The following is a 144,179-nucleotide window of genomic DNA, read 5'->3' on the forward strand; positions in this document are numbered from 1 at the left end:
AGGGCGGATGCGCGGGAGATGAGGGCCCTGTCAACTACCGTGGATGGAAAACCTCGGTTAAGGTAGAAGGAGGACATGTCAGAGGAACTGTTTTTGAAGGTAGCATCATCAGAACAGATGCAACGGATGCGAAGGAACTGAGAGAATGGGATGGAGTCCTTACAGGAAGCGGGGTGTAAAGAGCTGTAGTTGAGGTAGCTGTGGGAGTCGGTAGGCTTGTAATGGATATTGGTGGACAGTCTATCACCAGAAATTGAGACAGAAAGGTCAAGAAAGGGAAGAGAAGTGTCAGAGATGGACCATGTGAAAATGATGGAGGGGTGGAGATTGGAAGCAAAATTAATAAATTTTTCCAGGTCCCGACGAGAGCATGAAGCAGCACCGAAGTAATCATCGATGTACCGGAGAAAGAGTTGTAGGAAGGGGCCGGAGTAGGACTGGAACAAGGAATGTTCCACATATCCCATAAAGAGACAGGCATAGCTGGGGCCCATGCGGGTACCCATAGCCACACCTTTTATTTGGAGGAAGTGAGAGGAGTTAAAGGAGAAATTGTTCAGTGTGAGAACAAGTTCAGCCAGACGGAGGAGAGTAGTGGTGTATGGGGATTGTTCGGGCCTCTGTTCGAGGAAGAAGCTGAGAGCCCTCAGACCATCCTGGTGGGGGATGGAGGTGTAGAGGGATTGGACGTCCATGGTGAAGAGGAGGCGGTTGGGGCCAGGGAACTGGAAATTGTTGATGTGACGTAAGGTGTCAGAGGAATCACAGATGTAGGTGGGAAGGGACTGGACGAGGGGAGAGAGAAGGGAGTCAAGATAACGAGAAATGAGTTCCGTGGGGCAGGAACAGGCTGATATGATCGGTCTGCTGGGACAATCCTGTTTGTGGATTTTGGATGGGAGGTAGAAGCGGGCCGTCCGAGGTTGGGCGACTATCAGGTTGGAAGCTGTGGGAGGAAGATCTCCAGAGGAGATGAGGTCAGTGACAGTCCTGGAAACAATGGCTTGATGTTCAGTGGTGGGGTCATGGTCCAGGGAGAGGTAGGAGGAAGTGTCTGCGAGTTGACGCTCAGCCCCCACAAGGTAGGGGTCAGTGTGCCAGACAACAACAGATAGCAGATTTCTTCCCTAAAGGGCATTAGTAAGATATTTATAACAATCAATGACAGTTTCATGGTCCCAATCAGTGATACTAGCTTTATTCCAAATGTTATTAATTGAGTTTAAATTCCACCAGCTACCATGATGGGATTTGAACCCATATTGCCAAAGCATTGACCTGGGCCTTCAGGCTATGAGTCCAGTGACATTACCACTACACCACCATCTCCCTGATAAAATCCATAATCAAACCCCCCTTGAATCTTCTATGTTCCAATGAATGCAAGTCTAATTTATGTAACTGCTCCTCCTAATCTAACCCTTGGCAAAATGGTAATGTTGTGGTAAATCTGTGCTCTGCTTTCCTTCCTAGGCCAACATCCTTTCTAAGATGCAATGCCCAGGACTACACACGGTTACTCTAGATGCAGTCTATTCAAGGTGTTGTATAGTTGTAGCAAATCTTCCTGTTTTATATCCTAGCCCTTCCTTATAAAGGATAACATTCCATTAGCCTTTGTAATTCTTTTTTGAATCTGACCACTATGTAGAGGGACCCCTAAATCTCACTGGACCACTGTTTCGAGCTGTAGTCACTTAGGAGATTGTGTCTCCAATATTGAAACTCATTATTTATTTGCTTATTGATTTATGTTGCAATTTGTTACCTCTCCTCCTAAATGCTATTAATTTTTTTCTGACCTGTAGTCTGCAGGCACCCTCAAATTAGCAAATCCTCATGGATTTTCCTGGAGCCTCCATGAATGAATGGGCCAGGACAACGGAGGGAAACCAGAGAGAAAAATCATAGGAGTATAAAAAAGCAGAAAGGGGTGGTGGGGGGTATTTGACTGACAATTCGGAATCATCCAAAGAGCCTGTTCACTGTCCAATTGGTGTGGGAAGACTATGAGGTTAATGTGTCAGTTGACCAATAGGGAGGGTGTGGAAGTGTGAAATCATGGAATGAAACCGCTGCAAATATTACCATAGAAAAGGGAATTGGAAAGCCTAGGTTGCGAGATAAATACAAATGAAGCAAGCCAACTCGGCCAAATCTTTGCTCATTAATCATATATAGATTTGCATTCATATCACACCTTTCATAACTACAGGACACCACAAAATGCTTCACAGAAAATGAAGTATTTTTGTAATGTTGTCAGTTATCATATAGAAAAATGCAGCAGTCAACACAGCAGCAAGCTCCTACTAACAACAATGAGATAAATTATCATAATGTTTAGGGCTGAGGGATAAATATTGGCCAGGACACCAGAAGAACTCCTTTGCTCTATTTCAGTAGAGCGCTGGAATCTTTTGCATTCATGAGAGGGCAAACAGCACCTCGGTTTAACGTCTCATCTGAAAGGTAGCACCTCCGACAGTGCAGTTATCAGCCTTGGTTACATGTTCAGGTCTCTGGAATAGCCTACTACCTACTGATGAAAGTACAGCTACTGAGCCAAGGCCAAAACTATACAAGATAAATCTGAAAACTTACTTTGAATTGCAAATGGTACCCGGCTCAAAACCAGAAGTTGGCAAATTCAGGACTGAGAAAAAAACCCCAATAGATGGACCAGGTTCCCAGTTGGATTACTGGTGATGAAAAACTCAGAATCATTTAAGAACCAATTAGCTCCTACAGTGGGAAGGAATTTTACAGTCATTCTGAATGGCCTTCCTCCTCTGGAATTATCTTGTGATCTTTCCTCATAAGCTCCAATATTAGGAATCTCTCTCTGCTGCTTTCCTGAATGTCTCCTCGTCTCTTGCTGACCAGCTCTGGATAAGGTGCTTAGTGCTCTAATAAAAGTACAATTTCCTCAACCAAGTGGGCATTCTGCAAATCACACCACAACCTGACTCCCACCTTGTCTCTCAACCTCCTCCAACATTATAATCCCCCACCATGGGAAGATGGTGGCGTAGTGGTAATGTCACTTGACTTGTAATCCAGAGGCCCAGGTTAATGCTCTGGGGAACACCGGTTCAAATCAGACCACAGGAGCTGGTGGAAATTAAGTTCAATTAATAAAACTGGAATATATATATATATATATAAGGTAGCCACGAAACTATCGATTGTTGGTTAAAAACCCATCTGCTTCACTAATGCTGTCCTTCCCCTGTCTGGTCTACATGGGACTCCAGATCCACAGCAATGGATCCTTCTATTCCTTTCTGTTGTGTGTTTAACCACCTTGCACCTCTTTGACTTGTCTTGCTGATTGCTTATATGTAAAATGACTCTTAAGTGCCCTCTGAAATGGCCTAGCAAGCCACTCAGTTCAAGGACAATTAGGGATGGGCAATAAATGCTGGCCTTGCCAGCGACACCCAAATCCCATGAAAGAATAAAGATCAGTTGCTTTGTCTCTGGCCTCACCACCATTGCTAACAGAACCCAGCAGGAGAAATACCTGGGTTGCGATTTTACATATAAGCAATCAGCAAGACAAGTCAAAGAGGTGCAAGCTAGATAAACACACAAGAGAAAGGAATAGAAGGATAGGGTGAGATGAACAGGGTTGGGAGGAGACTCATGTGGAGCATGGACCAGCATTGGGCTGAATAGCCTGTTTTTGTTGAACATTCTGTGTAACATTAAAGATACAGAAGATCTTTTCAGTAGCTTTATTTTCTTGCTAAAAACAGATCGGCAATAATTGTTTTCCTTCAACACAGTTGTATTTACATATCGCTTATGCGTTTTAAACCTCTTGAAACTCTTCACATCTAATGAATTACTCTGAAGTGTGAAGATTTTATAAGCACAGTAGCCATCATGCACAGTAAAGTCACAAACATATTAGAATGAATCATCGTCTGATTGCGTGTTTTGGGGATGAGTTGGTTGCCAGAAACCCCATTCCCTGCTTCCAATAATGCCATGAAATCTTTAGCATCCAACTGGAATAGAAAGACGAGATCCTGATTGAACACCATGCCCGAAAGTGACAAAGCACTTCCTCAGTACTGCACAAAGTATAAGGCTAGGTTATGTGCTCAAGTCTCTGCAGTGGGTCCTGAAGCCAAAGCATTCCAACGCAATGGAGAAGTCTGTAGTCTACCAGAAAGTGAGGATACTCTCATGCCACAGCTCAACCTCAGTGTGACAGCGAGAAAGAATTCCCAGTGCACACAAGCATTCACTGTAGCACAACGCCACATCCAGCCAAGGCCAGAATGGGCTGGAGTTACAGGGCGAGGCACCTATATAAAAACACTTTACAGCCAGCGAAGCACAGTGTTGTAATGTAGACAAACTAGGCTTGTTTAGTGATGCTGAGTGAGGGATGAAAATCAGGCAGGAGACTGGGGTGCATTTCATTGTTCTTCTTTGAAAAAATGCTATAGGGTACAGGTCTATAATTTATAAAATGGGGTGGGGGGAGGGGGTGCGAATGGGAGATGATGGTTGTATAATCGAGGGAAGAGTTGAATTTGTCATTCACTGTTGAAGTACATTGACTTGTGTAATTTTTGGTGCCAATTTACTAATGATTCCCAAAAGCATCCCGGGTTTGAATTATGCTGTTCTCCAATTTCACAGGAAAAGTGCCATCAGTTGTCATAGACTGAACAGGTAGAATTCAACCCATAACAGCGGAAGAATAGTCCATTTGGAACAGGAGAGTAGAAACCGCTCAATGATAAAGCTGAACATGTGTTATTGGGGATTCAACTCAAGGAACACTCAGATTTATTAAGGAACTCGGTTGTCCTGAAGCAAAATACTTGCAGATTAACCAAGACCGTGTATGCACACAGACCCACATGGAGACTTCTCTAATGTATAGATAGATAGAGAGAGGGTTTTAATTCACTTCTCGTGCCAATGTTCTTCCATCAAACAGTCGCTTCCACCTCCACTCCTTCCTCGTCCTCAAGCAGGCTATAAACCGCATGAGTTTGGATCGGCCTCTGCAGCGGGTGCGCCAGTAACTTGGCCATGCAGTTATGCAGCTCCACAGCCTGCCCGGTGAGTGACACATCATATTTGTAGCTGGTCCCCTTTGTATCCAAGTTATTGAAAAATGAATAAACTTCCTGTACAAAAAAAAAACAAAAATTAAACACACGTTCTCGAATTTGTAAAAAAAAACACAATGATTATAGTCACTTTTGTTATCCATATTCATGGCCAGCATTTATTGCCCATCCCTAATTGCGCTTGAGAAGGTGGTGGTGAGTTGCATTTTCCGGAATTATATTTCCTGGCACCCTTTATCAATTTGGCCTCAGAGTCATAAGATGGTGTGTTCATGCTCTACTCCGGAAACATGAGCACAAAGTCTACGCTGACACTTCCCAGTGCAGTGCTGAGGGAATGCTGCACTATCATAGGTGCTGATCGGATGAGCCTTTAAACCAAGGCTCTGTCTGTTCTGTCATTCCATGGCACTATTTGCAGAAAAGTTAAAGGGTTCTCCTGGTATTCCTGGCCAATATTTATTCCTCAGCCAAAAACACCAAGAAGAGATTAATAGGTACGTTATCTCATTACAGTTTAAGAGATCTTGCTGGTTGCAATTTAGCTGCTGCATTTTGCTACAATTGTGATGACATTTGAAAAACACCTCATTGGTGGTGAAGTGCTTTGGGACCTCCTGAGGTTGTGAAAGGTGCTGTATAAATGAAGGTTCATTCTTTACTTCCTCGGGAGGACTTGCACCACCTTGGTTAAAAAGCTGCAATATAAACTGTAACTTAGAAAGGCACAGATTAATCAGGGATAGTCAGCACGGTTTTGTTTAAGGAAAGTTGTGTCTTACTAGCTTAATTAAATTTTTTGAGCTAGTAACAAGGAGGGTCGATGAGGGTAGTGCAGTGGATGTGGTCTACATGGATTTTAGTAAGGCATTTGACAAGGTCCCACATGGCAGACTGATCAGGAAAGTAAAAGCCCATGGGACACAGGGGAGTATAAGTGAGTTGGATCAAAATTGGCTCAGTGACAGGAAACAAAGAGTAATGATCGACAGATGTTTTTGTGAATGGAAAGTGGTTTTCAGTGGCATTCCACAGGGTTCAGCATTGGGGCCCTTGCTGTTTGTTGTACATATTAATGATTTGGACTTAAATGTGGGAGGCACGATTGGGAAATTTGGAGATCACACAAAAATCAGCCATGTAGTTGACAGTGAAGAGGATAGCTGCAGGCTCCAGAACGATTGAGTTTGGTTGAGTGGGCGGGAAAGTGGAAAATGGGATTCAATCCGGAGAAGTGTGAGATTATGCATTTTGAGAGGGTAAACAAAGGAAAGGAATACTCAATAAACAGGAAGATATTAAGGGGGGTAGAGGAAGTGAGAGACCTTGGAGTACATGACCACAGGTCCCTGAAAGTGGCAGGACAGGTGGATAAGATGATAAAGGAGAGAATTCCATATGCCTTCTTTGCTGCACAAGGTATAGAATACAAAAGTAGGGATGTAATGCTGGAACTGTATAAAACATTGATTAGACCACAGCTGGAGTTTTGCGTACAGTTCTGGTCACCACATTACAGAAAGGACATAATTGTTCAGGAGAGTGTACAGGAGAGATTTACAAGAATGTTGCCCGGGCTGGAAAATTGCAGCTATGAGAAAAGGTTAGCTAGGCTGGGGTTTTGCTGAAAAAAAAGAGACATGTCGAAGTTTTTCATCTTGCACTCATCAGCACACTTTGCCAGAATAATAAGGGAAAAACAAAATTTAAACTATATGAGAAGAGTTTCTTAATGGTTGACAAGTGGACTCTGATTGGTAGATGCGCTGCCATGGAGAATGCACCAAGGTGACTGACAGTTAACTGCCAAGCACTGTTTGAAATTTAAACCAGACAGCTTGACCCCGATTGGTCAAGACATTGCCCTGAGGAATGAGTTAGCGAATGGCTGTCACTTATTTTGCTTAGCTGAAACAGGCGCAATGTGTGTACAAGTTCTTTCTTTCTGCAAAGAACAGGGCCCTGTTTATGAATATATGTAGCTTTCAATACATGCAAATATACCACATTGTGAACCCAACTTACAATCTTAAATTGGTGTCAGTGTAATTCTTAGCACACTGAGGACTATTTAGCAAATGTTGTCCAATCGCAGAATCACACCTAATACTGGACACTGTGTTTTGAGTTTTGCAAGCACGGGCTGGTTGGGTACAGTCTGTACCTTGACCAGTGTGAACACTGGGCCATGCTGTTTGATACGATCCGACAGTCTTTGGGACATACGGCCTACATACCTAGCATCACATTGGCACTGAAATTCATACACCAAAATACTCATTTATGTGATAGGCAAAACATCTTTTTGGCTTGACAGCAGCATCCTGTTAGTGGCAAATACCACTCATGTTGCTACTGCATGGTAACATGAGAAACAGCTAGCTTCATAAAACTAGGGTTGGGTTGTTATACTGAGAGCAGAGGAGGCTGAGGGGTGACTTGATTCAGGTGTACAAAATTATGAGGGGCTTAGATAGAGTAGACAAGGAAGACTTGTTTGCCCTAGCAGAGAGGTCAATCACCAAGGGGCACAGATTTAAGGTCATTGGTAGAAGGATTAGAGGGGCTATTATTAGAGGGGCTATTAGGAAAACCTTTTTCACCCAGAGGGTGGTGGGTGTCTGGAATTCACTGCCCGGATTGGTAGTTAAGGCAGAAATCTTCAACTCATTTCAAAGGCACCTACCTGGATCTGCACCTGAAGTACTGTAAACTGCAAGGCTACAGACCAGGTGCTGGAAGGTGGGATTAAAATGGACGGCTAGTTTTTTTTCAGCCAGTGCAGACATGATAGGCTCAACATCCTCCTTCTGTGACCTAACTTTCCTATGGTTCTATAAACAGGCCAAGTACAGGAGCACAAGAGAAAGAGAAAAAAAAGAGCATGTGTGATAGATAAGTACAAAACACACCCTACCTTGCAGATGGAATCCTCGTCCATTTCTTCTGTCCCATTGTGAATGTAAATCATGTCAAAGAAAAAGTAAGGAGATTGCAGAATTTTCTGAGGACAGAAGTGGAGAAAACGCAGGGTTTATATCAGGCATCAAGTAAGGAGGTGCAACACGTCACACTGGGTAATGCTCTGGGTCCTTCGACAAGTGCTTTTTTTTTAAAAAGCAGAAACTACATTTGCCACACCTTCAACCCAGTGAAACATTGCAGAGTGCTTCACTCAAGGGGGCTGGATACCAAGTAAACACTAAGAGCAGGTAACAAGACAGGAGCAAAAATTGAGTTTGTTGTTGGTCAAGAGTATTAAGGGTTACTGAAGCAAGGCAGGTAAATGGGGTTGAGATACAGATTAGCCATGATCTAACTGAATGACAAAGCAGGCTCGAAGGGTTGAATGGCCTGCTATTCTTATCACATTGAAGATGTAGGGTCTTGGGAGGTTTTTGAAGGTGAAGGGATAGAACAACATGAACAACATAGGATTACATTGGATATACAGCATAGAAACAAGCCATTCGACCCAACCAGTCCACACAACAGCTTATGATTCACTCGAGCCTCCACTTCTCTTTCCTTATCTAAATCTAACATCATAACTCTATTTCCTGCTCCTGCATAAGCTGTCTAGCTTCCCCTTAAATGCATCTATACTATTCACTTCAACCACTCCCTGTGGTAACGAGTTCCAAATTCTTTCTTCTGAATTCCTGATTGGATTTCTCGGTGACTATCTTATATTGATGGCCTCTAAGTTATGCTCTTCCCCACAAGAGGAAACATTCTCTCTGTGACCACTCCATCAAAACCTTTCATTACTTTAAATACCTTGATTAGGTCACCCTTCAGCTTTCTTTTACCAAGAGAAAGGAGACCTAAGCCTGTCAATACTTTCCTGATTTGTAAACCCACATTTCTGATATCATCCTTGTAAATATTCTCTGTGCCTCTCCAGTGCCTCTATATCTTTTTATAATTTAGGAAACCAGAACTGCACGCAGTACTGGAAGTGTGGTCTAACCAAGGTTCAATGCAGGTTCAGCATAACATCCCTGCTTTTCAATTCTATCCCACTACAGATAAAACCTAGTGCTTAATTTGCTATTTTCTGACCTTGTTAAGCTGTGACACAACCTTCAGTAATTGGTGTGTCCGTACCGAGAGATCCCTTTGTTCCCCTACCTCATCCAGATTCACACCATAGAACCATAGAAAAGTAACGGTGCAGAAAGAGGCCATTCAGCCCATTGTGTCTGTGCCGGCATGACATTTCAAGCAATGTGACCCCTCTATTTTTCCTAACACCAGCCCACATTTGTTTGTGTTGAATTTCATTTGTTATCTGTTTGCCCATTCTGTAAATATATAAATATCCTGTAATTTAAAAGCAAAAAACTGCCAATGCTGGAAATCCAAAACAAAAATAAAAATACCTGGAAAAACTCAGCAGGTCTGACAGCATCTGCGGAGAGGAACACAGTTAACATTTCGAGTCCGTATGACTCTTCAACAGAACGAAGGAAAAATAGAAAAGAGGTGAAATATAAGCTGGTTTAAGGGCGGATGGGACAAGTAGAGCTGGATAGAGGGCCAGTGATAAGTGGAGATAACCAAAAGATGTCACAGACAAAAGGTCAAAGAGGTGTTGAAGGTGGTGATATTATCTAAGGAATGTGCTAATAGGTGACATTAAGGGTAGAAAGCAGGACGAGCAAGGTACAGATAGCCCTAGTGGGTGTGGGTGGGGGGAAGGGATCGAAATGGGCTAAAAGGTAGAGATAAAACAATGGATGGAAATACATTTAAAAATAATGGAAATAGGTGGGAAAAGAAAAATCTATATAAATTATTGGAAAAAGGGGGATGGGGATGGAGGAGAGAGTTCATGATCTGAAATTGTTGAACTCAATATTCAGTCCGGAAGGCTGTAAAGTGCCTAGTCAGAAGAAGAGGTATTGTTCCTCCAATTTGCATTGAGCTTCACTGGAACTTTGCAGCAGGCCAAGGACGGACATGTGGGCATGAGAGCAGGGTGGAGTGTTGAAATGGCAAGCGACAGGGAGGTCTGGATCATGCTTGCGGACAGACCGAAGGTGTTCTGCAAAGCGGTCACCCAGTCTGCGTTTGGAGAGACCAAACGCAGACTGGGTGACCGCTTTGCGGAACACCTTCGGTCTGTCCGCAAGCATGACCCAGACCTTCCTGTCGCTTGCCATTTCAACACACCACCCTGCTCTCATGCCCACACGTCCGTCCTTGGCCTGCTGCAATGTTCCAATGAAGCTCAACGCAAACTGGAGGAACAGCACCTCATCTTCCGACTAGGCACTTTACAGCCTTCCAGACTTAATATTGAGTTCAACAATTTCAGATCATGAACTCTCTCCTCCATCCCCACCCCCTTTAATTTTTTTTTCCAATTTATTTTTCTTTTCCCCCTATTTTTAAATTTATTTTGATCTATTGTTTTATCTCCCACCTTTTAGCCCATTTCGATCCCTTCCCCCCACCCCACCCCCACTAGGGCCATCTGCCACTAGCTTGTCCTGCTTGCTACCCTTAATGTCCCCATTACCACATTCCTTAGATAATATCACCACTGTTAACACCCCTTTGTCCTTTTGTCTATGACATCTTTGGCAATCTCTTCTTTGCCTTCATCTATCACTGGCCCCCTATCAAGCTCTACCTGTCCCACCCCCCTCTATCAGCTTATATTTCACCTCATTTCTCTATCTTCTTAGTTCTGATGAAGGGTCATACGGACACGAAATGTCAACTGTATTCCTCTCCGCAGATGCTGTCAGACCTGCTGAGTTTTTCCAAGTATTTTTGTTTTTGTTCTAGATTTGCAGAATCCACAACATTTTGCTTTTATCTAGAGAGTAGGAATAAATGGGTCCTTTTTGTGTTGGCAGGCTATTTCTCACAGGGTGCTGCAAAATCGGTGCTGGGGTCCCAGCTATTTGCAATCTATATCAATGGCCTAGAAGTATGAGTGTAATGTTTCCAAAATTGCTAACAATACGAAGATAAGTGGGAAAGTGTGCCGTGAGGACACAGAGGCTGCAGAGGGATCAACAGCATAACTGAATGGGCAAGAACATGGCAGATGGAATATAATATGGGGAAGTATGTTATCTCCTTTGGTATGAAAACAAGAAAAATAAAATATTTTTTAAATGCAGAGAGACTGCAGAAACATTGCTATTCAGAGAGTGGCACTGTACACAAATCACAGGAAGTTAACATGCAATACAGCAAGCAATCAGGAAAGCAAATGGTAAGTTAGCCTTTATTACAAAGGGATTGGAAGTCTTCTTGCAATTATATACGGCCTTGGTGAGACCACACCTGTACAATTTTGGTCTCACATAATGGAGGATATACTTGCCTCAGAGGGAGTGTAGCAAAGGTTCACTTGGCAGATTCCTGGGACATTGGGGTTGTCCTATAAAGAGAGATTGAGTAAACTAGGTCTATATTCCCTATAGTTTAGAAGAATGAGAAGGGATCTCATTGAAATGTATAAAGAAGGGCTTTGACAGAGTAGATGATGGGAGGCTGTTTCCCCAAGCTGGAAAGTCCAGAGTGTAGAACTGGGGGCCACAGTTTCAGGATAAGAACATAGAACATAACATAAGAACTAGGAGCAGGAATAGGCAATTCAGCCCCTCGAGCCTGCCCCGTCATTCAATACGATCATGGCTGATCTCATTTCGGTCTCAACTCCAATTTCCCACCTCTCCCCATAACCTTTCAACCCGTTACTAATTAAATCTGTCTATCTCCTCCTTAAATTTATTCAACGTCCTGACATCCACTGCACTCTGAGGTAGTGAATTGCATAGATTCATGACCCTTTGAGAAAAGTCATTCCTCCACATCTACCACCTATTTAAATCTACCACCCCTTAGCCTAAAACTATGGCCTCTCGTTCTAGAATGCCCCACAAGAGGTCAGCTATTTAGGACTGAAACGAGAAGAAATTTCTTCACTCAAAGGATTGTGAATCTTTGGAATCCTCTACCCCAGAGAGCTGTGGATGCTCTGTCACCGAGTATAAAAAGACAGAAATCTAGGGTGATGGGTTTCGTCAGAGCTGTGTTTGTGGTCAGGGCAGCAGGAGATTTATTATTGGACACAAGAAATTTCAGCAATAAAAAAAGTCCAATTGGCCTAACAATCCCATCTCCCACCATATCCCCCAATCCTACATCCCAATCATATTCCCCAATCCTACCCTTAATCTCACATCCCCCATACCTCAAACCCACATATTCCTCAATCCCCCAATCCCATCTTTCTCCAGAAACACATAGTTGCCTGCTCATCCCATATGCTCACTTCAATTGCATTCTCTGGTAACATTCCCCAGACTGACTAAGAAGTTCAGTCCTTCTATTCCATCCTGCTAATTGTACTCTCTAGGATTTTAAATTTTCCAAAGAGGGGCACCACCAATGGCTCAGTAGCAAATACAGTGCCCTGATTTGATTCCCGATCTGTACCGAGTTGGCTGATTTCAGCTGCAGTGGCAATACAAGGCTAATTCTGACCTTAGTACCCTGGGTCAAAGAGGGAAGATCATCCAGAGTTCATCCTGCTCACTGCCCAGTGCCTTGTTTCTGTGAAGTAAATGTGAGTAGTGGCAGAGGACAGGACTGGCCAGGGCTCTGACCTCCCCCGTTCCTGGAGGGGCAACTCCCAGTAGACACACACTGTCCAAAAGAACTTGCATTTATATAGCGCCTCTCATGGGAACATAAACAGCAGGATCGGCAATTCGTCCTGTCAAAGCTGCTCCGCCATTCGATACAATCACAGCTGATCTTCTACATCAACTTCACCTTCCTACCCAATCCCCAAATCCTACGATTCTTTTAGTGCCCAAAAAAATTATCGATTTCAGACTTGAATAAACTCAAGGACGGCGCATCCACAGCCCTCTGGAGCAGTGAATTCTTCAGATTCACAACCCTCTAAGTGAAGAACTTTTTCCTTCCATCTGTCCTAAATGACTGGCCAGGAGTTCACAAAGGCCTTCATTTTTGAAATCTAGTAATGCAGGGAAAAGTGACAGCCATATGCAAACAGCAAGATCCCACAAACAGCCATGTGATAAATGATGATAACATTTTCCCCCTCCATACTCATGCATGAGGATTGGCCACTTGAATGAAGTAGCAGACAATGCCCTGTCCCAGCATCATTCGGCCAGGTTTTGGCTGGGATGGGCAGGGAGGCAGAGATATGATTAACACAAGATTCAAGCATGAAGAGAAATCTCATGCCCTACTCACACTGAGCCGCTCAATGGAGATGGCCTGTGGGTGGCAGGGTGTTCGAATGTAGACCAGAATCATCCGTACGATGTATGGTGGTGGGATAGTCTGAACATTTTCCGTTACTGGCAACTCAATCTTCTGCTGTCTGCGGGATCAGATTTTAAAAAAAGAATTGATCAGAGTAATAAGCTCGCGGAGGTTGATAATGGCCACGGAGAGAGCTGATCTCAGAGCAAGAGCATCAAAGCGCCATTTATTAACCTCAGGTTGACCTCTTCCCCAAGACTGGAGAGTGTGGTAGGACATTGGGCTTTTCGGCTATGATTCCTACTTTCCCAATGTCAAATGGCTTGCAGAACTCACAGTCTAGGGGTGGCGAGAGTGTCCATGATTCACTGCAAAGCCAGACAACCATTCTGATAAATCTCATTCTAGGCCTGCAACAATACTGTTGAATTGTACACGCTCGATTGAGCTGATCCAATATTAGTATTTCGTTCTGCAATCTACATCCATCACAATCAGCCATGGCTCAGTGGGTAGCACACTCTCATCTCCAAGGTACAGGGCTGTGGATTTGAATCCCACCCCTGAGACCTTAACACAAAAGTTAGGCTGACACTCCCAGTGCAGTAGTGAGGGAATGCTGCACTGTCAGAGGTGCCGTCTTTCAGATGAGATGTTAAACAGATGTCCAGTCTGCCCTCTTAGATGGATGTAAAATATAATGTCCCACTGTTTCGGAAGAGGACAGGGGAACTCTCCCAATATTTATCCCTTAACCAACATCACTTAGCAGACTAGCTGGTCATTAATACATTGCTCTTTATCAGTGTTTTCAATGCACAACTTGGCTGCTAAACTTCCCAAATCACAACAATGACTGCATTTAATTGGTTAGAAAGCACTTTGGGTCATCCTGAGGTCCTAAAAAGCGCTACAGAAATACAATCCAGTCTTTCTTGCAGTCTCTGAAAGAAGACGCCCACTGTCACTGCCTCCCAAAAAGGAATATTCTAATCCAAAGGCAATTATGACCTGCACATTCGATTCCACACTATCAATAGGCCCAGAGGTTAGTTTAAAATTTAACTTTTTTAATGGGAAGTGTCATCAGAACAAAACCCAGATTCAGCGGTAACTTAAACCGGTATGGGAATTCCACCCCCCTACCACACCCACGCCCCCCACCACAACCCAACCCACACACACACCCCCCACACCCACCCAAAACCCAGATTCAGCGGTAACTTAAACCGGTATGGGAATTTCCCCCACCCCACACACCCACCAATGGCAGAACATATCAAAGTAACACTCACTGGACATTCCAACTCAAGCTAAACTCCATTTAATAATCATGAGCACTCACATGAGGTTAAATAGTCCATCCAGATCTGAAAATACACTTTAAGGAAAAGAATAAAGAATTATTTAACATCTACAGCACAGAAACAGGCCATTCAGCCCAATAGGTTCATGGTGCCATAGTGACAGGCCTGTCCCCATCAGTGCTGTACCCCAGTGTTATGCAGCAACAGACCTGTCCCCCAGTATTATACACTGACAGTGCTGCACGCACCAGTATTTTACCCCAGCGTTATGCAGTGACAGACCTGACCCCCCCAGTCCTGTGCCCTAGTGTTATACAGTTGAAAATGCTCATTTCAGACCTAAGCCAGGGTTTGAAAGGCCAGAATGTATTATTATTGGAGACTTTTTTTTCACTGTTTTCCCAATATGAAACTTTGACATGTATTGGTAGGTTACTTTGCTCCTGATAACAACACTGCACATAGCGTCTCACAGCAGGGGCTTCCACACCTTAAAGTCAGTACACTCTCGAATACTAGGCATAGAATGAACATATTGATGTAAAGTCTTGCAGTAAGCACCCGCTGTGACAATGTATTCCATTCCACGATTTTTGGATCCATTACAAAAGGATACTGAATGACTCACAGACATTCGTATCCAGGTCATACAGGCAGCTGCAAACCTCCCGGGGGTCAGAGGTGAATCCTGACAACTGGAAGGAGAGAAAGGGGACATAGAAATGTAATGTAATAGCCACATCTCACACCAGTACTACACAAAGAGGACAATCTGCTTTAATGCCACTTGATCTCTAGCCAATACGTAAACAACATTTCATTCTAGTGCCTTCTAGTGGACTGAGCTTGGCAATAAAGAAACAGAATTTTACAGGACAGGAGGCCATTCAACCCATCGTGCCTGTGCTGGCTCGTTGAACGAGCTATCCGATTGGTTCTATTCCCTACTCTTTCAGGAGCTGATGGCGTAGTGGTATTGTGTCGCTGGACTAGTAATCCAGAGACCCAGTATAATGTTCTGGGGACCAGGGTTTGAATCCCACCATGGCAGATGGTGGAATTTGAATTCAATAATTTTTTTTAAAATCTGGAATTCAAAGTCTAAGGGTGACCATGAAGCCATTGTCGATTGTTGCAAAAACCCATCTGGTTCACTAGTGTCCTTTAGGGAAGGAAATCTGGCATCCTTACCTGGTCTGGTCGACACGTGACTCCAGACCCACAGCAATGTGGTTGACTCTTAAATGCCCCCTGAACAAGGGCAATGAAGGATGGGCAATGATGTCCACATCCCATGAATGAATAAAAAAAGTACACTGACTGTTCACATGGCAAAACTGAATGGGTAATTGAAAGACAGACAGATTAAAATCATAAACAATCAACAAATCATTTGTTCGTTGATCAACTATGAATGGGTAAGGTTCATCCTAACGTAGATTACTGGGATTACATCATGGAAATGTGTGGAACCTATCGTGCAGGCCCCCTCCCCTATTTTAGACTGATACATTGTTCTTACCCAAGTGACCTCATCGTTCACCACCACGAGAGCAAATTCGTGCCGCTTGTCAATCTTGTGCTTTGTCCGGACAAACATTTCAATCATTTTCTGAGCGATGTTCAACGCATTCGTTTTTGAACTGAATAGACAAAAAGAACCAAAATCAAATTCAACAACTCCCAATGCTTGATCAAAGTCAATGCAGTAACACCCCTAGTCCAATAACCTCACTATGCCAAAGGCACTGTCAACTCAGTTGGACACTTTTTTTTAAAACTTTCTCAGGTAGATGCCTGTGTTTTAGCTGAACTGGAACAGCTTGGCTGGAGTTTCAGATAGTTTTGGAGTACATATCTGCAGCATTGCACTCAGGATGTTGCCAGAGCCACAGCCTTTGCTTATTGACTGTGCTCAGCTGTTTCTTGCTATCGCGTGGAGTGGTCCAAATTGGTTGCAGACTGCCGGCTCTCCTGGTGGCGTCCATGGTAGGGCAATTAGGGACGGGTAACAAATGGTGGCCTTGCCAGTGACGCCCATATCCTATGAAAATAATTTTTTACAACTCCAGAGATAAAGCCTAAAAAGCTCACATCTAGGGGTTTGTCAGATTCAACACACAACAGCACTTCCACATTAAAATCTAAAATCCCAATCACAGCAATACAATAACCTCTCTCACTCGACCAAATCTGCAGTCAAACACAATAGCAACTAGCCTCCCCACCAGCAGCACAACCCGACTATTTCAAACTGTGATCAAAGCCTATAACCGGGGTCAGGGACCACTGGACGTAGACATGCCAACAAGCTTATCCAAAGAGTGGTGAAAATGTGGAACTCATTACTACAGGGAGTAGTTGAAGCAACTAGTACAGATGCATTTAAGGGGGGCTAGACTAGTATTTGAGGGAGAAGGGAATAGAGGGTTATGATAGATTTGAATGAGGAAAGATGGGAGGAGGCTCGAATCCAGCATAACCACCGCATGGACTGGCTAGGCCAAATGGCCTGTTTTTGTGCTGTATAACCTATGTAATCCTGAACATGATTCCCAAATCAGATGGCACAAATTGATCAAATATAAAGCATTAACACCCAAATCACATCCACACAGCGCTAATTAGATAAAATTTACAGTACAGGGGTCTGCCATCTTCAAGCTCCACATGAAAAACCTCCTGTACAACTCTACCAACATATCCTTCTATCCCTTTTTCCCTTTTGTGTTTATCCAGCTTCGCCTCAACCACTCCCTGTGGTAGCGAGTTCCACATTCTCACCATTCCCTGGGTAAATACATTTCTCCCAAATGATTTATTAGTGACTGTCTTATATTTATGACCCCTAGTTTTGTTCTCTGCACTTTTCCTATCAAACACTTTCATAATTTTAAAAAACTCTTAGGTCACCCCTCAGTCTTCTCTTTTCTAGAGGAAAGAACCCCTGCCCGTTCAGTAGCTGGTGACATAAGGTGTGTCAAAATATTAGCATGAAGCATCCTAACCCATTCATCGAATCCAGCTTCTGCAGTGACATCTCCTCTGAAAGGTCCAAACAGATGATCTGTAAAGAGAATGGAAGAAAACCTGAGGCCTGTCTCTTTCTAGAGTCCTTTCCCTACATGATAAGCAGATAACTGACAATATTCCGTGGAGTTCAGGAAGAATGAGAGATGATCGCAATGTAACATATAACATTCTTAAGGAGACAAAAGCAGAGTTAAACGTTTCAGGTCTGTGACCTTTCATCAGATGTGTTCTGACAAATGGTGACTAGCCTGAAACGTTAACTTGGTCATTCTCTCCAAAGTTGCTGCCTGATCGACCAAGTAGTCCCAGCATGTTCTGTTTTTATTTCAGATTTTCAACACCCTCAATATTTTGCCTTTGAAAAATTCTTAGGAGCTTCACAGGGTTGATGCTGGTAGGATGTTGTCCCCTTAATTGAGAGTCTAGAACTAGTGGTCACAGTCTCAGAATAAGAGTTCAGCCATTTAGGACTGAGATGAGGAGAAATTTCTTCGCTCAAAGGGTTATGATTCTTTAGAATTCTCTAATCCAGAAGGCAGTGGATGCTCAGTTGTTGAGCAATTTCAACAGCGAGCTCGATAGATTTTTGGATACTAAGAGAATCAGGGATATGGAACAGTGTGGGAAGGTGGAATTGAGGTAGAAGATAAGCTATGTTCTTAATGAATGGAGGAGAAGGCACAAACAGCTGAATTGTTTATATCTGCTCCTATTTATTATGCCCTTACACAGCTCAACTTACTCTCTCCAGGCATAATTTCCATTTGGAAAGACAAAAGTTTTGAAGTATGTTACAATTCATGGTTCAGATACTGTTTTGAGAGTGATTCCATCTCTAGAATTGGGTCAAGATGAAAGGTTTGGCTCAAGAGTTCCGATTGGGATCCAAGACATGGCTGTACATTTGTGACTCTGCTATACTAATTGTCAGAGTTACTCTTGACTTTCTCCTTCTCCATGTTATTTTCCTTACCTCTCCTATAACAATAGACAGTGACAGCTGTGAATATAGATGTTATCTTTTAAAATATTTTTGGGAATATGGTGGTATTCCATAAAGAAGGCTGTGTGCATGCATGTGTGTCTCTCCCCGTGGGTAATTGAACTGGTGGAAGATTAGTAAAGGCAGCCTGCCTGTGGGAATTGAGAGATAAAAGGTAAATGTATTAGATGCATGCATTTGTAATAAGAGGCTATGGTGAAATTGGGATTACAAGTAAATAAGTTGGATTTTAAAATTTGCATTAGGTGATAGGCAAGGACTTGGCTATTCAGCTGTTAAATGTCAAAGAGTGTTTAAGGGACTTTTACAACTTACAAAGGTTTCATAAGTAAACAAGAAAATGTTATTCAATTTTATTTGACATGAAAGTGGAGACAATATGCAGACATGAAAGATTTTTATATTTTGGAAAAAGTTGAGTTCAAAGAGGGGCTTAGGACAATAAAGTCTAGGAAGAAAACAAAACAAATACATTTAAGGGAGATGTTTAGTTGTGTGGGGGAAATGTCCTGAGACCAGCTCTATGATGAGAAAAGCTGTTTCAAACCAGAGAAGTCTTTGTTTTCAGAAAGCAGTCTGTTTCTGAACTTCTTTTGGTTCCACAGGAGAGCGGAAGAGAGTGAGAAGTCATGTGGTATACCTTATTAAAGTAGCAGCAGTTTTTGCCTTGGGTAATATTACTGGATTTTTATGGTTAAAAATCTATAAGGGAGCTGTTGCCACGTAGTTTACATGTGTGTTCTGGCCCATGTTTTTTGGGGGGGGAATGTTCTGTACGACTGTTTCAACTTTGTAATTTTACTCGTGAGTGAGTGGTTTTTTCTCCTTATTAATAATTTTTTAAATTTTAAATCATAAATGTGTTAGTGGGATTCTATGTTTCTGGGATCAGAAGTTCCCAACCCACGCCCACCACCCCCAACGCCGTTTTCAAAATGCAAAAAAAATATATAGTTATGACCAGTAAGACAAGTTTCCCTCTGGGACTTAGCTTGCTCAGCTAATAATATCGGCTGCGGTTGTAACGTAGCTTTCATGATACCCTTACAGATCATAAACTAGAACATATGAATAGATTGAGAAAAGTCCATTCAACTTAACAAGCCCATTCCCTTCTACAGAATGTCCAAATTCCATACTGTCTACCTAAATCATTCCAAATACTGAGATCTCCACCTGCCACCTTCCCAAACAAATGAAGCAGCACTTCAACATCCTACGTTACCCATCTTCCTTCATACAATCTTCAGCAACTAGCACGTTTCACAGGACACTGGATCATCCTCAACTATTTTTTTTTAAATCGGAAAAAAACCTACAAAACTTCTTCAAACTATTTTATACATTCCATTTTTTTTTGGTGAAGCCGTGCCAGCGTAACCTCAACAAAACTCACCACTTTCTCGGGGCAGTTAACCTTCGGAGTCCTGATCTGAGTCTCAGGCTGGGGGTGGCTTTGGAATTGTGCCGGCAACTGGAGTTGGGATTGAAACTGGGGTTGGCTTTGGGATTGGGGCAGGAATGAAGATTGGCCTGAGGGCGCAGACTGGTTTTGAAACTGGGGCTGGCTTTGAGACTGGGGTAAGGACTGGGGCTTGGACAGGAATTGGGATTGGGATTGGGATTGATTTGGGGGTTGAGATTGGGGTTGACTCTGGGATTGAGATTGGGGCTGACTTTGATATGGGGGTTGGGGTTGGGGCTGGGGCTGAGGTTGGAATGGGGGCAGGGTGTGGGACTGGGTGTGGGGCTGGGGCTGGGTGTGGGACTGGGGCTGGGTGTGGGACTGGGTGTGGGGCTGGGGCTGGGTGTGGGACTGGGGCTGGGTGTGGGACTGGGTGTGGGGCTGGGGCTGGGTGTGGGACTGGGTGTGGGGCTGGGACTGGGTGTGGGACTGGGTGTGGGGCTGGGACTGGGACTGGGACTGGGTGTGGGGCTGGGTGTGGGGCTGGGCCTGGGGCTCCTGCTCCTGGTGCCTCCTCCGGCTGCTCCTGGTCCTTCCCCCGGCTGCTGGACTCTCAGTCCCGGCCTCCCCATCTCCCTCCCTACTGCCGGCCTGCGCCCCTTGCCCGGGCGGATCCTGCCTGTCCTCTGCCCCCTCGGGGTTGGAGCGGGTGCTGGGCCGCTGCTCCATCGGGCCGGAAGCCTCGGGCTCGGGTTCAGAGCCGGCGGGAGCCTCCCTCCCGTCCTCAGCGACCGCCGCCATCTTTACGACGTTGCGCAAAGCGGAAATTCGGAAAGGGGCGTGGCCTGACGCGCGAGGCCTTTTGGGAGCTGTAGTTCTTTCCGCTTCTGTGTCCGGCGGCTGATGGCGCAAGAAGGACTACAATCCCAGAGTGCGGCGCGGCCCCGCCCAGCCCTGGTCGCGGGCTATTGTGGGAGATGTCGTTCCTAATCCACTTCTGCCCATAGCAGCCAAATGGGAAGAAACTACAGTTCCCAGAATGCACCACGGTAGCTTAGCCTGCTGCCCATGTTCAAGCCCCTGGCATTAATATCCATCTGTCCATATAATTATAGATCCCTTCAAAATCTATTTCTTATTAATGCACCTTATCAATTTCAGCATAAAATGTCAATATATTGTGGCAGATAAGAAATTCCTGCGTTATTTCCATTCTAATGGAGGAGGAAGATTGATTTTTTGTTTCCCAGTCTGCTATTGTTAATAGGGGATGAGTAGGGCAACTTATTTTACTCAGCTTATCTGTTCTATTTGTCTTGAATCTGTTACGTCTGCATTTAAACCACATAGAATTTTACGGCTTCACATTATGCCTGTCTGCATCTCCTGTCTACGTTTGCTTGGAGATACGCTTGAAAATATAAAGATTTACGGGGTGATATGAAAAGAGCAGGGGAGTAGGAACAATTGGGCAGCTCTTTAAAAAAGCCGACACCAACACCATGTACCTACTGACCTCTTTCGCCCCTGTAATTCTATCAAATACTTACAACCTTCATTATAATGGAAACTATTTATGTAAACATGTCACATTGTAATTACACCATCCTGAGTAACTCACCTCCTGACCCCCAAAACCTGTCCTACAAGGCCAGGTTAGGAGTGTGAATACTCTCCATTTGCCTGGATGAGTGCAGCTCCTAGAACACTCAAGAAGCTTGACATCATCCAGGACAAAGCAACCCGCTTGATTGGCACCCCATCCACCACCTTAAACATTCACTCCCTCCACCACAGACGCACAGTGGCAACAGTGTGTACCATCTACAAGACAGACCATAAGACCATAAGACGTAGGAGCAGAAGTAGGCCATTCAGCCAATTGAGTCTGCTTTGCTATTCAATGAGATCATGCCTGAGCTGATAATTCCATTTTCCTGCCTTTTCCCCATAACCCTTGATTCCCTTACTGATTAAAAAATCTGCCTAGCTCAGCCTTGAATATACTTAACGACCCAGCCTCTACAACCCTCTGTGGTAAAGAATTCCACAGATTGTCTACCCTCTGAGAGAAAAAATTCCTCCTCATCTCTGTCTTAAATGGGTGACCCCTTACTCTGAGATTATGCCCTCTGGTCCTAGACTCTCCCAGAAGGGGAAACAACCTCTCAGCATCTACCCTGTCAAGCCCCCTAAGAAGCTTATATGTTTCAGTAAGGTTGCCTCTCATTCTTCAAAACTCCAATAAGTACAGTCCCAACCTATTCAACCTCTCCACTGCAGTAACACACCAAGGCCCCTTCAAGAGCACCTTCCAAATCCATTATCTGTACCACCTAGAAGGACAAGGACAGCAGATTCATGGGAACACGACCACCTGCAAATTCCACTACAGGTCACACACCATCCTGACTTGGAACTATACTGATGTTCCTTCACTGTCGCTGGGTCAAAATCCTGGAACTCTCTTCCTAATAGCACTGCGGGTGTACCTCCAACACATGGACAGCAACGGTTCAAGAAGGCAGCTCACCACCACTTTCTCAAGGGCAATTAGGGATGGGCAATAAATGCTGGCCTAGTCAGTGATGCCCACATCCCATAAATAAATAAATTAAAAATAATCCAACCATGAGATGCTGCACCACCAATGCATCAGAAATTGTAATTATGCTCACCCAAACCTTTATTTCCCCCAGACTTGACTATTCCAATGCTTTGCTGGCTGGTCTCCTATCTTCCACCCTCAGTAAACTTGAGCTCATCCAAAACTCTGTGGCCCGTATTGCACCAAGTCCCTCTCACATCACATTGTGACCATCGCTGACCTACAGTGGTTCCTGGTCTAACAACGCCTCAATTTAAAATTCTCATCTTATCTTTGTAAGAAACATATCTTTCTTATTTTCTGTTGGACTGTGGATTAGAATTACAATGGCCACAGTTTGAAAGACATGTCCACTGGAACAAGATGAGCGATAAATACAATGTTGCAGTCCTGGAACAGAGTGTGCCATGAAAGACAGGATGGTGCCAGAAAGAAATCCCCGACCAAGGGAGCTGCCTGACAACAGCACTTTAATTAGCTCCTGACCAGGTGACTAGGGTTTTGTGTGAGAGCAGCAGAAAGCTCCTGGCCTGCAAGAGGAAACATCTAAAATCTCTTTTCCTCATATCTCTATACCCTGCTCTCTCTCTGAGGAAACCCCTGTAAAAAGGAAAAGGGGAAAACCACGGTGAGAGACATTGAAAAGCAAGTTCTCAACCAATGAACTAAATACTAAAAGTGCTGGAAGACCACCACGTGTCATTAACAGGAACTGAAAGGAATTTGGAAGACATCGATCAAAATCAATCTATCGAATCGTGTACTCCGGATAAAATCTGTGTGTGGTGTGTGTGGTGTGTGTATGGTAGAGTTTAAGTTATAATGTTAGAAGTGACCAGTTCATATTTCTTTCTTTTGCCATTAGTTAAAGACAATTTGTTCAATAAACAGTTATTTACTTATTAAGTTTACAAATCTGGTGCTTGTATTCTGTTAACCTAAATTAAACAGCCAGGGAGAATTGGGGCAATCTGGTGGTTTGGTCAAACTTTTTTCACATTTGTCGCAGCTCAGGGAACAGTGGGGCTTGATATTACAGCGCACTATCCCCTGTGAGTTGTGACATTTTCAAATTCCTTCATGGCCTCGATCATGCCTCCCTATCTCTGTAACCTCCTCCACCCCTACAACCATCCATGATTTCTTTCCTCCTCATAGCCCTGTGCATTCCCAATTTTAATCACTCCATTACTAGCGGCTGTGCCTTATGTACCTGGGTCCCAACCTCTGGAATTCCCTCCCAAAACTTCTGTACCTCATTACCTCTCTCCCTCCTTTAAGATACTCCTTACAACCCTATCTCTTTGACAAAATTTGGGTCATCTGCCTTAATATCTCCTCCGGTCGCTTGTGCCAAATTCTGTTTGATAATGTTTCTGTAATTCATCTTGGGACATTTTACTACCTTAAAGATGTTGTATCGCCCAGACCTGATGAGATACATCCCAGGTGGTTGAAGGAGGTGGCAAAGGAGGCATTGGTGGTTATCTTTCAAAATTCCATAGATTCTGGAAAGGTTCCTGCAGACTGGGAAGTAGCAAATGTAACCCCACTATTTAAGAAGGAAGGGAGAGAGAAAATAGAGAACTACAGACCTGTTAGTCTGACGTCAGTAGTGGGGAAAATGTTAGAATCTGTTGTAAAGGATGTGATACCTAGCCACATACAAAATAATGATATGATTGAACAGAGTCAACATGGGTGTATGAAAACGAGCTGATGTTTGATTGTTTTTGAGGTTGTTACTTGTAGCATAGATAAAGGAGAACCAGTGGGTGTGGTGCATTTGGATTTTCAGAAGGCTGTTGGAAAGGTACCACACAGAAGGTTAGTCAACAAAATGGATTGGGGGAAATATAGTTGTATGGACTGAGAAATAGTTAACAGACAGAAAGCAGAGAGTAGGAAGAAACAGTTCATTCTCAGGAAGGCAGGTTGGTACTAGTGGGGTACCACAAGAACCAGAGCTGGGGCCCCAGCTGTTCACAATCTGTATAAAGGATTTGGGTGCTGGGACCAAATGTAATATTTCCAAATTTGCTGATGACACCAAACTAGGTGAGTGTCCCAGCACTGACTGTGTGTGTGTGTATAACAGGACTGAGTATCCCAGCACTGACTGTGTGTATATAACAGGACTGAGTTTCCCAGCACAGACTGTGTGTGTGTAACAGGACTGAGTTTCCCAGCACTGACTGTGTGTGTGTAACAGGACTGAGTTTCCCAGCACTGACTGTGTGTATGTAACAGCACTGAGTATCCCAGCACTGACTGTGTGTGTAAGAGGACTGAGTATCCCAGCACTGACTGTTTGTGTGTAAAACAGGACTGAGTGTCCCAGCACTGACTGTGTGTGTGTAACAGGACTGAATGTCCCAGCACTGACTGTCTGTGTAATAGCACTGAGTGTCCCAGCACTGGCTGTGTGTGTATAACAGGACTGAGTGTCCCAGCACTGACTGTGTGTGTGTAAAACAGGATTGAGTATCCCAGCACTGACCGTGTGTGTGTAAAACAGGATTGAGTGTCCCTGCACTGACTGTGTGTGTGTAACAGGACTGAGTATCGCAGCACTGACTGTGTGTGTAACAGGACTGAGTATCCCAGCACTGACTGTGTGTGTGTGACAGGACTGAGTATCCCAGCACTGGCCGTGTGTGTGTAAAACAGGATTGAGTGTCCCTGCACTGACTGTGTGTGTGTAACAGGACTGTGTGTCCCAGCACTGACTGTGTGTGTGTAACAGGACTGAGTGTCCCAGCACTGACTGTGTGTATATAACAGGACTGAATGTCCCAGCACTGACTGTGTGTGTAAGAGGACTGAGTATCCCAGCACTGACTGTGTGTGTGTAAAACAGGACTGAGTATCCCAGCACTGACTGTGTGTGTGTAACAGGACTGAGTGTCCCAGCACTGACTGTGTGTGTGTAACAGGACTGAGTGTCCCAGCACTGACTGTGTGTGTGTAAAAGTACACATTTGGTATGTCTTTACCCAGAGAGTGGTGATAATGTGGGACTCGCTACCACACGGAGTGGTTGAGGTGGATAGTGTAGAAACATTTAAGCAGAAGCTGGATATGGGAGAGATGGGAATGATGATAGGGTGAGATGGAGACGGGGTGGGTGGAGGCTGATGTGGAGCCTAATGACCAGCATGGAGCATATGGGCCGAATGGCCTGGTTCCCTGGTGTAAATTCTACACTGATGTGTTTCTCACATGACGACTGTCAGCCTTTAAGGGTTAACCTGAGAGAGGAAATTAGAATCCAAAGGATGTTGACTTGCAGCAGCACCAGAGGAAGGGCGATTCCGACTTTTGCCGAGACAGGAAATCTAGGATGCTGCTAATTCCCAGGATCTTGTTTGCCAAGTTCAAAAAAAAATCCCAAGTTTGATTACGTGACCTTAAATCCAGCGACACCAAGGAATAGGAACAGTGAGAGGCTAGCAAATTCCTACCTAGCTCTTACCCTTCGTCATCACAGTAACCATCTCTGTGAAGAAAGGAAGGAAACAACAGGAAAGAGCCAGACCTTCGGAGGTGGAATTGCCATTCCGGAATGGAGGTACAGTCTGACAGAAAATGCTGAATCCCCCTCTCAACTTCATTGATCTGTTCAATAAATGAATCATTCAATCCCTACGCTGCTGCACTGAGTACGTTCAGATGTAACGTGAGGGGCTGTTAGCTCTGACGGAGAGTTTTCACCAAGGGCTGTCCTGCTGTCTTTATGTCCTGCTTGTCATGTTGCTGCTGTTTGTGTAATGGGTCTGGATCTGGTGGACATTATTGATGTTTGTGCGCAGACAGCGGGTTCAATCATGGGTAGGCAGATGGAGGGGTTGGTCTCTTTCTATTACAGCATTCATTCCATAAAGAGTTTGGATACTAGACTGGGTCAGGGGATAAGGGAATTCAGTTAATGTGGAGAGACTGGACGAACTGGGATTATTCTCCTTAAAGCAGAGAAGGTTAAGAGGAGATTTGATAAAATGCTACCGGGGGTGAGGGACTTCCGTCACATGGAGAAACTAGGAAAAAGAAAGACTTGCATTTCTATAGCACCTTTGTGACCTCAGGAAGTCCCAAAGGCCTTTACAGCTACTTTTAAAAGCGTAGTCACTGTTATAGTGTAGGAAACAAGGCAGCCAATTTGCCCAGAGCAAGATCCCACAAAAAGCAATTGATTTTGACGAGATAATCTGTTTTTTAGTGACATTTTAAATCTGGAGTCTTCTCCTTAGAAAGGAGGTTTAGGGAAGATTTAATGGAGGTGTTTTAAATCATGAATGGTTCTGAGAGAGTAAATAAACTAGAGGGCAAGATGTAGGTGATTAACCAGAGGAGGGGATGAGAATTTTTTACACAGCGATGGACCTGTCACTCTTTGACCTGTCACACACATCTGTCATATAGATTCGTCACACATGGACCTGTCACACATGGACCTGTCACACGCAGACTCGTCAGACATGGACCTGTCACACATGGACCTGTCACACATGGACCTGTCACACGCAGACTCGTCAGACATGGACCTGTCACACATGGACCTGTCATATACAGACTCGTCAGACATGGACCTGTCACACATGGACCTGTCATATACAGACTCATTACACATGGACCTGTTACACAGGGACCAGTCACACACGCGGACCCGTCACACAGGAACCAGTCACACACAGACGCATCACATGTGGATCCATCACACACCCCCTGTCACATGACCTCATTGCATAACATTGTGAAGTGGTGTGAATACTGTTTTTTTCTGCCTGTACAGTGTCCGGACTCTCTGTTGACTACTGAGTACACAGAGGTGAAGCTGGAGGTGCCAGAGGAGGAGGAGGCATTAGCTGTGCTACATTACGAAGAACAGATCACAGAGTTACTTGTTGTTATTGCTGAGTTGAACAGGAAGATCGACAGACTGACAGTGACAACTATCAGGTGTGCATAGTAAATGATTGTTCCAGATTTCTGGCCCCCTCCTTTCCTCATGATCATTCATCCTGGGTGGGGGATGGTGGGGAGTTGAGTCCCACTGGCGGGAATGGATCAATTTGACAATTAATGAAACATCAAATTCACTCCCTCTCATTTCTCAACTCATGACCCAAGTTCCATCCGTTTACTCCCTCAGGCCTGATTCAGCTGTAGGGCAAATCAACAGTTAAAGTCAGGCCTGTAAGAAAGAAAGATGTACATTTCTATAGCACCTTTCATCACCTCGGGATGTTCCAAACGACTCCACAGCCAATGAAGTACTTTTTTGAAGTGTCATCGCTGTTGTACTGTAAGAAATGCATCAGCCAATTTGCACACAGCAAGCTCCCACAAACTGCAATGTGATATAACTACCAGAAAATCTATTTAAATGGTGTTGATTGAGGCATGAATATTCGTCAGTACACCGGGGAGAGAAATCCCCTGCTCTTCTTCAGAATAGCCACCATCGGATTGTTTACATTCGCTTGCAGACAGGGCATTGTTTTAACATCTGACCCAAAATGACAGCACCTCTGACAGTGCAGCACCCACTCAGACATGCACTGGGAGTGTCAGCCTGGGTTTTTGTGCTCAACTCACCAGAGTTGAACTTAAAGCTGCAAACTCCTGACTCAGTGATGAGAGAGAGAGAGAAAGAGAGAGAGAGAGAGAGAGAGAGAGTGAGAGAGAGAATGCTACCACTGAGCCAAGGCTAGCGTTCCAGAATTTAAGTATTGCTAAAAGAAAGAGACACATTGTTGAAGCTTTACATCTTACATTCATCAGGACAGATGCAAGAATGCTAAATTTCAAAGGCAACAACTATTTATACTCATGAGAAAAGGGTGCTGATTGGTTGGCAAGTCAGCTCTGGTTGGTCAAGACATTGCCATGGCAAATGTACCAGGGAGCTATTGTCCCCCATGCTTTTGTTAATTCAAAAAAGGTGCAATGCCTGGACATATTCCTTTTGCCTGCATAGGACAGGTCCCTGCATATGTAGCAAGTGAGCTACATTGCGAGCCCAACTGATAATCTTAAATTGGTTGTTAGTATGATTCTTAACAGACTCGGGGTTGTTCAGCAAGTGCTGCCCAATCGCGGAATCACATTTAGCGTTAGACATTATGTTCTGAGTTTTGCAAGCACGGGCACGTTGAGTACGGTATGCACTCTGCCTATTGCAAACAACCAAAGGGATGTGCTGTTTGATACGACCCACCAGTCGTTGGGACGTACAGCCCATGTACCTGACATTACACATAAGCCATAAGACCATAAGACATAGGAGCAGAAGTAGGCCATTCGGCCCATTGAGTCTGCTTCGCCATTCAATGAGATCATGGCTAATCTCATAATCCTCAACTCCACTTTGCCATAACCCTTGATTCTCTTACTGATTAAAAATCTGTCTATCTCATCCTTGAATATACTTAATGACCCAGCCTCTACAGCCCTCTGCGGTAAAGAATTCTACAGACTGACTACCTTCTGAGAGAAGAAATTCCTCCTCACCTCTGTTTTAAATGGGCACCCCCTTACTCTGAGATTATGCCCTCTGACTCTCCCAAAAGGGGAAACAGCCTCTCAGCATCTACCCTGTGAAGACCCCTAAGGAGCTTATATATTTCAATAAGGCCACCTTTCATTCTTCTAAGCTCCAATGAGTGCAGGCCCAACCTACTCAACCTCTCCTCATAAGAAAATCCCTCCATAACTGGGATCAACCTAGTGAACCTTCTCTGGACTGCCTCCAAAGCCAGAATATCTTTCCTTAGATAAGGGGACCTAAACTGTTCACAGTATTCTAGGTGTGGTCTAACTAGTGCCTTGTATAATTTTAGCGAGACTTCCCTATTTTTATATTCCATTCCCTTTGAAATAAAGACCAACATTCCATTTGCCTTACCTATTACCTGCTGAACTTGTATGGTAGCTTTTTGGGATTCATGCACAAGGACCCCCAAATCCCTCTGTGCTGTAGCTTTCTGCAGTCTTTCTCCATTTAAATAATATTCAGCTCTTCTATTCTTCCTGCCAAAGTGCATAACCTCACATTTTCCCACATTATATACCATCTGCCACGTTTTTGCCCACTCGTTTAACTTGCCTGTATCCCTCTGTAGGTTCCTTGTGTCATCCACACAGGCCCTGAAATTTATACACCACATTACTCATTTGTGTGGTAGACAGAACATCTTTTTGGCTTGACGGCAGCATCCTGTTAGTGGTGAATATCACTTGTGTTTCTACTGCATAGTAACAGCGTGAAACAGCTAGTTTCGCCTGTTGCTCAAATTTTTGAGATACCTTGCCCTTCCAGGGTAATTTGAGGTAGACTGGGCACTTTTCAGGATAGTGGCGGCCTTAGGCCCATTCGTGGATATGCGCGTTACACAGTGAGCAATGATCCGATCGGGGTAGCCATTATCCTGTGGGATAATATCCGTAGCTCTCTGGTGCATTCTCCATGGCAATGCTTCGACTAATCAGAGTCAGCTTGACAAATAATCAACACCCTTTTCTCATGCAGTATAAATTGTTGCTCCCTTTGAAATGTGGTATTGTTGCACCTGTCCTGATGAGTGCAAGATGAAAAGATTCGACAGCATGTCTCTTTTTTCAGCAACATTCAAGCTCTGTGCCACCAAGTGAATATTCCAGAAATTACTGTGGAATAATTGCACTGAGGGAGCAGTCACCTCTGCTGGAGACTCCCCCAGGTACATTCAATAGGGTTTTGTAGAGTTACTGTTCAGTGTTCCCCATTACTTATTCCAACAAGAAGGAAGGAGAGCAAGAATCTGACCAGGAAATCCATCCCTCTCTCATGCAAAATATAAACCATCCTGTCTCCAACAAGCAAGACCATCCCATAACTGCTAACTCTCCCAGATATACCCCGCTACCATTAATGTCACTCTCTTTTGGAGTGACTAATACAGAGTAATTGACCCAGAGTGACAGACCAGGAATGACGGCCTAGATTGACCAGTTTAGTGACCAGCCCAGAGTGACTGACCCAGAATGACTAGCCCAGAGTGACCACTTCAGATTAACTGGCTCAGAACGACTGATCATTCTGTCCAGAGCAACCACTTTAGAGTGGCTAGTCCAGAGTGATCAGCCGACAGTGACGGGTCTGGGCTGGAGTGAATGACTTGGACTGACCACCTCGAAGTGACCACTGGCCACTGCATTCACAGAGATCCCTCCCTTCCCCCAGGCCGGGTCAGTGCAGAAATCACAGGAAACGGCAGCCTCCTGTGGTGGGAGCTGCTTACTGCAGGGTTCTGCTGCATCCATTCGATCTCTAGCTCCAACCAGCCGGAATCCCGATGGACTGAGTCTGGCTGGTTACCTGTCTCTACATAACCTAAGCACCCCATGCTCTTTGCTCACTGTCACTCTCCTGTTTTCTTATCACTTTTCCTTATTTTCCTTGCAGGGAGGAAGATGAATATCTGGACACTTGCTCAGACCTTAGTGACAGTCACTACCTGGAGACCAGCACATGCCTCTGTCCAGGCCAAGATCAACTCACGGACTCTGACTGCCCAGGACAACCTTGTCAAATATCGAGGATCACAGGTCCGTAGGCAAGGCCCTCCGTGAGTATCACGGATTTATAAGAGGGGTCACCTGTGGCTCATGGGTTCAAGCCCCAGTACTGAGGGGGTGCTGAGGTGTCAGAGGTGTCAACTTTTGGGTGAGACCTGAAACCAGGGCCTCACCTACATGTTTGGGTGGATCTAAAAGATCACATGATACTATTTCAAAGAAGAGCAGAAGAGTTCTCCCTGGTGTCCTAATATTTATCACTCAACCAATATCACAAAAACAGATTGTCTGGTCATTACTAAATTGCTATTTGTGGAAGCTTTGCTATTGAGATGACCCATGTGACTTGGGAAAAGCCTGTATTTTCTTTTTGTGCAATGTCCCCTTTAAGATCAAAGTTGAACTGGGGAGTATTACGAAAGGATTAAGTGGGTTTCCTAGCAGACAGCTTAGTCCAAGAAATGCCCATATTACCTGAGTTTGCCAATGGGGATGTAAAGCTAAGAAGCAAAGGGTAAATAGAAAGCTAATTGTAATGATGCTGTGTTCAGCCTGTCTTTGTGGCAGACTGTTTAGGACAAATCCTGATGTTGAAGCAGGTTTCTGAGAATAGAGCAAAGGCATATGGCTGGGACTTTCTTGTCCCACCAGTGGCGGCATCAACCCAGGCAGGATGGGAAAATTTGGAGAGAAGTTAAAAGTCAACGGCTCTCCAAATTTTCCCATCCCGCCCACGATGATGCCCGCCAGTGGAGGGGCCAGAAAATCCCACCCTCTGTTAACTGTATGCAAGGCAGGAAGGTCAGGGCTTGCGGATTGGAAAGCATCATTGCAATTAGCTTTCTATTTACCCTTTGCTTCTTAGCTTTACATCCCCATTGGCAAACTCAGGTAATATGGGCATTTCTTGGACTAAGCTGTCTGCTAGGAAACCCACTTAATCCTTTCGTAATACTCCCCAGTTTCACTTTGATCTTAAAGGGGACATTGCACAAAAATGTGGTAACGACTGCTGCAGTTTCAGTTTTGTCAGAATCAGTCAGACTGTTTAAAGGGACGAGAGAATGGAGTCTCTGGGGATTCTGTGTCATTAGGACTTCGTGTCCTGAGTGAGAGATGGTTCATAGACGTGCACCCTGTTGGTGGTAACTGTGTCTTGAGACTGCAGATGGAATACGGTGGCTCATGAATGCGACCCAAGGGCTGAAATGCTTGTGTCGGAAGTGGGAGATCCTACAAGATGATGGCCGTGCTGGACGGGCTGTGAGCTTGCATGTGGTGTCACATTTGTGCAGGAAGTGATGCGAGTGCCTGTAACTATGTGGGGCGTTTCTTTGTTTTATCGACTATTTCAAATGAAATTTACCTCTTTGTTTGAAATATCCTTCATCTGTTAAATAATATTTGAATAATATTGATTTCAGTTGATTTGTTACAGTAAAAGTTTTTAAAAGCGAATCTTTTTGAAGTAGTTTTCTTTCCGTTGGCATTGTGGGGATTGTTTTCTTTAAAAGGTCTTTATGGGGATTGTAACACTGTAGGTAAATTGGTTGCTGCTTATTCTACATTAAAACAGCGACTACACTTCCAACAGTGTTTCGCTGGCTGGAAAGCTTTGGGACATCTGAGACGTTGAGCCCCCAAACATGTCAGATGTCACATGGCCAAGTCGTCGCGTGTGAGAATGATTCCAAGCCGAGTTGGAGACGGCTAACGTTACAATCAATTACTGGAATAGTGGGGGTATCCCTAACCTCCCACCACCACCCCTCCCCGGTCCAGACCATTCCCAGTGGGGTACAAATCCAGGCAACAAATCGACTCTGGGTCATCCACGCTCAAACCAGTGGTTTCCCCTTTACAGGAGGACTGAAGAAGTGTTGAGAGTTTCTGAAATTAGCTGTAATTATTTCTGAGAGTGAAGTCAGATTAATGTTTCAGCCTTTATTAGAATGAATCAGGATCTGTCCCTTTCTATCTCTGTGACGTCCTCCAGCCCCACAATCCTCCAAGATCCCTGATTTCCATCATTCCACCATTGGCGGCCATGCCTTTAGCTGCCTGGGCCCTAAGATCTAGAATTCCCTCCCTAAACCACTCCACCCTTCTACTTATCACTCCTCCTTTAAAACACTCCTGAAATCCTACTGCTTTGACCAAATGTTTGGTCACTTATCCCTAATATCTCCTTATGTGGCTGTTTGTGTGTTTGATAACACTGTTGAAGCACCTCGGGACATTTTACCATGTTAAAGGTGCTTTATAAATGAAAGTTGTTGTTGTTGGGGGTTGAAGCATAGTCAAACAAGTATATTCCTGCCTTGTGGTTGAGTTTTGCTGCTCCTGATGTCTGGCCATGCATTGCTGACTCATCGCTGTCACCCCGGCTCTGTTTCCTGTCGCAGGTGAACCGGGTGAGCTGTCACAGAAACTGCACCGGGTGTTGACGGAACTCGAGGACTCAGTGCGCACCCGGAGGACAGAAATCCCACATCGCTGCACTGACCCTACCAAAGAAGAGGAGGCAGCACTCGCCCACTGGGAGCTGGTCACTCAAGTAAGAGTCAAGGGATCTGGATAGTGGGTCAGGGGTCTGGAAACTGGGTCACAGACTGGACACTGTGTCAGGGGTTTGGACACTGGGTCAGATTCTGGGTGCTGGTCAGACTCTGGGCATTGGGTCACAGACTGGATACTGGGTCAGGGGTCTGGCCACTCAGTCAGGGGTCTGGACACTGGGTCACAGACTGGACACTGGGTCAGGGTTCTGGACACTGAGTCACAGACTCTGGACACTCGGTCAGGGTTCTGGACACTGAGTCACAGACTGGACACTGGGTCAGGGTTCTGGACACTGAGTCACTGACTCTGGACACTAGGTCAGGGGTCTCGACACTAGGTCGGGGGTATGGACACTGGGTCAGGGGTCTGGACACTGGGTCACAGACTGGACACTGGGTCAGGGGCCTGGACACTGGGTCACAGACTGGACACTGTGTCACGGGTCTGGACACTGGGTCAGGGGTCTGGACACTGGGTCACAAACTGGACACTGGGTCACAGACTCTGGATACTGGGTCAGGGGTCTGGACACTGGGCCAGGGGTCTGGACACTGGGTCACAGACTGGACACTGGGTCAGGGGTCTGGACACTGGGTCACAGATTGGACACTGGGTCAGGGATCTGGACACTGGGTCACAGACTGGACACTGGTTCAGGTGTCTGGACACTGGGTCACAGACTGGACACTGTTTGCAGCACTCACTGTTCTAGTATCACTTAGAATGACTGGGGGATTCTCGGGCTGTAGACACTGGAATTTAGAAGGTTAGGGGATAATTGATTGAGGTTTTCTAGATATTAAGAGGAACAGATAGAGTAGATAGAGGGAAACTATTTCGGCTGCTTGGGGGGTCTAGGACTGGGAGGGCAATGTCTAAAAATTCGAGCCAAATTTTCAGGAGTGAAATTAGGAAACACTTTGACACGCAAAGGGTGGGAGATTTCCGTTAATGACAATTGATGCTGGATCAATTGTTAATTTTAAAATTGAGATTGATAGATTTTTGTTAACCAGATTTATTAAGGAATACGGGGCAAAGGTGGCTATAGGTCACAGATCAGCCATGATCTCACTGAATGGGGGAATAGGTTTGAGGGGCTGAATGGCTTCCTCCTATTCCAATGTAACATTTCTACTCGTAGCTCTGCATTCTCACTCCCCCAGCACCCGTGGGAGCGGGGGTGTGGGGTGGGGGGAAGAGGGGAGAGTTCCAGTCCCCCTTGGACCAGTTGTCCCTCTCCCCACTGTGGCCCTGCCCCACCCTGTCAGTAGCTCCCAATGGAGTTTGTGAGCAGCCCCCTTGCCCTCACCTGCCCTGGAGAACTGAGATATTCAGTAAACAGTAAGAGCTCAGATTACCAGCTGAGACTCCGCTGACCTGTGCGCTGGTGCTTGTGCTGAGCATTTTATTCTTGTGTTACTGTCGCTGTAAGCACGCCCCCTTCAACCCCCACTCCAGACCATCGAGGGGGTGGAACGAGAGCTGGGGGTGGACCTGACCGCAGAGCTGCAGGAGGAAAGGAGTCAGTGGGAAGCTGAACTGGATTGCCTGAGAGAGAAAAATCAGCACCTTGCACACCAACTCCTCGAGAAGGACCAGGAACTGTGGCGAGTCACAGCTGCTCTCGATGGGATTCAGCGGGAGAGAGACAAGCTCCAACTAAAGGTAGGTTACTTGCTTTTTTCCAGCTTTTTCCAGTTTTTTCCAGTATTTTCTTGTTTTTATTGCAAGTTGCTGGCTGTTATGCTCTCCATCTGTCTCCAGGTGCTGTCAGCCAGTGGAGATATGATGGGCTGAATGGCCTGCTTCTGTGCTGTAGCACAGGGAGACATTGACAGACTGCGCCGAATCAGCAGGAATTAATTTGCAGCGAGTTTTTGTGATCTGGAAAGCGCTGCCTGAAAGGGCGGTGAAAACAGATTCACTAATAACTTTCAAAAGGGAATTGGATAAATACTTCAAGGTGACATTTGCAGGGCTATATGGAAAGGGCAGTGGGAGGGGGATTAATTAGATATCTCGATGGTATGTCAGCACAGTGGTTTATGTTACTGGACTAGTAATGTGGAGATCTGGCTAAATGATCCAGAGACCTGAGTTCAAATGCCACAAGGCAGCTGTGGAATTTAAATTCAATTAATTAAATAAATCTGGGATAAAAAGCTCACATCAGTAATGGTACCCAGGAAATGACCGGATTGTCATAAAAACCAACCTGGTTCACCAATGCCCTTTCGGGAAGGAAATCTGCCATCCTTACCCAGCGTGACTCCGGACCTGCTCAGTGTAACTTCCCTCTAAAATGACCGAGCAATCCAATCTGTTATACCAGAAACATGTTTAGGGATGGGCAACAAATTCCAGCCTTGCCAGTGACACCCACATCTCATGAATGCATTAAAAAAGGCCTTCCTTTTGTGCTCTATGATGAATGAAGTAGTGTAGGAGGGGCCAGGAGATTCAGAGAATGTCCGACAGTGACTAGCTCCCTCTACACTGTCCCCATCAAACCCTCCCAGGACAGGTACAGCACGGGGTTAGATACAGAGTAAAGCTCCCTCTACACTGTCCCCATCAAACACTCCCAGGACAGGTACAGCACGGGTTAGATACAGAGTAAAGCTCCCTCTACACTGTCCCGATCAAACACTCCCAGGACAGGTACAGCACGGGGTTAGATACAGAGTAAAGCTCCCTCTACACTGTCCCCATCAAACACTCCCAGGACAGGTACAGCACAAGGTTAGATACAGAGTAAAGCTCCCTCTACACTGTCCCGATCAAACACTCCCAGGACAGGTACAGCACGGGGTTAGATACAGAGTAAAGCTCCCTCTACACTGTCCCCATCAAACACTCCCAGGACAGGTACAGCACGGGGTTAGATACAGAGTAAAGCTCCCTCTACACTGTCCCCATTAAACATTCACAGGACTGGTACAGCACGGGGTTAGATACAGAGTAAAGCTCCCTCTACACTGTCCCCATTAAACACTTACAGGACAGGTACAGAACAGAGTTAGATACAGAGTAAAGCTCCCTCTACACTGTCCCATCAAACATTCCCAGGGCAGGTACAGCACGGGGTTAGTTACAGAGTAAAGCTCCCTCTAAACTGTCCTATCAAGATTTGACTGGCAGTATCCCATCAGTGGGCAGTGTCTGTGAATCAAGGTCACTGCACTCTCAGTTTTTTGTTTGTTAACTAAATTGTCAAAGCTTTGCATGTTTATGTGAGTGTGCATGTTGGTGTCTGTTTGTTGGTATGTGCATGCTCTTGTGTACATGTGTGCATGCGTATATTCATATGTGCGGTGTGGGAGGTCTCAGTGTAATATGATCCTCACTCCCTGTTCCTGGTTCCTATGTTAGGCTGATGGCTTGCTCACGTGTCTCCAGAGTCTGCAACAGAGTGTGACAACCTGTCCGTCTCCCAGTCCATTCCCCAGTATCGTGGCGGCAATCACAGCTGGATCCAGCACTATCAATACCGAGTGTGAGGAATTTGTGAACACTGTAAGTCTCGGGAGTAACAGGGGAATGTGGGTTTTAGAAATGTTCATTTCAAACTAATCAAAGTGTCAATGACTTTGAAGATGCTGGCTGTGGTTTTGTATGGCAGCCTGGATTTATGGGCCGGGTGTCAGTCCTTTAAGAAACCAGAGTCATTTATTCCTGGAAGGAATTCCTTCATTCCTTGTTCTCGTCTCTGCTGCAGGATCCAGGGTTTGTGCTCGAACGATTGATCCGGTCATTCCAGAAGTGCTCCAGTGTCCAAAATCTTTCCCAACTCCTTCATGCACACGGTTCCAATGTGGCCAGAGTAAGGATCCGGGATTCAGAAATCGATGCTGATCAGCTGAGGAAGTAAGAGACTGGATTTATTCCAGAGAATTCTCGAGCACTGGGATATCTGGAATTCTCTTGCATTTTCTCGTTTAAATATTTTATGGGCAAATTTTTAAAAAATTCTCTCATGGGATGTGAGCATTGATGGCTAGGCCAACATTTATTGCCCATCCCTAATTGGCCTTGAGAATGTGAGTGTGTGTGTGTGTGTGTGTGTGTGTGTGGGAGTGAGAGTGGGTGTGTGTGTGGGAGTGTGAGTGTGTGGGAGTGAGAGTGTGTGTGTGTGTGTGTGTGTGGGAGTGAGAGTGGGTGTGTGTGTGGGAGTGGGAGTGTGTGGGAGTGAGAGTGTGTGTGTGTGTGTGTGTGTGGGACTGAGAGTGTGCGTGTGGGTGGGAGTGAGAGTGTGTGGGAGTGAGAGTGTGTGGGACTGAGAGTGGGTGTGTGGGAGTGAGAGTGGGTGTGTGTGTGGGAGTGTGAGTGTGTGGGAGTGAGAGTGTGTGTGTGGGGGTGAGAGTGTGTGGGAGTGAGAGTGGGTGTGTGGGAGTGAGAGTGGGTGTGTGTGTGGGAGTGTGAGTGTGTGGGAGTGAGAGTGTGTGTGTGGGGGTGAGAGTGTGTGGGAGTGAGAGTGGGTGTGTGGGTGTGTGGGAGTGAGAGTGGATGTGTGGGTGGGAGTGTGAGTGTGTGGGAGTGTGAGTGTGTGTGTGAGTGGGAGTGAGAGTGTGTGGGAGTGAGAGTGTGTGGGAGTGAGAGTGTGTGTGTGAGTGGGAGTGAGAGTGTGTGGGAGTGAGAGTGTGTGGGAGTGAGAGTGTGTGTGTGGGTGGGAGTGAGAGTGTGTGGGAGTGAGAGTGTGTGGGAGTGAGAGTGTGTGGGAGTGACAGTGTGTGGGAGTGAGAGTGGGTGTGTGGGTGGGAGTGAGAGTGGGTGTGTTGGCGGGAGTGAGAGTGTGTGGGAGTGAGAGTGGGTGTGTGGGTGGGAGTGTGAGCGTCTGTCTCACCCCAGTCTCAGGTTTCTCACTCATTCACACCAATACATACTCATACCCACTCACACAGTGGGTGAGGGTGCGCACCTGGAGACTGGGAGTGAATTGGACAAACTCTGACCCTCTCACACTCTGGACATTTTTATTAATTACTCTTTTTTTAACTTAACAATTTAGTGCTTTGACATTGCTTTATTTTTGTTCAGCAATTGTTTCTTTTCCTAATATCACATCTTTAAAAAAAAAATTCAGTTTAATATTGTGCCAAACCTCATCTTTCCAAAATGTGCTCACCGGCCCCTCGAGTGTGAAAAAAATGGAAATGTGGCCACCCCCCCCCCTCCGACCCAGTCCACCCACCCCCCCCCCCACCCCGACCCCCGACCCCCGACAAGTGAAAAGGTTGGACAAGCCTGGGTTAAGGCATTAAGGTGGTTCTGGGGTTAGAGATACCATTGCGTGTGGAGTCACATCGATGGTGTAGTGGTATTGTCACTGGACTGGTAATCCAGAGACCCAGGGTAATGCTCTGGGGACCCAGGTTCGAATGATAGAATTTGAATTCAATAAAAACCTGGAATTAAAAGTCTAATGGTGACCATGAAACCATTGTCGATTGTCGTAAAAATCCATTTGGTTCACTAATGTCCTTTAGTGAGGGAAATCTGCTGTCCTCACCTGGTATGGCCTACATGTGACTCCAGACCCACAGCAATGTGGTTGACTCTAAAATGCCCTCTGAAATGGCTGAGCAAAGCCGCCCAGTTGTACCAAAAAAGGTCTCAAAAAAGGAATGAAACAGGACAAGTGGCAAATAATGACCATCTCCATCAGGAGAGAATCCACCCATCTCTCCTTGACATTCAATGACATTACCATCACTGAATCCCCCACTATCAACATCCTGGGGGTTACCATTGACCAGAAACTGAACTGGACTAGCCATATAAATACTGTGGCTACAAAAGCAGGTCAGAGGCTAAGAATCCTGTTGCAAGTAACTCACCTCCTGACTCCCCAAAGCCTGTCCACCATCTACAAGGCGGGAGCATAATGGAATACTCTCCACTTGCCTGGATGAGTGCAGCTCCAACAATACTCAAGAAGCTTGACACCATCCAAGACAAAGAAGCCCGCTTGATCGGCACCCCATCCACAAACATTCACTCCCTCCACCACCGATGCACAGTGGCAACAGTGTGTACCATCTACAAGATGCACTGCAGAAACTCCTTAAGCAGCAGCCTCCAAACCCACAACCGTTACCATCTGGAAGAACAAGGGCAGAAGATACATGGGAACACCACCACCTGGAAGTTCCCCTTCAATCCACACACCATCCTGACTTGGAAATATATCGCCGTTCCTTCACTGTCACTGGGTCAAAATCCTGGAAGTCCCTCCCTAACAGCACTGTGGATGTACCTACACCACATGGACTGCAGCGGTTCAAGAAGGCAGCTCACCACCACCTTCTCAAGGGCCACCAGGGATGGGCAATAAATGCTGGCCTAGCCAGAGAAGCCCACGTCCCATACATGAATTTTTTAAAAAGCGACATTTAATGACAAGAAGAATACCAGAGAGTTGGTGGGCTTGTGAAATGATTCATTCTGGTTACAAATCATTCAGTGCTGAATGATTAGCGAATACAGGGAAACTATAACTCTCAATGTCACTCAAGATTTGGACAGGTGACAGCATTTTTCAACAGCCTCCTGACTACAAGGTAGACTGCCAGTATAACACACAGTACCAAACAGATACAAGCTATATAGAAAACCCCACAGAAGCAAATGTCTCTTAACATTTTCCCCAGCTCTTCAAACATAATAAACATTAAATTACAATATATTATGCAGGATATTGAATTATACATTTTTAAAACATTTCTCCAAATAAAGTTCCTTAACGTCTGTAGGAATATGTACAGGTGCCTATGTAAACACACTTTAAATGCTGTAACCTATAAAGAAGCAGTTTCTCTTTTTTAAACTGGCGGCTGCAGCTTTGGGAATATCGCACATAATGTTTAGATTGCAATTTTTTTTTAGATTGCGTTTTATTTGTAAAGGACTACATGTTAAGTATGGTGAATATTATAGTTAATATGTTACTAGTAACGGCATAGTTTATATCAGCTCCCACATCACCCTTTCCACAAACCAAAAGTAATTTCATTTATTCAATGTTTGGAACTCTTCCACATTCTGAATGTCTGTTCCAATGTCCATTTCAACAGATTGAAACTGGATTTACAAGATCGCTTCAGGTGAAACTGTCCTGAAATCCCTTCCTTCTGCAAACCCTTTGGTCAGTTCTGGTTGAGCCCTGTAAGATCCTCGGTGTTAGCTGTCACCTGTCCTCGGTTTGCCGAGGCGCCAAGGCGGCAACTGTTTCCCAAAAATGAATTTTGCTTTATAATCTTTGTGCCCTGCGCATTCCCCATCGGACTCGTTCACTGTCAGGCTCCTTAATTCACTGCTTTCGACACTCGTTGTTGCTGTGTGGTAGTCTCGCTTGGCGTTTGAATTAAAACTAAGAATAACACTAATAAAGCATGTTGGGGATTTGATAGTAAGAAGGGTGGTATAGATGGGAAGGAGCTGTATGTGTTTGTATACAGCTCAGTCAAAAATGAAGCTGAGCACAGGGCCCCACTAACTGTAAATCCGCCTTTGCACTCGGCACTTCTGGCTGAAGATTGTTGCAAATGCTTCAGCCTTATCTTTTGCACTGATTTGCTGGGCTCCCACATAATTGAGTAAGGGGATATTTGTGGAGCCTCCTCCTCCAGTTAGTTGTTTAATTGCCCACCACCATTCACAACTCAAGAGTGGATGTGGCAGGACTGCAGAGCTCAGATCTGATCTGTTGGTTGTGGGATTGCTTAGCCCTGTCTATCATTTGCTGCTTCCACTGTTTGGCATGCAAGTAGTCCTGTGTTGTAGCTTCACCAGGTTGATACCTCAATTTAGTATGCCAGATGCTGCTCCTGGCATACCCTCCTGCACTCTTCATTGATGTAAAATTTGCTTTTTCTGTTTATTCTCGGGATGTGGCATCACTGATAAGGCTGGTTTTTATTGCTGATCCTCTAGTTTCCCTTAGGAAGGCAGTGGTGGCCCTTGATCCTCAACCATAGAATCATACAACACAAAAAGAAACCATTCTACCCATCATTCCTGTGTAAACTCTTTGAAAGAGCTATCCATTTATTCCAATTATTGAATCTGCTTCCACCGCACTTTCAGGCAGTGTGTTCCAGATTTCAACTACTGGAGGCATAATAAATATTTCCTCATCTCCCCCTCTGGTTCTTTGGTCAACTATCTTAAATCTGTGTCCCTCTAGTTACTAACCCTCCTGCCTGCAGAAACAGTTTCTCCTTATTTACTCTATTGAAACCCTCATAATTTTCAACACCTCTATCAAATCCCTTTTTAACCTTATTTGTTCTAAGGAGAACAATCAAAGCTTCTCTAGTCTCCGTATAACTGAAGTTCCTCATCTCTGGAACCATTCTAGTAAATCGCTTCTGCGCCTTCTCCTGAAGTGTGGTGTTCAGAATTGAATACAATACTCCAGATGAGGCCTAACCAGTCAGGTTTAATATAACTTTCTGGCTTTTTTAATTCCCTGCCTCCATTAGTGCCAGGAATCCCATATGGTTTTTTAAACAGCTTTCTCAAATTGTCCTGTCACCCTTAGACATTTGTGTAAACACACCCCCGGGTGTCTCTGTTCCTGCATCCATTCTAAAGGTCTGCCATTTAGTTTATATTGCCTCGTCTCATTCTTCAACCAGTGTATCACTTCACACTCCTGTACATTAAATTTTATCCGGTGGTGGGGGTGGGATAGTGGTATTGTCACTGGCTAGTATTTTAGAAACCAAGGGTAATGCTCTGGGGTCCTGTGTTCGAATCACGCCTTGGCAGATGGTGAAATTAAAATTTGGAATTAAAAGTCTGATGATGACCATGAAACCATTGCTGATTGTTGTAAAAACCCATCTGGTTCACTAATGCCCTTTAGGGAAGGAAATCTGCTGTCCGATGTGTGACTCCAGATCCAGAGCAATGTGGTTGACTCTTAAATGCCCTTTGAACAGGGACAATTAGGGATGGGCAATAAATGCTGGCCTAGCCAGCGACACCCACATCCAACGAATAAAAAAAGTCTGCCATTATATGTCCAACTGAAGTCTGTTGCTACCCTCATTCTTTATTACATTTCCAAGTTTTGTATCATTTGAAAACTTTTAAATTATGGCTGTGTATATCCATTAGTATATATCAGAAAGAGCAGAGGCCCTAATACCAATCCCTGCGGAAAACTACTGTATACCTCCCTCTAGTCTGAAAAAGATTTGATCACCACTACTCTCTGCTTTCTGTCCCTGAGCTTATTCTGTATCCACATTGCCATTGCCCCTTTAATCTCATGGGCTTCAGTTTTGCTGACAAGTTTATTATGAGGTGCATTGTCAAATGCCTTTTAATCGTCTGCAGTCTCTGGTGCAAATGCGCCCACTGTGCTGATAGGTTCCAGAATTTTGACCCAGCGATGAAGGAATGGCTGAGATGTGGCCAAGCCAGGATGGTGTGTGACTTTGGAAGTGACCAAAGTTTAATAATTGTTCTCTTGCTGCCATATTTGCTTTTCCCGCAGCTGTATTGACAAGTGGAAAGGCCACAATGAGCAGCTGTCAGTGGTCCTGCAGGAATGCAAGGGTGACTGCGAGAGGCTGAGCATGCTACTTGGGAAATATGAATCCAATGGCACCGCACTGCGACTGGCCCTACAGTACAGGTAAGGCTGACCGCCTCCACCCCCAACCCATTCATCCCATACCGTATTCATCCCAAGCAGCCAGTCTCCAAGTTAGAAGTTGTGGGTTCATGACTCATTCGAGAGGTTTGAGCACAAAATGTAGACTGATACTTTCATGCTTCCTGAACTGAGGGCTCGCTGCACTATTAGAGAGGCAGTACCAAGGGAGTGCTGCACTGTCGGAGGGTCAGTACTGAGGGTGCGCTGCACTGTTGAAGGGTCAGTACTGAGGGGGTGCTACACAGTTGGAGGGTCAGTACTGAGGGAGTGCTGCACTGTCGGAGGGTCAGTACTGAGGGTGCGCTGCACTGTTGAAGGGTCAGTACTGAGGGAGTGCTACACAGTTGGAGGGTCAGTACTGAGGGTGCGCTGCACTGTCGGAGGGTCAGTACTGAGGGGGTGCTGCACTGTTGGAGGGTCAGTACTGAGGGAGTGCTGCACTGTCAGAGGGTCAGTACTGAGGGGGCGCTGCACTGTCGGAGGGTCAGTACTGAGGGAGCGCTGCACTGTCAGAGGGTCAGTACTGAGGGAGCGCTACACTGTCAGAGGTACCGCCTTAGAGCTGAGATGATAACCGAGACCCTGTTTGCACACTCTGTTGGACGTAACAGGGCACACAGCCACCATTTCAAAGGAAAGCAGAGGACTTCTCCCCAGTGTCCAGGCCAATGTTTTCCCTCAATCAACTTCACTAAGAAAAAAAGACTATCTGGTTATTAATATACTGCTGTTTATGGAATCTTGCTGTGTGCAAATAGGTTGCCGTGTTTCCTAAATTACAACAGTGACTACACTTCAAAAAGGTACTTCATTGGCTGTGAAATACTTTCTTCTAAAATAATGAAAGGTGCTACAGAAATGCGAGGTCTTTCTTTTATCAGGCAGTGCTGTGAAGTGCAGCACTTATAAATTTAATTCACTAAAGGACAGCAGAAGAAGATTCAATAGTAACTCTCAAAAGAGAATTGGATAGACACTTGAAGATGAAAAAAAGTACAGGGTAATGGGGAAAGAGCAGGGCAGTGGGACTAATTGGAAAGCTCTTTCAAAGAGCGGGCACAAACATGACGGGCCAAATGGACTCCTTCAGTGCTGTGAGATTCTATGATTCCCTCAATGGCATTGACTCTCACTGAATTTTCCAGAGTTGCAGGCCTGAGTCAGATGCCTCACCCAGGTGCCCGCACATGGGGTATCAGTTTAGATGGTGACTGGCATGGCGGAGATAAGCCTTGGCTCATGCCTGAATTCCTGCACTCACTCTGGGCAGTGATGAGGACGCAGAGAGTCCAACACCTTCACCCATTACCCTCAGATCAGTGAACTCAACCCAGACAGTGCAGTGTTGATTCACTTTGTGGAGAGCTTCCAATAAACAGCAGCCCAGAAACAGGCCATTCAGCCTAAATTCAGGTTTTTATGTTCCACCCAAACCTCATCCAACCCACCTTCATCTCACACTATCAGCATCTCCTTCTACCCCTTTCCCCCTCATGTGTTCAGCCAGCTTCCCCTAAAATGTATCGATACTATTCTGCTCAACCACTCCCTCTCCTAGAATAGTTCCACATTCTCACCACTCTCTGGGTGACCAAATTTCTCTTAAATTCTTAATTTGATCTATTAGTGCCTATCCAATATGTATGACCTTCGTTCTGATGTCCCTCACGAATAGAAACATTTTCTTTACATTGACCTGATTTTAAGAGCTCTATTAAGTCACCCGAAGCCTTCTCTTTTCTAGAGAAAGGTGCTCCAGCCTGTTCAGTCTTTCCTGACAGCTGTGACCTCCCAATTCTAGTATTGGCCTTGTAAATCTATTTTAAGCCCTTGTAACCTGTGTCTTTTTATCTGTTTTTGTAATATGGAGACCAGACCTATGCACAGTATTCCGAGGCTGACCTAACCAAGGTATATGGAGAGCAAAACTGTGTCCCCAGGTCTGATAGAAATTTAACAGAACACTTCGTCAATGCTATTCTTCTAGAAACGAGCATTTGAATTTTTGTTTCCTATAGTGAGGAATGCGTTGACGTCTATGAACTGCTCCTGGCTGAGGTTGAAACTAAAGGGAGCTCCATGCGGAAGCAGTTTGCGGCAGGAAACAGGCTCCTCAAAGACCTGGGTAAGCAAATTAAATGAACACATCTGAGAGTGTGCACTAGACCAGAGAAGCCTTGTTAACGTGGTTCACCATCCTCAAATAGCTCATTTCTGCATGTACACCCCACTCACTGGAGAAATGGGAGGAGGACCTGGGGCCAGGCAAAGCGGCAGAGGGAGAGAGGGACAGGGGTGGGGTGGGAGCTTCCCTGCTGGTTTTCCTTAATCAACTTGCATGTGCCCAAGTGACTATTAATTCTGTCCCGAATTATTGTTTCTAGAAGCTTCCCCACCACTGAAGTTAAACTGACTATTTGCTGGTCTTACCTTGACACACTTTTTTGAGTAAGGGTGTAAAGTGTACAATTCTCCAGTCCTTTGGCACCGTCTCTAAGTCTAAGAAAGACTGGAAATTGATGGCCAGTGTCTCCACAATTTCCACTCTCACTTCCTTCAATATCCTTGGATGGATCTCATTTGGTTCTGGTGCTTTATCAACTTTAAGTACAGACAGCATGTCCAATACCTCCTCCTTATCAATTTTAAGCCATTCAAATGTCTGAATTGCCTCTTCTTTCATCATGACCTGTGCAGCATCTTCTTCCTTGGTAACGATAGATGCAAAGTATTCATTTAATACCTCAGCCATGCCCCCTTCCTCCATGTGTAAATCCCCCTTTTTGGTCCCTACATTTGGCCCCATTCATCCTTTACCATTCTTTTACTATTTATATGCCTATAGAAAACTTTTGAATTTCCTTTTATGTTAGCTGCCAGTCTCTTCTCATACTCTCTCTTTGCTTCTCTTAATTGCTTTTTCAATTCCCCTCCGAACCTTCTATATTCAGCCTGGTTTTGAGTGTATTATTCACCTGACATCTGTTATAATCACACTTTTTCTTCTTCATCTCTATCTCTTTCATCATCCGGGGAGCTCTGAATTTGTTTGCCCTGCCTTTCTCCTTCGTGGGGATAAACGTTAACTGCACTTGAATTCTCTCTTCTTTAAAGGCAGCCCTTTGTCAGTTCCAGTTTTGTCTGCTAATGGTTAATTTCAATTTATCTGGGTCAGATCCATTCTCACCCTATTGAAGTTGGTTTTCCCCCAGCTGATTATTCTTACCCTGGATTGCTCCTTGTCCTTCTCCATAGCCAACCGAAACTTTATGATACAATGATCGCTGTCCCATAAACATTCCCCTATTGACACTTGATCCACCTGGCTCACCTCATTCTCAAGAACCAGGACTAGCAGTGCCTCCTTTCCTATTGGACTAGAAATATATTGCTTTGGAAAATTCTTGGAGGGGTAGTACCGAGGAAATGCTGCACTGTCGGAGGGACAGTATCAAGGAAACGCTGCACTGTTGGAGGGGTAGTACCAAGGGAACACTCACTGTCAGAGGGGTAGTATCGAGGAAATGCTGCACTGTCGGAGGGACAGTATCAAGGAAACGCTGCACTGTCGGAGGGGTAGTATCGAGGAAACGCTGCACTGTCGGAGGGTCAGTACCGAGGAAACACTGCATTGTCAAAGGGGCAGTACTGAAAGAGTGCTGGACTGTCGGAGGGTTAGTAATGAGGGAATGCTGCACTGTTGGTGGGGCAGTACTGAGGGAGTGCTACACTGTCTGAGGGGCTATCTATCAAATGAGATGTTGACCTGAGGGCCTTCTGCCCTCTCAGATGGATGTCAAATGTTCCACTATTCGAAGAAGAGCAGAAAAATTCAAATTTTATTTGATAATGCTCCTGTGAAGTGACCTTGAATGTTTTATTAGTTCTTTTGAAGAGTTAGCATTGGCACTATGGGGCAAATGGCTTCTCTCTGAGTTATATTGCTTCATGAGATAAATGTAAGCTGCTGTGTGTGGGTCGTGGATGGGCAGATCAGCCGTGACTAACTGTTTTTTTCTGCTTTCTCTTCAGCTCATTGGTGCATGGACAAAGATGGTAGATTTGGCAGTAAGGGCACAGAAGGAGTGCCAGGGGTTGATACTGGTACACCAACAGTGAATGTTCATGGTATTTATTCAATGACTGTTGATCATCACCATCAGGTCCCATCAGAACACATGCAGCACAGGTGAGTTTAAATACTGTGCGTCTCAACAACAACTTACATTTTCTTACTACCTTTATCACAGTAAAACATCCCAAGGTGCTTCACAGTGCTGTAACCAAACACAATTTGACACATGAGGTGATATTAGGACAGGTGACCAAAAGCTTGACCAAAGGAGTATGTTTTAAGGAGCATCTTAAAGGAGGAGAGGGAGGTGGAGAGGCTTATGGAGGGAATTCTAGAGCTTAGTGTTGAGGCAGCTGAAGGCACCAATGGTGGAGAGATTAAAATTGAGGAATTACGACAGAACAGAATTGGAGGAGGGCAGTGATCTCAGTAGGTTGTAGGGCTGAAGGAAGTTACAGAGATAGTCATCTTAAACCCCCCTCGGTTGTATCACCCCTTAATCTTCTAAACTCAAGGGGATATAAGCCTAGACTTTGCAATCTGTCCTCATAATTTAACCCTTTAAGCATGAATGATGGTTATTTAGGTAAAGAAAGAGATTGCGTAGACTAGACCGATATCCCCACAGTTTACAAGACTGAGAAGTGATCTCATTGAAACATATAAAATTCTTAAGGCTGTTGACAGGGTAGATGCTGGGAGGATGTTGCCCCTGACTGGGAAAGCTGGAGCACAGGGTCACAGTTTCAGAACTAACGGTCGATCATTTAGGACTAAGTCGAGGAGAATTTTCTTCCCTCAAAGGGTTGTGAATCTCTGGAATTCTCTACCTCAGAGAGCTATGAATGACAATTGTTGAGTATATTCAAGACCAAGATCGATATATTTTTGGACACTGAGGGAGTTAAGAGACATGGGGATAATGTGGGAAGGTGGAGTTGAGGCAACAATTCCGCCATGATCTTGTGGAATGGTGTAGAAGGATTAAAGGGCTGAATGGCCTACTCCAGATTCAATTCTTTGTTCTAAATTGCAGGACTTACAATATCTCAGGGGAGCCAGTTGACGACATTGTAACTCGTCTGAGAGGAGACGTTACAAGGCTCAGAGTCAGCCGTGCTGCAGTAGTGCAGACCATCCTGGAACTGGGAGACACTCCACCCCACCTGAAGCACTATCCCCCTGCCCCCTGGGATGGTGAGGCCAGGTCACGAAGCAGCGAGGTTGGAACGGCTACACAGGGCCTGGTGGTGCTTGGGATCAGCGCACGTTCACCTGGGATGGTTCATCAACACAAGAAGGGAAAGAAGGGAGTTCTGCAAGAACTTGTGACTGTCAGGGTAAGTGCCCCTGGTGAGGGTATTGATAGACTTTTATTGGGTATGGGTATTAAGAGTTACGGAACCAAGGTGGGTAGATGGAGTTCAGATTCAGATCAGCCAGGATCTAATTGAATGGCAGGACAGGCTCAAGGGGCTGAATGGGCTCCTCCTGATCCTGCTGAATTGTAGAAGCTTACAGCAGAAAAAGAGGCCATTTAGCCCATCGTGCCTGTGCCAACTCCCACTGCCCCGCTCTTTTCCCATAGCTCTAATTTTCTCCCCTTCACACATCTATTTATTCAATTTCCTCTTGAAAGTAAAAGCAAAATACCTCAGATGCTGGAAATCTGAAATAAAAACAGGAAGTGCTGAAAAAACTCAGCAGGTCTGGTAGCATCTGTGGTGAGAGAAACAGAGGCAACATTTCGAGTCCAACTTGACTCTGCTTCAGTTCTGAAGAAGAGTCATATTTGACTCGAAACATTAATTCTGCTTCTCTGTCCACAGATGCTGGCAGACCTGCTGAGCTTTTCCAGCACTTTGAAAGTTCCTATTGAATCTGCTTCCACCTCCCTTTCAGGCAGCACATTCCAGATCAAAACAACTCTTAACAACTCTGTAAAAAATTTCCCCTCATGTCCTACTCTGGTTCTTTTGGCAATTATTTTAAATCTGTCTCCTCTGGTTACTGATTCTCCTGCCACTGGAAAGTTTCCCCTTATTTACTCAATCAAAACCCATTTATGATTTTGAACACTGCTATTAAATCCCCCCTTAACCTACTCTGTTCTAAGGAGAACAATCCCAGCTTCTCCAGTCTCTGTACATTCTCCTATGTTTCCTCCTGTCTCTCATGAGCCTTGTAAACAGACACTAAGACGCATAGAAAAAGCAGCATGTCACACTGGTTGACGGGAATAAAGGGATATGGACAGAGGGTGAGCACGTGGGTTTAGGATACTACTTGTGGGGAAGAAAATGACCAACACAGACAGAATGGGCTGAATGGCCAGTTTCTGTAAGTGGATTAGCTGAGGTGAGCAGCAGGATTGTTACTGTTAGCACCTGTCATAGCCTCAGGATGTCCCAAAACGCTTTACAACCAGCTGAGTATTCTTGAAGTGCAGTAAATGTTGTAATGTAGGAAATGCAGCAGCCAGTTTCGCTAAGCAAGATCCCACAAACAGCGATGTGATAATGACCAGATAGCGTGTTTTTAGCGATTTGGTTGAGGGATAAATATTGGCCTCAGGGCGCAGGGGAGGAGTCCCCCCTGCTCTTCTTCCAATAGTGCCATGGGATCTTTATCGTCCATCTGAGAGAGTGGATGGATCCTCAGTTTAACTGTTTCATCCAAAAGATGGCACCTCCGACAGTGCAACACTCTAAGAGCTCTGGCACTGGGCATGATGGCCTAGACTAGAGGCTTAACTCTCCAAAGTGGGGGCTCAAACCCCATGACCTTCTGACCCAGAAGCAAGAGTGCAACACACTGACCCAGGCTCACATGTAGCTCAAGTAGTACAAGTTGATTGGTGGAACCTATATCTCAGTAACAGTCAGGGGTTTGAGGGATTGAGGGCGTGGAAATCAAGGCAAACCTTAAAGGGGTCCAACCCCCTTCTTGCAGCTCTCTTTGAGCGACCTTTGAACTTCATTGTCCTAGGCAACAGTTACTTGTTGTCAAATATCTAATTATATATTGATAGTCTCTGTGTTCTGCTGCTCCTTGATGGATTATCAGGATGATTTGTCATGGCTGAAAGGTCAGTTGAGTTGGCTGAAGAAGGAGAGGAGAAACCTGGAGCAGAAGCTGCGATCCCAGGAGTCACAGGATGAGGCTGCAATCCTACTCCTCGTACATTGGCAAGCAGAGCGAGAAGAGTGTCTGCAAAAGCAACCCATCGCAGACTGCGTCAAGAAGGTACGTCCAAGAACAGAGATACCAGTCAGTGAACAGATATCTTATTAATGGGGTCTCAGTATTCCTGCTCCTGACCACTATCTGGTGACCATTGCTGGAAAACGTAATGTTTTGGTCTGTGGCCTCGAAAACGATGCAACATTCAATCTTGGCTTACAGACAAAATCTGGTCATGTGCTGAGACCGCTGGAGATGGCCACTGGACCCCCTGTGGATCCCAGTGAGAGATCATAATTCAGGGACAGGAGGAGAGAGAAAATGACGGAATAGATCAGAGCAGTCAGAATTGTATACTTTTACCTGAAGCTCTTGTCAAGGTCTGATTGACTCTGCTCCATTCTTAGGAGATTGCTCCAGCATCAGAAGATCTTGAAATCCGCAGTGACCAACTAGTGTCTGAACTTACTGCAGCCTCCACACGGTAAGCACAGAATATCCTGGACGTAGAGGTGACCCGATAAAACTTTATAAATTTATTATAGATCTGGACAGTGTGCCTATTGATTATTCCAGTTTGATAGATTGGGGAGGCCCAGGAGAGGGCAGTTTAAACTCTGTAAGAATCGGAATAGACCAGCTGGTGGGTGGTTCCATTTCACCAGAGCATTATCCTGGGTCTCTGGATTACTAGTCTAATGACATTACCACTACCCCACCATCTGCCCTGAGTGCAGCTCAATAACACTGCTGAAGCTGGACACCATCCAGGACAAAGCAGCCCGCTTGATTGGCACCCCATTCACCACAATAAACATTAATTTCCTCCACCACAGCTGACGCACAGTGGCAGCAGTGTGTACCATCTACAAGATGCACTGCAGCAACTCACCAAGGCTTCTCAGACAGCATCTTCCAAACCCATGACCATTACCATCTAGAAGGACAATGGCGGAAGACACATGGGAACACCACCACCTGGAAGTTCCCCTCCAAGTCACTCACCATCCTGTCTTGGAAATATATCGCCGTTCCTTCACTGTCACTGGGTCAAAATCCTGGAACTCCCTCCCTAACAGCACAGTGGGTGTACCTACACCACATGGACTGCAGCGGTTCAAGAAGGCAGCTCACCACCACCTACTCAAGGGCAATTAGGGATGGGCAATAAATGCTGGCCCAGCCAGTGACGTCCACATCCTGTGAACAAATATTTTAAAAATTAATCCAGGCAAGTGGAAAGTACTCCATCACACTCCTGACTTGTGCCTTGTAGATGGTGGACAGGCTTTGGGGAGTCAGGAGGTGAGTTACCCTCTGCAGAATTCCCAGCCTCTGACCTGCTTTTGTAGCCACAGCATTTAGATGGCTGGTCCAGTTCAGTTTCGGGTCAATGGTAGCCCCCAGAATGTTGATGTCAGGAGATTCAATGATCATAATGCCATTGAAAATCAAGGGGAGATGGTTAGACTCTCTCTTGTTGGAAAGGGTCGTTCCTTGGTACTTGTGTGGAGTGACTTTGACTTGCCAACTGGTGTGGTGGGTGCTGACTCTGTACCTTCAATAGGAAGCAGGACTGCTTCCGACAGGAGCAGAGAGTGCACAGTAAAAAGGTTAGTGTCTTTATCGAAAACATTTGCTCTATGTGATCCCCTGTACAGGTTTCCATCGTCTGAGAGGGTCAGCGAGGAATTTTCCCAGAATAATTTTTTTCCCAATTTGGCCTGGGGTTTTTCTCTTTGGGACTTTGTGTCCTCTCCCAGGAGATTAAATGGCAGGGAAGAGGGTAGCAGGGGAGAGAGAGGTCATCATGGTATGTGGGCCAAGTCCGATGGAATAGCTGGGCTCTTAATATATGTCAATTTAGAATGTTTGCTTGTATCCCCATGAGAGTCATCTTGCCATATCCAGTGATGAAAAGGAAGTACAAAGCAAGTTGATCTATTAATGTGAGAATGCACGTGAAGCAGTGGGTTATCTTACTGTCTTAAACCCTCCTCCACAAGCTGACCCTGGGTGACATTATCTGTAGCTTCCAGCTGAACTTTTATTGTTTTGTTGAGGATACTCAACCCTAACTCTCCACCGCCTCTCTTGACCCTCCGTGTTGCTGTGTTCTGGGTGTGTTCCCTAGTCACAGGATTAGGTCATTTTCTTGACCCTTCCACTGCCTCCGATTAGTCACAATGTCTATCTGACATCCAGTATTGGAGGAACAGAAATACCCCACATTAAATATTGGGAAGGCTGAAGTCATTGCTCACCAGAGGGTGAGGAGCAATATAAAACTAAAAGAATAAACTGATACAAATGTAAAATGTAGTGACGATTCTATAAAGACCCATAATTTTTTGAACAAGCTTTTGGCCACCTCTCCAAGTATCTCCTTATTTGGCTTGGTGTCAAATTTTTATCTGGTTTTTATGAAGCACTTTCTGTATACAATTTATCACAAAGGGACAGTGTAGAGGGAGCTTTACTCTGTATCTGACCCCGTGCTGTACCTGACTTGGGAGCGTTTGATGGGGACAGTGCAGAGATACAGTACCCCTCCTTACCCTCTTGGACACTCACTCACCGAGTAAAGTTGCTGTGGTTTAACCTGAAGTTTGTGAAAGTTTAAGGAGTAAAGTTGCTGTGACTTGTCCCACAGGGAGAAACAAGTGAGAGAACGTATTGAGGAGCTGGTGATATCCCTGGAGAAAATGATAAGAAACAATAATACTGAGAAGGAACGGTCTGAGGAACTAACCAAGGAGCTGAGGAAAACATACAGGTATCCGGGGAAACAGGGTTATTGGGCTAGAGGGGGGCTGTTGATCTTATATGGAGACCAGAACTGTGCATAATGTTCCAACTGTGGTCTAACCACATTATATCTGTAAGATCCCAGGCTCTGTGCATGGAAATGGTGGGCACTTTCCTGCCAAGCTCAGCAGCTGGTGAGGAGCAAGGATCAGGGAAGGCAACTCTCAGTCAATCATCTTCAATCTTCAACCAGAGCTTCACTCCCTCAACTGTATCATTTTCTTTCCCACTCTTTTCAATCCTTCTCATGTCCAGCACTTCATCTGAATCTACACAGGAATAGGAGGAGGCCCCATTCTCTATCCTGTTCTGCCATTCAAACAGGACATGGTTAATCTGTATACTAACTCCATCTCCCTCCTTGGTTCCCTAACCCTTAATCCTCGTACCCAACAAACATTTATCAATCTCTGTTTTGAAATTTCCAACTGACCTCCCAGCCTCAGCAGCTTTCTGGGGGAGAGTGTTCCAGATTTCCACTCCCCTGTGTGTGGAGAAGTGCCTCCTGACATCACCCCTGAAGGGCCTGGCTCTAAATTTCAGGTTGTGCCCCCTTGTTCTGGACTCTCCCCAACAACCGCCGCATCCCCCTCCCAAACCCCCCACCAGCCCCCAGTCAGAAGAAATACTTTCTCTCTGTCGACCATATTGAATCCTTTAATTATCTTAAGCACCTCAATTAAATCATCCCTTAATCTTCTGAACACCAGGGGATACAAGGTTAACCTATTCAACCTGTCCTCATGATTTAACCCTTTAAACTCCGGTATCATTCTGATGAATCTGCACTGCACCCCTTTCAAGGCCAATATCTCTTTCCTGAGATGTGTTGCCCAGAACTGAACACAGTCCCTCCAGCAGTGGGTCTGGCCAAAGATTTTACAACGTTAGTAAAACTTCCATCCCTATGTATTCCGATCCCTTTAGATAAAGGCCAACATTCCGTTAGCTTTTAAATTATTTTTGTACCTGTCCATTTACCATTTAGTGTGGTTTCTGAATTTAATTATCAGATTAAACAACGCTCTGGCTAAAGCTCTCATTTCTCTGGTGCAGCGCCATGTCGACAGCATATAGAAACGCCAAGAGGAAGTACGAGAACCAGCTGAGCAAACTGCACTCGCAGGTGAGCACCATGCCTGAGCGACAGGCTGCTCAGATTCAAGCACTGGAGGAGAAAGTGACGAGGCTTCAAGAGGAGCTGAACAATGCCAACGGCACACCACTGTAACAGAGACCTCGGAATCAGGACAACTCCCGGGGTCTTCTGCATTGCCACAAACTTTGTGATAATCTTTGGTGTTTACAGAGCATTCAAACAGAACTTACCCTAGAGAGAGAGAGAGAGAGAGAGAGAGGAAATGGGTAGGGGGGCAAATTTCACAATGGGGAAAGAGCATACATGGGCTGTGGGAAGAGATTTGATGGTTGGATGGAATCCGTGATAGGGTAGAGTGTATCCTAGCTGGGTAGGGATTGGATTTAATGGACCGAATGATCTTCTTTCGTTCAGTTTCCTAAGCTTGTTCATGGAATCTGGGATGAGTTGATTTCCCCCAGCTCTCACTTTCTGTGGTGATCTCCAAAATGTCTACTTCAGTCTTGCACAAAAGCGATTTTATACTGACTGCTTTGCCGAACTTCCTCAGTCAGCATAGGTGCGAGATTCTCATTAAGGTTTCATCTAATTCAGCAAAATGATATAAATTTGATTATATATAATTATATGATATATGATTCAGGTAAATGATATAAATTTGATTATATATAATTATATGATATATGATTCAGGTAAATGATATAAATTTGATTATATATAATTATATGATATATGATTCAGGTAAATGATATAAATTTGATTATATATAATTATATGATATATGATTCAGGTAAATGATATAAATTTGAATATATATAATTATATGATATATGATTCAGGTAAATGATATAAATTTGATTATATATAATTATATGATATATGATTCAGGTAAATGATATAAATTTGATTATATATAATTATATGATATATGATTCAGGTAAATGATATAAATTTGATTATATATAATTATATGATATATGATTCAGGTAAATGATATAAATTTGATTATATATAATTCTTTGATATATGATTCAGGTAAATGATATAAATTTGATTATATATAATTATATGATATATGATTCAGGTAAATGATATAAATTTGATTATATATAATTATATGATATATGATTCAGGTAAATGATATAAATTTGATTATATATAATTCTTTGATATATGATTCAGGTAAATGATATAAATTTGATTATATATAATTATATGATATATGATTCAGGTAAATTATATAAATTTGATGAGGGGTTGTTACATGGTAGAGTAACTTTTGGGAGGGGGTGTTTGGGGAAGTGGGACAGCAGGTCCCTCCCTGCCCAACTATCGTAATGAATCCTATAACCCGTGGAAGATTTTTTTAAAATGCTCACAATTTTTGGGAAAGCTAATCCTAAAACATGGGGGAAAAAAGTGTTTAAATTTCCATTGTAACTCCAAGCACTTAAAAAAAATACAAAATCAAGAGATACTGAGCTGAAGTGATGTAAGAGGGATTGAGGATTCAGTGGACAGTGAGGGAGAGTAGGCAGCGACAAGCAAGAGGTTTCTTCTTCCCCCCCCACAAGTTCTTTTCCCTATTTTCTTTTGTATTTATGGATTAGAATTTACAGAATGACACATGGCTGTCATTCAGCTCATTGTGTCTGTGACAGGTCTTTGAAAAAGCTATTGAGTTAGTTAGTCCCAATCTCCCTGCTCTTTCCCTATAGCCCTGTAAATTTTCCCTCCGAGTATTTGTCCAATTCTCTTTTGAAAGTTATTCTTGAATCTGCTTCCACCGCCCTTTCAGGCAGCGCCTTCCAGATCACAACTCACTGCGTAAATAAATTTTTCCTCATAACTCCCTCTGGTTCTTTTAGTAATGAATCTTAAGTTTGTGTCCCTCTGGTTTTGTTTATTCTTTTATGGGATGTGGGTGTTGCTGGCAAGGCCAGCATTTGTTACCCATCCCTAATTGCCCTTGAACTGAGTGGCTTGCCAGGCCATTTCGGAGGGCAGTTAAGAGTCAACCACAGTCTGGAGTCACACATAGGCCAGACCAGGTAAGGACGGCAGATTTCCTTCCCTGAAGGACATTAGTGAACCAGATGGGTTTTTACAACAATTGATGATAATTTCATAAAAACAGAATATGCTGGAAAAACTCAGCAGGTCTGACAGCATCTGTGGAGAGAGAAACAGAGTTAACGTTTCGAGTCCGTATGACCCTTTTTCAGAGCTAGAGAGAAGTAGAAATGTGATGAAATTTATACTGTTTAAGGGGGCTGGAGCAGGTGAAGCTGGATAGAAGATCAGCAATAGGTGGGGGCTGAGGAGAGACTGACAATGATGTCATGGACACAAGACAAAGGGAATGCTAATGGTAGTGGTAAAGACTAAAAAAGGTGTTGATAGTGGCATAAAGGTAAGAAAGCAGAATGTGTTAATGGTAGAACAAGGGTCAGCAGAACAATAGCAGAACCACCGCCACCCTCCCTCTCCCACCACACCACCCCCAAAGGGCCATCTGTTACTTGTTCCATGTTGTTCTTTCACAGAGCGCTGACCCTTGCTCTGCTATTAACACATTCTGCTTTCTTATCTTTATGCCACTATCAGCACCTTCTTTAGCCCTTAGTACTACCATTAACACTCCTTTTGCCTTGTGTCCATGACATCTTTGTCAATCTCTCCTCAGCCCCTACCTATCGCTGGCCTTCTACCCAGCTTCACCTCCTCTACCCCACTTAAACAGCATAAATTTCACCACATTTCTACTTCTCTTTAGCTCTGAAGAAGTCATATGGACTTGAAACATTAACTCCGTTTCTCTCCACAGATGCTATAAGACCTGGCAGCATCTGTGTTATGCAGACGTTTTAGATGCTGCCAGACCTGCTGAGTTTTTCCAGCATTTTCTGTTTTTATTTAATATTTCCAGTATCTGCAGTATTTTGCTTTTATCTTTGATGATGGTTTCATGGTCACCATTTCTGAGACTAGCTTTATATTCCAGGTTTATTAGTGGAATTTAAATTCCCCAGGCGGCTGTGGTGGGATTTGAACCTGTGTCACCAGAGCATTAAAATAAACGCAAAATACTGCGGAGGCTGGAAATCTGAAATGAAAACAAAAATTGCTGGAAAAACTCAGCAGGTCTGGCAGCATCTAAAACGTCTGCATAACACAGATGCTGCCAGACCTGCTGAGGTTTTCCAGCATTTTCTGTTTTGATCCCCAGGGTATTAGCCTGGGCCTCTGGATGACATTAGCATTACGCCACCATCTCTGCCAAGGTTCCTGAGCTTGCTGCCACTGGAAATGGTTTCTCCTTATTTACTCTCCTGAGGATTACAGAATTGTTATGGTTTGGGAGGCCATTCGGCCCATCGTGTCTGCACCAGCTCTCTGAGCATTTTAACTTAGTGCCTTTTCCCCGTAACCCTGCACATTGTTTTTATTTAAATAATCATCCGATGCCCTCTTGAATGCCTCAATTGAACCTGCCTCCACCACACTTCCAGGCAATGCATTGCAAACCCTTACTACTCGCTGTTTGAAAAAGTTTTTTCTCACTTTGCATTTGATTTAGGACATTTCGCCTCCTGCTCTAAGGAGGACAGTCCAGAGGTTTATACTCCTCTCTACATTGAGCCTACCTCTCGGCTAATAGGAATGAATTGATAAAGCAAGATGGTACATTTAATAATACATGCTGTCTGGTGGTCCGCGAGGGAGCAGCTGTGCCGCTTGGCAGTTGAGTGTTGGATTGGTTGAGCTGTCTAATGGTCAGTCTGACTGAGTGACTCAGAGGCAGAGGGAGGGGCTTTCACCAGCAGCTCCCTCTCCAGTGCACTCACACATTCCATCAGGAACCACCTCGCGACCCAAACCATGGGCCCATGGCACAGGTTCCAGTCTCGATCCCCACTCCCAGGCCCACAGCTTGAATTTTCAAATGTGACATTTAGTTTAATAACGTGTGGGAATCCAAAACCCTCTACACTAAACTGCTAGGCTGACACCCCTGTGCTGAAGGAGTGCTGCACTGCCAGAGGTGCTGTCTTTCCAATGAGATGTTAAACAAAGGCCTTGTGTGCCTATGGGGTGGATGGAAAAGATCCCATTGCACTATTTGAAAGAAGAACAGGGGAGTTTTCCCTGGTGTCCTGGGGCCAACATGTACCCGTCAATCACCATCACGAAAACAGTGAAGTGTAGCCATTGATGTAATGCAGAAAAGGCAGCAGCAAATTTGTGCACAGCAAGCTCCCACAAACAGCAATGTGATAATGACCAATCATCTGTTTTTGTGATGTTGATTGAGGGATAAATATTGGCCCAGGACACCTCCTCTGTTCTTTGAAATAGGGTCATGAGGCCTTTTACATCCATTTGAGTGGGCAGGACCTCGATTTCACATCACATCTGAAACATGGCACTAATTAGTATTGCACTAGAGTGTCAGCCTGGAGTTTGGTGCTCAAGGAATGGGACTCAAACCCACAACCTTCTGAATCAGAGGTGGGAGTACCATCAACTGAGCCACAGCTGACACCTTGGAAGCATTTTACCCCTATTTACTCACTCAAAACACCTTAAAAACACAAAGACTTCCAAGCTCAATAAGATTAAACTAATAATTAATTTGATAAAATAGAAAGCTTCAAATTCTAGATTAAACATTTATTGTGATTTTTCAGCAAAAATGATCAACCTATCAGGTGCTTTGATTATGAAAATACAATATTAAAATCATATTAAAAAACACAGGCAAAACTTCAAAACTACCCCTTGAAACAGCATTCAGTGATTGGATCCAGTGACCCAACTATAAAGTGGTCTGAAATAGATCAAGCAGCAAGACGTTGAAGGTGAAAAGGAATCCATCAGTCTTCTGATACCTGCCTGTGAACCGTGATGTGAAAGGTATCCATTGTCTATGGCCACTCTGTTGTGGGGATTTTTGAGCATCTAAACGCAATTTTAAACAGTCCACTTAGGACATGGGCTGCAGTTCTCATCTTGTTCAGTCCAAAGGAACATCAGGAGTTTTTTTTCAAGGATTAAAGGGAATTTCTATAACCACAAGCACTTAATTTAGGAGCCAGACGTCCAACTCCACTCCTTGGTGCTCACCAATCCTCCTGCATCTTGTTGGAGTCCTCAGGCTGGTTATTGAGCTGCTGCAGGGTGGGGAAGTTGAAGTTGGGCTGGTTGATCTTCTCCAGGAAGGAGGTGAGGAGACGTTTATTGAGGTGGTCTGTTTGAGTGAGCTCCAGTTCCCCATCTGGCCCATGTCTGCTCTCCTCAAGCTCTTGGTTTGGGTTTGGGGTGCTTGGCCTCTGCTCTTCCTCTTGATTCTTCCTGTGGCCCAAGTTGAGGCTTGTTTGAAGGGCTACATTTTCCATCTCTTTGTGCCTCTTAGTGTCATTGCTGCAGGGAGGCCTGGAACCCTCTTGTGCATCAACCTTGCTCATGTCTTCCTCCATTGTCCTCTCCATTTCGAGCCAGGGCGAGGCCAGAGCGACTGTCAATAAAGTTTGTTGAAACAGGCGCCATCTTTGTGCGGGGCGAAACGACCGGAAGTGCTCGAACAAAACTGCCAGTGGAACAAAAAAAAAGTCTACTTTTTGTAAGGGAGGCAAAACATGGCAGATGCTGCCAATTGTCTAGAGTTGTTTTACATTTATTAGGCAAATGCAAACTATTTAACTTGTTTACAATAAGAAATTACTCACTTTATGTTTGTGACCCTCAGGCCGAAATTAGAAGCTCATATAATTAATAACGGTTCAGTTGATGGGTAGTACATTTTATTTCAAACTGGGAATAAGTGATGTAGAGACTTATTGAACATCTTTTTAAGACACTTTGCACTGCCCTTCATAAACATGGCGATTAGCCCGGGGTTGCTTGCAACTTGTCCCTCATAAAGATGGCCACAAAGCCCCAACATAGTGGCTCCTCTCAGATCCCTTGCCCCTCACAAAGATGTCGATAAATTCCCAAACATGGCGACCAAGCTCCAGCACCTAGCCCCTCACAGCCCCTCACAGAGATGGCCGCCAATTCCCTAATATGGCACGTTCCCCCCACCAACAGACACTCGCCCCTCACAAAGATGGCCACCGACGGCTTCCACCTACTAAGCGGCAGATTCCCTGAGGACCTAAATTTGTGACCACCGCGTTACCTTCATAACCATCCACAAATCTACAGCGAACGTACACGTATAAAACAAATAATTGCGTTTATTGCTCTTAAACACGTTTGAGAATAAAAGCCTTGTTTGATTGAGCTGTGGCTATTGGGCGCAGGCAGCAGAATAGACAGGCTCAATACAGCATCAGCAGGCGCCATTGACAGCGAGTCAGCTGTTGGATGCTGAGGTGCACTGAGTCAAGTGAGTAATGTAACCGTTTAATAACTTTAGATTTTAATCTTAAACGTCATTCTTTTGGGATCATTTGTTCTATCAGCAGGTTTGGCTCCTAAGTGCCCCTCTGTGGAGGGCAGGTTGTTGCCATGGCTACCAGGTGGGCTGAGCTCAGAACCCTCTCTTCTTCCTCACCAACCTGGCATGGCATGGGACCTTTCTGTCTGACCTCATCAATTTTTACAAGATGCCAAAGGTGGTCCAGCCAGGGAAGGGGGCAAGGAGCCTACCTGCCACTTCCCCTATATCTGACTGCCAATGAGTTCCCTATCTTGGCTGCAACTCAGACTCACCAGGCATTGTTCACTGGGTAGCTCTCTTGCCTCACAGTCAGACAGCTATGGGTTTGAGTACCACTGCGGAGACTTGAGCTCATAATCTAGGCCAACATTCCCAATGCAATACTGAGGGAGTGCTGCACTGCTGGAGGTGCCTTTTTCCAATAAGGCGTTAAACCACGGCCCTGTCTGCTGTCTCAGGTAAATTTAAAAGATCCAATGGTTGCTATTTCAAAGAAGAGCAGGGGATTTTTCCCCATTCTCCCTCAATTAATATCACTAAAACAAACTTCATTGCTGTTTGTGGGAGCTTGCTGTGTACAAATTGGCTGCAGTGTTTTCTGTGTTACAGTAGTGACTACACTAATATGACGGGCTGTAAAACCCTTTCAGATATCCTGAATTTGTGAAAGGCACTATAAAAATGAAAGTCTTTCTCCTTGCTCTTTTAAGGCTGCGCTTTAGACTTCAAGTAATTCTGGGATTCAACAGCACATTGCCTTTTAGGGAGCAGGTACTGCAGGAAATTTCTAAAACAACAGCTTGTCTTTAGTTAGTGCCTGTAAAATAGAAAATAGTTTCCAGGTATAAAAACAAAAAACTACTGCGGATGCTGGAAATCCAAAACAAAAACAAAAGTACCTGGAAAAACTCAGCAGGTCTGGCAGCATCGGTGGAGAAGAAAAGAGTTGACGTTTCGAGTCCTCACGACCCTTCAACAGAACTGAGTATAGTTAGGAGAGGGGTGAAATATAAGCTGGTTTAAGGTGCGGGGGGTGGGGGGGAGAGAAGTTGGGGGGTGGGTGGGGGAGGTGGTGGGGGGAGAAGTTGGTGGGGGGTGGGGGAGGTGGTGGGGGGAGAAGTTGGTGGGGGGTGGGGGAGGTGGTGGGGACAAGCAAGCAGTGATAGGAGCAGATAATCAAAAGATGTCACAGACAAAAGGATCAAAGAGGTGTTGAAGGTGGTGATATTATCTAAGAAAATGTGCTAATTAAGAATGGCTGGCAGGACACTCAAGGTACAGCTCTAGTGGGGGTGGGGTGGAAAAACTGACAAGGTATTAGTTGTAGATTTAAAAATAATGGAAATAGGTGGGAAAAGAAAAATCTATATACATTATTGAAAAAAACAAAAGGGAGGGGGAAGAAACGGGGTGGGGATGGGGGGAGGGAGTTTAAGATCTAAAGTTGTTGAATTCAATATTCAGCCCGGAAGGCTGTAAAATGCCTAGTCGGAAGATGAGGTGCTGTTCCTCCAGTTTGCGTTGGGCTTCACTGGAACAATGCAGCAAGCCAAGGACAGACATGTGGGCAAGAGAGCAGGGTGGAGTGTTAAAATGGCAAGCGACAGGGAGGTTTGGGTCTTTCTTGCGGACAGACCGCAGGTGTTCTGCAAAGCGGTCGCCCAGTTTGCGTTTGGTCTCTCCAATGTAGAGGAGACCGCATTGGGAGCAACGAATGCAGTAGGAAATGCAAGTGAAATGCTGCTTCACTTGAAAGGAGTGTTTGGGCCCTTGGACGGTCCTACTCCTCAACCCCCGCCTATGGCACCTCCCCATGCCCACGCAGAAGATGCAACACCTGCCCCTTCACTTCCTCTCTCCTCACCGACCAAGGGCCCAAACACTCCTTTCAAGTGAAGCAGCATTTCACTTGCATTTCCCCTAACTTAGTCTACTGCATTCGTTGCTCCCAATGCTGTCTCCTCTACATTGGAGAGACCAAACGCAAACTGGGCGACCGCTTTGCAGAACACCTGCGGTCTGTCCGCAAGAAAGACCCAAACCTCCCTGTCGCTTGCCATTTTAACACTCCACCCTGCTCTCTTGCCCACATGTCTGTCCTTGGCTTGTTGCATTGTTCCAGTGAAGCCCAACGCAAACTGGAGGAACAGCACCTCATCTTCTGACTAGGCACTTTACAGCCTTCCGGGCTGAATATTGAATTCAACAACTTTAGATCTTAAACTCCCTCCCCCCATCCCCACCCCGTTTCTTCCCCCTCCCTTTTGTTTTTTTCAATAATTTATATAGATTTTTCTTTTCCCACCTATTTCCATTATTTTTAAATCTACAACTAATACATTGTCAGTTTTTCCACCCCACCCCCACTAGAGCTGTACCTTGAGTGTCCTGCTAGCCATTCTTAATTAGCACATTTTCTTAGATAATATCACCACCTTCAACACCTCTGTGACATCTTTTGATTATCTGCTCCTATCACTGCTTGCTTGACCCTACAACCACACCCCCCAACTTCTTCACCCCCCCCCCCACCTTAAACCAGCTTATATTTCACCCCTCTCCTAACTATACTCAGTTCTGTCGAAGGGTCGTGAGGACTCGAAACGTCAACTCTTTTCTTCTCTCCCGATGCTGCCAGACCTGCTGAGTTTTTCCGGGTAATTTTGTTTTTGCAATAGTTTCCAGGTGTTTCACAAAGGCACAATCGGATGAAAATAGACAAAGATGGAGATAGTTGGAAGGTCAACCAAACCTTAGATCAGAATATGAATTATGAAGCAGGCAGTTTGCTTCAGTGAATGTTGGTGCTGGAAATAATAAGGCTCAGGAAGGATCTTATTGGGTATTTGTTATTTTAAAGTTATTGGTAAATAGAAGTCTAACAATGCTCAAAATTTTTCTGGAAGTGGTCAGTTCATGAGTTGGATTTTAATCATCACCCATCAGCTCCAACTCTGCAGCATAACTTGTTGGAGGTGTGATCATAAGGTATCTGGTGCTTGGTAAACAGCAAAACCAACAGTCTGTCTCCTAACCAATGAGATATAAGGATTGAGAAAGAAACAGAGGAATGATCGAGAAGGAAATCGGGCGATTTAGACTCAAATTAGATACAGAAAGGGAAATAAAGAAAGAAAGATTGAATTAAGCAAGATAAAGAATTAAAATATATATTTATATTTAAATCTTCCAGGAACAATTTCCTAACTGCAGGAGTGAGACTTTACAATTTCAATTGACCTCTTTCTGGGCCTCTGAGGATAAGTGGCGTGACTGACCTGATTAACTAGGTCCTTATACTGTGAAATACTAGCCTTAGGTTTCTGTTGCAGGTTTAAGAGTGCTAATTTACAATGCAATTCTGGCACTTTCATGAAACTCACATGGAGGTTGACAGCAAGATCCCGTTTTCTAACAGTGGACTGATGCAAATCATCCAGCATCTTGCAGCGATTCACTAATTCATTGATTTACAACAATTTGCATTTATATAGCACCTTTAACAATTCTACATCCCAAGGTGTTTCACAGAGGCATTAACAGACAAAATTTGATGCTGGACCACATAGGAAGGTATTTGGTGAGATGACCATGGTCAAAGAGGTAGGTTTTAAGGAGCGTCTTGAAGGAGGAGAGGTGGAGCAGTTTAGGGAGGGAATTCCAGAGTTTAGGGGCCAGGCAACTGAAGGCACAGCTACCGACAATGGAGCAATTAAAGTAGAGGCCAAAATAGGAGGAGCAGTGATATCTTGGGGGGGTGGTTGTGTGGTTGGAGGAGGTTACAGAGATGGGGAGGGATCGAGGCCATGGAGGGATTTGTAAGTAAGAATGTCAATTTTACAATCAAGATGTTGCTTAACCAGGAGTCAGTGTAGGCCAGCGAGCACAGAGATGATGGGTGAACAGGACTCAGTGTGGGTAAGGACATGGGCAACAATGTTTTGGATGAGCCCAAGTTTCTGGAAGGTGGGATGCTAATCAGGTGGGTATTGGAATTGTCAAGCCCTGAGGTAACAAAGGCCAGGTGAAGATTTCAGCAGGAAGATGACCTGAGGCAAGCACGGAGTCAGCCAGTGTTACAGAGGGTGGAAGGGGACGACCTTAGTGATGGTGCCGATATCTGGTAGGAAGCTCACCTTGGAAACAAACACAACACCCAGGTGTGTCTTGCGTGGAAGGTTTTAACAAAGCTATTGAATTTATTTAACAGAATGTTTGCGAGGCATATGGTGTTTAATATTTCACAAAGGAGATAAGTATTTGGCAGGGAAAGCAATTCAAATGAGAGAAAGTGATGCGTAATATATTCCAAACACTAGGACCAGCACCATGGCGTGGAATGGGCTCCTGTTTGATATTTTTTATGTTCAAACAAAAAACAAACTTGTATTTATACAGCACCCTTCACATCTTAGACATATTTCAAAGTACTTCAGGGTTATGTTACTGTATAACATGGGTACAGTACTGGTGGGGACAGGGCTGTCACTGTATAACATGGGTACAGTACTGGTGGGGACAGGTCTGTCACTGTATAACACTGGGGTACAGTACTGGTGGGGACAGGTCTGTCACTGTATAACACTGGGGTACAGTACTGGTGGGGCAGGTCTGGACATGGAACCAATTTGAGGTGATGTGTTAAGGTTTTGTGTGCCCTTGCGCTTTTGCCAGAATGCTAGATTATGTTTGTTCACAATGAAACTGCAGTTGCTGCTGCATGCGGCCTGAATCCAGGCTGGTTTGAGATGGCACGGACACAATGGGCCGAATGCCTACCTGTTGCACCCGACACCTCCCTGCTTCAGAGCCTTTCCTCACAGGAACCAGGGGCTAGTGTGTGACTGCTGGTGCGAAATGGAAGCCATTTCCACTAGTGTTAGTGGACATGTGTGGTAGCATAGTCTGTTCCCTCGCTCCAGTCTTGGGGAGTTTTGGCCCCAGTGCACCAATAGTGCCAAAGGCCACTGCAGACAGTACAAGGTCTTTGTGGACCGTTATTGTTGTGTTCTGTACACAACAGGTTGGATGGTAATGGACTGAATTTTGAATAGACATTACTTTAAAGAATTGAGCAACTTTCAAAAATTGGATAAGTACTTGAAAAGGAAAATACAGGGTGTTTTTTTTCATTCATTCACGGGATGTGCGCTTTGCTGGCTGGGCCAGCATTTATTGCCCATCCCTAGTTGCCCTCCAGAAGGTGGTGGTGAGATGCCTTCTTGAACCGCTACAGTCCATGTGGTGTAGGTACACCCACAGCGCTGTTAGGGAGGGAGTTCCAGGATTTTGACCCAGCATCAGTGAAGGAACAGTGATATGTTTCCAAGTCAGGATGGTGAGTGACTTGAATGGGAACTTCCAGGTGGTGGTGTTCCCATCTATCTGCTGCCCTTGTCCATCTCGATGGTAGTGGTCATGGGTTTGGAAGGTGCTGTCTAAGGAGCCTTGGTGAATTCCTACAGTGCATCTTGTAGATGGTACACACTGCTGCTACTGTGCGTCGGTGGTGGAGGAAATGAATGTTTGTGGATGGGGTGCCAGTTAAGTAGGCTGCTTTTCCCTGGACGATGTCCAGCTTCTTGAGGGTTGTTGGAGCTGCACTCATCCAGGCAAGTGGGGAGTATTCCATCACACTCCTGACTTGTGCCTTGTAGATGGTGGCCAGGCTTTGAGGAGTCAGGAGGTGAGCTACTCGTCGCAGGATTCCTAGCCTCTGACCTGCTCTTGTAGCCATAGTATTTATAAGGCTGGTCCAGTTCAGTTTCTGGTCAATGGTAACCCCCAGGATGTTGATAGTGAGGAATTCAGTGATGGTAGCACCATTGAATGTCAAGGGGCGATGGTTAGATTCTCTCTTTTTGGAGATGGTCATTGCCTGACACTTGAGTTGCATGAATGTTACTTGTCAGCCCAAGCCTGGATATTGTCCAGGTCTGGCAGCATTTGGACATGGACTGCTTCAGTATCTGAGGAGTCACGAATGGTGCTGAACATTGTGCAATCATCAGCGAACATCCCCACTTCTGACCTTATAATGGAAGGAAAGTCATTGATGAAGGAGCTGAAGATGGTTGGGCCAAGGACCTGCATTGATGGCCTGGAGCTGAGATGGCTGACCTCCAACAGCTACAACCTTCTTCCTTTGTGCTAGTTATGCTAGTTTTCCCCTGATTCCCATTGACTCCAGTTTTGCTAGGGCTTCTCGATGCCACTCTTAGTCACACTTAATGTCAAGGGCAGTCACTCTTGCCTCACCTCGGGAGTTCAGCTCTTCTGTCTATGTTTGAACCAAGGCTGTAATGAGGTCAGGAGCTGAGTGGCCCTGGCAGAGCCCAAACTGGGTGTCAGTGAACAGGTTATTGCTAAGCAAGCGCTGCTTGATAGCACTGTTGATGACTTCCTTCCATCACTTTACTGATGATCGAGAGTAGACTGATGGGGCGGTAATTGGCCAGGTTGGATTTGTCCTGCTTTTTGTGGACAGGACATACCTGGGCAATTTTCCACATAGTCAGATAGATGCCAGTGTTGTAGCTGTACTGGAACAGCTTGGCAAGGGGTGCAGGAAGTTCTGGAGCACAAGTCTTCAGGGCCCATAGCCTTTGCAGTATCCAGTGCCTTCAGCTGTTTCTGGATATCATGTGGAGTGAATTGAATTGGCTGAAGACTGGCATCTGTGATGCTGGGGACCTCCGGAGGAGGCCAAGATGGATCATTCGGCACTTCTGGCTGAAGATTGTAGCAAATGCTTCAGCCTTATCTTTTGCACTGATGTGCTGGGCTCCTCCATCATTGAGGATGGGGATATTTGTGGAGCCTCCTCCTCCAGTGAGTTGTTTCATTGTCCACCACCATTCACGACTGGATATGGCAGGACTTCAGAGCTTAGATCTGATCCGTTGGTTGTGGGATTGCTTAGCTGAGTCTATCACTTGCTGTTTGGCACACAAGTAGCCCTATGTTATAGTTTCACCAGGTTGACACCTCATTTTTAGGTATGCTGGTGCTGCTCCTGGCATGCCCTCCTGCACTCTTCATTGAGCCAGGGTTGATCCCCTGGCTTGATGGTAATGATAGAATGGGGGATATGCTGGGCCATGAGGTTACCGATTGTGTTTCGAGTACAATTCTGCTGCTTCTGATGGCCCACAGCAGCTCATGGATGCCCAGTCTTGAGTTGCTAGATCTGTTTGAAATCTATCCCATTTAGCATGGTCGTAGTGCCACACAACACGATGGAGGGTATCCTCAATGTGAAGCTGGGTTTGTCTCCACAACAACTGTGCGGTGGTCACTCCTACCAATGCTGTCATGGACAGATGCATCTGTGGGAGGCAGGTTGCTAAGGATGAGGTCAAGTACATTTTTCCATCTTGTTGGTTCCCTCACCACCTGCTGCAGACCCAGTCTAGCAACTGTGTTCTTTAGGACTCGGTCAGCTCAGTTAGTAGTGGTGCTTTGAGCCACTCTTGGTGATGGACATTGAACCCCCACTGAGAGTACATTCTACGCTCTTGCCACCCTCAGTGCTTCCTCCAAGTGGTGTTCAACATGGAGGAGAACTGATTCATCAGGTGAGGGAGGGCAGTAAATGGTAATCAGCAGGAGGTTTCCTTGCCCATCTTTGACCTGATGCCATGAAACTTCATGGGGTCCGGAGTTGATGTTGAGGACTTCCTGACTGTATACCACTGTACTGACACCGCTGCTGGTGGGACAGGACATAGGATAGTGATGGTGGAGTCTGGGACATGATCTATAAGTTATGATTCCATGAGGATGACTATGTCAGGCTGTTGTTTGACCAGTCTGTGGGACAGTTCTCCCAATTTTGGCACTAGCCCCCAGATGTTACTAAGTAGGACTTTGCAGGGTTGACGGGGCTGAGTTTGCCCTTGTCTTTTTGGATGCCTAGGTGAATGCCAAGTGGATGTCTGGTTTCATTCCTTTTTTGTGACTTTGTAGTGGTTTGTTACAACTGAGAGGCTTGCTCGGCCATTTCAGAGGGCATTTAAGAGTCAACCACGTTGCTGTGGGTCTGGAGTCACATGTAGGCCATACCAGGTAAGGGCGACCTTACTGGTCCTAAAGGACATTAGTGAACCAGATAGGTTTTTACAACAATCAGCAATGGTTTCATGGTACAAAAACAAAAATACCTGGAAAAACTCAGCAGGTCTGACAGCGTCTGCGGAGAGGGATACAGTTGACGTTTCGAGTCCGTATGACCCTTCATCAGAACTAAGACATATAGAAATGAGATGAAATATAAACTGGTAGAAGGGGGTGGGACAGGAGAGTTCGATAGGGGGCCAGTGATAGTCTTTTGGCAATCTCTTCTTGGCCTCCACCTATCACTGGCCCCCTATCGAGCTCTCCTGTCCCACCCCCTTCTACCAGCTTATATTTCATCTCATTTCTATATGTCTTAGTTCTGATGAAGGGTCATACGGACTCGAAACGTCAACTGTATCCCCCCCCCACCCCTGCCGCAGTTGCTGTCAGACCTGCTGAGTTTTTCCAGGTGTTTTTGTTCTAGATTACCAGCATCCGCAGTATTTTGCTTTTTATCTTAATGGTTTCATGGTCATCATTAGACTTTTAATTCCAGATTTTTATTGAATTCAAATTCCACCATCTGCTGTGGCGGGATTCGAACCCGGGTCCCCAGAAAATTACCCTGGGTCTCTGGATTATTAGTCCAGTGGCAACACCACTAGGCCATCCCCTCCCGAAAGAGTAGGAAATGGAACTAATCGGATAGCTCATTCAATGAGCCAGCACAGGCACAATGTACCGAATGTCCTCCTGTCCTGTAAAATTGTTTTATTCATCTGTTCCTATATTTTCCATTTCTTTCATGATGTTTGATGTATATGCTTTGCACACTAGATTAAAATTCTCTAAGGTTGGTGTTTTTGCCCTCTGGACCCACCCTGCCTTCTTTCAGTCTTGGATTTGTCAATAGTGCCAACTCATTCTGAGCTGCCTGGCTTCAGCCTGACTTTGCTCTGTTTGTTGAGTTTCCTCATTTATGTCTGTGTCTTGTACCACACTTTATAACCTTTCCAGTTTCCTGCTGTCTTCCCCCTCCAAATGGATCATGGTGAGTCCTGGAATCTGACTTGAGTTTATTCTGTCACATGTGTGTTTTGATAAGTTTAAAAGTTTGAGGGGCGATCTAATCGAGGCGTTTAAAATGATAAAAGAATTTGATAGGGTGGATAGAGTTAAACTACTTCCCCTGCTGGGGGAAATCCAGTATAAGAGGAAGAAACCTTAAAATGAAATTTAGGCCCTTCAGGAGAGAAATTAGGAAATATATTTTAATTTACAAAGAGCAGTGAAATTCTGCAGCTCTCATTCCACACAAGGCTGTGGATCAATTGAAATTTTCAAAACCATTGTCGTTAGTGTTCTATTGAGTAAGGCTTTAAAGGAATGTGGAGCAGGGAGTTGTAATGTAGATTAGCCATGATAGAGTGGTGGAACAGGCTCCTATCCCTGTGTTTCTATGTATCTTCTCTCAGGCAGCAGGAAGGCGAATGACTTGCATTTTTATAGTGTTTTTCTCAAATTTTCTTTTAATGAATCATCACTCTGCTGTTGATTGTTTAACTAACTTAAAGGTGCCCCTTAAATGCTGGTTATTCTGAGTAATCACTGCATTGACTATGATGTCGCCTTTCCTGACTTTGCATTCAGTTGATTTTTAAGACTCCTACTGGCGGACTGCCACTTAGAGAAGGACCTGAGGGTGGGCAGGGGGGCATGGAAGCTAAATGTGCAACTGCTGACCCCAGAGAACATTGAGGAGCTCAAGAGGGATTACAAAGGTCGGAGAACCGTGAAACCCCTCTTTGAGTCCCTGACACACTGGTGGGAAGCGATCAAGGGAAACATCAAGAGGTTTTTCATCCTCAAAGGCACCCAGAAAGCTAGAAAGGAACAGAGGGAAATGTCCCGACTCCAGAAAAACATACAGAATCTGCTGCGGCTGCAGTCGATGGGGGTCGATGTCAAGGAGGAACTCCAAGAGGTGAAGAGCCAGCAAGCCTCGCACTTTGCCTCGGTGTCCTCCAAGATCATCTTCCGTTCCAGAGTCCGCTCCGTGGAGCAGGATGAGACGTGCTCACGTTTCTTCTTCCAAAAGGTACACAGAGAGAGCTCTGTGATCAGCAGCCTGAAGGAAGAAGACGGCTCAGTAAAGTCATCGCAGTCCGACATTTTGAGGATCAGCAAATCCTTTTATGCCGGATTGTATGACGTGAAGCCCACGGACAGCACGGCCTCCCAGTCCTTCCTGTCCTCTATCACGGAGGTCTTAGACGACAGTACGCGGGAGAGCCTGGACAAACCGCTAACTCCTGATGAACTGACTAAGGCCCTTGAGTCCTTCGAGAAGAGTAAAACTCCCGGAAGCGACGGCTTGCCGGCGGAGTTGTATTCGGCTCTGTGGGACTGGATCGGCCCAGAACTGCTAGAAGTGTACGAGAGTATGCTCCTGGCCGGCAGTATGTCAGAATCCATGAGGAAAGGCATCATCACCCTCATCTACAAGCACAAGGGGGGAAGGGAGGAAATTAGAAATTGGCGACCCATTTCACTGTTGAATGTGGACTATAAGATTCTGTCCAAGGTCATCGCCAATCGGGTCAAATCCGCTCTGGAATTGGTGATTCACCCTGACCAGACCTGCACTGTGCCAGGCAGGAAGATCTCTGACAGCTTCGTGCTGCTCAGGGATGCGATTGCCTATGTACAGGACAGGGGTGTGGATACCTGCCTCATCAGCTTGGATCAGGAGAAGGCCTTTGACAGAATATCGCACACCTACATGGTGGATGTGCTCTCCAAAATGGGGTTTGGGGAGGGAATTCGAAATTGGATCCAACTGCTCTACACTAACATCAGTAGCGCAGTCTCAATCAATGGGTGGGAAACAGATAGCTTTCCGATTAAATCTGGAGTCAGGCAGGGCTGCCCTCTCTCGCCTGTTCTTTTCGTGTGTTGCATAGAACCCTTTGCTGAGTCCATCAGGAAGGATCCGGGCATAAGAGGAGTGACGAACCCAGGCAGTGGAGGCACTCAGGTCAAAGCCTCCCTGTACATGGACGATGTCGCCGTCTTCTGCTCGGATCCGCTGTCGGTGCGCAGACTGATCCACATCTGCGACCAGTTCGAACTGGCCTCGGGAGCCAAGGTAAATCGTGGGAAGAGCGAGGCCATGTTCTTTGGGAACTGGGCTGACCGATCCTTTGTCCCCTTCACTGTCAGGGTTGACGGCCTGAAGGTGCTGGGGATATGGTTCGGAGGGACTAGGGCATGCGTTAGAAACTGGAAGGAGCGAGTGTCTATGGTGAAAAGGAAACTGGGCATGTGGGAGCGACGCTGCCTCTCCATTGCGGGTAAGAACCTGGTCATCAGGTGTGAGGCACTCTCGCTGTTGCTGTACGTGGCGCAGGTCTGGCCCATTCCACACACCTGCGCGATGGCGATCACTCGAGCCATCTTCCGCTTTATCTGGAGGTCAAAAATGGATCGTGTCCGCAGGGACGCGATGTACAAGCCTCTAGATAAAGGGGGAAAAAACGTGCCCAACATCACCCTCATACTGATGGCCACCTTTGTGTGTGGCTGCATCAAGCGGTGCGTAGACCCTCAGTACGCAAACACCAAGTGTCACTATGTGCTGAGGTTCTACCTGTCCGCGGAACGCTCCAAGTAGTTGGACCGTGCCGTACCACCTATCCCTCGTGGAAAAATTTATGCAGAAAAACACCTTTGACCACAAGTCCATCAGGCAGTGGTCGGCACGTAACATCTTAGAGGCCCTGCGGGAAAAGGAGAGGGTGGATCCTGTGGGATGGTTCCCCGAGCAGACTGTCAAAGTCATTTGGCAGAATGCCTCATCGCCAGAACTTTCCAACAAGCACCAAGACGTGGCTTGGCTGGTGGTGAGAAAGGCCCTCCCCGTCAGATCCTTCCTACACGCCAGGAGTCTCACCCCCTCGGCACGTTACCCTCGAGGTTGCTGTGGTGGAGAAGAGACCGTTGTTCACCTCCTTGTGGATTGTGCCTTTGCAAAGAAGGTCTGGAGAGAGATGCAGTGGTTTCTGTCGAGGTTCATCCCGAGCAGTTCTGTGACACAGGACTCTGTGCTCTACGGGCTGTTCCCAGGGACACACACCGAGACAAACATCAACTGCAGCTGGAGGATCATCAACTCGGTGAAAGACGCGCTTTGGTCTGCCCGAAACTTGTTGGTCTTCCAGCGCAAAGAGTTGTCCCCGACCGAGTGTTGCGGACTGGCACAATCCAAAGTCCAGGACTACGTGCTGAGGGACGCACTAAAGCTTGGGGCAGCTGCCGCAAAGGCGCAATGGGGAAGGGTCGCTGTCTAAGACCTTTCTGCCACAGTGCACCGAGAGACTGGGAACTGTTTAGAGCCCCTCGGGCTGTACAGCTCAAAATGAAAGGCTGTAAATGATTGTAATATTGTTTGTACTGATGCACCTGGTGATACATTTTGCAAAAGTTGAACCGGATTGTACCCTTGTAATGGTGTTTTTGAAATGGTTTGGAATGTGGTTGAAGATATTTTATGAATAAAGTATATTTTTGCAAAAAAAAAAATTAAGACTCCCACTAATATTCGAAGAGCAGCAGGGAGTGTTCTTGGTGCCCTGGCCAACATTTCTCCCTCAAACAAAGACACCACAAGTGGTCATTCCTCTTACTGATTGTACCCAGCATCAACGCAAGATGGCTGCCTTGTTACCTACGTAACAGCAGTGACTGCACTCAAGGTAATCAGTTGTGTACAAATCATTTTCAGAAGTTTTGAGAAGCTTTGTGTGAGTGAAGGTTTTCCCATCACCGACCCTGTGAATTTTAGGGGGTTAAAGGTAGAATCCGAGAATATTGCAGCACAGAAGGAGGCCATTCAGCCCATTGTGTCTGTGTCAGCACTTTGAAGGAGCTATCCAATTTAGTCCCTCACTCGAGCGTTTCCCCATAATCCTGCAAATTAATCCTCTTCACATTCCTATTGATCCACCTTTTCATAGCTCCAGTGGAATCTGATTTCACCAAAGTTTCAGGTATTGCTTTCCAGATTTTAAGTACCCTCTGGGTGAAAAAAAATCTTTCCTCATCTCTCTTCTGGTTACCAATCCACATTCCAGAACAGTTTCTCTCCACTTGACCTATCAAAACCTCTCATAGTTTTGAAGGTCTATATTAAATCTCCCCTTAACCTTCTCTGCTCTAAGGAGAACAATTCCAGCTTCTCCAGTCTCTCTACATAACTGAAGTCCTCATCCCTAGTACCGTTTTAGTAAATCTCCACTGCACCATCTCCCAGTCCTAAAGCCTAGAATTGGACACATTAATCCAGTGGGGATCTAACCTAGATGATTTTTAAAAAGTTTGCTATAACTTCCTTGTTAATTTTTTAATTAAATACAGGATCTGGCGTTTCCTGACCCTTGTGAGCTGTGTGAATCTGGGGTTACCCCAGTGATTGCACGTTCTGAATGTCACTGCATCCTCTTGGATCTCCCCAACTGTGCGGTTGCTTTAACTTTTGCTATTTTGTGTTAGCTGTGACTCGGTGGGTACCACTCTCGCCTCTGAGTCATGAGGTTCTAGGTTCAAGTCCCACACCAAGACGTGAGCACAAAATTCAAGGCTGACGTTCCAGTGCTGGACTGAGGGAGTGTAAGCCTTAAATTTTGTGCTCAATTCCTGGGGTGGGACTTGGACCTGTGAGTTGGGGGTGGCGTTTCACATGAGACCTTAGAACCGAGACCCCGTCTGCTGTCTCAGGTGGAAGTAAAGAGCCTCGAGGTTGAAGAAGAGCAGGGGTGTTCTGCCCCATGTTGTGGCCAATATTTACCCCTCAATCAACATCACACAATCAGATTATCTGATCATTAACACATTGCTGTTTATGGGAGCTTACTGTGCGCAAATTGGCTGCTATGATTCCTACAATGCAACAGTGACTACACTTTAAAAGCATTTAGTTGGCTGTAAAGTGCTTTGAGACATCCGGTGGTTGAGGAAAAATGCTATAAAAATACATGTCTTTTTTTCCCAGTGGTTACTGATTCAATCAGACAGCATTTGTCATCTGTTGTGTGAGCCATGACCCTGACCTTGTGCCCTACACAAGAAAAGAGCATTCCCCATTATCTCCCCAGCCCCAGTGTTTCTGGTCTGAATCTTGTGCCCTTCCTTCTAACAGGTGGCAGCGGAGGGATGCCCAAGAAGTTTCAGGGAGAAAACAGTAAATCAGCAGCTGCCAGGGCTCGGAAAGCAGAGCAGAAGGCAGCAGCGGACGCAAAGCGGCAGCAGGAGCTTGAAGACGCCTACTGGAAAGATGATGACAAGCATGTTGCGAGGAAAGAGCAGCGAAAGGTGCATCACCTGATCACAAAACTCCACCGACCTCACACATTGTGCCCTTTCTTCCAGGCTGAGCCTCACAGCGACGTGTGAGAGCCCAGCTTCCAGTCTGTGCTGGGTTAACTGATCTCACCCAGTGTGGTACTGTCCACATCAAACACTCCCAGTACAGGTACAGCACGGGGTTAGATACAGAGTAAAGCTCCCTCTACACTGTCCCATCAAACACTCCCAGGACAGGTACAGCACGGGGTTAGATACAGAGTAAAACTCCCTCTACACTGTCCCCATCAAACACTCCCAGGACAGGTGGAGTTACAGAGAGATTGCTGCACTGCCAGAGGCACCATCTTTTGGATGAGACATTAAACTGAAGCCCCATCTGCGCACTCGGGTGGAGGTAAAAGACCTCATGACACTATTTCAAAGAAGAGCAGGGAAAATCCCCCTTAATCCTGAAGTCAATATTATTTCTCAACCAGCAGTACTGAAACATTCATTCATTTTCTGCCTGTGACACAGTTGACCGCACCACCCTCTTCCAAAACCTCCATCATCATTCAGCTGCTCTTGCTGTGGCCCATTTGGCTGCCATGATTGCATTGCATAACAGCTACTGGACTTTAAAAAACTTGTTGGCCCTGAACCGCTTTGGATCATCCTGAGGCTGTGAAAGGTGCTACTGTATATAAATGTAAGTCATTTCATGCCAGCTGCAGTATTTTTAGCACAGTCTCTCTGTGGCACACAAACGCCAGGAGGCAGCACATCTGATCACCGGTAGTCAGAGGCAGTTAAGGAAACCCACTGCTGCAACTATCGACTTTGCAGTACCACTAACTGCAAGTCAGATTTGTGCATGTTTGCAGCTACAGACAATTGCCACCGGGTGGCAGAGCTGCTTCAACTGTTGAAGACATTGGCAGGGTCTGCTATTCGTGGTCAGTGCAGTAACAAGGATATCGAAGTCATGAATGACAAATTTTTCAGCAGCTGCAGAGTTGAGACGGGGCATGGCTGGGTGATATTACAGCGGGGGAGTAGGCGGCCTTAGAGATAGCATGAATATGAGGTCAAAGCTCATCTTGGGATCAAATGTAACACTGAAGTTGTGAACAGACTGGCTTAACCTCAGACTGTTGTCAAGGAGAGGGGTAAAGTTTGTAGCAAGGGAAAAGAGTTTGGAGCGGGCACTGAAAACAATGGCTTCAACCTTCCCAATATTTGATTGAAGGAAATTTCTGCTCATCCAGTACTGGATGTCAGATTAGCAGTCTGACAATTTAGTAACAGTGACGGAATCGAGAGAGGTGGTGGTGAGGTGGAGCTGGGTGGCATCAGCATATATATGAAAACTAACACTGTGCTTTTGGATGGTGCCGCTGAGGAGGGGCCAAGGATAAGTCCAGGGGACACCAGAGGTAACGGTGCAGGAACAGGAAGAGAAGCTATTGCAAGTGACTCTCTGGCTACGATTAGATAGATAAGAATGGAACCAGGTGAGAGTAGTCCCACCCAGTTGGACGACAGTGGAGAGAGGTTGAAGGAGGATAGTGTGGTCAAACTGTGTCAAAGGCTGAGGACAGGTTGTTAAATTCCCCTCCCACTCGAACCCAGGATCACTGGACAGTGACCAGGAGCAGGGACCCTGGCTTATTTTCCCTTCTCACCTGGACAACTGCATTCAGCTGGTCAGATAGATCGGCTCAGAGTGGGTGCAGCTCAGATCCACCAAACAGATCCACTCACTGGAATGGAGTAGGGAATGCACTTGTTCTGCCTGCTCTCAGACTGGAAACTAGAGCAGAGGAGAGTGGCTATCCAATCAAGCCCAGATAGAGCGGGGAAGCTGGCTCCATGTTACAATAAGCAGCTAATGACAATCCTCTAACCATGTCACTCTTGAATTTTTCAGGAAGCTGCCCCTTCTGCTCCTTGTTATGCTAATGAGCTTTGACCAATGCTTTTCCTTAATCACTCCATAGTCTTGGGTTTAAGAAGCAGTGAATCCAAGAGAGGAGTCTCGTGTTACGTCCAATCTTTTGTGCAACTGATCCTTCCCTTCATGAATATACAATGCAGATTCCAACAAACCCGCTCCACATTTCCTCTTCACCAAATTAAAAAGGTGCAATCTAACCCAGACTGGGCACTCTGCCCTTCTAGAGTCGCTAACCCATCCTCAGGCACTACTTCCCTGCTTGTTGCTTTCATCACCCACCAAGTTCAAATTCACTCTGGAAATATCCAGCCCCAGTTTTTTTTTATATAAAAAGAAAGACTTGAATTTCTACAGCACCTTTCAGAACCTCAGGATGCCCAGAAGTGCTTTACAGCCAATGAAGTACTTTTTTGAAGTGTAGTCACTGTTGTAATGTAGAAAGCACAGCAGTCAATTTGCACACAGCAAGCTCCCACACAAAGCAAAGCAATAATGACCTGACAATTTGTTTTAGCAGCATTGTTTAAGGGATAAATATTGGCCCCAGGACACCAGGGAGAACTCTTCGCTCTCGCTCTCTCTCCCCACCTCCCCACCCCCAGTGCTGCTGTTTGAATGGTGACTATAGGATCTTTTACATCCCTCTGAGAGGGCAGGAGGGCAGACATGGCTTCAGCTTAACATCCCTCCTTAAAGACAACACTCTGACAGTGCAGCACTCCCTCAGTACTGCACTGGGTGTATCAGCTTGGAGCATTGGTTCCTGTCCCAGAATCCACCGCTGCCATCTGACTCGGAGACGAGCACTACTCAAGGAGACGAGCTGAATTTGGAGTAGCAAGATAGGGGGCGTCTTGAAGGGGTAGAGCAAGAATTCTCGAGAACGTATTGGAAGGGCTGAATGCACAGTGAGCTGGACACTGACCTTTCATATCCTGAGTTCCAAACCTGCCACAATGCCGTTAGGAAATGCTGTTCACCACCTATAAGAGCCCGATGTGAAATGCGTTTGAAAAGTTTCAATGAATGAGAATAATTAATTTAGCACCAAATTGTCAATCTAATTGGAGAGACTGAGGTAGTGTTGCTGAGAATATCCCCCAAGGTCAAATAGGAATAGCTCCTTGCAGAAAGGCACTAGGGCACATTGAGATTAATTAGGGGGGCATTACTCTGTATCTAACCCTGTATAGTACCTGCCCTGGGAGCGTTTGATGGGGACAGTGTAGAGGGAACTTTAATCTGTATCTAACCCTGTACTGTACCTGCCCTGGGAGTGTTTGATGGGGACAGTGTAGAGGGAGCTTTACTCTGTATCTAACCCCGTGCTGTACCTGTCCTGGGAATGTTTGATGGGGACGGTGTAGGGGAAGCTTTACTCTGTATCTAACCTCGAGCTGTACCTGTCCTGGGAATGTTTGATGGGGACAGTGTAGAGGGAGCTTTACTCTGTATCTAACCTCGAGCTGTACCTGTCCTGGGAATGTTTGATGGGGACAGTGTAGAGGGAGCTTTACTCTGTATCTAACCCCATGCTGTACCTGCCCTGGGAGTGTTTGATGGTGACGGTGTAGAGGGAGCTTTACTCTGTATCTAACCCCGTGCTGTACCTGTCCTGGGAATGTTTGATGGGGACAGTGTAGAGGGAGCTTTACTCTGTATCTAACCCCGTGCTGTACCTGTCCTGGGAATGTTTGATGGGGACGGTGTAGGGGAAGCTTTACTCTGTATCTAACCTCGAGCTGTACCTGTCCTGGGAATGTTTGATGGGGACAGTGTAGAGGGAGCTTTACTCTGTATCTAACCTCGAGCTGTACCTGTCCTGGGAATGTTTGATGGGGACAATGTAGAGGGAGCTTTACTCTGTATCTAACCCCATGCTGTACCTGCCCTGGGAGTGTTTGATGGTGACGGTGTAGAGGGAGCTTTACTCTGTATCTAACCCCGTGCTGTACCTGTCCTGGGAATGTTTGATGTGGACAGTGTAGAGGGAGCTTTACTCTGTATCTAACCCCGTGCTGTACCTGTCCTGGGAGTGTTTGATGGGGACAGCGTAGAGGGAGCTTTACACTGTATCTAACCCTGTGCTCTACCTGTCCTGGGAATGTTTGATGGGACATTGAGTGCCTGAGATGGAAAATCTTCCATTCTAAGCATTGCTTATACTCATCATGGTGACGATGCCAGGGGTCCGGGGAGACCAGAGGTGCTTTGTGTGGGAGAAGCCCTTAGGTACTCTGTTTTTAACTGAAAATATTACAATTGAATTTACAGTACAGAAAGAGACCATTGAGCCCAACTGGTCTGTGCTGGTGTCTATCCTCCACATGAGCCTCCCACCCCTTGATATCTCACCCTTTCAGCATATGCTTTCTCTCTCATATTTATCCAGTTTTTCCTTAAATGTATCTATACTATTCACCTCAACCGCTCCCTGTGATAGCAAGTCTCACATTCTCACCACTCTCTGGATAATGAAGTTTCTCCTGAATTCCAAAATGGATTTATTGGTGACTTTTTTAATATTCTGGTCACCCTCAAAAGTGGAAGCACCTTCTACATCGATCTTAAATAAGACAAAAATTCTGATCATTTTGCTTCTTTATTTCTGCTTGTATGTTCATATGTTTATCACTTGGCACTGTTTGAAATTTAAGGCCACCTTATTCCTCCTTCGAGGCCCCAAGTCAAGTGAGGCATGTGTCCAATGACCCTTGCCACGAGTGGTGACCTCTAGACCTCTGTTGCCGCATTGTCCTTTGAGTTGTTGGCTGATTGGCATTTTGACCTTTCCCCTTTTGGCCTCTGGCCATAGATCGAAAAGGAGAAGAAGCGAGTGGAACAGCTGGAGCGCAAGAAAGAGACTCAACGGCTCCTGGAAGAGGAGGGAAGCAGAGTAAAACCAAAAGTCTCCAAACCAATAACACCAGTCAAGATAACACGGGCCCAGATCGAGGAGACAATTAAAAAGGAAAATGTAGAGCAAAGCACAGAGGAAGGAAAAGGTATTGTAGCTCTGGAGGGGCTCTGAAGAAGTCATATGGACTCGAAATTTAACTCTGTTTCTCTCTCCACTGATGCTGCCAGACCTGCTGAGTTTTTTCAGCATGTTCTGTTTTTATTTCAGGTATTATGATAGCGTCTGGGATAGATCTCGTGCTGCACGCTCAGCAATGGGCCTGGCAGTCCCTGTCTGGGACAGGTGTGACTCCCCCTGAGCCTATATTGGCCTCTGGCCCACAAACGCCTCTACTATTTGTTCAAATTCCCTCTATGGTTTTGTCCCCTCCCAATCTCTGCAGCCTTCTCCACCCCTACGTCTCACCACATCCCCTAAACCTCTGTGCTGCTCCAATTCTGGCCTCTTGTGTAAGACAGATTTCCATCGCTGGAGTTGTGCCTTCAGCTGCCTGGGCCTAAACTCTGGAATTTCCTCCCTTTAAAAAAAAATCTCACTGCCTTTCTACCTCTCCCTTCTTCTTTAAGATGCTCTTGAACACTCCACTTTTTTGAGCGAAGCTTTTGGTCATCTCTCATAATGTCTCCTTCAGCTTGCTGTCAAACAGACTACCTACCTCTGAAACTCCTTTGGAGACTTTAGTACAATAATGGTGTCATGTAAATATAAGTTGTTTAGCCGCAAGGTTCAGCGCTGTCTTCTCGAGGCTGGACCCAGTCTGAGTGGATTTGAGTTCAGGTGCCAGAGGTGAAGGATCAGTGTGCACCGAGTAACACCATCTGATCAGTCATCAGAGGATGCTTCATCTCCTCTGTCTGGCCTGATGTATCTCAGTACAGGGCTTATTTCTCCCTTCATATTGAATAATTCATCGAGCTTTCTCCACTTTCTGATGATGGAATGCATTTATTCCTATGTCTGCAGAACCACTACAGGAACGTAGTTCCAGGGATTCCTCGGCTGATTGACCTCAGCATTTTTATGAAAACGCCAGACAAAATTGGATAGATGAACCAGTCTGAGGAGAATAGAGTGAGCTTTATTCTGTCTGTAAATTGTGCAGTACATGCCTTGGGAGGATTTTTCCAATTCAGCACCCCTCGCTGTGGTCAACACAATATTAATTTGTACAATGAAGGGAGTATGGGAATTTTATGTCTTTTTTTTTTAAAGTAACCTGTTCAGCACAGGGTCTGATTGTTGGTACTTATTGATTTGTGAATTACAGTCAAACCAGTCAGCCACCTAGAGATGCCATTGGAAGAGAATATTAACCGTATTGCACCCAACGAGGTTGATGTAGATGCCAGGACCATTGAGGATGCCATTGCTGCATTGAGGTTAGTGGAGTGACGTTGTTCTGTTTTGTCGGCTGGATTAGATCAGGATCTACAGTATCCTTCCTGGCTTTAAACTTCATATGTGAGGTAAGTGAGGGAAGCAGCGGAGATCAGAAGCAATCTCGAGCTGTTTGGCTGTCAGACAAAGCTCAGGGGTTTCACAGAATCACAGAATTGTTACGGTGCAGAAGGAGACCTTTCAGCCCATCATGCCTGCACCAGCTCTCCGAATGAGCATTAATGCTCAATGCCATTCTGCTGTCTTTTTCCTGTAACCCTGCACATTGTTTCTATTTAAATAATAATCCAATGACCTCTTGAATGCCCCAATTGAAGCTGCCTCCACCACACTTCCAGGCAGTGCATTCCAGACTTAAACCAGTCGTTGTGTGAAAAGTTGTTTCTCATTTCGCCTTTGCTTCTTTTGCAAACCACTTTAAACCTGTGCCCTCTCGTTCTCGATCCTTTTATGAGGGGGAACAGTTTCTCCCTTTCAACCCTGTCCAGCCCCCTCATGATTTTGAACACCTCTTATCAAATCTCCTCTTAGCCTTCCCCTCTCCGAAAAGAACAGTCCAATTTCTCCAATCTTTCCTCATAACTGGAACCATTTTTGCAAATCTCTTCTGCACTCTCTCCAATGCGTTCACACCCTTCCTATTGCGTGGCGCCCAGAACTATATACAATACTCCAGCTGAGGTCTAACTAGTGTCCTATACAAGTTCAGCACAATCTCCTTGCTCTTGTTCTCACTGCTCCTATTAATAAAGTCCAGGATACTGTATGCTTTATTAATCGCTCTCTCCACCTGTCCTGCCATCTTAAATGACTTATACATATATACACCCAGGTCCCTCTGCTCCTGCACACCCTTTAGAGTTGTACCCTTTATATTGTCTCTCCATGTTCTTCCTATCAAAATGGATCAACTCTCACTTCTCTGCATTGAACTCCATCTATCTGCCCACTCCACCAACTTGGCTATGTCCTTTTGAAGTTCTACACTGTCTTCCTCACAGTTTACAATGTTTCCAAGTTTTGTATCATCCGCAAACTGTCCCCTGCACACCAAGATCTAGATCATTAATATATATCAGGAAAAGTAAGGGTCCCAATACCAACCCCAGGGGAACTCCAGCCTCCAGCCCCAAAAATGTCCATTAATCATTACTCGCTGTTTCTTATTACTCAGCCAATTTTGTATCCACATTGCTACTGTCCTTTTATTCCATGAGCTATAACTTTTCTCACAAGTTGTGCGGCACTGAATCGAATGCCTTTTGGAAGTCCATGTACACCACATCAACAGCATTATGATTATCAACTCCCTCTGTTATCTCTTCAAAAAACTTCAAGTTAGCTAAATGCGATTTTCCCTTAAGAAATCCAAACTGGCTCTTCCTAATCAACCCACATTTTTCCATATGATTATGAATTCTATCCTGAATAATTGTTTCTAGAAGCTTCCCCACCACCAAAGCTAAACTGATTGGTCTGTAATTGCTGGGCTTATCCTTACAACCTTTTTTGAACAAGGGTATAATATTTGCAATTCTCCAGTCCTCTGACACCTCCCCTGAGTCTCGGAAGCTCAGCCACTGGGATAGTGACGCAGTTTCTTTTATTTTATGCTGTGGGTTATTAAAAACAGAAATCTTGCACTCTCTCTCACATTGACATACACGTGACATTCACTTGACACACAGTCTCAAATTCACGCAGTTGCACCCTTGCGTGTGTGCATGCACACACTCTCATGTGTACCAGCACATGCACACATTCACACTCATGATCACACCCTCACACACACATTCACTCACACACACATTGTGTGCCCTCCCCCCCCGCACCCCCCCATAGAAAAGTTATGGTGCAGAAAGAGGCCATTCAGCCCATCGTGCCTGCACCGGCCAAAAGAGAAAAAAGAAACTAGCCGTTCATTTTAATCCCACTTTCCAGCACCCGATCCATAGCCTTGCAGGTTACAGCACTTCAGATGCAGATCCAGGTACCTTATAAATGAGTTGAGCGTTTCAGCCTCAACCACCAACTTAGGCAGTGAATTCCAGATGCCCACCACCCTCTGGGTGGAAAAGTTTTTCCTCGTTGACCCCTCAGCTAGGGAGACAAGTCATTCCTGTCTACCCTATCTAGTCATCTCATAATTTTGTGCACCTTAATTAGGTCACCCGTCAGGCTCCCTTGTTCCAAGGAAAACAACCCCAGCCTATCCAATCTTTCCTCATAGCCGCAATTTTCAAGCCCTGGCAACATTCTTGTATATCTCTTTTGCGCACTCTCCAGACCAATTATGTCCTTCCTGTAATATGGTGACCAGAACTGCACACACAATTCCAGCTGTGGCCTAACCAGCGTTTTATACAGTTCCATCATTATATCCCTGCTTTTGTATTCAGTACCTCGCCCAATAAAGGGAAGCATTCCATATGCTTTCTTTACCACCTTATCCACCTGTCCTGCCACCTTCTGGGACCTGCAGACATGCACTCCAAGGTCTCTCACTTCCTCAACCCCTCCCAATTACTTCCTGTTTATTGAGTATTCTCTTGCTTTGTTTGCCCTCCCCAAAGGCATTACCTCACGCTTTTCTGAATTGAATTCCCTTTGCCACTTCTCCGCCCACTCAACCAAACCATTGATATCATCCTGGAGATGACCGCTATCCACATCACTATCAACTACACAACCAATTTTTGTGTCATCTACAAATTTCCCAATCATGCCTCCCACATTTAAGTCTAAATCATTAATATATACAACAAACAGCAAGGGCCCCAACACTGAGCCCTGTGGAACACCACTGGAAACCGTTTTCCATTCGCTAAAACACCTAATGACCATTACCCTTTGTTTCCTGTCACTGAGCCAATTTTGGATCCAACCTGCCACTTTCCCCTATATTTCATAAGATCTCATTTTCCTGACTAGCCTACCACGTGGGACTTGTCAAATGCCTTACTGAAATCCATGTAGACAACATCCACTGCACTACCCTCATAATCCTCCTTGTTATTTCCTCAAAAAATTCTATTAAGTTAGTAAGACATGATCTTCTCCTAACAAAACCACGCCAACTATCCCTGATCAATCTGTGCCTTTCTAAGTTTATCCTGTCTCTCACAATTGTTTCCAACATCGAAGTCAGGTTGACCGGCCTATAATTTTCTGGCCTGTCCCTCGCGCCCTTTTTAAATAATGGTACAACACTCACAGATTTCCAATCCTCTGGGACCTCGCCTGTATCTCGTGAGGATTGGAAAATTATCCTCAGAGCATCCACTATTTCCTCCCTGGCTTCCTTCAATAGCCTGGGATACAATCCATCTGGCCTTGGTGATTTATCTACCTTCAAGGATGCCAGTCCCTCCAGTACTTCCTCTCTCACTATGCTTATTGTTAATTTTTCACACTTCTCCTCTTTAACTAGAATGTCTGCATCATCCCTCTCCTTAGTGAAGACAGAGACAAAGTAATCATTGAGAATCTTGCCCAATGTTCTACATCAACCCACAAGTTACTATGTACACCTCTGATAGGCCCTACCTTTTCCTTAGTTATTCTCTTGCTCTTAATGTATTGGTAAAACATCTTAGGATTTTCTTTGATTTTATCTGCCAATATTTTTTCGTATCCTCTCTTTGCCTTCCTAATTTCCATTTTTACTTCACCCCTCCGCGCTGTGGTGTAAATGGATTTTTAAAAGGCATTTGATACAGTGCCACACAACAGACTTGTGAGCAAAATTCTAGGTCATGGAATCAAAGGGAAAGTAGGCACTTGGATAAGAAATTGGCTGAGTGACAAATGTCGTGATAAATTGTTGTTTTTCAGATTGGAGGAAGGTTTGTAGTAGAGTCCTTTGGGGTCAGCGTTGGGGCCCTTGGTCCTCCTGATATATATTAATGACCTAGACTGTGTGCAGGGTATGATTTCAAAATTTGCAGATGATATGAAGATTGGAAATGTTGTCAACTGTGATGGGGATAGTCTTGAACTTCAAAAGGACATAGACATGTTGGTGGATTGAACAGGTAAGTGGCAGATGAAGTTCATTGCTAAGAAGTGTGAGGTGATTTGTATTAGCAGGAGAGATATGGAGAGAGTATAAAATAAACGGAGAGCCTCTAAAGGAGGTTCAGGAACAGAGGGATCTTGGTGTATGCGTACATAGGTCATTGAAGATGACAGCATGTTGAGAGAACAGTTAATAAAGCATATAGTACCTTAGACTTTATTAATAGGGCCATTGAGTACAAGAGTAAGGAGGTCATGTTGAACTTGTATAAGACTATTGTTAAACCTCATTTGGAGTACTGCATCCAGTTCTCGGTGCCATACTTGAGAAAGGATATGAAGGCATTGGAGAGAGTACAGAGGAGATTCACAAGAATGACTCATGGGATGAAGAACTGTAGCTATGAGGATAGATTGAAGAGGTTGGGACTGTTTTTCTTGGAGAAAAGAAGGCTGAGAGGAGACTTGATGGAGGTATTTAAGATCCTGAGGGGTATGGACAGGGTAAATAGTGAGAAACTGTTCCCACTCAAGGGGACATCAAGAACTAGAGGGCACAGATTCAAAATAATTGGTAAAAGGAGTAAATGTGATGTGAGGAAAATTTTTTTCACCCAGAGGGTGGTTGGAGTCTGGAACAAACTTCCTGAAAGGGTGGTGGAGGCAGGTTCGATCAAGGTATTCAAAAGGGAATTGGATTGCTACCTGAAAAAGAGAGAATGTGCAAGGTTACGGGGATAAGGCAGGGGAGTGGGACTAGGTGGAATGCTCTTTCAGAGAGCCAGTGCAGACTTGATGGGCCGAATGGCCTCCTCCTGCACTCTAAAGATACTGTGATACATACCCTTGTGCAAATACACTCGCATACACACCTGTGCACTTACAAATGCTTGTTAGTAATCTCACACACACATTCTCACTCACCTGTACTCTGTGCAAAATGTACGCTATTAATTGTTACTACTGTGGTTTCAGCACGGAGCAGAGTGTGGATCATCATCCTGAGCGACGATTACGAGCTGCCTTCGCTGCCTTCGAAGAGGCAAACTTGCCGCGATTGAAAATGGAGAATCCCAACATGCGCTTGTCTCAGCTCAAGCAGATGCTGAAGAAGGAGTGGATGAAATCGCCCGAGAACCCTATGAACCAGCTCCATGGAGCCTACAACACCAAGTAGCAAGCCCAAGAGGAAATGTCTCTTGTGAACTTTAACCCAAGTATGAACTTTGAGTCAGTAGTGTGAATGTGATATCAATTGGGCATCATCATTTAAAAAAATTCAGCATAAAATAAAAGAAACTGTGTCACTATCCCAGTGGCTGAGCTTCCCTTACAACCATCGGTTTACAGCCCAGACGTCCTCTGCTGCCAAGCTTCCACCAGTGTATTTGTAGCTGCCAAACATCCCTCCCCATTTAAAACACTCTCCACCCTCCCTCACCCTCAATATACCATAAACACCAGCACTGGTTTCAGGATCAGTACCATTTCCCTGGTCAAAGCATGTCGCTCCGCCCCGGCAGGAATGGGTGAGTTTGGGGTTGGGGGGAGGGAAATGGGATTGAAGGCTGGTTCGGAGGGAAGGAGGAGTGGGGAGGGGTGAAAGAGGGAGGCTTGACCCTGATACACAACTGAGGCGTAAGGGGCAAAGTTAAAGGAGCTGACCTGCATCAGAATGTGCTGCTAACCCAAACTCCCATTTTATTTACCAATTTAAAGATAAACTTGGGCAGATCTTGAAAGGTTCCAGGGTCAGCTGGTGGCTGGTTTGGGGGCAGTTTAGGGGTTGGGGGAGTTCAGATGTCAGTGGGTGGCTGGTTTGGGAGGATTTCAGGGGTCAGGGAGTTCATGGGCCAGGAGGTGGTTGGGTGGAATCGGGATGGTCAATGTTTCGGAGTTAAGGGGTCAGCGGGTGGTTAGTTTACAGAGAATTCAGGGGTCAGTGGGTGGTCAGTGTTGGGGCAGTTCAGAGGTAATTGGAAGAGTTCAGACGTCAGCAGTTGGCTGGTGTGGAGGTTGCAGGGGCTGCAGTTGCTCAAGTTTGGTTTAATTTGAAGTGTTTGGAGGGGATGCACCATTGGCTTTCCCTACCTTGGGTTGCAGTGTGAAGGACTTCCCTCTAAAGCTTCCACAAAGTTGATTAATGAGCTACTTTGCAATTCCTTCCCAGATATTGAGGCTGAAAGCGATTTCCCTGGGACTCTGCAAGGGAATGCACAGGAGGATTGTAGATTCTGACTCTGGAGGTGAAGAGAGGGCTGTATTTTTGAGATCTGCTACCATTGGCTGTGTCAGAGAGGGGGCGAAGCCCGAGGGTGAAAGTTTTTGAGTTCTAATTGGTGCTTTGCCGATGCTGAGAATTTATTGGCTCCCTAAATCACTTGACCACCAGGGGACATGTGAGATAGTGGGGAGCTGACCTTTCACTCTACTTTCAGATTCTAGGTGAGGCCAGTCTGAGGTAAAACCTGTGTTTGAAAGTTTGAGTGACCAGATCCCTTTGGACTGTTACCCACCACCCCAATTTCCCCAGCCCCCTATCAGCCTTTACTATTGTCCTGATCTGCTCCTTGCCCTGCACCCCCCCTCCCCCCAAAACCAAGGCAATTGTGTGGTGACTGAATCTAAATTGCCCCTGTTGGGTGTTTTTTTATTTGCTGTGTTAGTCCCTAAGAGTGCTGGATCTTTTTTGACACTTGATTTAAATCTGTATAAGAACGTGGTTGAGGAGCAGGGAATAGCAAACTACTGATACACTGGGCGGGCTTTGGTGAGTAAGAAATTCATCAATGTTGTCAAAATCCAGAATGCAACGGGTTTGCAAAGAATGAGGTGATTGTGGAACATCTCACTGAATCTTACTGGGGAATGGGGAGATTGGAGAATGTCTGGTGTGTGTCAATTCCTAAATGAAATTAAATACTAAAGTGAACAAATTGATCTTTTTGTGAGCTTATGTCATAATAGAGGTGCTAAATGAAGAGACATTTAAAATCAGACACAAACAAAACTGAACCACAATCTTCAGTCCAAATCAGAAGGTTTTCTGGTAAATTTTTGTACTCGTCAAAGTGAGGGATGTTGATGCAGCAGAGTGGAACCCTGTCCCCATTTCAGTAGCCCATTGTCCCATCAAACAGTCCCAGGTCAGGTACAGCATGGGTTAGACAGAGTAAATTTGCATTGAGAATGGGGGTAGGAAAGTGCGAAAGAATGTCTTTGAACTGTTCTGTGGAATTCTTTTAAACTAATCAGTGAAGTAATGGAACACATTCCCTGGTCCGAATACAGAATAGCTGCTTTTTAGTTCATGTGCGAGTCCTTTTGCCCTTGTTGCTGTTTTCATGTTTTGTTGCCTGGAACTAGCTGGCTGTGAATGAGACGTCGGAAAAGAAAGAGGCCAGAAAATATCACCATTCATTCTTGGATATGTATGTCAGGACATTGCCTGAGGTATCAGCTATATATATAAATATATTATATATAAAACGTGACATGATTTACAGGGTGTTCTGAGTTATAAATGGACCACTGAGCATCAAAGCAGAATGCAAAGTGACAGACTTGTTATGAGATGCTTGGCTGATACCTTCCTCTTCACTACAAACCTTTTCAATGGTTGGAAAACAGCCACAAAGTCCAGCATCAGCTGAATTGCCCCAGTTCACCTTTGCATTCTTCCAATCCATTGCCTTCTCTCCCATTCCATCTCATATGATTGGGGGTGGTGGAGGGGGGTGAAATGCAGCTCTAACTTTTATTTTATTCTTTTATGGAATGTGGGTGTCGCTGGCTGGGCCAGTATTTATTGCCCATCCCTAATTGCCCTTGAGAAGGTGGTGGTGAGCTGCCTTCTTGAACCACTGCAGTCCCTGTGGTGTAGGTACACCCACAGTGCTGTTAGGGAGGGAGTTTCAGGATTTTGACCCAGCGACAGTGAAGGAACAGCAATATATTTCCAAGTCAGGATGGTGAGTGACTTGGAGGGAACTTGCACGTGGTGATGCTCCCGTGCATCTGCTGCCCTTGTCCTTTGTAACTTGCTGTTGAGAGATTAATTCTCAGAATGTGGGTGTCACTGGTAAGGCCAGCATTTATTGCTTGTCTCTAGTTGCCCCGCGAAGGTGATCGTGGGCTTTCCTGAAATGCTGTCTAACTTTAATCCAACTGTAGTGGCTTGCTAGGCCATTACAGGGGGTGACTAAAAGTCAAGCACATTGTGAAGGTCTGGAATGCACTGCCTGAGAATGTGGTGGACGTAAGTTCAATTGAAGCAAATGTGCAGGGTTACACGGACAAGGTGGGGCACTGGCACTAGGTGATTTGCTCATTTGGAGAGCCGGTGCAGACATAATGGGCCGAACAGGTGCCCTCCTGTACTGTAACAATTCTGTGATTATGTGGTGTGGGAGTCAGGTAAGCAGGTTTCCTTCTCTAAAGGCTGGCAGTGACCCTCAAGGCCACTGAACTGAATTCAAATTCTCAGTGGTGGCATGTGAACCCACATTCTGTGTGTTACCAGACCAGTAACATAACCACTACACTAACGTACCTGTCTAGATTGGAGTAGAGTTGGTCATCAATGCCAATCTGTAGCTGAGCAATATTCCAGAGTTTAATTGATGATGGATAAGCCATTATTTATTTGATGCAGTAATTTGAAGGTTAGGAATCTTCCCTTCATTCCACATAAATCTATTCAATCAGAATAGTCCAAGCTTTATAAGCTGAGTGGTCAAATATCAACTGTAGCCCTGTGGACCGCATTCTTGCCTCTCAAGTGGAAGGTTGTGGACTCAAGCCCCACTCCAAATACTTGAGCCCAAAATCCAGGGTAATATTCCCACTGCTGTGCTGAGGGAGTGCTGCACTGCCAGAAGTGCCATCTTTTGGGCTGAGACATTAAACCATTTGCCCACTCAGGTTGCTGCAAAATAAAAATCACATGGTATTGTTTGGAAAAGCGCATAGGAGTTTTCCCTGGGGCCAATTTTTAACCCTCATCCAGCATCACTAAAAGATTTTCTGATCATTATCACGTTGCTGATTGTGGGATCTTGCTGTGCATAAATTAGCTGTTGCATTTTCTACATTATAACAGTGACAAGCTTCAATAAAAGTTCTTCATTGGTAGTAAAGAGCTTTAGGATGTTGTGAGGTGATGAGGGATGCTACAGAAATGAAACTCTTATTCATGTCTACGATTTTGCAGGTTAAATCTCTGGTGCCTCCTGGGCCTGCCAAACCCTTGGATCCTGCTAGCTTGCACTCAAGTTTCCAAAGAATTATGAGCTGGGTTCTGTGGAGAAAGACCTCAGCTTGGGCAATAGTTTTGGTGTCTCAGTTGGCCTCAGTGCCCAAGCACTATGGCGGGGGAGAAAATAGCAGCTAGAGTTGCTGGTATCTGAGTGTGAGCTACTGACCCCTGGTGGCCAGTATGCCTGTGCATGGGTGCTGGGTGAAGACAGGATTGGGTACTTTGGCACTCAGGTTGAACATGAGGCTTGGCCACTTTGGTGAGTTATCACCTGACAGTCAGTACCCTTGACACCAAATTCAGCCACAGTCAGCTCCAAGGTGATCATTGTGTGGAGGTAACCCTTTGCACCTCATTCCAGCAATTATTAAATATATTGGCATGCTATTTAAATCCATTAGCTCTCAGCTTGGCTCAGTTGGTAACATTCTTGACCCCAGTGTCCTGACCAATATCTATCCCTCAACCAACATCACTAGAATGGATTACCTTGTCAATTGCTACATTGCTGTTTGTGGGATCTCTCTATGTGCAAATTGGCTGCGACATTCCCTACATTACAACAGTGACTACATTTCAGAAATATTTCTTTGGCTGTGAAGCACTTTGGGATATTCTGAAGTTGTGATGGTGCTATAACAATGGAGGTTTCTGGGCTGATAAAGTGCAGCATCAATACAGGGTTGTTGTTTCTTTCACCACCCTGAGCTGAGCTAGGGTGATGTCAAGGGGTGGGCATTGGAGAGAGCAGAGATCGGAGAATGCAGTCCAACCACTCACTCAGAAAACACCCTCTATATCACAGCAGCCCAAGGTAGTCACTGTGCAGAGCTTTGAAGAAAAACAATTGCTTTACTCACCTTGGAAATGTTAATAGTAATAAATAAAACTAAAAATAAATTTAAGAAATACAGGGGTAGGGATTTAAAGCACTAATTATTTTTCATTTTAATTATGTAAAGTTTGCTTTTAATTAATGGAATGTGAATATGTAACCCTAGATGAGGTTAGCATAATTCATGAATGTTATCTCTGATAACATAATTATGTAAAATTTAATAAGGATTAGGAGGTTTGTTGAGACACTGATTAAAAACAGAAAGCAGGCTCTGCGGAAGTGGGTGAAAGGACGGAGAGTTCATTTTTTTTTGGAAAAATATACTTTATTCATAAAATATCTGAAGGAATGTTACAAAACATTTCAAAATGGCCATCACAAAAAAGTACAATCATATTCAACTTATCCACATAGATCATGAGGTGCTTCAATACAATCAATGAACATTACAGACATTTCAATATGGTCATTACAGACAGTCAGTCAGTGCAATGATATTCAAGTTATCGACATAGATCATGTTGCACTCTGAGGTGCTTCAATACAATTGTGATACATTTAGTATTCACTGCATACATTCCTTGTGAGTCAGACAGCCCGAGGGGTCTATACAAATCCCAGCCCCTCAGTGCACTATGGCAGAAAGGTCTTAGACAGTGACCTTCCCCCATTGCGCCTTTGCGGCGGCTGCCCCAAACTTTAGTGCGTCCCTCAGCACGTAGTCCTGGACCTTGGAATGTGCCAGTCTGCAACACTCTGTCGGGGATAACTCTTTGCACTGAAAGACCAACAAGTTTCGGGCAGACCAAGGAGCGCCTTTCACCGAACTGATAATCCTCCAGCTGCAGTTGATGTTTGCCTCTGTATGTGTCCCTGGGAACAGCCCATAGGGCACAGAGTCCTGTGTCACAGCACTGCTTAGGATGAACCTCAACAAAAATCGCTGCAACTCTCTCCAGACCTTTGCAAAGGCACATTCCACAAGGAGGGGAACAACGGTCTCCTCCCCACCAGAGGACGGAGAGTTTATGTTCGGATGGGATACTGGCAGCTTGGCTCAGTGGGCAGCACTCTTGCCTCTGAGACAGATGGTTGTGGGTTCAGTCCCACTTCAAAGACGAGCACAAAATCTAGGCTGATATTCCTAGTGCAATACTGAGGGATTGCTGCGCTCTCGGAGGTGCCAACTTTCAGATGAGGTGTTGAACCGAGGCCCCCTCTGTCCCTTCAAGAGAGCTCTTGGCACTATTTTGAAAATTGGGCAAGTTCTCCCCAATGTCCTGTCCAATAGTCACCCCTCTTCAAAACTATTCTACTAAAAGTACTTTAGCTTTGTAATGTATTTTGGGATGCCCTGAGGCGGTGAAAGGCAATACTGTCAATGTTAGTTCATCCTTTCGTCAGGAGAGAGTGGGAAAGCAAGATGATGGATTTCATTCAAACAAAATCCATTTCTTTTTAATCCCTCTGCAACCAACAGTAGCTGTGCAATGGGTAACATCAGTCCAGTGGTGATGTGGAATAGAGGCTGCCTTGACTTCGTCTCTATTTTCTTTGTTAGAATCCCATGTGGGTGATAACTTCTGCTTCATTTCATCCAAGGTGGAAATTTCCTGCTCATTAACAGAGTTAAATGCAGAGGGGATAATTTAAGGCCTATCGCACAGAGCAAAACATGCAAAGGCATCAAAAACAACTTGCTGTTGAATTGTGGGTTCATCTAATTAATTAAAGAGGGAATAATTTGACAGTGTACATTTCCTCAACTCTCATTTCACACTCTGACAGTAAGGGCAGTGTGGCTTGAGCTGGTTAATTAGAACAATTAGTCAAAGTGTGAAACGAGGTGAATAGTCTCATGGTATGACTGTAAAGCTCAGATCAGTTGGAACCTTCTAATTAACTATGAGGGTTGACTTGCCCCTGTAAGCAAATGTGGGATTTGAACTATTCAGAAGAACCCCAACCTGTCCAGAGTTAGTCAGAGCCAGGGAAGCAATTCCAGGGGTTGCAATAAGGGTGTCCTCTTTGATTACAGATTTCAAATCCCAGATGGGAATTAAAACTGTGTTGTACCTGTCTCAAGAATGTTTGATAAGAACAGTGAAGGGAGAGTTTTACTCTATACCTAACCCCGTGCCATACCTGTCCTGGGAGTGTTTGGTGGGACAGTGTAGAGGGAGCTTTAGTCTGTATCTAATCCTGTGCTGTACCTGCCCTGGGAGCGTTTGATGGGGACAGTGTAGAAGGAGCATTACTCTGTATCTAACCCCGTGCTGTACCTGTCCTGGGAGTGTTTGTAGGGGACAGTGTAGAGGGAGCTTCACATGCCCTATTACTCAGTGCCAAGCTGGCCAATAAGTGAGCCGAAGGCCAGAGGACATAACACAAAATGGAACAGAAAAAAAGACTGGATGTTTTTGAAGGGGTGGGTATGTGGCATCATCTACCCAACTCATCCTTTGTTGTTTTCCCTTCCTCCCAAACAGTTTTGGTGCTGAGGAGTGACGTTGGTCCCTTGAGCTCGCGTCACTCTGTGCATTTTTAAAATTCTTTCTTGGTATGTGGGTGTCACTTGCAAGGCCATCATTTGTTGCCCAAACCTAATTGCCCTTGAACCGAGTCATTTCAGAGGGCAGTTAAGAGTCAACCACATTGATGTGGGTCTGGAGTCACATGTAGGTCAGACTGAGTAAAGATGGGAGATTTCCTTCCCTAAAGGACATTAGTGAACTAGATGGTTTTTTTTTACAACAGTCAATGATAGTTTAATGGCGCCATTACTGAGACTAGCTTTCAATTCCAGATTCATTAATTGAATTTAAATTCCGCCAGCCTCTGTAGCGGGATTTGAACCCATATCCCCAGAGCATTAAAATTTCTGTGGGCCTAGAGTATTGTGTAGGCCGGTCTAGGTAAGGATGGCAGATTTCCTGCAATTTTGATCCCCAGAAATTAGTTCTGTTTTTGATGAATCTTTGTGTTGCAACGAGTGAAAGCAGGATGTTTGACCTACCTCTGAGAGACCCCTCTCGCCACATCAATGACTCCAGTCAGCAGGACCACCTTCAGATGTAAGGAGGCAGCTTCCTTGATCAGACACAGTTACAGACCCGACTTTAAAGCCATCAAAAGATCCATTTCCAGCTACTGGGCGTGTTTGTCAAAAGGTTTCCAGGTCACAGATCTATGAGAACTTGTGGAGATGAAAGCAGTTTTGTTCAGCACTAAGACTGCGGGTCAATAGAAATCCACCTCAGGGAAAATGAAAAGGAATGCACCTTTTCATTGCTGAATTTCCATTGCTCTTTCTGTGATTTCTTTGTTAGCTGCAAAAAGAGACCCCACCATTCAGCCGGAGTGGAAATGGTAATTTCCCCGTCAGTCACCTGCTGTTAGTTACTGGGATCAATTTTACTCTTAATCTCAAATTGAGTGTGGTTCTGATTCGAATCTGATTCTCTCTGGCAAGTTGATTTGACCCCTCTCTCTCTCTCCTGGTGTAAATTCTGAGCGCTTGGATAAACCAGGTTCCCAGGTCAGCATTGGAATCGGATTGAACCTACACATTCACCCTCTCTAGAGAACTGCACAAAGACATTACAAACTGGGGCAGCCTTTTAAAGAACAACTTAATGAATGGATTCTTTCAAAGTCATTTAAACATTTCATTCACGAGGCTGTAACTAATGAGTGCAGAATTCCATTCTCCACTTGTCTGCACTGATTAAAGTGTTAATAATTCTTTCTGTTTGTAAAAGCCCTTCTTATTGATCAGCACAGTGAACAATCTCATCCCATTTGACAAGGTCATGCAGCTGCTGCCAAGCATTGAGTGAATTCCAGTTCATCTCCGGTTTTCGCCAGAATGTCATCCGTCTCTTCTCTGGCCTCTCACACCATCCCCCCACTCCCTTCACTCCACCATTGGCGGCCGTGCCTTCAGCTGCCTGGGCTCTAAGCTCTGGAATTCCCTCCCTCAACCTCTCCACCTCTCCTCCTTTAAGATGCTCCTTAAAAACCTACCTCTTTGACCAAGCTTTTGGTCACCAGTCCTAATATCTCCCTATGTGGCTCAGTCTCAATTTCTTTTTGACAATTGCTCCTGTGAAGCACCTTGGGACGTTTTACTATGTTAAAGGTGCAGGTTATTGTTGCTGTTGTACTTGGTTAGACCACCTGTGCTCAGTGTGATCACCATTAATCCATTAAAGAATTCAAAGGAAAATTCTTCACCCAAAATGTGGAACTTGCTACCAGAAGGAGTGGTTGAGGCAAATGGTATCGACACGTTCAAGAGGAAGCTAAATAAACACATAAGAGATAAATGGACAAAGGGCTATGATGAAAGGGTGCAACGAGTAGGGTAGGAGGTGACTCGTGCAACGTCACCATCAACAGGTTGGGCTGAATGGCCTGTTTCTGTACTGGAAATTCTATGTAATGTAATATTGCTGACTCCCAAATCTGACAGATTCTGCTGTGGCTCAGCTGGAGCACTCTCATTCCAGACCCAGAAGGTTGTGGATTCAAGTCCCTCTCTAAAGACTCGAGCACGTAAATCACGGTGACACTCCCAGGGAAGAATTGAGGGCGTCCTGCAATGTCGGTGGAGCAGCCTTTGGATAAGATGTTAAACCAAGGCCCCTGCTCCACTCCCGCATTATTGCTAATCTCGATTCAATCCGCACATATTCGGCGATTGAATCACTGGAGCACAATCCCAAGGGGATTGTCCAGACCTTGAGCTAGGGATACAAAAATCTAATTGTATCCGTCACCCTGACCTGGACTCTGAGATCTGTCAGAGAAAGTTCTGGGATAATTCTTTTCTTGACCTTTGACAAGGAACCTTGAAGGATTCATTTGAACTTGTGGACTGGCAGTTCCAAGCCGGTTGCACAGGTGCTGCGTGTTTTCACTTGGTTTGCGTTTTCCCCCTGTGTCCTCTGTCATGACCTTGGTTTGCAAAGGCAGTTTCTTTTCTCGGATTCCGCCTCTGCACCAGTTTGTGCTGCTTGTCCATTATTCTCCCATCTGTCGTCCTGTCCCCACAGGGACACAATCTGCACAAACAAACCAGAGAAATACTCAGTGTGCGAGTGAAGTGCGTGAAAAGTATTTTCAGAGCCAAGAGGGAGGACACAGAGAGGGAGGGAGACAGGGAGGGAAGAATGGAAAGATGGGAGGGGAGAAGGACAGAGTTAAAGAGAAGAGACGTAGAAGAAGAAAGTGCAAAGAAAATGGTGGAAAGTGGAGGAGAGAGAAAGTGGAGAGGGGAGGAGATGGAGAAAGAAGAGAAAGGTGCAGAGGAGAGAGAGGGAGAACAGGGAAAGAGAGGAAATAAACAGCACAAGAACAGTAGGAAAGATAACAGTGAGAGGTTGTAAAGAGAAAAGATGGAAACAATGAGCGATGAAAAAAGAAGGGCTGAGAGAAGAGAGGAGAGGGAGATGGGGCAAGGTTGAGGAACCATGTGAGTGACAGAGCAACAGCCAATGAATACATGAAGCAATGGAGAACGTGCGTGATGTGTGCGAGGGGAGTAGTTAGGCAGGGTTGACATTGTTAAGGAAAGCATTTGCCTGAGATTAGCAAAACTGAGCACAGACCTGGGACCCTGACCTAACCTGCGTGTGCCTCAGTGCCATATCCTGTGATAGGCTGATTCCAGGAATGATTTTCCAAGGGATTCCTACAATCCATCACCTTAAGCACGGGTCTATAGCAACTAAAGTAGATCTCTAAAAGAGATCAAAAATAAAAGGGGAGGGGGGGAGTGTTGGTGGGGCGGGAAATTAGAGTGTTCACATTAGACTCCAGTCTGAAGAGCTGTGTGAAGATTGGCCCTTCGATCAGAGCTGTAGGGGGTGGGGGAGGTGGCGATTGAAAAATGACAATAGTCATTTATTTACACGAGTCTGCAATCTGATGACTCGGGAGCGTTCACTCTGACAGAGCAGCTATTTTAAGAACAACCAGGCACAGCATAAAAAGATTAAAAGCAATTTCTGCCCCTTCCACCTGCCAACGTTCATTTGCTAGATCCACATCGTTTAACCCGTCCTTGACACCATAAGAAATAGGAGCAGGAGTAGGCCATTCAGCCCCTCAAGCCTGTTCTGCTATTCAGTAAGATTGTGATTGATCTTCTGCCTCAACTCCATTTTCCTGCCCTTGACTCCCAAAATCTCTCAGTTGCAGCTTAAGTATACTCAAGCATTGGGCATCCACAGCAATCTGGGATAGAGAATTCCAAAGATTCACAGCCCTCTGAGTGAAGACACTTTTCCTCATCCCGGTCCGAAATGGCCGTCCCCATATCCATGTGGGGCTTGGTCTGTGCATCATGCCTGGAGGATTCTGAGATGATGACCATCCAACCGTCCTCCTCAGCTCCTAGACTCCCCCACCTATGCATTGTCCTCGAAAGCACCCCCACACCCCCACTCACCTACGCATTCTCCCTCCTTCCTGCACCTTTGCTGTGTCCTAATTGAGATTTGCATCGAGTATGTCTCCTATGCAAAAGCCACCCTGCTCCCACAGTCCTGCCTTTTATACACCAACCCTGACTCAGTCAACCCAAACACTCTCACCTCTGAGTCAGAGGATCGTGGGTTTGAGCCCTACTCTGGAGCCCGTGATCCAGGTTGACACTCCCTGTGTAGCACAGAGGGAGTGCTGCACTGATGGGGGTGCCGCCTTCCCGATGAGATGTTAAACCAAATCCCCATCTTCCCTCTCGGGTGGATAAAAACGATCCCACGACACTACTTGAAGAAGAGGAGGGGAGTTCTCCCCAGTTTCCTAGGGCCAATATTTACCCCTTGACCAAGATGACTGAAAAACAGATTTTCTGATCATTATCACATTGCTGTTTCTGGGATCTTGCTGTGTCCAAGTTGGCTGCTGCATTTTCTACATTACAACAGTGACTACACTTCAAAAAGTATTTCATTGCCTGTAAAGTGCTCTAGGATGTTGTATTAGGCGCTATATCAATGCAAGTTCATTCTGCCTTCTAAGCTCTCTAAGTCTAAGCCAGCGCCTCGAGTGTCTGCAGGTGCGTGACCGTGTCTGTATTTGTGTGTGTTTGCACACATGTGTGATATATGTGTCTGTATTCACAGAACACGTTTTCACAGACAGTGAGAAGTTCCAAAGAAAGACTTGCATTTTTATAGCGCCTTTCACAACTCCAGAATGCCTCACAGGGCTTTAAAGCCAATGAAATCTTTGAAGTGCAGTTACTGTTGTGGAGATCCACTTATAGGAATCACTGGACAAGAAAAGGCCAAGGTCCGTCGAACACACCTGCTACCATCCTCCGATGATAATGGAGTTATTGATTAATCACAGTAATCGATCTCTGTCAGTAAATCCACAACAGACCCAGTGAGGTGCGGAAATGGTGGAGAGTTTTGGGAACAATAGGACTAACGTCACCTGTTCCTCCCAAGTACACTACCCCATATTAAACATTCATTGTACCAAGTATGTTATGTACTGGACCAGCCATGATGCTTATTGCTGAAAGGAATGTTTATGCTTCTGTCAATGTCATTTCCAGTCACTGTGTGGGCCCCATTCTCCCTCCCTAACAGCACTGTGGGTGTACCTACAGCACATGGAATGCAGTGGTTCAAGAAGGCAGCTCACCACCACCTTCTCAAGGGCAACTAGGGATGGGCAATAAAAATGCTGGCCTGGCCAGCGACACCCACATCCTGTGAAAGAATTTTTTTAAATTCTGGAGCTGGCATGTCCATCGGAGATCATTGATCCCAATGAACTGGGCCTCCTGTTCTCTCTGTAATGTTTCTCATTAAAGGAATGTTAGAGAAATTTCATATCCTGCCCTAAAAACATAAGACAGTTTCTCAAACTTCCCACCCTCCATCTTTTGGGTTATCTGAGGCACAAGAGGACTCTAATTGGTTTGCCTTCAGTGTGTTATCTCAGGGATCAAGCCGGACTCTATAAAGGACGTGTGTAGTCTGTTCCTCCAGGTTACTTCCCAGGTGGAGGGGATGAAACTTAACCTGTCGCCAATAGGGGCAGATCTCCAGGATCCAGTTCAAATTCCAAAGGTGAAGGATCAGAAACATTTTCACATGGGCAGTTATAACAATGTGTTACAAAGTTACAAAATATTAGAGAGAATTTACAGCACGGAAATAGGCCATTCGGCCCAACTGGTCCATGCTGGTGTTTATGCTCCAAATGAGACTTATCTCACCACCTCTTCATTTCACCCTATCAGCATCTCCTATTCCTTTCTCCCTCATATATTTATTCAGCTTCCCCTTAATTGCATCCACACGATTCACCTCAACCCCTTCCTGTGGGAGCGAGTCCCACATTCTCCCCACTCTCTGGGTAAAGAAGCTCCTCCTGAATGTCCCCCATTGGATTTATCAGGGCCTACCTGATGTCTATAGCTTCTAGTTCCAGGTTCCCCTGCAAGTGGGAGCATCTTGTCAACACCAACCCTGTCAAACCCCTTCGTAATATTAAAGACCTCTATCAGGTCACACCTCAAGCCTTCTCTTTTCTAGAGAAAAGATTCTCAGCCCGTTCAATGTTTCCTGATAGTTAGAACCTCTCAGTTCTTGTAACATTCTAGTAAACGGTTTTTGCACCTTCTCCGGTACCTTTTTGTAATGTGGATACCAGGGGTAGGATTTTTCCCATTGTCGGGCGGGTGCAGCGGGCAAGCCTGGGAGCGACCGGGAAACAGCCCACCGCCCGCAATCGGCCCCTGACCGTGATTTCACACCGGCGGGCCAATTTCAGAGTGAAAGGCACACTGAGGAGCTCAGCGCTGCCGGAGTAGGGACAGGAGGAGCACGAGTGCTAAAGTCTGAGCATGTGCGGGGGAGCGCGCACTGAAAGCTCACTGAAGGCACAGAGCCGCCTCAGGGAGCTGAAGAATTTCACTGTCGAAAATAAGGATTTAAAAAACGAGGGAAACACGCGACTCAGTCACATGAACAGGGACATATTGAAAATGTTGTTTAAAAATTTTTATTTTTTTTAAAATTACTTTTGGAAACCTCATCCTGCCCGTGGATGAGGTTTCCTAAAAAATCCAAAGGCCGATCTGCCCGCCCGCCAACCGTATGATTGGAGGGCAGTGAAAAATACTGCTGAACTAATTGATTAATGAGCTTATTAGGCCTCTTAATTGTTGACGGGCGCGCTGTCGACTCATGTGCATGCCCGCCGACCGAAATATCGTGCGAGTGCGCGATGACACCTGGACGCTTGCCCAACGTCATCGCACACTATTTTATGCCCGATTGGGGCGGGTGCATGCCCGCCCGATGAACATAAGATCCTGCCCCAGAACAGAGAGCGCTTTACCACAAGTAGGTATTGAGGCAAAGGCCAGTGTCATAGAGGGAACTGTGAAAATTTTTCTGGAAGTATAATATAAAAGGATATGTGGAATGGGAAAGGGAATGCAATAAGAGGGAACACCGACAGATGATGGGCTGAATGGCCTCTTTCGCGATGGGAATTCTAGGAATCATTTGTAAATGAAAGTCTTCCTCTCATGAGCTGATGTTGGTTGTCTGGCATGCATACCAATTGTAATATTTTAAAATGGAACAGATATGAGAGGTCACATAGAGAGAGATTGGAGAAGCTGAGATTGTTCTCTTTGGAACAGAGAAGGTTAAGGGGACATTCAATAGAGGTGTTCAAAATTATGAACAGTTTCGATAGAGTAAAAATGAAGAAACTGTTTCCAGTGGCAGGAGGGTCAGTGACCAGAGGGACACAGATTGAAGGTAATCGGTAAAAGAACCAGAGGGGAAAATGACAAGAAATGTTTTCATGCAGCGAGTTATTGTGATCTGGAATGGGCTGCCTGAAAGGGCAGTGGAAGAAGATTCAAAGTAACTTTCAAAGGGAATTGGAAAAACACTTGAATGGGAAAGCTCAGGGGAAGTGGGACTATTTATTTAGCTCTTTCAAAGAGTTAGCACAGAGACGATGTGCCAAATGGCCTTCTGTGTTGTAAGCTATTCTGATTCTATGATTAACTGCTAAAAATTAAATGGTCAACCTTTACTTGTTGCCCAAGTAACCAGGAAATATTCTGAGACCCAAACTGCCAGTTATGGGCCATGTATGAATGTCACTTTGACAAGAAATGTTAAGGCAGAAACTCTCCACATTATTGAGTGAAGCCATTAACCTTTCTCATCACAGAGCAATGTCTTGTGCACTGAACACTGCCAAGGCAATGTCACAATCAACAGCATTTGCCACTTTATTGATGGGGTGTCATATATATACAGAATCCTTCAATCATGCAGTGTAGCTCACTACCTCTTGTCACTATTTTCAAATGGAAATAAAGAAATTCATAATTTATCACAATCAAACAGTAATTTTTTTTTTAATTTCAGTGACTACAACCTTTCTGTTTGCTGCAAATTGAGAATAGAGGTCACTGAAATGTGGAACTTGAGTTCTGTCATTTGAGGAGTTGGGAAGATTGCACAAAGCAACTCACAGCAAATTCCTGACTGATTTATACAGACATTGAGGCTGGGTGCAGAACCAGGGTTAGGGTTGTTGTTAGGTTGGATTTAGGGTTTGGGTAAGCGGGTCTTCTCTTCTTGGCTCCATAATGATTCCATGGGCTGCTGCCAGACTGGGTTTTACCTTCTCCGGTTCACATCTAACCTCTCCTCACCCCTCCCTAGGACTTGGAGTCGGATGGGTTTCCGCAGCCTGGTGAGCTGGCCAACAGCCCCCAAATGGCCTCTCTGGCCCTCCCTTTTGATTCCGTTGAGGTCAATTTCCACAGAATATTTTGTAGTTTTGAGTCACAATTCTGATTTGCACTGATTTCTGATGCTGCACAGCCTTCACGACTGGAGAGAGAGAGAGAAAGAGACAAACTAAGATATTGAGGTGGGGGGGGTGTGGGGCGGCACCATGAGAGGTAAACTGAAAGACAAGAGAGAGTGAGTGTGACACAAACAAAGGCACAGTGAGAGAGCCGGAGAGAGCGCGACACAGAGAAACATGTCACAACAGAGAAAGACATAGAGGGAAACACATGGTAGAGGAAGATAGACACAAGAGAGACAACAATTCGACACAGAGAGACAGGGAAAGAAAAACAAAGAGGAAACACAACAAAATACAGAGAAAAGCAGGAGAGAAGGACAAAGGGAGACACACACAGACAAAACATACAGACACACAAAAACACACAGACACACACAAACACACACATGCCCACACAGCCAAAACATACACACACACAAAGACACACACGGACACACACACACACATACAGACACACAAAAACACACACGGACACACACACAAAGACACACACATACAGACACACAAAAACACACACGGACACACACGCACAAAGACACACACACACACACACAAAGACACACACAAAGACACACACATACAAACACACAAAAACACACACAGACACACACAAACACACACACGCCCACACAGACAAAACATACACGCACACAAAACCACACACAGACACACACACACACAAAGACACACACATACAGACACACACAAAGACACACACAAAGACACACACAGACACACACACACACAAAGACACACAAATACAAACACACAAAAACACACACACACAAAGACACACACATACAGACACACAAAAACACACACACACAAAGACACACACATACAGACACACAAAAACACACACAGACACACACACACAAAGGCACACACATACAGACACACAAAAACACACACGCACAAAGACACACACATACAGACACACAAAAACACACACGGACACACACGCACAAAGACACACACACAAAGACACACACAAAGACACACACATACAAACACACAAAAACACACACAGACACACACAAACACACACACGCCCACACAGACAAAACATACACGCACACAAAACCACACACAGACACACACACACACAAAGACACACACATACAGACACACACAAAGACACACACATACAGACACACAAAGACACACACAGACACACACACACACACAAAGACACACAAATACAAACACACAAAAACACACACATACAGACACACAAAAACACACACACACAAAGACACACACATACAGACACACACAAAGACACACACATACAGACACACAAAGACACACACAGACACACACACACAAAGACACACAAATACAAACACACAAAAACACACACATACAGACACACAAAAACACACACACACAAAGACACACACATACAGACACACAAAAACACACACAGACACACACACACAAAGGCACACACAAAGATACATGCACACAACCACACACATGTACTAGAGACAGATAAACAGAGAGAGAGAGAGAGAGAAGTGGTTAATGTGTTCAAGGTCTGACTTTAATTTTATACCCTGGCTGGAAACTGCCAAGATTTGAAGGGAAACCCGTTCTCAGGAACCCATTACTTAGCAGTTGTGTTAGAACTCCCAGCGGAGCCCTGGAAATAACAGGGGATTCCCCTGCCTTTTAAACTCCAATTTCAAATCCAATCTCTTTGTTTATAAATCCTCCTGTCAGCCGGTGTTTTGCTCATCAGAGATGGTGGTTGCCATGACAACCAGGCTCCTTTAGAAATTATCCGGGGGGAATTCGGCCAAAAATCCATGTTATTGAGGAACCACTTCAAAGCAATCGTGCAGCTGGGAATGCCCAGGGATTGAATTGTGTCTGCTGAGTATGATTGATGGAGCAGTTAATGTAAGAAGTATCAATGGTTAAAAATAACCCTGACTCTCAGAATAAACCAGAGCTGTGAAGAGGCGAGAGGGAAAATAGCCCCATGATTTTCTTTTCATTTCACTTTTTAGAGTTGCCAACCCTCCAGGATTACCCTGGAGTCTCCAGGAATGAAAGATTAATCGCTCATTGTGGAAGCCAGGTCAAAATTCATAGTGGGGCATTTTAAAGAAAAAGATTTGTGTGTTTTATTCGCATTTTCTTTGAACATATTATTCACTGTGAAAATATTGGAGATTGGGAGAAAGGTTGTTTGACCGGCAGTCAAGGATCATCCAATCAGGTAAGGTAGAGTCTGTTTGCTGTCCAATCAGTCGAAGGAGGTAGGGAAAGGCGTTGATGGATGTGCTGAGCAACCAATGACCTGTGTGAAAGGGTGGAGGTGGGGGGGAGGTGTTTGGGACCGTCAGAGATGGGAGGTTTAAATCTCCAGGAATATTTCCAACCAGAGTTGGCAACGCCCAGTTGTGTAATTGGTGCAGTGTCCAGAACAGATAGGGGAAGAACAGATTAGGGAGGTGGTCACATCACAGGTTAGGAACGTGCAGGCAGAGAGGGGATGGCTGACTGCCAGGAAGCCTAAGAGAACCAGGCAGGTAGTGCAGGAGTCCCCTGAGTCTATCCTGCTTGCTAATCGGTTTCCCATTTTGGATACTGGTGAGATCGATGGTTCCTCAGGGGAATGCAGCCAGAGCCAAGCCTGTGGCACCATGGGCAGCTCATCTGTACGGGGTGGGGAGGAAGAAGAGTGGGACAGCAATAGTGATAGGGGATTCCATAGTCAGGGGATCAGACAGGCGTTTCTGAGGCAGTAAACATGACTCCAGGATGGTGTGTTGCCTCCCTGGTGCCAGGGTCAAGGATGTCATGGAGCAGCTGCAGGACATCCTTCGGTGGGGAGGGGGAGCAGCCAGAAGTCGTGGTCCACATTGGTACCAATGACATAGGTAGGAAGAGGGATGAGGACCTGAAAGCAGATTTTAGGGAGTTAGGAAGGAAATTAAAAAGCAGGACCTCATGTGCATTAATCTCCAGCAGGATTACTCCCAGTGTCACGTGCTAGTGAGCATAGGAATAGGAGGATAGAGTGATTGAACGTTTGGCTGGAGAATTGGTGTTGGAGGGAGGGCATCAGATTTCTGAGGCATGTGGGACCGGTTCTGGGGCATGTGGGACCTGTACAAGCTGGATGGGATACACCTTAACAGGACTGGGACTAATACCCTTGCAGGGAGATTTGCTAGTGCTGTTGGGGAGGGTCTAAACTTGTTTGTCAGGGGGCTGGGAACCTGAGGAGTAGCTCAAATTGGAAGGAATGAGAAAAGTGGCAAGGGAAATTAGACGACAGACAAAACAAAGGCATGCATCAACTATTTTTTATTCATTTATGGGCATCGCTGACTAAGCCAGCATTTATTGCCCATCCCTAATTGGTTGTTCAGGGGGCATTTAAGAGTCAACCATATTGCTGTTGGTCTGGAGTCACATGTAGGCCAGAACAGGAAAGGACAGTAGATTTCCTTCCCTAAAGGACACTAGTGAACCAGGTGGGTTTTTAGAACAATGGGTTCATGGTTATCATCAGACTTTCTATCCCAGATTTTATTTATTGAATTCAAATTTCACCATCTGCCATGGTGGGATTTGAATCTGGGTCTTTAGAATACTAGTCCAGTGACAATACCACTATACCATGTTGAGTAACATAACAAGATTAAGTTAAGGGCAAGCAACCTGACTGCATGCAGATAGATGATTTAAAGGTCAAATAGAGGTAAATGGGTATGATCTAATTGCCAATACAGAAACAAGACTGGGAACTGAACATTCAAGGTTATTTGACATTTTGGAAGGAAAAGCAAAAAGGAAAGGGAGGTGGTGTTGTGCTGATAATAAGGGATGGGATCAGTCCACTGGTAGGGGAGGATCTCAGGTCAGAAGAACAAAATGTGGAATCTGTTTGGGTGGTGCTAAGAAACAGCAAGGGGCAGCAAACATTGGCCACCAAATGGTAGTGGTAATGTGGAGCATGGTATTAATCAGGAGACTAGGAAAGCATGTAGCATAGGCAATACAATAATAATGGGTGACTACAGTCTGCATAAAGACTGGTTAAACCTAATGAACACTAATGCTGTGGAGGATGAGGTTCTGGAGCATGTTAGGGATGGTTTTCCAATGCACTTACATCCTTCCTTAAATAAAGAGACCAAAACTGCAGACATTATTCGAGATGTGGTCTCACCAATGCCCTGTATAACTGAAGCATAACATCCTTACTTTTGTGTTCAATTCCATCAGTTACGGATTCCCCTCCAAGCCACTCACCATCCTGATTTAGAAATATATTGCTGTTCCTTCACGGTCACTGGGTCAAAATCCTGGAACTCATTCCAAACAGCATGGTGGGTGTGCCTACACCACATAGACTGCAGTGATTCAAGAAGGCAGTTCACCACCACCTTCTCAAAGGCAATTAGGGATGGGCAATAAATGTTGGCCTAGCCAGCGACACCCACATCTTATGAACGAATATTTTTTTTAAATCACTAATGCAGAAAGATTAAGGTCTTGGTTTGACATCTCATCAGAAAGCCTGCACCTCCAACAATGCTGCAATCCTTCAGTACTGCATTGGCACACCATGAACTTGTAACCTAGAGAATCATACAGCACAGGAGGCCATTTGGCCTATTATGTCTGTGCTGGCTCTTTAGTAGAGCTATCCAATTAGCCCCACTTCTCTGCTTTCTCCTCATAGCCCTGTAATTTTTTCCATTGAAGTACTTAACCAATTCCCTTTTGAAAGTTATTGTTGAATCTGCTTCCGTCGCCCTTTCAGGCAGCGGGTTCCAGATCACAACTACTCGCTGCATCAAATCATTTTTCCTCATGTCACCTTTACTTATTTTGTCAATTATCTTAAATCTGTGTCCTCTGGTGATCCTTTTGCTACTGGAAACAGTTTCTCCTTATTTACTCCATCAAATCCATTCATAATTTTGAACACCTCTGTTAAACTTCTACTTAACCTTCTCTGCTCTGAGAAGAGCTTTTCCAGTCTCCCCACAAAAGTCCCTCATTCCTGGCACCATTCTAGTAGCCCCCAACCGACTACAAAGGCGGCAGTGGGCTTTCTTACTGAACCGCTGAGTCTGTGTGGTGAAGGTGGTCCCACGATGAATATTGACTCAGTGTGATGAAGGAGCAGGTGATATATGTCCAAGTCAGGATGGTGCCCCACTGGAGAAGAGGCAGGATTGGAAAATTTACTAACAAGAATAAATACCATAGATTGTGATGTATAAGATGACCTTTGAAGCTTTGAAAAATCCTTCCAAAAGCAGGGGTCAACTTATACGCCAAATATAAAATGTGAACTGCTGGTGTTGGTGTAGGTGTTCGCCATTTTGAAATGTGAAAAAAAAAACACAAGCAATTCATGTTAAATCAATATGTCATGTTTTATTTAACAAATTCATTCTACAAGGATAATTTGAACCACAATCGTAAGGTTTTAAAATCTGTCAAACTTACCATCTTCGGCATCTGATGCCGAGTTCACTGAATTCACCCTGAGTCACTTTGGCTATGGCATCATCGTAAGGACCCCACCCTGGATTAGGTGTGATGCTTTCGATTTCAGAACCATCGCTCCACAACGAATCATCTTCCTCTCCACCTATTGAATTGAATATTCTACATTTTTTTGAATGATTGGAACTTTCGGTTGCTGGGTGTATTGACGCTCCTGGGTGTTTCATCCATGTTGCCGATCTAGCACGATAGGTCGTCATGTTTTTGCCACTCTCTGATGATTAATTGTTGGAAACTGGTCATTTTGGCATCGAGGTCTTTTTGGTAGTCTCTGGTCTTCTGCTACAACACAAGACATTTTCATCCCATAAAGTGGCTTTACCAACTAGCTGTTGCTCTGAAATCCTTGCAGAACTCAGGGTTTGATTTGGCCCACGTAAGCGTGTACCCATTGCATTTCTGGTGACGAATGTTATTGTTCTGATGATTTTCGAGGACCCATTCCCAGCCACACTTCTCATGATCAGGCCAGTGGCTGCTCCCTGTTCCCATGGTGCATTTGGTCTTGGGCATCTCCTTCAGGGGAGATTCCTTCTTCTTCCATTGTTGCACCAGTTTTTCACTAGCACCAAATCCCTCACTGCAGCGCCATTATTTGACAATTTAGCTAATGCTAGGGCTGTTAGCTTGAAACCAGCTTCGTACTTTATTCTTTTGTTAGGAGGACCCATTTCTGTTCATGGATGGCCATGTGTGGTATGCTCTCTGTGAGCGTGACTTAAGCTCCCGTGCATCCTCTAATTCACAACACAGCCCGTATCACCTGCTTGAGCGCAAGAGCTGACTTATAAGGAAGGGATATTCCTAAACATACATTTCTGAGTTGAAAAATTGAGGCTGACACCTAATGCTAGAATAGCCCTAAATATGAATTTATTAGCTGAAAAATGAGCGGTCGACTTATATGCCAAGAATAGCCCTAAACATGCATTTTGCTGCCAAAAATACTAGGATCATCTGATACACTGGGTTGATTTATGCACCACCAACTGTGGTAATCAGACTAGGATTCAGGAGCTGACACCAGACTGCAATCAACAAAAAATGGTAAATGAAACACATTACATCTTTATCAACTTGTTACTCTCTCACTTCTTGCCACATTTCTCACCTTCCTTTCTCTAGACTCCATTCTCCTGAGTAATTGTTGTAATATTTCCATAGGGGTGTGTGAATTGAGAAAATGCAACTTGTGAGGGTTGAATAAATTGCTTGTAGTTAGCTTGCAACTTGTTTTAACCTGTTCCCTCTAGTAAAGCGATTGATAAATGAAGACAGGAGGGTAATGGTCTCAGAGGCTTGCTATGTTTGTCTAATTGCAACTCTGTGTAGCACCATGGAATGATTTTCTATGTTAAATCTGCCATATAAATGGAAGTTATTAAATCCAGTCAGCCTCTCATCTTCCAACCTCTGCAACTTGAGTTCATCCAAAAACTCTGCAGCCTGAATCCTAACTCACACTCATCGCCCCTGTATTCGCTGATCTACAATGGCTCCCAGCTTGGAGCCACTTCAACTTTAAAACTTTCACTCTTGTTTCCAAATCCCTCCAACCTCCCTATCTCTGTAATCTCCTCCAGCCCTACACTGAGATCTCAGAGTTGCCCCAATTCTGGCCTCTTGAGCATCTGTGACTTTAATGTCTCCATCATTGGTGGCTGTGCCTTCAGCTGCCTGGGCCCTAAGCCCTGGAATTCCCTCCTTCATCCTCTCCTCCTCCTCTCTGCCTCTCTCTCCTCCTTTGAGACACTCCATAAAACATACCCCTTTGACCAAGCTTTTGGTCACCCGTCCTAATATCTCCTTTTGTGACTCAGTTTCAAATTTTGTTTGCTAATAGTGACTACACTTTGAAAAGTATTTAATTGGCTCTGAAACACTTTGGGATTTCCTTTGCGAAAAGTGCAGCAGAAATGAAGCTCTTTTTGTCTTCTTGCCTAAGGTAGAATGATGAAAATAGGACTCTGAGGCTTGTTGCTGTGACACTCAAATGCCCAATTGCCGGGCACTCTTGGAATGACCCCCATCTCCATCTGACTCCTGCAGCCACACATGGAATACATTTCAAAGCAACTCACTGGGTGCGCAACCTCCACCAAACATGATATTTCAATTTGTTTATCCATACACAAGCAAGTCCCTAGCTGTTGGCAAGTGGAGGTATATTGGTTGGAAGTCCCAGTTTAATCCTTCTTGGGGATTTAAGTGTGTGAAACAAATGTCAAAACTCATTGCTCGGCTCCGTAATCATTCTTTTGCAGGACCTCATAATTTATGCAACTCCTCCCCTCACTCACCTCCTCCATGCAATCTACAAGTCTAAGTCAGCCATCGCATTATCACTATACCTTCATTTGTTTTCACTCCTCCATCCCTGTTCTTGGGTGTCCGACCTTCACGGTGGTTTTCACAGCATTGTGAAGGAACTGAACTCAGTCAGAAACAGACACACATCTGGGGATGGATAATGACTGCACCATGTTGCACCCAATGAGGCATGCAGAATGAATTTCACTTCACTGTGCGCACACCCTATATTTCTCCCTTGTGATTAACATTGGCTGTTTGTCCTGATTTGAAATAGAAACCCTTAGGTTCAGCAGTGAAGCACTGCCAATGAGAGGCCATTTCTACTGAGCCAAATAGAAACATGAAGTAAGATGGATGTACTAGCAGTGGCACTCCACCCCACCCCACCTGTGACAACCATTTAAAAAAAGGAAAGACTTGCATTGATATAGCTTCTTTCACAACCTCAATGTTTCAAAACATTTTACAGCCAACAAAATACTTTTGAAGTGTAGTCACTGTTGTAATGTAGGAATGCAGCAGCCAACTTGCACACAGCAAGATCCCACAAACAGCAGTGTGATAATGACTAGATTATTTGTTTTTTAGTTATGTAGGTTGAGGGATAAATATTGGCCCAACACTCAGCTCTTCTTCGAATGGTGCCATGGGATTTTTACGAGAGGGCAGATGAGGTTTTGGTTTAACGCCTCATCTGAAAGACAACACTTCCAACTATGTAGCACTCCATCAGTACTGCACTGTGAGTGTCAGACTGATTTTTGTGCTCAAGTCACAAGAGTGGGGCTTGAAACCACAACTTTCTGATTTAGAGGTGAGAATGCCAGAGCCTGATGCCTGTTTTCAAGGACATTTCAGAAGTCCAAAATTGTCCAAGGCCATATTGGGGTGTCTCTCAGGCAATCTTGGGCCACTGAGAACTGCCCTGTGGAATCGGTCATTCTTACCAGCCTCCCCCATCTTGCATCAGGAACCAGGAAGCAGCGATAACCAATTTTCACCCCAACACCTCCGGATGTGTGAGGAGATATTGTGGTCCTGCACGGAACCTGGAAACTTCTAGAAGCCTCAAGACTCCCTTTCTTGTAGAGACACAAGTCATTGTTGTGGGGGAAGGGAGGGAAATTCACTCTGGGAAACCATTGGCTTGTTTTAACTTAATCATTGCATCTTGTAGCTGCAACTAGCGTCTTAATGAGTGCTCCAGGATTAATTCGATGAACATTAATTTCACAGAACAGGGCTAAACATTTTCTTAGTGATTAACACTCTTTCCATGCCCTGGGAACTATGCCAAGCATTTTTCAAATTCAGGTGGATTAGAAGCACAGTGATTTAGCTACATTAATACACTGTTGAGAAGGTTAATTTGCTGTGAAATGATTGCCAAACAAACATAAGTGAATAAATACTAGAGTAATGGTCACCCATCATTCATAATTGGGGTCTGTCTCCCTGAGCCACACTCTGGGGGATTCTGGGTATTACATTTCCTCTTTGCATCAGGCACTTAAAAATGACTGGAATTTATGTCCCTTTTGAGAAAGTTAAGCATATAATGGACAACAAGAAACCTTCACATGACACAGAGGACTTGTTAGCCTGCCCAAGCAGACAATAAATACACTAATAGTATAGGAAGAGTAGTAGGTGATTCAACCCCTCAATTCTGTTCTGCTATTAAATTAAATCTGTACCTCAACTGCATTTACTTTTCTCCATATCCATTGATACTCTTTCCCAAACAAAAAGTCTATCAATCTCAGTCTTGAAAGTTTCAGTTGTCACTCTGTGGCATTCAGCACATCAGTCACGACTCAGTGGGTAGCACTTTTGCATCTGAGGCAAATAGTTGCAAGTTTCTATCCCACTCGAGAGTCTTAGGTCTGAATTTCCGTGAAGGAGATGGGAAGCATGAGTCAGGAAAATTCTCGACTCTGCAAGCCCATCTCCATTAAGGAGGCCCCCACCCCCCCAACCCATATTTTCATTCCAGGAAGGTTGGGGTGCATGAATGCTTGGCTGAGCTCCAAGAATGGATAATGCAGTTAGCTCAGCTAGCAATGTTGACACAGCTTGTAAGGGAGTTTGACATTTTTTTATTACTTTGTAATAAATTATTCTTTGTGGTTTCTCAATGCTTGTGTGTTCATTTACTTAGATTAAGAAGTGTGGAGAGGATAATAGCTTTTTGTCATTGATACTATAAAAGACTGTGATTGATTGGTGGCTTTATGAGAAATTAAGAGGGGCAATGTATTTCAAAGGGAATGTTGAATGGCTTTTTTTTTGGTTCCTGATTCAGGACTAGGGTCCCCATTCGTCATGACACCTCTGAGAAACCAAAAACCATGCCTCGTAATAGTTCGGGCATGAGTCCAGGAAAGTTGTGGTGGCAGGGGATGGGGGTAGGGGTGTTGCTGTTGAAATGCTCGCCCCTCACAATGGAACCAGCAAAGCTGTGAGTGCTGTGTGTGAACTCACTTTCTGGACCCTTATCCTGCGCCGGTGAAAATTGCTGGAAATGGGGTGGGAATCCCAAAATCGGGTACCATCCACCATTTTTAAAGCCCTCCTGACTTGGCCCAACTCCTTGAGTACGAAATCCAGGCTGACATCCCAGTGCAGTACTGAGGGAGTGCTGCATTGTTGGAAGTGCCACCTTTTGGGTGAGCAATAAATCAAGGCCCCCTCTGCCCTCTCAGGTAGACATAATAAATCCCACAGTCAGTATTTCAAGAAAAGCAGGGGAGTTTTCCCTGGTGTCCTGGCCACTATTTATCCCTCAGCTGACACTTAAAAACAGGTTATCTGGTCATTATCACATTGATGTTTGCGGAATCCTGCTGTGCACAAATTGGTTGCTGGGTTTCCTACATTACAATAGCGACTACGCAATAATGGTTGTGAAACACCACGGAACATCCTGAGGTCAGGAAAGGCACTATTAAAATATTGGCCTGAATTTTTAGGATGACTCAGCCACTGCCATCCAAAGAGTCAGTGGGGATGCAGCCCTGTTGCCATATTATGCTCCAACGAGCTTTGATCGGCACAAGGTGGGACTCCCACCCCTCCCTCGGGAGGGAATCCTGCCTTGGAGAGCTGCTGGCCAATCAGGTTGGCCAGCAGCTCTCCAGTTCCTCCAGGCACAGTGCTGCAGTGGCTGAAGAGGCACACTCAGGGGTTAAGAAACACACATCTCTTCCTTTCCAAAAAAACGCTGATTACGGACAGTAAGGGAAGGAAACAAGAGTTTCAGTTCTCTCTCATACCTGTCCGTAACAGTTGATAGAAATATTGGCTAGTACTTAATGTGCAGAATGTTTATTCTGAGCTGTATTGATTCTATGACGCAATGACTATCTTTCTGTACCTTAGGGGTTGACCTTTTGAGAAAGACTATTAAAAAGGCACCAGCTAGAGGTAAATCTGCTTATATGGAGGTGCTGTTCGGAAACTGGATTGTAACTCCAACCCTGTGAACTGCTGCTGGTAATTTCACTATGTTCTTCAGAGAGACGGGAACACACTGAGGACCGAGGGTCAAAAATTGGTGTTATCTGAGTGACCTGTCCAATAACTCCAAGTTGCTCATGAGCTATGACTGAGCATGGCTATTTTTTAAAATAAGAAGCCCTGGGTGACCCTGTAAGACCGAAGGGTAGAGATTGGTCTTGGTGCATGTCACAATAGGCATCAGCAACTTGCCATATACCCATTGCATTTCAGACCATGCAGCTGCCAGTTTACAGACAGCAATCTCCCACAGGCAGCAATGTGATACTAACCAGATCATCTGTTTTCCGTGATGTAGGTTGAGGGATAGATATTAGTCCAGGACACTGGGAGGACTCCCTGCTCTTCTTCAAATAGCTTTTTTAATGCATTCATGGGATGTGGGCGTTGCTGGCTGGGCCAGCATTTATTGCCCATCCCTAATCGCCCTTGAGAAGGTGGTGGTGAGCTGCCTTCTTGAGCCGCTGCAGTTCATGTGGCATAGGTACACCCACAGTGCTGTTAGGGAGGGAGTTCCAGGATTTTGACACAGCGACAGTGAAGGAACAGCCGATATATTTCCAAATCTGGATGGTGAGTGGCTTGGAGTAGAACTTCCAGGTGGTGGTGTTTCCATGTGTCTGCTGCCTTTGTCCTTCCAAATGGTAGTGGTTGTGGGTTTGGAAGGTGCTGTCCAAGGAGGCTTGGTGAGTTGCTGCAGTGCATCTTGTAGATTGGATACGCTGCTGCTACTGTTTGTCGGTGGTGGAGGGAGTGAATGTTTGTGGATGGGGTGCCAATCAAGTGGGCTCCTTTGTCCTGGACGGTGTCACAGAATCACAGAATTGTTACAGTGCAGAAGGAGGCCATTCGGCCCAACGCGTCTGCACTGGCTCTCCAAATGAGCATCATGACTTAATGCTTTCTCCTGCTTCTTCCCCATACTCTTGCACATTGTTTCTATTCAAATAATCATCTAATGCCCTCTTGAATGCTTCGATTGAACCTGCCTCCACCACACTTCCAGGCAGTGCATTCCAGACCCAGACCATCTCGTTGTGTGAAAAAGTTTTTTCTCACATCACATTTGCTTCTTTTGCAAATCACTTTAAATCCATGCCCTCTCGTTCTTGATCACTTGACGAGCAGGAACAGTTTCTCCCTATCTACTCTGTCCAGCCCCCTCATGATTTTGAACACCTCTATCAAATCTCCTCTTAGCCGCCTTCTCTCCAAGCAGAACAGTCCCAGCCTCTCCAATCTATCTTCGTAATTGAAGTTTCTCATCCCTGGAACCATCTTCTGCAGTCTCTCCAATGCGTTCACATTCTTCCTATAGTTTGGCCCCAGAACTGTACACAATACTCCAGCTGAGGTCTAGCAAGTGTCTTATATAAGGCCATCAGAACCTCCTTGCTCTTGTACTCTATGCCCCTATTAATAAAACCCAGGATACTGTATGCTTTATTAATTGCTCTCTCCACCTGTCCTGCTACCTTTAACGACTTATACGCATATACACCCAGGTCTCTCTGTTCCTGCACACTCTTTAGAATTGTACCCCTTATTTTATATTGCCTCTCCATGTCCTTCCTACCAAAATGAATCACTGCACACTCCTCTGCATTGAACATCATCTGCCACCTATCTGCCCACTCCACCAGCTTGTCTATGTCCTTTTGAAGTTCAATACTGTCTTCCTCATAGTTTACAACGCTTCCAAGTTTCGTATCATCCGCAAACTTTGAAATTGTCCCCTGTGCACCAAGCTCTAGATCATTAATGTATATCAGAAAATGCAGGGGTCCCAATATTGAGTCCTGGGGAACTCCACTACAAACCTTCCTCCAGCCTGAAAAATATCCATTGACCATTACTCTCTGCTTCCTATTTTTCAGTAAATTTTGTATCCACGTTTCTACTGTCCCCTTTATTCCATGAGTTTCTTGAGCGCTGTTGGATCTGCACTCACCCAGGCCATGGGATCTTTTGTGTCCGCATGAGAGGGCAGGCAGAGTCTCGGTTTAATGTCTCATCTGAAAGATAGCATTTCCAACAGTGCAATGATTAGACATGTTCTGGCAACGGAATCTGCCTGAGAGTTCCCTGCGGTGACTTATTCAGAGGCAGTATCAGCAGGGAGCAGCGGCCAGATAATGCACACAGCCCCAGGGAAGCCAGTTGCATGAAGTTTGATTGGAACTGTTTGACGGACAGTTGATGGTTGGTTTTGACACTGATCAGGAGGTGCCTGGAGACACTAAGGAATGTGTGAAGAGGCTTTAACAGGCAGCTCAGCTGGTTGGAGTCTCTTCCTTGCTTGGCTAATACTGAAATGCTTTGACATTCGGCAATCTCATCGTGTCAAGTCATATTGAAGTTTCTGTTCCCCAGCCACTGACTGCATGATTCCTCTCCCTGGCCACTGTCCCAGGCTGAACAAGACACTTCACAACTTAGGTATCCTAATTGAACTGGAGTTGAGCTTCCATCCCCATGTCCTCTCCATCACTCCATAACATCGCCCACCTCAGCCCCTGCCTCAGCTCATCCGCTGCTGAAACCCTCACCATCCATGCCTTTGTAACCTCCAGACTTCACTGTTCCAAACCTCTCCTAACTCCAAGCTTGCATCCTTCAAAAGTTTCAACTCATTTAAAACTCTGCTGCCCCAATCCTAACTCGCACCAAATCCCATTCACCCATCACCCCTTGTGCTTGCTCCTGCTCAAGAAATACATCTATTTTAAAATTCCCATCCTTGTCTTCAAATCCGTCTATGGCCTTGACCCTCCCTATCTCTGGAATCTCCTCCAGTCCTACAACCCTCCGAAATCTCTGTGCTCACCTCACTCCGGTCTCTTGAGCATCCTCAATTTTAATCTTTGCATTATTGATGGCCGTGCTTTCAAATGCCTGGACCCCAAGCTCTGGAATTCCCTTCCTAAACCTCCCCACCTCTCTACCTTTGAGGTACTTGACAGAATCACAAAATTGTTATGGTGCAGAAGGAGGCCATTCGGCCCATCGTGTCTGCACCGACTCTCCAAATGAACATCATGACTCAGTGCCATTCTCCTGCCTTTTCCCCGTAACCCCGCACATTGTTTCTATTTAAATAATCATCTAATGCCCTCTTGAATGCCTCAATTGAACCTGCCTCCACCACACTTCCAGGCAGTGCATTCCAGACCCAAACCACTCGCTGTGTGAAAAAGTTTTTTCTCATATCACGTTTGCTTCTTTTGCAAATCACTTTAAATCTGTGCCCTCTCATTCTTGATCTTTTTACGAGTGAGAACAGTTTCTTCCTATCTACACTGTCCAGGCCCCTCATGATTTTGAACATCTCTATCAAATCTCCTCTTAGCCTTCTCCTCTCCAAGGAGAACAGTCTCAGCCTCTCCAATCTATCTTCATAACTGAAGTTTCTCATCACTGGAATCTTTTATAAACCTCTGCTGCACTCCCTCCAATGCGTTCACATCCTTCCTATAGTGTGGCGCCCAGAACTGTACACAATACTCCAGCTGTGGTCTAACTAGTGTCCTATACAAGTTCAGCATAATCTCCTTGCTCTTATTCTCACTGCCCCTATTAATAAAGCCCAGGATACTGTATGCTTTATTAACCGCTCTCTCCACCTGTCCTGCCATTTTTAATGACTTGTACACATACACCAGGTTCCTCTGCTCCTACAAACCCTTTAGAATTGTACCCCTTATTTTATATTGTCTCCCCGTGTTCTTCCTATCAAAATGAATCACCTCACATTTCTCTGCATTGAACTTCATCTGCCGCCTATCTGCCCACTCCACCAACTTGTTTATGTCCTTTTGAAGTTCTACACTGTCCTCCTCACAGTTTACAAGGCTTCCAAGTTTTGTATCATTGCAAACTTTGAAATTGTGCCCTGCACACCAAGACCTAGATCATTAATAAATATCAGGAAAAGCAAGAGCCCCAATACCAACCCATGGGGAACTCCACTACAAACCTTCCTCCAGCCCCAAAAATATCCATTAACCATCACTCGCTGTTTCTTATTACTCAGTCAATTTTGTATCCACATTGCTACTGTCCCTATTATCCCATGAGCTATAACTTTTCTCACAAGTCCGTTGTGTGGCACTGTATCGAATGTTTTTCGCAAGTCCATGTCTACCACATCAATAGCATTGCCCTCATCAATCCTCTCTGTTACCTCTTCAAATAACTTCAGCAAGTTAGTTAAACATGATTTTCCCTTAAGAAATCCATGCTGGCTCTACCTCTTTGCCCAAGCTTTTACACACCTGCCCGAGATGTCTGATTACGTTCCTGTCAAACATCCTGGGATGTTTTACTGTGTTAAAGCAAGTATCTGTTGTTGATATAATTAGTGTCAGCAGGAGGGTGGCAGGGTTAATCTCCTATCCTAGCTCTTTCTTTCCCAGAACTTCCAGCATTCCTCATCCTTTCCCTCCTCCTTCCTCCTTCCCACCTTCAGGCTTGTAACCCAAGCTCGGGAACACCCAGCCACTACATTCTGGGTTAGCTCAGCCTCTCTCCTAATCTTTCAGGACATTTTGCTATGTTAAAGGCACTGCATAAATGCATGGTCTTGCTGCTGTTGTTGTTGGTGTGAAGCCCCATTTGGGGTGTGTGAAGTTGCACAAGACTCGACAGCTGCTTGCGTAATTCCCCTAGTGTATGATCTGATTCTAAAGTTCTCATTATTGCTTTCAAATCCCTCCCTACTTCTGTAATCTCCTCCAGGCCTCTAACCCTCCGACATATCTGTGCTTCTCTAATTCTGGCCTATTGACATCGCTCCACCATTGGCGGTCATGCCTTCAGTTGCCTGGGTCCTAAGCTCTGGGATTCCTCCCCAACACCTCTCTGCCTCACTTCCCTCCCTTAAGACACTCCTTAAAATCTACCTTTTTGTCCAGACTTTTGGTCATCCAACCTAATATCTCCTCATGTAGCTCAGTGTCACACTTTGTTTTATAACGTTACTGTGCAGTGTCTTGGGACGTTTCATCCCATTAAAGGTGCTATATAACTATAAGTTGTTGTTGTTACAGTGAGGGGTTGTGCTGTTGTGTAAACTAGCATCAACTGTTGTGCATTGCATCTGTAATAACTGCTGACCTCTCTGAGTAAAACATTACCAAATGGGATATTTGGCCTGGAATTACACCCAGAGAAAAATGCAGTCCCTTCTTTGCACTTGAACGGATGTTAGCTTTCTTCACAAAATAATAAATAATGGAGTGGGTCTGAAGTCTGTGCTGCTTCCTGTTGATTTTGCTTCTTTGAGAGAGGGATCTCCAGTGAATGTGATCTGGTATCTCCATTTCAAAAGGCGGGCGCTTTTGTTTAAGGATAGTCTGATTATCAGGTAAATGCTTTCTGCTTATTGCTGAATGATCATTATCTACTACTCAGCATTTCAAAGCCACCAGCACCCACAGAATAAGAGAGAAAAAAATTGCTTTTTCATTGAAAGACATCACCGAAGAGACAGTTACGTAAAAAAAAAAGCAAGTGGAAAAGGCTTTGGATTAATTTTGAAGATGCGTTTGGTTTAGTGTTTCTTGCTCATTGGAGGAAGAAACCTTAGGAGCGAGAAAGAATGGAAAATGATGAAGAAAGAATTTGGATTTCCTTACTAGAGAGGAGGATCATTCTTTAGCCAAAGTGTCAATTCCCTATGTCATTCCAAAAGAAGCTAATTTTAAACATCTCAGTTAGTTCACTCTCGCCCACCACCCCTTTAGTTCCTCATTTCCAGTGAATATCTCACAGGGATGCCTGGGCGGAGCTTCTATTAGTTGATTATTTCAAATTTATTTCATTTTGGTCAAATGGGGAAGACCAGATGTAGGGGCCAGAGATGGGGCTGATGGGGGTGTGGGGGCGGGGGGGTTTCTATGGGGTGCTGGGGGCGGGGAGGAGTGGTCTTGATGGGGTGGCAGGGGCGGGGAGGAGTGGTCTCTATGGGGTGGTGGGGGCGGGGAGGAGTGGTCTCTATGGGGTGGCAGGGGCGGGGAGGAGTGGTCTCTATGGGTTGGCGGGGGTGGGAAGGAGTGGTCTCTATGGGTTGGCGGGGGCGTGGAGGAGTGGTCTCTATGGGTTGGCGGGGGTGGGGAGGAGTGGTCTCTATGGGTTGGCGGGGGCGGGGAGGAGTGGTCTCTATGGGTTGGCGGGGGCGTGGAGGAGTGGTCTCTATGGGTTGGCGGGGGTGGGGAGGAGTGGTCTCTATGGGTTGGCGGGGGTGGGAAGGAGTGGTCTCTATGGGTTGGCGGGGGCGGGGAGGAGTGGTCTCTATGGGTTGGCGGGGGTGGGGAGGAGTGGTCTCTATGGGTTGGCGGGGGCGGGGAGGAGTGGTCTCTATGGGTTGGCGGGGGTGGGGAGGAGTGGTCTCTATGGGTTGGCGGGGAAGGGTGGGGGTCATGCATATAAATTACACAAGGTTAAGGTGAGGTTCAATGTTAGGCAGTTCCTCTTTTTCCAAAGAATAGTTGATCTCTGGAATTAGGTGTCAGTTTGTGTGGAGAGTGCTGAGTGTCTGCCTACCTCTGAATGATAACATTAGATGGTCCCTAGCTGAATTCCCTGAAATATCAGTTAGCCAATGCAGTCTCCTAGATTAGAATTTTTGATCTTTCAGGAGATTACATTGGCTGCTGGTGGGAGCGGGGTGACTAATCATGAGGTTTCATACATCATAACTGGGTGAGGTAGGTTTGATAGACCAGATTGTTTAATCTGTCTATTACTTTCATGCTCCTCGTACCAATTCCTGCTCACCCCCATCAACCCATGTGCTGATCGACTCAGGCTCCCAGTCCAACAATTTTAAAATTCTCATCCTTGTTTTCAAACCCCTCCATGGCCTTGCCCACTCTATCTCTGTCATTTCCTCCAGACATACAAACCCTCCGACTCCTCTACGCTCTCCCAATTCTGATCTCTTGAGCAACCTCAATTTTAATTGGTCCACCATTTGAAGTTGTGCTTTCAATGATGTGGGCCCTCAGCTCTGAAATTCACTCCCTAAACCTCTCACTTCCTTTAAGATGGTCCTTAAAACCTTCCTTTTTGACCAAGTGGATTGGAATAGTGAAGTCAGGAGGTAACAAAGTCGTGGATGAGGTTTCAGCAGCAGATGAGCTGCAGCAGGGCAGAGTCGGGGGATGTTGGGGAAGTGGAAATAGTCGTGTCTTTAGTGATGATACCAATATGTGGTTGGAAGTTCACCTTGGAGTTAAATATGACATCAATTCTGTCAATAGTGTGATAAAGCCTCAGACAGTTGCCAGAGGGAGAGACAGAGATGGATTTGATGGCTAGGGAACTGAGTTTGTGGTGGGCTCTGAGTAGCTTCGGTTTTCCCAATACTTACTTGGAGGAAGTTCTCATCCAGTCCTGGATGTTGGATAGGGAGTCTGACAATTCAGAGACAGTGGAGGGGTCAAGAGAGGTGGTGGCGAGGCAGAGCTAGCTATCATCACTGTACATGTGGAATCTGGTGTTAAGTTTCAAACGATATTATTGAGGGGGAAAATATAGTTGAGAAATAGCAAGAGATAGATACAGGACAGAAACCAGTTTATGCTTCACTTGAGCCTCCCTCCCATTCTTCCTCATCTAACTTCATCAGCATTACTTTTATTTCTTCACCCTCATAAGCTTCTCCTTAACTGGGTGATGTACAGGTCCAGACATGATCTAATTCAATGCCAGAACAGCCTCAAGGGGCTGAATGGCATACTCCTGTGTCTGGAGCTGAGCCCATAATGCAGGTCGACACTCCCAGTGCAGTACTGAGGGAGTGCTGCATTGTCAGAGGTGCTGTCTTTTGGTTGAGATGTTAAACCAAGGAGACCCCTTCTGACCTCTCGGGTAAGCACAGAAGATCCCATGACACTTGCTGGTGCTGGTTGAGGGATGAATATTGGCCCAGGACATCAGGGAGAACTTCTTCAAAATAGTCACCGTAGGGTCTTTTACATCCACCTGAGAGAGTGGACAGGGTCTCGGTTCAGCTTCTCATCCTGAAAGATGGAATTCTAAGAATTTGTGGCTCTGATGTTGGGGGTTTTTCAGAGTGTGATTTTGTTTACAAGCCATTAATTGCAGACACAATATACTTTACTCTGTTAAAGGAATAATTTTAGTCTACCTCACATCGTGTCCACTTGTTGAAGCCTTCTTGAGAACACTCTTGAATTTTACTCCCACTCTACATGTCTAATGAGAGAGAGAGAGAGGCAATATCATCTTAATATGCTGCCCTGCTCAATATTTACTGTGCATTAATTTAAGCATCTTAATTACCCCTACTAAAGGAGAGGACTGTTCTAGAGAGTTCTTCCTGACAATAACTGATGAGAATTAAACTGCAATGGTCAAAACACTGAGCGAGGTGAACAAATTTAATCCAAAAACGAATTCTGCCTCCATCTAAACACAGACCATTGTGCCAGGCACTCTGGATTGGCAATCAGAGATTGGCATCTCTCTATCGATTGGATTTATTTTAAAAGCGACACTTGCCTGGGTGGAAGGTGTGGACTGGAGGACAACCTGCGGGGAGTCGCAAGGTAGGGAATGTACAATTGTTCAAGTCTTTTTACAGACTCGTTGTCATCCCTGATGCTAGATTGAAGGACAGTTTGTTTAATCAGTGGCAGTACGGCTGACTCCCTGATCTTGTCACAAACCTTGCAGGGAGAGACAGAAAATGGAAAGATGCTGGGAGAATACACAGCATCTGTATTTATGGAACAAGGCAGATTAACCATTCCAGATACTGCTCCTCTGATTCCACAGATCTCCAGTGTTTCCAATACACGCTGTATTTAGGCTGGGAGGTTGGGGTGGGGTGGGGGGGGGGGGAGTGGGGGAGGGGCGACTGATTATATGTCAGCCATTCGCTTAATGAGGCGTTTCTTTCAGTTAAGAGGCCGATTATTCATCTCCTGAGGTGAGGTGCCTGCCTGTCCTTCTCACAATTGCCCATTTAATCTCAATTTTGAGGCACAACAGCTAGTTTGCACTGTTCTCAGGCTGTTCACGTTTTATTCTGCAAGTGGAATAGCTTGTGTCCGTGTCTTTCCATGTCCAGCTGTGTTTTCCCATGTTGATGCATGTCTTTGAATGTCTGTGTCGGACTAGGTGTGTCTGTGTGTGTTTTCCCATCAATGTGTGTGCCTGTCCATGTCTGTCCAGAGCAAAGCACTCCATTTAATTGACATCCCATCCACCATCTCAAATACCCATTCCCTCCACCACCAATGCACAGTAGCAGCAGTGTGTACTATCTACAAGACGCACTGCAGAAACTCACCAAGGCTCTTTCAGCAGCACCTTCCAAACCCGTGACCACTACCATCTAGAAGGACAAGGGCAGCAGACACATGGGAACACCACAACCTGGAAGTTCCCCTCCAAGCCACTCAACATCCTGACTTGGAAATATTAACTATTGCTTCACTGTTAATTGGTCTAAATCCTGGAAATCCCTAACTATGGGTGTGCCTACACCAGGTGGACTGCAATGGTTTAGAAGGCAGCTCACCACCACTTTCTCAAGGACAATAAACACTGTCCTTGCCAGCGATGTCCACATCCCATAAACAAATAAAACAAAAGCGTGTTTGTGGAAACTTGCTGTGCGCAAATTAGCTGCCCTGTTTCTATAATGGTTACCTTTGATAAGGTGCCATACGAAAAGCTACTATGTAAGGTTGATTCCTGCTGAATTGCTGGGAAGGTTGCCGTTAAAAAAAAAACTGGTTGTTTTCTCATTTCAACCCAAACCAGGACAATCGGATTTGTGCTGTGCCAACTCAACCCAAACCAGGACAATCGGATTTGTGCTGTGCCAACTCAACCCAAACCAGGACAATCGGATTTGTGCTGTGCCAACTCAACCCAAACCAGGACAATCGGATTTGCGCTGTGCCAACTCAACCCAAACCAAGACAATCGGATTTGCGCTGTGCCAACTCAACCCAAACCAGGACAATCGGATTTGCGCTGTGCCAACTCAACCCAAACCAGGACAATCGGATTTGCGCTGTGCCAACTCAACCCAAACCAGGACAATCGGATTTGCACTGTGCCAACTCAACCCAAACCAGGACAATCGGATTTGCGCTGTGCCAACTCAACCCAAACCAGGACAATCGAATTTGCGCTGTGCCAACTCAACCCAAACCAGGACAATCCAAACCAAGGTACAATCTGGATACCCCCAAACAACTATTAGCCCAATTCTTAATTTCCAAACACATCTTGGGTTGCAACCTCCAATCTGCCCAGTGCCCTGGATAAGGATTGTCACCCATCCAGTCTTTGAGTGGTGTCCAAACTGTAAACTGGATATCCCCGTACTTGTGTTTTTTAAACAGAGCTCTATTTTTTCATTTTCCCTGAGCTTCACAATGCGTCAGTTTTAGTTATTCAGGTCGTCAATGAATTATCAGCGGAGTTCAGAACTATAACCTTGATCCCAACCCCAGTCTTGATTATTTACAAATCCTATGTTGCCCGCACCCTTCTTGCCCAGTTCTGCTTCTACCTCGTCCACTGTCCCGCCCGTTTTCTGCTCCCACTCATTCATTCCTCCCATCATTCGGCATCTTATATATTCATTCTCATTCTTGCCCATTTCTTGCCTCTGCTCCTGCCCATATTTTACTCCAATCCTGCCCATTTTGTGTCCACATCTTGCCCCAATCCTAGATTACTCAATGTCTAACTGTATGGTTATCTTGCTTATATACCTTCAAGTACAGAATATTAAGGGGTGATGTAACTGAGGTGTTTAAGATGATTAAACAATCTAATAAGGTAGATAGAGAGGAACTATTTCCTCTGGGGTGGGGGTGGGGTGGGGCGGCAGGTGATGGGGGGAATTAGGGAAGGGAGTCCAGAACAAGGGGGTGTAATCTTAATATTAGGGACAGGCCATTCAGGGTGATGTCAGGAAGCACATCTACACACAACGGGGAGTGGAAATCTGGAACTCACTCCCCCAAAATGATGTTGAAGCTGGAGGTCAATTAAAAATTTCAAAACTGAGAGTGGTAGATTTTTATTGGAGAAGGTTATGAAGGATGAAAGCATAAAGGCGAGTAGATGGAGTTATGATACGTGATCTGATTGAATGGTGGCAGAATAGGCTCAAGGGGCTGAATGGCCTCCCCCCCACCTTCCTTTGTTCCCAGTCTTACTGATATTTTGCACCAATGTCCTGCCTATATCTTGCCCCATGCCATTCTAAACTTGGCAGCAGCTGATAATTCTGGTCTCAAGCTGATCTTCCTCAATGGGCATTTTGCATTATTAAGCACAGGGTCGTGTATAAATGAGACTTGTATTTTGGGGTGGGGGTGGAGGTGTGGGGTGGGGTGGTGGTGGGGGGGGTGTTGTAGAGAGTACTGCCTGGTGTAACGTCCCTTTAAACTGTGCCTCTTTCAGGAGCTGACAACACTCCGACTTGTGGTTTCGTTTTATTAATGCTTCTTTGAAGCAAATCTTTTTTTAACACCCTCATCATTCCTCACAATGACACCCAGAGGAAATTGTGCAGCGACAGCGGGAAAAATGGAAATAAATCTATTTCAATTATTTATTTACCTCTGATGAGGGGAAGGTGTGGAGAGCTAAACACTGGACTGGACTCATCTTGCAAGGAACGGACATAGATTTTAGATTTCTTTCAGGAAAACCTAGATTAAGTTACTGCTCAGGAACGCCTGGTAAAAGAAGTAGAGGAACTGCAAAAAGAATCAGAAACAATTGAATTTAATCTAACAATTCTGAACACAAGGACACAGAAAACTTCAACATAACTGAACAAAATCCTCAGTAATCGGCACTCCGCAGAGCCAGAAGCAGAAAACAATAATTAGATTTTACAATGCTCATTCTTGCTTTTGTTGTGGAGTGTTACTTACATCTCGATAGGTTTGATGAAGCCTTCGTAGTCTTTAGCAGGTTAAATGTGAGCCTTTATTAACAACTAGAACTATTCACAAACATACAGTAAAGTGTACAAGCTAAGAGCTGCCTCCATGTTTCGATCTGCACGCGGCTCTGTCCAACACCACACTGACCCCTGGGTGTAGGTTATGTGTCCTTTTCACTGTGTGAGCGGCACTATACTCGGTCTCACATTAACACGACTTGTGTCAGACCCTTATACTACACCCCGCCCCCCCCCATCTTTATTCAATGTATTTAGTGTTATACTAGCTTACTTCATGTCTTACATTGTTATTACTACATTATCACCACCCCATCTCCCCCCCTTAAAGTCCTTGAATTCAAAGGCTGGGGGGTCTGGAGGCCTTATAACCCTCCCATGTCTCATTTGCCACTGTTGTCGGAGGAATGGGAGGCTGTTGCTGCAGCTTCTTTCTGTTGCTTTGGAGATTGAGCTGGCACCTGGGTACCTTTTCATCCATTTCTTCTATTCCTTTGTCTTGAACTGCACTTGGTCCGTTCGGCTGTTGCGTTGTTTGGTGGCTGCTACTCTAACTTGTTTTTTGCGGGTTGGACGAAAATTGTGCTCGCCTCCTTGTCGCTCCCTTTGCTTTTTCTGTCGTGGCGTGGGTCGTGGCGTGGGTCGTGGCGTGGGTCGTGGCGTGGGTCGTGGCGTGGGTCGTGGCGTGGGTCGTGGCGTGGGTAGTGGCATGGGTCGTGGCGTGGGTCGTGGCGTGGGTCGTGGCGTGGGTCGTGGCGTGGGTCGTGGCGTGGGTCGTGGCGATGTGCTCTGTGGTGGAGGATGAGCTTTCCCGTGATGACAATGATGTTTAGTGATACTCTGACCTCTGCGTTTCACTGTCGACAATGGATGGCTGCTCCCGGGTTTCAGCATCTTATGTGGCTTTGACATGCTGTCTGGGAGTTGCAGCGTATGTTGGTGGGTGCTGCCTTGACCTGCTGTACCATCATCGGAACCAGAGGTTGAGGCTCTTGGGATTGCTGGTCGATCTCTTTCACACCCTCCACTGGAGGCTTTGTGGTTACCTCTGGGCCCATAAACAGTGTGTCCGTTGTTTGAAGCCAGAGCTCTTTTAGCCATGGTTCTTTGTCCAACAGAACTGTTACGCTGGCTCCTGCATTTGATTTAAAATTTGTTAAATGACCATTGACTGAAATGCCCACATTCCAAAAAGGTCTTTGACCTCACCCAAGGAGTATGGCTGTGTGTCTTCTGGGTTTGCAGTCTCAACCTCGTGGATCATCTTTGGCCTTTCTGTGTATTTTAGAGTTTTTGCCCTGCACAGTTTGCCGTAGTGCCCAATCCTGTTGCATTGAAAGCATTGGGCTGCACTCACAGGACATTGATCTTGTCTGTGGAGGCACTTAACTGTATAGTGTTGGCATGGTCGCTCTGCTGTCTGGTTTTGGTATTACTTTCCCTGGCCTGCAGTCTCCCTGTGTCTTTGTTGCTTAACTAGCTGGACTGTAGGTTGACCTCTGCACCACAATTTATTCTCTCCCCATAACATGGTTCTGTGCTGCTAATGAAGTTCTGATTGTCTAACTATCTGCTGGCAGGAGTCAGAGAATGCATCATTCGCTACTCCTACCACTCTTCTGTCTCTGATGAGTTCTGATTTTAAGTCTCTGTATTCGCAACCTTCTGCCATCCTGTACAGACCAATAATGAATGAATTAATAGGTTCTCCTGGCTGTTGGACTCTCTTATTAAATTTAGCTCTTTCGAATATTTTATTGCCTCTTAGATTAAAATAAACATTGAATGATTTTAGTACTTCTTCAAATTTTGTGGATGATTTGTTAATTCCCTATCCTGCAATAATGTCGTCTGCAATCGGGCCCACCGAGTAAAGCAGCGTGTTCACCTGCTCTTCTTCTGACTTTTTATTTAAACCTGAAGTGATGCTGTATCTTAAGGAGTTTTTCCTCCAAAGCCCCAAATTTTGTGATTGGCCTGGGCCTTGGATTAGTCTGAATTGACTTGGAAGTGTGGAATTCTGATCCATGTTCAAAATTTTAAAAGTATATGTTCTGCTTTAAGAGCTGTCTGAATTTCAAGATGACGTCACTGTTCCCTTGGCGACAAAGGTATTTGCCCGTGCTTGCCAGTTTTGGTGGGCTCCGCAACAATGGCCCTGGCGTTCAGCTTGAAAAAAATTTGAACAACGGCTGCCTGCAGGGTTCCCTTGCTCAGCATTTTACTTTAAAGTCCCAAATTTGTCAATTCTTGGCTTTTGCTTTCTCTCAGCTGAGTTTAGAAGTCACGATTCTCCTGGAGTATTTAAGTTATTATTTTTTCCATTTCGGAGTGAGATTGGGCACCATGCTGACTCGGGGATTGGGTTTTAGCAACAGGTCTTTTTCAAACCACACTTCTGACCCTGAATTATGGAAAGATTTCTCAGGACTTGCTGTATCCTGGAGCTCACCCCTGCTTGGATTCTGCACTCTGGGATCAGAAGCTGGTCTTCCAAAGGAGGCTCCATGGACTCTTGTGCTGCAGTAAGGAATTCTAAGGGGAGAATTTTCTCCCTGTCGGGTGGGCCGGTCGGGAGCGGGTTTTGGCGGGTGCAGAGCCAATCGCTGCCCGCGATCGGCGCCGTGCTGCCATTTTGCATGGGTGGGCCAATTCAGGCCCAACCAGCGTGGTGCGCGCCCAGTAGCACTCAGCGCTCCCTGTGCGGGCTGTTGGACTCTCTTATTAAATTTAGCTCTTTCGAGTATTTAATACCTCTTAGATTAAAATAAACATTGAATGATTTTAGTACTTCTTCAAATTTTGTGGATGATTTGTTAATTCCCTGTCCTGCAATAATGTCATCAGCAATCGGGCCCACCGAGTAAAGCAGCGTGTTCACCTGCTCTTTCGCGCACGCGCATGAAAGAGCGGAGAAATCTCCCTGAAACACGGAGCTGCCTCGGGGAGATTAAGTTCAGTTTTAAAGCTTCAAAAACGAAAGAGTAAAATTATTCAGACATGTTCCCTCATGTGACACATGAGCTGGGACATGTTTATGAATTTCCATAAAAACTAATTAATAAAACCTTCATGAAACCTCATCCCACCCGTGAATGAGGTTTCATGCAAAACGCGAAGGCCGCTTGGGCTCGTCGCCTGCCCGCTAACCTTAAGGTTGGACGGGCAGCATTGAGAGTCAGTTTAATTCATTTATTAATGGCCTTAACAGCCTTTGACAGTTCGGTGGGCGCGCAGCTGCCTCCGGTGTGCACTGGCCAAACGAAAGATCGGAATGATGTGCGGTGATGTTAGGATGCACGCCCGATGTCACCATACATCATTTTATGTGTCGGCATATGGGGCCCGCCCCCGCACGCCGAACAGAAAATTCTGCTCTAAATTTCTGCCACCAGCTTCCAAGCCTTTCTTTGGAGATTTTTCCTGGCGATTTTTCCCCTGCGCCTCTGCTTCTGGAACTTCTTTTCAGGTCAGGCTGCTCTGCTGAATTTTTCCTCAGTCTCTGCATTTTAGTGAGGCTTTGGGTCTTTTTCCATGAGCTGCCACCATGTCGTGCGGTGTTGCTTACATCTCGGTAGGTTAGATGAAGCTTTTGTAGTCTTTAGCAAGTTAACTGTAAGCCTTTGTTAATGACTAGAACTATTCACAAGCATTCAATAATGGGTACAAGCTAGGGGTTGTCTCCATGTTTCGGTCTGCACACGGCTCTGTCCAACATCACACTGACCCCTAGGTGCGCACCTTGTGTTCCTTTATCACTGAGTAAGTAGTACTACACTCAGTCCCACAATAACCCTTTGTGTGCCAGACCCTTATACTACAGTTTTCAAGTCCCTTTATAGCCTGTCCCCTTCCTATCTCTAATCCTACAGCCACAGCTACCTGGGCACTAAGGTCTGGAATTCCTTGCCACCTCTCTCTCCTCCTTTAAGATGCCCATTTGGGGATGGGAAATAAATCCTGGCCTTGCCAGTGACAGCGACATCATCATGAACGAATATGATGAAAACTTACCTCATTGACTAAGCTTTTGGGCACCTGTCCTAATATCCCCTTATGTGGTTTGGTATTTGATTACACTCCTGTGAAGCACCTTGGGACATTTTTCCTACATCAAAGGCACTATATAAATGCAAGTTGTTCTTGTTTAGCCCCAATATGTCAGCCCCTTTATCAATCCACATACCACCAAACTACTGTCTCCCCATCTCCACCTATCCACTTTCTCACAACATCCCCAAGACCTCACCTACCCATCTTACACTCGCTCTTCCTCAAATAGCGCAATGTTATCCATTTAATCAACACAAAACCATAAGAACTGGCTGAAGTGGACTCAGATTAATACTTCATGCAACAGATGGCATCTCTGACAGTGCAGCATTCCCTCAGTACTGACCCTCCGACAGTGCAGCACTCCCTCAGTACTGATCCTCCGACAGCGCGGCACTCCCTCACTACTGACCCTCTGACTGTGCAGCGGTCCCTCAGTACTGACCCTCCGACAGTGCAGCATTCCCTCAGTACTGACCCTCCGACAGTGCAGCACTCCCTCAGTACTGACCCTCTGACAGTGCAGCATTCCCTCAGTACTGATCCTCCAACAGTGCTGCACTCCCTCAGTACTGACCCTCCGACTGTGCAGCGGTCCCTCAGTACTGACCCTCCGACAGTGCAGCACTCCCTCAGCACTGACCCTCCGACAGTGCAGCACTCCCTCAGTACTGACCCTCCGACAGCGCGGCACTCCCTCATTACTGACCCTCTGACAGTGTAGCATTCCCTCAGCACTGCACTCGGAATGACAACCTGGATTTTATGCTCAAATCTCTGGAGTGGGACACAAACCCATGATCTTCTGACTTGGGGGCGACCGGGTGCCACCCGCCGAGCCACATTAATATGGATGAAATAAATTTAGACTCGATAGTTCAAGGTGAAACCATCAGGGGAATATTTGCTTTTAGTTTGATTGACTTCTGAGCCCCTTGTTACTCTATCCTCGTCCAAGAAACCACTTTGTGAGAAAATAGATTTAATTACCAGCCATTACAACCAAGGATGAAGGATGAGAGGCTCACTCTGGCAACTGACAGATGGGTCCGGCTCCAAATCTTACCTTATTGTGGGTTTTTAATGGAGTTAATATAATTTGATACTAATTTGGATTGAATTATAGCCCATCTATCTGACAAATGTGGCTCCTTATAGAAGGCAGAGGCACACACGCAAATTCATTCTTTAAATCAGTCAATCACCTTGGATGGTGCATTCAGGCCAGGGAGAACAGGTTAGCCTTCAGATGAAGTGGGTTAGAGGACAGAGGGATGGTTGGACCAGGGTATGTGTCTCCAGTTCAGATCCCTGTTTAAAATCATCTAATTCTGTTCTTGTTCCTGGGGATGAGGGACTTTGGTTACATGGCAAGACTGGAGAAGCTGGGATTGTTCTCCTTAGAGCAGAGAAGGTTCAGGGGAGATTTAATAGAGGCTTTCAAATTCATGATTTGAATTTGAAAATCAAATTCCAGGAGGGTCGATAACCGGAGGACACTGGTCATCAGATAATTGGCAAAAGAACCAGAGGGAGAGATGAGGAGACAATATTTTACGCAGCACATTCCAGATTGTTACAACTCGCTGCATAAAAATATTTCTCCTCACCTCCCTCCTGGCTTTTTGCCACTTATTTTAGATCTGTGTCATCTACCAGTGGAAACAGTTTCTCCATCTCTATTCTATCAAATTTTCCATGGTTTTGAACACCTCTATTGAATCTCCCTTAACCTTCTCTGCTCTAAGGAGAACAATCCCGTCATCAGTCTCCCAGCCTCCCCAGACTCTCCACATAACTGAAGCCCCTCATCTTTGGTACCAGACTCCTCTTCACCCTCTCCAAGTCCTTGACATCCTTAATGTGATGCCCAGAATTAGACACAATATTCTAGCTGAGGTCTAACCAGTCATTTATTTAAAAAAAGGTCACAGCTTCCATGCTTTTGTATTCTTTTGTACACCGTCATAAGGTATGCAGATTATGTAAGTAAGTGAGTTAGTATGGGCATTATGGGCTGAATGGCCACCTTCTAATGTTCTACCATTTTAGTAGGGGCTTGTTAGTGTAATGTGTGGGAAAAGGCCCAATCAGGTGAAAAGATAGGGTCATGGAGTCATAGCCATCAAATTATTATGGTACAGAAGGAGGCCATTTGGCCATTGTGTCTAGTCAATCCCATTCTGCTGCTTAATCCTCACAGGCCCTGTAAATTTATTCTCCTCAAGCACCAATCTAATTTCTGTTCAGAAGCACATACAGAAGGCAGCTAGCGGACATTGACAAGCATGGCTCAGTGGGTAACACCCTCACCTCCCAGTCAGAGTGTCATGGACTCAAAGGCCCACTCCAGAATCCTAAGCACATAACCCAGGCTAACACTCCTAGTGCAGCACAGAGGGATGCTGCCCTGTCAGAGTTGCCATCTGTTGGATGAGATGTTAGAATGAGGCTCCTGTCTGCTCTCTCAAGTGGATGCAAAAGATAATTACCACCACTACTTTGAAAAAGAGCAGGATGGCTATCCATGGCCAATATTTACCCCTCAACCAACATGACCAAAAAAGACAGACCACCTGGGCATTATCACATTGTGGGAGTTTGCTGTGTGCAAACTGGTTGGTCATGTTTCCTAAATTACAACGGTGACTGTACTTCAAAAATGCCGTAAAACGCTTTGAGGCATGCCGAAGTTTTGAAAGGCACCACAGAAACGCAAATCCTTTATTTCTTTCACACTCCTCAACCTCGAGGTGGGGTGTGGTGGGGTTGGGGGGCGGTGGTGTGTAGGGGGGAGTTCAGAGGAAACTGAAATGAAAATATGTCTTTGTGGGGAAAGAAGAGAGACCACAGCTTCGAACCGTCGAGCCTTCAATTTCTGACACCAGTTTGTAGTGAAAGGGCATGGCTGTGTTTTCACACATGTCAGGAAAGCAATGATTTTTTTTTTGCCTGCCAGGGTTATCTATCGTTCATCTAACAGGACTGCAGCTCCTGCAAAACAGCCAAATATAGTGGCAATGACGCTTTGGGATTTGCTGCAGGATTTCCTGTGTGAATCCATCGCTGGGATGTTGTGATTCACATGTCACTGAGATTCATAATGACTCAGCGAGATTCACACTGACTCACTCACACTCTGCTCAAAAGCTGCTCAACTGTGAGGGGTCCGAATACTTGGAGTGGAATGATGGAAAATGTGGTGCGGATTCTTACAGAGAAAGAAAGGAACTTGCATTTATATAACACGTTTCACCACGTCAGGGTGCCTCAGAGAGCTTCACGGCTAAGGAAGTACTTATTGAAGTGTAGTTACTGTTGTAAAGCAGGAAAAGTGGCAGCCAATTTACTCACAGCAAGCTCCCAAAATTGGTAATGTGATAATGAGCGGATCATCTGTGGTTAATGATTTTGACTGAGAGGTAAATATTAGCCAGGAAATTAGGGAGAACTTCCCTGCTCTTCTTCAAAATAGTGCCTGGGACCTTTTACATTCACCTGAGGGACAGACAGGACCTCAGTTAAACATCTCATCCCAAAAGACAGCATCTCTGCCAGTGCAGCATTCCCTCAGTAATCCCTCCATTTAGAACATGAAGTGTTATGGAGTTCACATATATTGATGGATCTCAGATGGATCTCATGTACAGACTGCTATAGGAACCAATTACTACAGATAGCAGTCAGGGCCATATAGAGGGCATCTTTGGGGGAATGTAAGTAATACTGCTCCCATTACAGACATACAGGTCCCAAATGGACACACAGCCAGAGGAATTCAATAATAGGTAACCAATGCCAGAACCCCCTCACACTGACGACCTCAGCACATGCCCTTTTGGAGGGGTATTCAGCATCAGCCACTTTAACCAATGAAAAACAAGGTTGTTTGGCAAGAATGAGTTGCACAGTGGGTTAGTTATGACCTTTCAACTCTGACCTGCGTCTGAAATCAGGCTACAGGGGTGAAATCCACCTCCCTCCCTGTTATCCTACACAGGACTGAGTCAGAGCTGTTTCAATCCCCATAGCACAAAACTTTCACTGAAATGGCTTTGTCACCCATACAGGGCTGCTGCAGGTGAAGGAAATGGAGGAATGAGGGCAGGGGAGTAAGGGGCAAGATCCTGAGAGTGGTGCTCAGAGGAGGGTTTCTGAACCTGATTATTTTGAACCCTGCTGGAGATTTATGTCTGTGTCTGTGTAGAAATGTGCGTACCTTTTTTTAAATTCATTCATGGGATGTGGGCGTCATTTATTGCCCATCCCTAATTGCCCTTGTTCAGAGGGCATTTAAGAGTCAGCCACATTGCCAGAATCACATGTAGGCCAGACCAGGTAAGGGCAACAGATTTCCTTCCCTTAAAGCGGCATTAGTGGGTCTTTAACAGCAATCAGCAATGGTTTCGTGGGTCATCATTAATTCCAGATTTTTATTGGATTCAAATTCCACCACCTGCTGTGGTGGGATTCGAACCTGTGCCGTGTGTGTGTCTGCGCAATTGTCTGCATGTGCAATTGTCTGCGTGTGTCTGTGTGCCTGTATGTGTCCGTGTGTGTCTGTATCTGCGTGTACATCTGTGTACATGTGTCTGTTTGTGTGTATGTCTGTACGTGTATCTGTGTATGTGTCTGTGTCTGCGTGTGCACCTGCGTGTACGTCTGTGTGTGTGTATCTGTGTATGTGTCTGTGTGTGCAATTGTCTGCATGTGCAATTGTCTGCGTGTGCGTGTGTCTGTGCATGTGTCTGTCTGTGGACTGGACCAGGCTATGCTGCAGAAGAAAGAATGACTTGATTTCTCTAGAGCCTCTCCCAATCTCAGGATGTCCGAAAGCCTTTGGAAGCCAATAATGTGCTTTTCAGTTGAAATATAGCTGTTATTGTAACAGAGGAGAGAGCTTGGGATATCCCCTTTAGTGCCTAACAGATGGAAACACCAGTGTTGCCTCACCTCAGTGTGAATGATTTATCTGCACTATTATTATGTAACCAAGGTCACAATTACATGGCAGCTGAGGACAGTCCAACTGTTCCACTGATATTGTGTGTTCAACACAAGGGGGACAATGTTCCCTTTGAACGTAGCACCAGTGCCGTGAATCCCTCTGGGATCTCGATGGTAAGACAAAACAAAGAATTTTTGTCTCAGTTTGGCTTACTGACTGTCCTTTTAAACAATACAAAAAGAGCTATAAAGTGCTGATTTCCATGTCCCCAGTCTAAATCGATACAAAGGTTATGAGCCTTTGATCAGTTGTCTCCAAGGTTACAGGTATGAGAGAGGAACCATGATACATAATTTAAACATAAGCCATCCTCTGTGATTGGTTCAGTTATGTACACAGTTCAGAGCTCCTCATTGAAGTGGGTTTTTGGTGAATCTCTAGACTGACTCGGGTATTTCAGTAACATGAACTGTCCAAACTGGAGAGAATTACTTTGCAACTCCAGCACTTTACTTCTCTCAGTCCCTCTCTTTCCCTCTCCCCACTTGCCCTTTCTCTCCCTTCTCTATTTCTCTCTCTGTCCATCTCTTTCCCTCTCCCCACTTGCCCTTTCTCTCCCTTCTCTATTTCTCTCTCTGTCCATCCCTTTCCCTCTCCCCACTTTCTCTCAGCACTTCCATCGACCTAGAAATCAAATGTGATTGGGATCCCAGCCAATTCTGCTGCCTCAGTAACTCTGAGATGTGAAGGAGCCCTGCAGTCCCCCCACCTTAGCTCAGCCCATGAATCAAGCCAGAAACCTGCTGATCTGTAGGAATCAACTCTGACAACAGGTTGCCTTTACTCTCTGAATTATTGGAAGAGACTATTCTGTCTCCACTTCAATCCCCCCCAACACCAAATGGACTCAAAACAATCACTTCCCCTCACCCTACCCTCTGCTCTACTTAAATCTATTTAAAAAAAAGAGACTGACATTTATATCACACTTTTCACCATAGAACCATAGAAAAGTTAGGGCACAGAAAGAGGTCATTCAGCCCATCGTGTCTGCATCGGCCATAAAAAGAGAGAAAAGAAACTAGCCACTCATTTTAATCCCACTTTCCAGCCCCTGGTCCGTGGCCTTGCAGGTTACAATGCTTCAGAAGCAGATCCAGGCCCCTTTTCAATGAGTTGAGCATTTCAGTCTCAACCAACAATTTAGGCAGTAAATTCCAGACACCCACCACCCTCGGTGAAAAAGTTTTTCTTCATGTCCCCTCTAATCCTCCTACCAATCACCTTAAACCTATGCCCCCTGGTAATTGATCCCTCAGCTAGGGGAAACAAGTCTTTCCTGTCCACCCTACCTAGGCCCCTGATAATTTTGTACACCTCAATTAGGTCACCCCTCAGCTTCTGTTCTAAGGAAAACAACCCTAGCCTATCCAATCTCTTCTCACAGCTGCAATTTTCAAGCCTGGCAATATTGTTGTAAATCTCCTCTATACTCTCTCCAGAGCAATTATGTCCTTCCTATAATGTGGTGATCAGAACTGTACACAAAATTCCAGCTGTGGCCTAACCAGCGTTTTATACAGTTCCACCATTACATCCCTGCTTTTGTATTCAATACCTCATCCAATAAAGGAAAGCATTCCATATGCTTTCTTCATCACCTTACCCACCTGTCCTGCCACCTTCAGGAACCTGTGGACATGCACTCCAAGGTCACTCACTTCCCCACCCTCTCTCAATATCCTCCCATTTATTGACTATTCCCTTGCTTTGTTTGCCCTCCCCAAATGCATTACTTCACGACCACTTGACACCTCAAAGCACTTTACAGTCAAAATACTTTTGTTAGAAGTGTTATCATTTTTGTAACATAGAAAATGCGGCAACCAATTTTACACACAGCAAGATCCCACTAACGGCAATGTGATAATGACTAGATAATCTGTTTTTAGTGAGGTTGATTGAGGGATGAATATTGGCCAGGAAACTTCCCTGCTCTTCTTCAAAATATTGCCATGGGGTCTTTTACATCCACCCAAACAAACAGATGGGGCCTCAGTTTCATGTCTCCTCTGAAAGGCGACGCCTCTAGCTGCCCTGCACTCCCTCAGTGCTGCACCGGAGGGTTAGCCTTAACTTTTGAGCTCAAGCCCTGGAGTGGGACTTGAACCCATGGCTCTCTCACTGATTGACGAGTGTGCTACACATTGAACATGGATCAGCGAGATGAAAAGTAATCACCTTAATGTTTTACATTGTATGTTGCAATTTATTTCTTACTTATTGATCTCACTGGTATGGCAAGTTGTTGTATTTTGAGGTTGCCTTAACTACATTCCATCAAAGGCCCTGCATTCTTAAAGAACTCTGTGTAGGTGGCAATTGATATAATTAAACTCGGAGAAGGGTTGCCAACCCTCCAGTGTTGGCCTGGAGTCTCCAAGAATTCGGAGATATTCTCCAAGCTAATGCTGCAAGCAAAACCCAGAAAAAGAAACACAGGATGCATTTTTTTTTTTAGCTTATATCCTGTTTATTTATCAGTTACAAAATTATTGGAGATGTGGGGAAAGAGAATGACAGTGTGGACCAATGACCTCCAGGATTATGTACAAACAGCATTGGCAACTCGAGTCTCCATGACATCAAGCTCATTCCTTATGTATTCAAGACAGCTTTGCGCTTAAGTATGTTTCATTTCAGCAGGGTAGAGATTACACAATATGCATCTGCTCAATGGTGATGTATGTTCAGCAGGGTAAGGGTCACTCTCTGTGTAACTGTACAGAGTCACTGTTTATTCAGGGTAAGGGTCACTCACTGTGTAACTGTACAGAGTCACTGTTTATTCAGGGTAAGGGTCACTCACTGTGTAACTGTGCAAAGTCACTGTTTATTCAGGGTAAGGGTCACTCACTGTGTACCTGTACAGAGTCACTGTTTATTCAGGGTAAGGGTCACTCACTGTGTAACTGTGCAAAGTCACTGTTTATTCAGGGTAAGGATTATTCACTGTGTAACTGTACAGAGTCACTGTTTATTCAGGGTAAGGGTCACTCACTGTGTAACTGTGCAAAGTCACTGTTTATTCAGGGTAAGGATTATTCACTGTGTAACTGTACAGAGTCACTGTTTATTCAGGGTAAGGGTCACTCTCTGTGTAACTGTACAGAGTCACTGTTTATTCAGGGTAAGGGTCACTCACTGTGTAACTGTACAGAGTCACTGTTTATTCAGGGTAAGGGTCACTCTCTGTGTAACTGTGCAAAGTCACTGTTTATTCAGGGTAAGGATTATTCACTGTATAGCTGCGCAGTCACCGTTTATTCAGAAGGCCGTTTATTCACTGCAAATGTTTGAGTTTATTTTTTACCCAGACATGGAAGTGTTAAAAACTGAAAAATCTCGTAGCTTACAGAGCTGACAAGTATCAGGTAACTGGGGGAGGAAATTATGTCTAAGTGCTGGGGCTTTCTATCCACCTAGTCGGGCTGATAAATGCTTTTTTAAAGAACATTCTATTTTGATTCAACCCTGTCTTTTTCTGGTATTGTGTAGGAGGTTGGGTTCACCCAATGGGATACTCAGGCTATATTTAGTCAGGGTCTGTGCTGACTGTCCAAGGCGATAGCTAGGATTGAAAACTAAAAAGGAATAAATTATTCTTATTTATGTTGGCAATTACACTGAATGCAATAACCAGATAGCAAGCAAATCCAACAACTGCAATGGGTCAAGAAACCTTCAATTACTTAATGAAATAGATTTGGTTTCAGATTGAATGCAATGGACTGTAACCTTTTCAATGTTTCCACTGTAAACCAACCTTAGATTTCTTTTCTTGCCAATCTATCCTGGCCAACATCCTTGCCTCAATCAGATTAACTGCTCACTTGGCCCACGTCCTGTTTGTGGGATCCTACTGTGCATATGATTGGTTGCCATATCCAATTGCTGTGGTTAGGCTTCACAGGTTATTCATTGGCTGTGAAGGGCTGTGGAACACTCTGGGAATGTAAGGAGCTCCTGTTTTGTTGCACATTCTTTCTTTCTAGAATGGATGATACCTGTGATTGCCAGGTTTTAATTAAATTGAGATACTAAGGTAAGGGTCAAGGCAGAAGATTTTAGATTGTGTTGAACTTACAGTGCAGAAACAGGCCATTCAGCCATTTGGTCTATGCTGGTGTTTATGCTCCACATGAGTTTCCACCCACCCTCTTTATCTCCCTGTGGTCCTTTCTCCCTCATGTGTTAATGCAGCTTCCCCTGAAATGCATCAGTACTATTCACCTCAACTCAAAGATGAGGTAGTGAGTTCCACATTCTTATCACTCTCTGAGGAAAGAAGTTTCTTCTTGAATTCTCAATTGGGTTTATTAGTGATTATCTTATATTTATGGCCCCTAATTTTGAATTCTCCCACATGTGGAAGCAACTGTACATCTATCCTATCAAATTCTTCCATAATTTTAAACACCTCTATCAAGTTTTTTTTTGAAAAATATACTTTATTCATAAAATATCTGGAAGAACATTCCAAACCATTTCAAAATCACCATCACATAACTACAATCAGATTCAACTTTTACACATGTATCACAAGGTGCATCAATACAATCAATGAATATTACAATCATTTCAATATGGTCAATGCAGACAATCAGACAATGGTATTGGAGTTATCAACATACATCATGTTGCACTCTGAGGTGCTTCAATACAATTATAATACAATTAGTATTCAATGCATACATTCATTTTGAGCTGTACAGCCCGAGGGGCTGTCAACAGTTCCCAGCCCCTCAGTGCACTGTGGCAGAAAGGTCTTAGACAGCATCCTTTAACTTAAACACCTCTATCAAGTTAACCCCACTTGCCACCTCGGTCTTCTGTTTTCTGGAGAAAAGAGCCTCAACCTGTTTAGTCTTCCCTGATGCTTAACACCTCTTGGTTCTGGTAAGCTCCTTCTAAAGATTAAGGTAGAATATAAGGTCAATTATGAAGTGTTTTTCAGTTTGGTCAGAGGAAGGACAGACTGGGGAGGTAAAGGGCTCCACCCCTTTGAGAATGAGTTTGATTTCAAGGAATTAGGAGAAGGAGTATGCACTTTGGGGAATTTAGGATTTATGAGGGCCTAGCAAGCTCATTAATAGCCACTGTGCTATTCAACAAGTGGGTGTAATGGAGAGAAGGATGCAGGTGGGAAAAGGATGACCAGTTAGACATGAACAATTCTCTTGTGTCCTGTCCCAAATGTAGGACAGTGCTGAGACGGAACTTCCAAGATATGGGAACATCATTCAAGTCTTGCATGGTTTTGGGTTTTATAAAGAGTTAAGGGTTGTTGAGGAAATAAGATGGTTTTGGTAGAAAAGAAGGAACTGAGTTTCTTAGTCGATGCTTCGATGATGAGGAATAGTCCATAAAATTCCTTTGAATGTTGAGCTCATCATATCACTTTTGAAATTGGAAGAGTGGGCAGATGGTTAAGAGCACTTTGAATCTTTACTGAGTCACAAATTCACTGAGTGAGGTGACCAAGGGAAAAGCAGGTTCCTTATTTCTTCAATGTTTGTATCCAACTATTAAATACGCTTGTTTCTGAATGTTTGGGTGGCAGCATTACTCTGACTCAGCACACCAGCCCCCATGTGGGCTACACATAATGTGTCAGCTGTGGCTCAGTGGGTAGCACTCTCACCTCTGAGTCAGAAGGTTGTGGACTCACTTACACTTCCCGCAGACCTCAACACATAACCTAGGTTAACATTCCGAGGTGGAACTAGGGAGGGTGGTACTGTCAGAGGTGCTGTCTTCCAGATGAAATATTAAACTGAGGCTCTGTCTGCCCTCTCAGGTGGATATAAAGACCCCATGGCATTATTCAAAGAAGAACAGGGGAGTTCTCTTTGGTGTCCTATATAAGCAAGTTTCTTGTTACTTACTTCCATCCCTGTCTTCCAACATTTTGACCCTTTGGGGAAATCCAGAGCCAGGCTGTTCGGGGGTAATGTCAGAAAGCAATTCTTCACACAAAGGGGAGTGGGAATCTGCAGCTCTCTTCTCAAAAAGCTGTTGAGGGTGGGGCTCAATTAGAAATTTCAAAATTTAAATTGATGGAATTTTTTTTAGGTAAGGGGATTTAAGGTTACAATTTAAGGAGAATAAATAGAGTTAAGATACAGATCAACAATGATCTAATTGGATGGCAGAGCAGGCTTGAGAGGCTGAATGGCCTCCTCCTGTTCCTGTTTCTTCCTTTGACCTTCCTGTTCACCTTTAGCCTCTTGTTGAGCACCTGTGCCAAGGAAGGTACAAATGCAAGTTGATGCTATGTCTGAAAGTCGTGTAACAATCTAATCTGTCAGGGACACAGTAACACAGATCTCACCTGTTCTCTCTACTGGAATTATGTTAGGCTGTGTTAAGCCAGTATTTCTCTTAAGTGTATAAAAGGGTCATGTTTGTGTAAGTGGATAGTTATCTCCACACACAATACAGCTGCTGCTGATCACTGGCCTTGTATTCACCTGCTGAGATGCTATCAGTTACCCTAATGTTTCAGCAACCCCATTTAGTTACTGAATATTCTCAGTACTGTCCACTGCTGATCTTGTGTTCACTATCAGATTCTCAGTTGCCTACATTTAACTATATGATCTGATGGTGTCAACTGTAGCTCAGTGGTAGCACACTCATGTTTGAGGCAGATGGTTGTGGGTTCAAAATTGGGAGAGCTGTCTCGCAGACTAGTTAGGCAACAGCCTGACATAGTCATACTCACCAAATCATGCCTTACAGCCAATGTCCCAGATGCCACCATCATCAACCCTGGGTATGTCCTGTCCCACCGGCAGGACAGACCCAGCAGGGGTGGTGGCACAGTGGCATACAGTCAGGAGGAAGTTGCCCTGGGAGACCTCAACATCACTTCAGATCCCATGAAGTCTCATGGCATCAGGTCAAACATAGGCAAGGAAACCACCTGCTGATTACCACATACAGCCCTCTCTCAGATGATGAATCAGTACTTGTCCACGTTGAATGCTACTTGGAGGGAGCACTGAGGGTGGCAGGGGCACAGAATGGACACTGGGTGGGGACTATAATGTCAGTAGTAGCACCACTACAGACTGAGCTGGCCGAGTCTTGAAGGACATAACTGCTAGACTGAGCCTTTGGCAGGTACAGAGAGAACTAACAAGAGAAAAATCAACTTGACCCCATCCTCACCAATCTACCTGTCGCAGATGCATCTGTCCATGTCAGTATGGGTAGGCATTACCAGCACACAGTCCCTGTGGAGACTTCACATTGAGGATACCCTCCATTGTGTTTTGTGGCACTACTGCCATGCTAAAAGCTATAGATTCAGAACAGACCTAGCAGCTCAAAACTGGGCATCCATGGGGTACTGTAAGCCATCAGCAGCAGCAGAATTGTGTTCATCCATCTCCTGTAGTGTGCCAGTGAAGCTCAATATAAGCTTGAGGAACAGCATCTCATCTTTCGATTCAGCTCTCTACAGCCTCTGGTCACAACATTGAGTTCAACAATTTCCGACTGTAATCCCTGCTCCAATTTTGTTTCCTTTTTCTTTGGAGGTTTTGGCTTTAACTTGTTTTTCTCTTGTTTTTGCTTTTGGACAGCAGCTGTTCATCATTCTCCATTCACACCTCCTCTGGGCATATCTTTTGTTTCTTTACTGGTCCCAATACCACTCCCTTCAGCCTTGCACCATCAGTCCTTTTATCATTCAATCTCTCTTGTCTTCCACCCTATCACAGACCTTTCCCTTTTTTGTTTCTTTTCCCACCCTCCCCACTTTCACAAGCTTAAAGCTTATTATATTCCAAACGTTTCCCATTCCTGATGAAAGGTCATCGATCTGAAACATTGGCTGGAATTTTATGGCCCCCTCACGGCGGGGTTGGGCTGTAAACTGGGATCTTCATTGTTGGGGGGGCGGGGAAAGGGTACAGACTGGAATTGGGCCAGCCAAGCTGGGACCAAGTGCAGAGGCAGCCACAGGGGCTGCCGGGGGCAGAGGTTGGCTGTTTAAAAGGCCTGCCTTGGTGCTTGGTGGAAAAAAAAACAGTCCCTCCAGCCCTCATCCCTCACACTCCTCACCCTCCAAACACTTCCCATACCTCATCCGTGACACCTCATGCCCCCACCCACCCCCTCAGACCCCTCGTGCCTCCTATGCCAAGCTCTGGCACTTCCATGCCCATTCACCTACTGTACACTTTTTAGAAGCATTGAGCATCACAGTGTAACACTCCACCCTGCTCTCTTGTCCACATGTCTGTCCTTGGCTTGCTGCATTGTTCCAGTGAAGCCCAACGCAAACTGGAGGAACAGCACCTCATCTTCCGACTAGGCACTTTACAGCCTTCCGGGCTGAATATTGAATTCAACAACTTTAGATCTTAAACTCCCTCCCCCATCCCCACCCCGTTCTTCCCCCTCCCTTTTGTTTTTTTCAATAATTTATATAGATTTTTCTTTTCCCACCTATCCATTATTTTTAAATCTACAACCGTAATACCTTGTCAGTCTTTCCACCCCACCCCCACTAGAGCTGTACCTTGAGTGTCCTGCCATCCATTCTTAATTAGCACATTTTCTTAGATAAGATCACCACCTTCAACATCCCTTTGTTCCTTTTGTCTGTGACATCTTTTGATTATCTGCTCCTATCACTGCTTGCTTGTCCCTACAACCACGCCCCCCCCCAACTTCTCTCCCCCCCCCACCACCACCTTAAACCAGCTTATATTTCACCCCTCTCCTAACTATACTCAGTTCTGCTGAAGAGTCATGAGGACTCGAAACGTCAACTCTTTTCTTCTCCGCCGATGCTGCCAGACCTGCTGAGTTTTTCCAGGTAATTCTGTTTTTGTTTTGGATTTCCAGCATCCGCAGTAGAATTTTGTTTTTATCACAGTGTAATATGGGATGTGTACTCCATTGATAAATTTCTCCTATTTTAAAAAAAAGCCTGGGCTGAAAGCTAATATAAGTTCCAATCTAGCAGGCCCTTTG

General features: G+C 45.1%; 3 protein-coding genes across 8 annotated transcripts; 2 read left to right on the forward strand and 1 right to left on the reverse strand.

Annotated features, from left to right (window-relative positions):
• Positions 1-3,726: 3,726 nt before the first annotated feature.
• Positions 3,727-20,939, reverse strand: babam1 (BRISC and BRCA1 A complex member 1). The gene is made up of 8 exons (XM_078556201.1): positions 20,107-20,939; positions 17,683-17,741; positions 16,197-16,317; positions 15,291-15,369; positions 14,713-14,737; positions 13,356-13,485; positions 8,017-8,103; positions 3,727-5,156 (listed from the first exon to the last, which is right to left on the reverse strand). Exons 1-8 carry the CDS (start codon positions 20,914-20,916, stop codon positions 4,956-4,958), a joined length of 1,512 nt encoding a protein of 503 aa, XP_078412327.1. The 5' UTR covers positions 20,917-20,939; the 3' UTR covers positions 3,727-4,955.
• A 5,037-nt stretch (positions 20,940-25,976) lies between these two features.
• Positions 25,977-56,561, forward strand: LOC144689050 (colorectal mutant cancer protein-like). Of its 2 annotated transcripts, XR_013578553.1 has the most exons (16): positions 25,977-26,294; positions 27,516-27,682; positions 31,170-31,312; positions 33,688-33,839; positions 35,306-35,512; positions 37,220-37,363; positions 37,566-37,714; positions 43,353-43,493; positions 45,533-45,639; positions 47,547-47,703; positions 48,626-48,929; positions 50,656-50,835; positions 51,180-51,256; positions 53,426-53,548; positions 54,637-55,322; positions 55,911-56,561. XR_013578553.1 is itself a non-coding variant. In XM_078556189.1 (15 exons), the coding sequence occupies exons 1-15, from the start codon at positions 26,289-26,291 to the stop codon at positions 54,809-54,811; spliced, it is 2,232 nt and encodes a 743-aa protein (XP_078412315.1). In that variant the 5' UTR covers positions 25,977-26,288; the 3' UTR covers positions 54,812-55,355. The 2 variants fall into 2 exon arrangements, 1 of the variants encoding a protein (XP_078412315.1); XM_078556189.1 differs by lacking the exon at positions 55,911-56,561 and having other exon boundaries at positions 54,637-55,355.
• A 4,234-nt stretch (positions 56,562-60,795) lies between these two features.
• ccdc124 (coiled-coil domain containing 124) lies at positions 60,796-88,755 on the forward strand. 5 transcript variants are annotated; one of them, XM_078556220.1, is made up of 6 exons: positions 61,029-61,073; positions 72,408-72,538; positions 75,382-75,554; positions 80,300-80,489; positions 81,672-81,783; positions 86,795-88,755. In XM_078556220.1, exons 2-6 carry the CDS (start codon positions 72,487-72,489, stop codon positions 86,994-86,996), a joined length of 729 nt encoding a protein of 242 aa, XP_078412346.1. In that variant the 5' UTR covers positions 61,029-61,073; positions 72,408-72,486; the 3' UTR covers positions 86,997-88,755. The 5 variants fall into 5 exon arrangements, with proteins under 5 accessions (XP_078412350.1, XP_078412347.1, XP_078412346.1 ...); XM_078556224.1 differs by lacking the exons at positions 61,029-61,073; positions 72,408-72,538 and adding an exon at positions 60,796-60,900; XM_078556221.1 differs by lacking the exon at positions 72,408-72,538 and having other exon boundaries at positions 60,852-61,073.
• Positions 88,756-144,179: the final 55,424 nt, after the last annotated feature.

This window comes from Cetorhinus maximus, chromosome 13 (genome assembly GCF_964194155.1).
Source record: "Cetorhinus maximus chromosome 13, sCetMax3.hap1.1, whole genome shotgun sequence".
Taxonomy (NCBI): Eukaryota; Metazoa; Chordata; class Chondrichthyes; order Lamniformes; family Cetorhinidae; genus Cetorhinus; species Cetorhinus maximus.

What these genes read in the sequence shown, in the direction of transcription:
- babam1 (XM_078556201.1), bottom strand. Translation starts at nt 20,916, where the DNA reads ATGGCGGCGGTCGCTGAGGACGGGAGGGAGGCTCCCGCCGGCTCTGAA. An exon ending in TTAACTGCCCCGAGAAAGTG is followed by an intron (nt 17,742 to 20,106) that starts GTGAGTTTTGTT and finishes TTCTCTTTACAG; the next exon opens with ATCATCTGTTTGGACCTTTC. An exon ending in ACGAGGATTCCATCTGCAAG is followed by an intron (nt 5,157 to 8,016) that starts GTAGGGTGTGTT and finishes TTTTTTGTACAG; the next exon opens with GAAGTTTATTCATTTTTCAA.
- LOC144689050 (XM_078556189.1), top strand. An exon ending in GAGACAAGCTCCAACTAAAG is followed by an intron (nt 35,513 to 37,219) that starts GTAGGTTACTTG and finishes TTCCTATGTTAG; the next exon opens with GCTGATGGCTTGCTCACGTG. An exon ending in CTTACTGCAGCCTCCACACG is followed by an intron (nt 51,257 to 53,425) that starts GTAAGCACAGAA and finishes CTTGTCCCACAG; the next exon opens with GGAGAAACAAGTGAGAGAAC.
- ccdc124 (XM_078556220.1), top strand. Translation starts at nt 72,487, where the DNA reads ATGGTGAAAAGGAAACTGGGCATGTGGGAGCGACGCTGCCTCTCCATT. An exon ending in CGAGGAAAGAGCAGCGAAAG is followed by an intron (nt 75,555 to 80,299) that starts GTGCATCACCTG and finishes CTCTGGCCATAG; the next exon opens with ATCGAAAAGGAGAAGAAGCG. An exon ending in GATGCCATTGCTGCATTGAG is followed by an intron (nt 81,784 to 86,794) that starts GTTAGTGGAGTG and finishes CTGTGGTTTCAG; the next exon opens with CACGGAGCAGAGTGTGGATC.